At 45.0% G+C, this 103,991-nt stretch overlaps 1 protein-coding gene across 2 annotated transcripts; it reads left to right on the plus strand.

Moving 5' to 3' along the window:
* The first annotated feature begins 17,342 nt into the window (after positions 1–17,342).
* Positions 17,343–59,911, plus strand: Sfxn1 (sideroflexin 1). 2 transcript variants are annotated; one of them, XM_087896600.1, is made up of 11 exons: positions 17,343–17,485; positions 31,901–32,075; positions 40,290–40,460; positions 42,315–42,413; positions 43,687–43,762; positions 44,301–44,386; positions 45,234–45,361; positions 47,793–47,842; positions 56,763–56,812; positions 57,247–57,294; positions 57,983–59,911. In XM_087896600.1, the coding sequence occupies exons 2-11, from the start codon at positions 31,912–31,914 to the stop codon at positions 58,077–58,079; spliced, it is 969 nt and encodes a 322-aa protein (XP_087752726.1). In that variant the 5' UTR covers positions 17,343–17,485; positions 31,901–31,911; the 3' UTR covers positions 58,080–59,911. The 2 variants fall into 2 exon arrangements, with proteins under 2 accessions (XP_087752726.1, XP_048303814.3); XM_048447857.3 differs by lacking the exon at positions 17,343–17,485 and adding an exon at positions 26,568–26,660.
* The last annotated feature ends 44,080 nt before the right edge of the window (positions 59,912–103,991 follow it).

A 103,991-nucleotide genomic window follows, 5' to 3' on the forward strand; every position in this document is an offset into this window, starting at 1 on the left:
TAGAGACGCAGAAATCCATCTGCTCACAGCCTACCTCCAACTGACAGGTTAGCCCATAGATACAAAAGGGCGTTATAATGGCGTTCATCCGGGTCTCCTCAATCACTTATACCTCAAAAGTTGGACCTTTTTAACTCCCAGGGTCCTAGAGCTACCCAGAAAAAGCCTGATTATTTCAGATCTTTCATTGAAGACTTATTGAGTAGAAGAAGGCCGTTGTTGATCCAAGGCTATTGTTATAAAAGGGAGGCAAGATGGATTCTTCTGTGTCATTCTGCCCTATGCCCAGTGGGTTTTCGAGTCTGGCTGTTGATAGCAGGCACTGTCCACGGGCCTTAATAAGTGTCCATCTCATTTCCATTTCCTCGTTCTCATGTAGTGGTTAGCTCTCTGATGAACTCAAAAGAGGGTCTCTGAAGATAGATATTCTCTCCCCTCCCCCTTTCTCTCTCTCTGTTTCTCTCTCCCCCTCCCTTCCCCTCTCTCTTGCAATTTCTAGACATTTTCTTTGATTCTTCAGTTTGGAGAGTCTCTCAGACTGCACCATGGATGGAAATTTCTCTTGAAGCAGGAAGTGGATGTACCAATCTGCCCATGGCACCTCCCTGGTCTTCCATCTTGGGGGAATCACTCTCCTCCCTGGGCTCCTGTCTGGAGGAACTTTACTGTCCTCTGTTGTTTGACATCAAAAAGCAAAGAAAGATCTCAACTTTTACATTTTATTCTTGACATTTTTTAAAATTTAAACCTAAAAAAGCTAAAGATTCTTGACAAACAAGGGCAACTGGAGTTGGGGGGCAGTGGACAACACAGCTCAGGGATATGGGTTCTCGTTTGGATTTTTTTCTTTTAATAACAACATGTTTTACATCTATGTATTCCTGTACAGGCAGGCGCTCATGTGCCACAGCACACATGTGGAGACCACAGTACAGACAACTCACGGGACAACTCTTCTTCCACGGTGGGTGAGCATTCTGGGGGTTAAACTAAGATTGTCCCACTGAGCAGCAGGCACCTTTATCAGCTAAGCTGTCTTGCTGTCCCATGGGTTTTCTTTTTCTGCTGACACAGCTCTGCCGTCTCACGGTCCTGACCTACTCTTACACAGGTCCTAGCCCTGGCGCCTCTTGTGGTAAGGACACCCAAGTTCTCTGACTCCCATCTAAATCCCTTAGTTTGCAAGATGGAGAATCTTGTTTGGCCTAGACTGGCTTTGGGGGTCAGGAACATAGTCAATTCTTGGATAGGAGATGTAACCATTGCAAATGTCAGCATGTCATCTATAAATGTCATTGAGCATCTGTTACCAGCCAGCTAACATGTGCTAAGATCACAACCATAAGAAAGCAAGCATCTCCATGATCATGGAGTTTCTATTTCAGTGTTAAACAACAGCTACTTTTTGCACACAGGACAGTGTGGTTCACTTCTCCTTCTTGTATAAAAAAAATCTAAGAAGGAGCTTAGTAAAAACAAAAAAAAAAAAGAAAGAGAAGGAAGACCTAAGCCAAGATAAAATAAATGTTAATTCACAAAAGCTTTTTACACTGTGTTCAGAAACTATCTCAGTCCCTACAGAGAGCCTTTTGTACCCACTTACGGACAATATGGTGCCTGACAGGAATCCTTGCGAACATACTGCTGACACAGAACTCCTCAGGCTGGAAACGGCTGCTCAATGGAGAAACTAAAGCTACCAGCGGTTCCACTGGGCCCAAAAGAGAAGTGACAGTCCCCAGAGAGACCCTTCAGTTCTGGAAGCAATTCCTGTATGCAGGCCTTTCCCACAGTTCCTTTGGAAGTTGTCAGATCTTAGGAGGTGGAGTTTCTCTGCAGGAAGTTGGTCATTAGAGGTGGGCCTTGAGGTCTTGAAAACTAGTTCCGCATCTGGTCTGCTCACTGCTTCCTGGTCCCTGAGAGGCAAGCAAGCACTTGTCTCATGTTCTCACCGCCATGCTATGACAGCTGGCGTGCCTTCCTTCCAGGGTGAACTGTGTCCCTCCCTTCTGGCTTCCGTTATCCTACCCTGGAAAATGCTATCTACCACACACACCACAAGGAGCAAATGATGTCCTTGCCTATGAAGCACCAAGGAAGTAGGGACAGGTCTGGAAATGTCCGTTTCTATCACCTTGTCCCAGCAAAGGCCGCTACTCAAGTGTGCTTTCATTGGGTTTGGGCAGCTACTTGCTCTTGACTGAGTACCCTCGCTTACCTGCTTACCCTCGCTTTGGGGCAGACTCATGACCTGGGGTAGTGTAACCAGGTGCTTCCCCGTGAGGAGGACAGAAAAGACAGAAAAGTTTGAATGAGAAGCTGTGTGTCCCTCCAGTGGCACCTGGACCAGACGGCTTCTGCTGCGAGACACTGCTTACAGACTTTGCTTACAGACACTCTGCACTGGGTGCCTTGCTTCCAGTCCATTCCCAAGCCACCCTCTCCAGCTAGTATGACCACCCAGTGAAGTCCCTTGTGCTTAGCATAGCCACAGCGAATTCCTGTGACTCACACCCAGAAAGTGGCTCTGATCAGAAGGAGAAAGAGGAAGGGCATATGTTATGTTTTACTTTTATTTAAATGAACTGTGAGCATTGTTTTCATTTGCCTAGGCAGCAAAGAGGAAAAACTGAATACAAAGAGTCCCAGGATTTCTCCCTGACAGATTAGCCTGCATAATTTACCTGGTAACACATCTTCCAGATCTCATTTATAAAATTCCGTTCTTAACAACAACCACATGCACCAGATTAAACAATCAAGCAGTGTGTCTTTTCCTTCCCTCGATCAACTGCCTGTATTTGACCCAGTACACAGCTACTGGGGGTGGGGGGGATTCTCATTAACAGAGTTCTGTGGCAGCTGGCAGTGATGAGGCCTCCGGCAATGTGAGTGTGCTTCGAGCAGTTCACAGGGTAAATTTTGTGTTATTTTATCACAATAAGATTAAAAAAAAAAGATGTCGGAACTGAACCAACAACAGTGGTCCCCGGAGTGACCCCCTATTAGGTGTTGCTGCTGCAGCCCTCAGGGCGTTCCCGCTAGTCTGTAAGGCCTGGTGGACCAGAGCTCCTTTCTGGCCTGTAGACTCATCCACACACCAGAAAGAGGGCACGATGAAGCCCTCTTGTGGCCTGAGGCAGCCAGTGTTGACTCATTTTTGCCAAAGAAGATCAGCTGAAAAACTGACTGTTGCAAGATGTGGCAGGAGCTACCAGCAAGGAGCATCCTTAATTTACTCTTTCCCTGGGTGACATGTGTGCACCACACCTCAGTAACAAGTCAAAACCACCAACCTGCGAGGACTTGGGTTTTGGCCGTGACATAATATTCCATGAGAATCCTGTGTGGGCGGGAAGATGGAGGGATGAAAGCGAAATGTGTCTGCCCAAAGCCACAGAACGAAGTTCTGGTTAAGACTCTGTGGATGACAATCTCCACTTGGCGAAGCGAGGAAGCTGTGTTAGTCCATCTTCCGTGGCTACAGTGAATATCTAAGATCAGGTTTATTCAAATAGAGCAGAGATGGAATTTTCTCACAGTCCTGGGGATTCAGGAGCATGGGGTGCTTGTCTACTTGGCTCTGGGGAGGGGATCTCTGACTCTATCACAAGATCTGAAGGCAGGTGTGTGTGCAAGAAAGGTCACATGAGGAGGCAGGAAGTGAGAGAGTGGAAGCCCAGGCATTCTCTTTTTAGTTTTGCAGGATCTAAGCCAGCCTCTCTAAGAGCCGTGTTAACCCTTCCTATGGTGATGACCTAGGACCCGCTGGCCTCCCACTCGGCTTCATCTCCTAAAGGATCTACTCTCTTAGAATGGCGCACTGGAGGCTTCTTACACATGAACCTTTGAGGACACAATGAAGCCATATCTGCGGCAATCCTTAACTCTAACAGAGTAAGTATTCTGTCAATCCCTAGAGAGTCAAAACTAACTCCTCAAACACACAGATTTGGACAAGGGGTCAACATCATTTTTCTTTAATTAGAATTTTTTGACTACTTGGAAGAGTGAAAACAAATTCATAAATTGAAACAAAACAGGCTTCGTATCAGTACACATTATTCCTAAACCCAAATTGAACATATAATTAATATATAAGATTCAATGGCAGGGTAAGAGGTCATTAAGCCAATGTACAAATTATAGAATTAATTAGTTGTATGAAACTACATCAAAACAAAGCCAATTTCCCTAAGATGGAGGTTTATGAATCAAAGCCAGTATAAAAATATTTTATTTTCACCCCAGTGTGATAAATGCCATTATTATTGTTCATATGTGTTAAAATGAAACACATCACATAAAAAAAAACAACTAAAAAAACAACAGCAGGAAGGAAATATTGTTCCATTAGTGCCCTCTATGGACCAACTCTGATGCAAGTTTTATCGGCCTATTTCAAAGGAGAAGACACTTGCCTGAGATCACTCACTAATAAGAGGCAGGACTGATTAAAGAAACCATCTGTCTCCATAATCCTTCACTAGTCTACACACAGACACACACACACACACACACACACATTGCCTCCAGGTAAATCTGGTTATTTAATAATTTGTGACTGTAATTGCTATGAACTTTCTTTTCCCAAGACAGGGTTTCTCTTTATAACAACCCTGGCTGCCCTGGAATTTGCTTTGCAGACCAGGTTGGCCTCAAACTCACAGAGATCTGCCTGCCTCTGGCTCCACAAAGTACTGGGATTAAAGGCATGCGCCACCACGCTTGGCACAGTGAAATTCTTAAAAGGAAAACGGGCAAACACAGACGAGGCATACCTTTTGATCAGAGAGAAGATTCAAAACTCCTCTCACCTGTAACAGAATCTGTAGCCAAAGCACAGACAGGCTCAAATCACACTTTGAAGCTTTGGCTTATGCAGGATAACATGGATGATGGAATTACAACAGGCACAGAACATACTCATTCCAAGCCTCTCCTGGCATCCTCCTCTGTTCCTTAGGGGGATAAAGAGTTCCAAAGCACCTTTCCCAGATCCTTTTGCAGTGGAGCTACAGGTGAGTGCCTACTTCTACTTCTAGCTTGTCTTAGCCATCACTAAACTGGCCTGTGACCCTGAACAATACTATGTGAGGTTATTAGCAGCTGCTGGCTCCCCCTGGTCACCTGTGTAGCTGGCATACCAGTTGCATGGTACTCAGTGGTAACCTCTGCGCTATTTCCATTTGATTCAGCTTTGACATAACTGGTTGGGTCTCTCAACTGTATGTAATGGTTCTTAATTCTGATGCAGGTTTGCAAAATATGTATATCCTTTAGCAAACCCCATTATATCTACCCTGAGAGAAGAGTCTGTTGTTGCAAAAAAAAAAAAAAAACTCTGCAGGATGGCATTCCTGGAGCACACTGAACACAACTAATGGCAGATCACTAGGACACCTCCGTGTGGCCTTCACAGTCTAGCACAAGGTGGGGGGTGGGGCACATGTACACCTGACAGGCAGTAGTATGACCAAAAAGATTTGCAACTTTCAGATTTACCTAGAAGTTGCCTTGGAAAAGCCAGGCTCTTTTCCCAGTGACATGTAGATTAACTCGCTGCCTTTCAACAAAGCAAAAGATATTGAATACCTTAGAACCAACCTAAGAAAGTTCCTTTAGTTCCCCTCTTTGGGAGGAGGAACACTTAGATACCACTTGAAAGTTGGGTCTTCTTCCTTTCTCCTCCTTATCTGTCAGCCCAAAGTGAACCCAGTTCCTCAGGGGAGTTCTCTGTGCAGACAAGATGAAGGAGAAACCCTTCAGGCTCAACTGGGGCCACTTGAGGAACTTCTCCTGCATGTGGGGCTTGCAGCAGGGCCAGGAAGGAAGCAACTATCGAAAGTCACATGCTGGCAGAGAGAAACTGGGCAAGGTCTTAGCCCTGCTGCTGAAGGTGAGTGACTTGTTTGTCCCCTCTGGGCCACTTTGTGTTGAGCAAATGAGACACAGGAAGCTGAGCGGAGATGGCCTAGAAAGGCCATTGGAGAAAGATAAGGAGACACCTCAGAGGCCACATCTCTAGGAACAGGGACAGTCCCTGAAAAAAAAATCTCCATACCCCTTTTCCTCAGAGAGCATTGCTTTGAAAATGACTCCCTGCTCCTTTGGCCCCTGCAGGTCGTGAATCTCTCCCCTCCCCTTCAAGTATTGGCTACACCAAGGTGTGACACTCATCATGTTTGGTAACAGAATGACTGGATTGGATCTAAATAGCGAGCAGAGTAGGACCTTCTCCAAAGAGCTAAGAAGCATAGCAACAAATGCTTAGCCACAGATGAAGAAAGCTGAAGTATGTATTGTCTGCATTCTACCCAACTACATGAAGATTAATCCGATTGGGCGGGCAAGATGGCTCAGCAGATAAAGGCACTTGCTGTCAAGATGGGTAATCTGAGTTCAAATGCTTACACCTACATGGCAAATGTAGAGACCCAATTTTGGGTCTCCCAAAGGAGAGACCCAAATCCTCTCCCAAATTATCCTCTCGCCATCTCCACATATGCCCTGTGACACGTGTGTGTGTGTGTGTCTGTGTGTGTGTGTGTGTGTGTGTGTGTGTGTGTGTGTGTGTGATTTGACGAACAAATCAGCTCCTTCAGAGCCCATAATGGAGCAGCTCTGGTTCCTCAGCAGATTCACCCCCATCTTTGGCCTCTGACCTACTTAAAAGGTATAATTAGCTAACAACTGCTACCTTAATTTTCTTGTTGCTTTTGCTTTCAGAGACAGGACCGCACTGTGTAGTCCTGTGTGGCCTGGAACTTGCTGTATGGACCAGGCTGGCCTTTAACTTGTGGTTATCCTCCTGCCTCTGCCTCTGCCTCTGCCTCTGCCTCTGCCTCTGCCTCTGCCTCTGCCTCTGCCTCTGCCTCTGCCTCTGCCTCTGCCTCTGCCTCTGCCTCTGCCTCTGCCTCTGCCTCTGCCTCTGCCTCTGCCTCTGCCTCTGCCTCTGCCTCCCAAGTGCTAGATGATGGACTCATGCCCCCATGCTGGTGTGGAATAACTTTATCTTTAAAGAAAGATCCACTGTGAGATGTGTTCTTTGGGGACTTTGCATGGGAGACCAGCTAGACTGGTCACTAGGGCACGAACTGTGTGTCAGATGGCTGTGCGTTTGGCAAACAAAGGGCTGAAGGCCTCCTCTTCCTGGCCCATTTCCAGTACCACTGGCTGGCAAATAGCAGGTCAACATGGCAGTTACCTCTAAGATGTTGCAGAAAACCCAAGGCTCATAACTTCAGGTGGATGATTCCATCTTCACTGTCTTCCCCTTCATTTTATAGCACACAGAAGCTTGAAGAATCCAGATTCCGTGTTCTCTATTTGGAGAGAAAAACAGGAGTCTCTCAAAGTTCCCTAGCTGAGTCCAGTGTGGAACTAGCTAGGGCCTGTACAGTTGATAGTGGGGTCCCACTGTCCACACTCTTCCTGGAGAACAGCCTCGCTTGCCACATCTGCATTTTACCCAGTCTCTCAGCATTAGGTTCTCCGGCTAGACATGGCTCCATCCCCTCCCCAACTATGTCAATGAAGGAGCCCTGGTACTCAGCCCCTCTTGAAGGTCAAATTCCTACATGTCCTCTACTTGTACTCTGAGGTACAGCTCTACCTGACCCTCCCAAACATCCAGGTCCACCTCATGCCCACCATTCCCAATAGCTGCAACCTCCCTCCCACACCTGACTGCTTGGGACTTTGCAACATAATTAATAAAAACCAGAGACAACCTTAAGGTAAGGAAAACAAAACAGCCAGCCACTGGTTCTTACCTCTACCTCAATCCAAAATGGTGATCCTGCCTCCAGGAATCCTCAGAATGAGACTGAGCCTGAGAGCTGTCTCCTCCTGTTTTATATTCCTCCCTAGGGCTGGGATTTAAGGCATGCACCACTAGGATTAAAGGCATGCACCGCCTGATTTCTTTGGCAAACTAGTGTGGCTACTGGGATTAAAGGTGTGTGTCACCACTGCCTTGTCTGAAGGCTGACCGGGGCAGCTGTTTTACTTTCTGATCTTCAGGCAAGCTTTATGTATTAATATACAAATGAAATATCACTACAGGGCTTCAGGCAGTCACACATGCTGGTTGGTCTCTTTCCCCACCTCTTCTCCAGTTTATCCTTGGACCATTGGCTACTCTGTTCCCTCTTCCCAGAATCCTCCCCAGTACACTCCCAGGATGGACCAGTTCCTTCCTCTAGGCCTGTCTTCTGCTGAGATCACCTGTTTCTAGTCTGGGTTTTGATCCCTTCCTCCTTCAGTCTGAATAATTTGATTTGGGAACTGTATCTAACTCACCCCAATGTTCCCACCACTCTGAACTCAGTCTCACCTAAGATAAACATCTTAGAACATCATGATTGACATGGGACAGTGGGGAACTGAGAGTTTGGGCCTTGGGATACAGGCCAATCAGCATTATAGCCACAAGCAAGCCTATTGTCATCATTTTTGTTCTTATTCTTTCCAAGTAAGGTTTATCGGGATGCATATTTTTATATAGAAAGCCCTACACACAAGGCGCAAATTAGTGCCCAGAGTCACAAGCCTGGTGTGTGACAACTTGGGCTATCTCACCTTAATAACTTAGTTGCCAACATTCAAAACGCTAAAAAAAAAAAAAAACTTTGCATTAAAAGTCCTGATCTACGGCTTCTGTTGGAGCAAATCAGAAAAGATAGTCACAGCAAATCCCTCGTTCCCATGGTGACATTGTGCACACCCAGTCCTTGGGTGGTGGCTGTGCCATCTTTACTTGGTCCAGAACCATTATCCTGTGTGGCTCTCATTATCCTGACCCTGCTCAGCCTCTGAGCCTTTGACCTCCAATCTGTGATACTGATTAACTTTGCATGTGCTAGTTAGCATAAGACCGAGCCTGTGCTGTTGAAGACATTTATCACAGTGAGACAGATCCTTCTAAATTTCACTGCACGTGGACCATCTTCTAAGAAAGTCAAATTGCTTTAATACAAAGCATTTTAAGATTTGTTGTAAACAACACTTTGGTTATTACTGACTTAACTTCATACAAATCTTTCTTATAAGATTTATACCTTTCTTACTGAGCTTTTTTTCTTTTTTTTTTTTTTTAGATTTATTTATGTTATGTATACGAGTGCTCCATCTAAATGCACAACTTTAGGCCAGAAGAGGGCACCAGATCTCATTACAGATGGTTGTGAGCCACCTGTGATTGTTGGGAATTAAACTCGGGACTTCTGGAAAAGCAACCAATGCTCTTAACCTCTGAGTCATCTCTCCAGTCCGAAAGATTTACCTTATGAGCTCTCTCAATACATACTTCAAATTATGGTTATCATTTATATACATAAACATCATATATTTCTTTAAAATAGCATCTCAAGACCATAAAAAGCAAGTAACATTTCTAGTGAGTTTTTATCATGTTGCATCTGTCAGAAACTTGATTATATAGACTATATTGTAAGTCTGCTCAGAGACTTAATTAGATAGTATATATTTTAGTAATATTAAGTCTAATAGTCGATAGACATTGAGACTCAAAATTTAATAATTTTGTTCAATTTTTATGAAAAATACTGGTTAGAGCATAATAATTTTATAGTGTATATATGCATACCAACTTATATCTTAAACTATCAAACCTCATAAAATCATTTATAACAAAATGCATTGTAGCACAATTAATAAAAACCCAGAGACAGATATTGGGGTTCAACCTGAAGGTCAGCAAAGCAAAACAGCCAGTCGCTGGCTCTTACTACTACCTCAAACTGAAATGACAATCCTGCCTCCAGGAATCTCAGAATGAGACTGACCAAGAGCTGCCTCCTCCCATCTTATATTCCCCTCCAGGCCTGGGCTCAAAGGTGTGCACCACTACTGCCCAGTTTCTATGGCTAACTAGTGTGGCTACTGGGATTAAAGGTGTGTGTCACCACTGCCTGGTCTGTAAGGCTGACCAGGGCAGCTGTTTTACTCTCTGATCTTCAGGCAAACTTTATTTATTAAAATACAAATGAAATACCTCTACATCGCATAATATGTTGCCACTGGGTTAGCATGAGTGACAACTTTATCATTGCTAGAGCAAAAATAGTCTATCCCAACATCCACAAACTATGCATATATTTCCTGTGGGGGGGGGAAGTCTAGAAGCAGTGTAAATCCACTTCTGTGAATAGGCCAGTTCTTCAGCCTTTTACCTTGGTGAATGGTCATGTTTTAACTAGAGGAAATTGCTCATCACAGTACAGGTCCAGCTCACGGTGGGCATCCACTTCCTGCCAGTCTTCATCTATCTGTAAGGCTCTGCTGAATTGCTGGAGCCAGAATATTTAGATTGCTCCAGCACCCGAGGGCAAACAACCAACCAGCATAGCTGACCCAGGGTCAGATGGGCTTCTTTCTCTACAGCTCTTCACAGGAGGTCGGGCACCTTCCCCATGGGGCCACCTGCACGATTCCTATCCCCTCTCCATATTTTAACCTGTCGATGACGTGTGCTACCTGCTAGCATGCTGTGCATCTCACTCCTCTTGGTGCTTATACTCTGTCTTCTAAGATCTGCCTGGACACAGGGGCTTGAACCTGTTCTATCTTGGGCAGCTCCTCCCGCACTTGGAAGATGCAGCATGAGAGGATGCATTTGTCATGGGCAGGTTCATATCCATGAGAATAAATCATGAGTGAACGGTAAAGAATTATATTGAACTCTAAGTCAAGGAAAGGAAGGAGAGCATAAAACACAGGTGTGTGTCTAACATCGTATTTCACAAGCACATGATTAATCCAACGGATGTCCTGTTTGTCTATAGGGATATAAAGCTGGATAAAGAAACTAAGCCTCTTGTTTTAAAGGGATTTTACAGATCCCAACTATAGTTTACCAGTAGAGCACTCGCCTACCATGTGTGAGGGACTAAATTCTGTCCAATCCCTGTGCTTTAAAGTTTCTCACACAAAAACTTTGAATAATCCTTACTCCCTGGAGTCTGGTGCCCTGCTGATCTTCGATGTCCACAACTTTGGTCATCTTCACACTAGGCCCTGAAGTCAAATATGTGCTTTAACTCACCCTAGGGCTGTAAACACCAAGGCATGGAGAGGTTCAGGTACCAACTGGTCTGGGTTTCACTGACATCAAAGCAGAGGTGGACTCAGAAGCCAAGACCACCTGCCTGCAAGGTTGTCTTGCTGAAGGCACTTTTGTTACTTAGTTACTTTCCTGGCTGTGATAAAAAGCAACTTAAGGGGGAAATAGTTTGTTTTGAGTTACTGTTCCAGAGGGAGACAGCCTATCAAGGCAGCGAAACATGGTAGCAAAAGCCTGGCTGGTCACACTGTATCCACACTCAGGAACCAGAAAAGGACAGGAAATAGAGTAGGAAATAAATTCTGGAGGCCAATTCCCAGGGACTCACTTCCTCTGGCCAGGCTCTACCTCCTTAAATTTGCATCACTTTCCAAAACAGTACCAGTCATTGGGGACCAAGCATTCAAACATGTGAGCCTACCTAATCGGGCAGTTCACATTCAAACCACAGCAGGCACTGTCTAGAGGGGATATTCAGACAGAGTGAACAGAACAGGCCATGGCTGTCTAGAGGTGATAATATTCACAGAGTGAACAGAAGTTTGAAGGGTTAGGAAAGGAAATATTGGAAGGAAGTGTAATAATTTTTAAAAAATCACCATTCTCTGAGCTAGGGGGATGGCTCACCTGTTAAGACTGTGAACTGTTCTTGCAGAGGGCCTGAATTTGGGTCCCAGCACCCATACGGAGCAACTCACAACAGTCTTTAATTCCCACTCCAGGGAATCTGACACCCTCTTCTGACCTCTGTAAGTACCTGCATGCACGCGGTGCATATACATTTGTGCAGGCACACACACATGCACATAGATTTTAAACTAATTAATTAACTTTTTAAGTGCAGCCCTTACCTTAAAAGAAATAAGAGATAGTTCATTTTTGAGCCAAATATGAGTGACCATGGCCTAGAAACACAGACAGTTTGCCCAAATAACACATTCCAATGCGGAGACTGTTTCAAGATTTTTTTGACAACTACAGAACAAAAGAAAGCCACAAACTGCAGCATTTTCTAAACACGTTAATGGAAACATCAGTTAGATGGTCCCAGCAAGGTAGGGAGGCCTCTGCTATTGGCCTCAGCAACTATCTGAGCATTCTTGCCTTTACCTTCTGAAAGGTTTTACTTGCTATAGCTAATGAGGGGCTATTAACCAGACTAAAGTTAATTAGGGTCTGTTTCTGTAACATTCTAACTCTGTGCAATTACCAACTTCTAACCAGCCAGCCAGTTTCGTGTGGAATTTTTAATGCAGGTGTGGCTTTAGTTTACAGAAAGATCCTAAAACTCTAACCGGGAGATTCTGGGAGGTCCTGGTGAAAGCGCACCTGTGAGCTTCCAGGGAGATTCTGGGAGGTCCTGTGCACCTGTGCTCTTCTCATGCCTCTCGAGTGTGCCGGCTAGTTTTGTCAGCTTGACACAAGCAACAGCCATCGGAGAGAAGGGATCCTCAATTGAAAAAAGCCTCCATAAAATTTGGCTTTCGGCAAGCTCTAAGGGTGTTTTCTTAATTAGTGATTGATGTGGGAGGGCCCCACCTATCATGGGTAGGGTCATCCCTGGGCTAGTGGTTCTGGGTTCTACAAGAAAGTAGGTGAGCAAGCCATGAGGAGCAAGCCAGTAAGTAGCACTCTTCCATGGCCTGCTCCTGACCTGCTTGAGTTCCTGTCCTGACTGCTTGATGAACAGAGAAAAGGAGGTATAAGCCAAATAAATCCTTTTCTCCCGAAGTTGTGTTTGGTCATGGCATTTCATCACACCAATAGTAACCCTGACTAGGACGTCAAGGTTATATGGTTATAGATTTCTTTTATTATCTAAAGTATCTTGGACTGTGTAAGCCAGAATTGAAAGTGTTCACGGAAGGCTTCATTCACAAAATGTATAGAGCTGATTCTCAATGAGTGACCACGCCCTGAAACCTTGACACTGCACTATGTTCAGCAACATCTTCACTCAGATCACTAAACTTTATGATGCTCAGAAATGTGCCCCGGCTTTTGCTGACTTCACCGCTGCTTTGTTCAAGCCGTGCCCTAAGTGGCTCAAAGTCCATTCAAATGCAGAGTTTTCACAGCGCTCAGCAGAGCTGGAGAGCAAAACTCCCCACCCCGGCCTTCTGTTTCAATACCAAGCACAGGCGGTTTAATCCCTCAAAAGCTACTTCTAGGGAAATCCAACCAAATAACAAAGCCCACCCATTTAAAACAATGCTGAAAGCATGTGGAGATGCCACTTCCTCCTCTCATTTCTCCCTCCTTTGTCCACCTATGCCTTCTACTTTTTCAAATTCAGTTTTATTCACCTCAGATTTTACCATGAATCCCCAGTCAACGAGGGCTGGAAATCTAACTCAAAAGACATACTCAGGATGGGGAGATACAGGTGATGTCTTGTCCCTAGAACCAGAAGCCCAGGGATGGACCTAGTTTCAGGACTGTCTAGGCCCAAGGTTTGATGTGACATCTGATCTCTCTCTTACTCTTTCAACGTGTTCACTTTTGACTGACAAAAGGGCTGCTTGTCTCCCTTGATTCAAATCCTCAGCTTAGCACCTGCAGTCTGTGTTCATGTGTGGCAGATGGACTGAAGAGATTGGTGTCTTTCACAGTATTTAATACAAATTCAGGCCAGGAGTCTGTTTGACCCAACATGGGTTGACCCAAACAGCTGAGGCTGACCTGAGAGGAGAAAGCCCCATAAGGGATCATCTGACCAGATTAAATGGAAGGAGGGAGAGCATCTATTCCCAGAAGAATCAAGGTGCTGAAAGAGCAAAGACATATATGACAGGGTGCTGCAGAATAAATCCCTTTGTACACTAGGAAGATTTGCCGCTGTGGTTGGTTTAATAAACAAGCTGACTGGCCAATATCTGAACAGAATAAGGTTAGGCGGGAGAGCCAAACTGAGAATGTTGGAGAAGAAAAAGAGTAGAGTCAAGAATTGCCAGCCAGCTGGGCAGTAGCGGCGCCTGCCTTTAATCCCAGCACTTGGGAGGCAGAGGCTGGTGAATCTCTGTGAGTTTGAAGCCAGTCTGGTCTACAGAGCGAGTTCCAGGACAGGATCCAATGTTAGACAGAGAAACCCTGTCTCAAAAAAACAAACAAACAAACAAACAAACAAAAACCAGAAAAAAAGAGTTGTCAGCCAGACACAGAAGAAGCAGGAGATGACTGTACCATGCTAACAAAGGTACTGCCACGTGGCAGAGCATAAATAAAGAGTATGGGTTAACATAAAATGTAAGAGTTAGCTAGCAGTAAGCCTGAGCTATAGACTAAGCATTTATAAATAATATTAAGCCTCCAAGCCAATTATTTGGGAAGTGGCTACTGGGTTTTTGGGACTGGGCAGTCAGAACAGGAAACATCCATTTACAACAGGATTTGGGGAACACCCAATTCTTCACCTTCACAATGTTGCATGGCATGAATGTGATCTTTTTGTTGCACCCACAGAGTGCAGCAGAAGTGCAAGTGGCCTCTTCCGTCTTCCTTGCCATCTGGTCCTTTGCTATACAAACATGCCCAGGATCGTCCATGCAAGAAAAGAAACTGGAACAGAGCAAAGACAGTCAACTGCTCTAGCTAAGGCCTCAGATGCAGAGATGAGCAAAGTCCCTAGCCATCTAGGGATAAAGTAAGCTACCAGAGAACAATTCAAAGAAGCAGAAACCCACAGCCAGTCATAGACTTAGTATTAGAGCACATTGTTACTGTTATCCAGCCTGGGGATTTGGAGTTATGATATGTGGTTACTGTAGCAACAGGAAACTAGCAGGGTTGTATCTACTATGCCTTCTGCTCTGCAGCCAACCTGGTGGCCCCTATCTGGCTTGCATACCAGTAGTTACAGATACTGTTGCAAAGATGTCAAGTTAGAAATTCTATAATTGCCAAGTTTTACACCTGCTTAATACCATTTGTCTTAAGTACTTGTTTGCCTTCTCTCCTTTTGCCCACTAGCTCTTTGAAAGGTTCTTTTGTGCTTTGCTGGGGGGGGGGGTGTCTTAGTAGGGTTATTATTTTTTTCTTTCTTTATTTATTCATTTATTTATAAAAAATTTCCACTTCCTCCCCTCCTCCAATACCCTCCCATTCCCCCCACTCCCTCTCCTCCTCCCTCTCCAAGTCCCCCCCCACCCCCGCCTCCCTCCAGGTCCAGGAAGGTAAACATCCAAACAGACCAGGATCCCAGAAAGCCAGCACATGCAGACGAAACAAGACCCAGCGCCATTGTCAATGGCCTCCCAGTTAGCCCCCATGTCAGCCACATTCAGAGAATCCAGAATGATCACAGGCTCGTTCAGTCCCAGTCCAGCTGGCCCTGGTGAACTCCCACCAGACCAGTCCCCTTGTATCAGTGGGTGAACGCACCCCTCGCGGTCCTGACTTCCTTTTTCTTGTTCTCTAGTAGGGTTATTATTGCTGTGATGAAATAATTTGACAAAAGGAACTTGGGGAGGAAAGTGTCTATTTGGCTTACATTTCCACATCACTATTCATCATCAAAGGGAGTTACTACAGGAACTCAGACAAGGCAGGATCCTGGAGGCAGGAGATGATGCAGAGGTCATGGAGGAGCGCTGCTTATTGGTTTACTCTTCATGGCTTGCTCAGCCTGCTTTCTTATAGAACCCAGGACCATTGGCCCAGGGATGATAATACCCACAATGGGTAGGGCCTGCCAATAACAATCACTAATTAAGAAAATATCCCACAGACTTGCCTACAGACTGATCTTAGAGGGTATTTTCTCAAATGAGGCTCCCTCGTCTTTGATGACTGTAGCTTGTGTCAACTTGACATAAAACTAGTCAGGAATTGGGCCTTTGTTTTCCTTCGCAATCCTTTTTAAATCTATTTTATAATCAGATTAAGGATAGACAGGAGTTCTGAGAACAATGAATACCATTCTAAATGTCCATGGAATATTGCCCAGAGTTTTACTTTCCATGTTTGGTTTATGAATTCACCTGTAATTGAGTTAGTTTTATGTTGACTAAGGCAGGAAGTCCCCTGATCACCGTATATTGAGCAAATACCTAACCTTTGCCTTGTGATACAGCATATTCAGGAGTCACATCTTTTGGTGGGGAATTAGTGGGCAGTAAAAGTCACACAAACCGGTACTAAGTAGGAAGGGGCATGTTCAATGAGTATAGTACAATGGGCCAATGCAGCCACAGACACACTGCCTTCTTGATTTAGACCAGGTCTTAATGTAGGAACTGTCTTGGTTTCTTTTTCTGTTGTCGTGATTAACATTCTGACACAAGCAACCCAGGGGAACAAGGTTCATTTCAGAACACAGCTCAAAAGCACAGTCCATCACCCTGGGGAAGTCAAGGCAAGGAGCGCTTGAAGCTGTGGGTCACAGAGCGTTCAGCAGGCTCCAAGGCAGCAGCTCTTTCATATCCACTGGCAGCTAATTTGATCGGTGGGCTTGGTCACATTACCCCTCTGCCCTCCACACTCAGAAGGAACACTGCTTTTCTTTACAGTGTTATTAGGAACTTCTCAGACCAGCCTTGTAGGCAGAAGCTCCTGCCAGGAGTGTGATCCCTTTCCCACTTTCCCATCTCTCCACGAGGGGCGGGGGGGGGGGGCTGGCATGTGGTTGTCATTGATCCTGGTACAAACACACTTCCTCCCTTCTTTACTATTGATCTGTGTGCCAAATTTTGTAACTGGAGGACAATCTACTCCTTCAGCTGTTTCTCTCATATACATTTTACAGTCACCTTGCTTAGTTAGGAACACACACACACACACACACACACACACACACACACACAGGGGGTGGGTACAGGAGTCAATATATCCCTCCTCTTAGTCCAAGGAGGTCTGCCACCAACATTTCCACCTGACTAAGCTCAGTAGCCTCCAGAACTCTAGAAAAGGCCTCTGGTCTGCATGTTCCCTATGGTCGGGTCTCAGTCCAGCAGTCAGTGGTGGCACTTTTACCATCTAAGTTTCCTTATAGCGTCAGTTGTGTCAAACGAAGAAACACTGACCCAAACGAATGAAGGAGCGGGTTATTGGACTTGCACTAGTATATAAGTAATAATGAAGGGTGGTCTCTTAGGGGAAATCAATCTGAACAACAGTAGGATTGACCTGGGCCGCACCGCCCGGCGAGGATGAACTTGGGCGTTCCTAGCGGGGGCCAGAAGCAAATGCGCTAGCACGAGGGGCGTGCACAGACCGCGGAGCTCAGCAGCCTAGGCAGCAAGTGACACCGAGGCAGAGGCAGGAACCTCTGGGCGGGGCCGCGCGTCGTGAGCGCGCGTCAGGGCCGCGCTCCTGGGGGCGGCGCGCGGGACCGTGGCGCTTCCGGCAGCGGGAGGCGGCGCCGAGTGGGATCGAGCGGTGCGGGTAGCTGCCGAGGAGGCGGTGAGTGACGGGGGGCGGGCGGGGGGGAGGCTGAGGGGCGCGTGGGCTGGCTCGGTCTTGGGTTCCGCGGAGGACCCAGCGGGGTCCGCTACGCGCGCTGGTGATACCTGGGGCGGGTGCCCTACACACGGGGACCTCGTGGGTCCTCGGCTCCCGCCTTTGGCTAGGGAGGCCCCGCGTGGAGCTGGTCTCGCCTCTTCTCCATGAAAGGGCGCATTACGCATCCTGCCACGCGTCCCTAGCCACCGCGTGACGAAACTTGCTGGGTGCAGGCGGCCAAGATGGCTGCCGGGGGACGGTCTCCACGAGGATGGCAATTGCCAGGTGACCAGGTGGCTCCTAGGCGCTGGGACCCCGGGCTCGGCCAGGAGACCACCTGGTGGCCACCCTCCAGCTCATAATCTCTTCAGGGGACCGAAGTGCCCCAGGTAGATCTGTGGGACCTGCACCCTCAGCTCCCACATCATGTTGTAGAGCATCGCAGGTCCAGCTGCCCCAGAATAATAGCCACACTAAGGTCTGTGCCTACTGGTTAGATCTCAGACTTTTATGTTCATCCAATGCTGCCAAGTCCTGGATATTCTCTCCATAATGCAGATTTGAAAATTGAGGTTCAGAAGTTGAGTGACTCGCCTAAAGTGTCCACAGCTGGCCAGTGGAAGAGCAAGGCAATCCGAGTATATGTAGTTTTTACTAGTATGCTCTCAGTGAAGATTTGTTGAGAGACCTCCTGGAAAAGCCTGGCGTTTGGGCACTTACCTAGGACCCTTTCTTTACGTTTTTCTCACACTCCTGATCCCTTGTTTGCATTCAAAGAAGATGCAGCAAACAAGATTAGCGGTTCTCAATTTGTGGGTCGCACAGAGGGCTACATATCAGATAGTTACTTTATGATTCATAACAGCAAAACTACAGTTATGAAGTAGCAACGAAATAATTTTATGGTTGGGGGTCACCACAACATGAGAGGGTCACGGTATTAGGAAGGTTGAAAACCACTGCCTAGATTTTTCTCTGTGTCCATTTTCCAGGCAGAGGAGGGGGCAGGCACACAGGTAAACAAGGGGACTTTGCGGCTCTTACAAAGTTAGACTCAGGCTTGCAAGGGAGAGCTGTTTGGGGAACAAATGGAACTTTGGCAGGAAGTCCCAGGACCTCAAGGCCTCTTCCTCTCCCTCAGGACTGTAGTTGCCCTGTTCTTAGAAACGAGGTGTTTGGGAAGAGTTTGTCAGTTCCCACCCAGCTCTGATTAGGGATTGCTTCATCCTGGAGTCAAGGGTTAGGTGTGGGGTGCAGCCAAAGGTCTGTAAAATGTAGAGAGTGCATTTAGTTTTCTGTAAAAGTTTGGTGAAAACCCCCAGAATATGCAACCAAAGCTACTGGCTGAGAGGAACATCCTCTTGCCCCTCCTAACTTCCTGCAAAGAAAGCTGTGAAGACAACCAGGCCGTGTGTGTGTGTGTGTGTGTGTGTGTGTGTGTGTGTGTGTGTGTGTGTGTGCGTGTGCGTGTGTGTGTGTGTGTGAGGCCAGAAGAGGGCATTAGATCCCCTGGAACTGGAGTTGCCCACCTTTGCAAGCTGCCAGATGTGGAGATAGGAGATAGGAACCAAACCCAGGTCCTCTGAAAGAGCAGTAAGTGTTCTTGACTGCTTGATTCTCTCAACTATTGTAACTATTAATTAATTGTAACTATTGCTTTCTGATGGCTGAGAATGAAACAAAGTATCTATTGCTGCAGAAATGGCAGCTTTAGCTGTGTAGAATTGTGGATAAGGCCAATAGATGGTTTGGAGTTTAAGAGAAGTCTGGTTTTTTTTCCCCCTTTTGTTTCTTTGTTTTTGTAGCTATTCATTAGAAAGTAAAAATTCTTAGTTAGGAATCTATCAGTGTGGAAGTTTATTTATCACTTATTGAGTGTGTATGTATGTATGCCCAGGTACTTCATCTGTGCAAAGTCCAAACTTATCAAACTTATTGTTTAGTTGATACTATTAATCTGTAACATCATTTCATAGACTTTGGTATATATAATCTCTGAGTTGACCCCCCCCCCCCCGCCCAAGGACCAAATCAAGGGCCTTGTGCTTGCTAAACAAGCACTCTACTGCCAAGCTAAACTCACTCCCAACACCAATATGATTCTTTCTGAGCAATAAATCATTTGACTGAATAGGTCCAAAATATTCTATTAACAGTTGGGTAGTTTTAGCATTTTTGGTGGGTAGTGCCATTATCTCAAATAGAAATCAATAGATTTTTTTTTAATTGGGTATATTTTCGCCCTGTTATAGGTGACTGCTTAAACAACCCAGGCTCAGAGTTGCTGGAACATGAACAAGGTTGTCTTGTCACCTGAGTGCCAGCAGACAGATCTGCATGGGGGGATGCAGAGCAGCAGGGCCCACATCTGCATCCAGCACTGTCCTTGAAAGCAAGGAAACGGATTTGCAGCACAAATCCATCACAACTCGACATGCTCTTATTAAAAAAATTATTGTTATTAATTTTATGTATATGTGTGTGTGGCTGCATGAGATTATGTGCAAGTTGCAGCAGTTATGAACCACCTGATATGGGTGGGTGCTGAGAACTGAACCCAGGTCCTCTGGAAAAGCAATGAGTGCTCTTAGCCACTGAGGCATCTCTCCGTGCTCTTCAAACTAGTGTAATTCTTTACACAGAACCTAGCTTTCTTATCTATGGTTTAATCTCCTGAAAGATCATGACCTTAAGAAAGGACCACTGGGTGGGGGTGGGGGTGTGCACACAGGTAACTGGCTAAAAGCCAAATAGAAATTAGTAAATAGTTGGTGTTAGTTTAGCGTTATTGTCCATTGCAGATAGATTGCCTCGTCCATCCAAAACTGTGGTAAGGACAGAATTGCCCAGGCTGTCACCTTGAACCTGGGAAGATACCTCAGAAGGCCATGAAGATTTAGCAGTCTACTGCTGCATGGATAGCCCTGTATCTGAACCTGAGGAACCCCCAGACAGTGGGTCACAGTAGCCCTATTAGGCTACTTCACACCTGCCCAGCCCCAAAGGAGCCAACTGAACTGTGTGCTCCGCCTTTATCTCCAGTGCTGGGAATGAAGCCAGAGCAAGTGCTCAGCCACTGAGCTATGTCCCCAGCCCTGGACCTTTGCTTAATGTCCCCCAAAGAAGAGCAGTTTTAACCAACAACCTGCTTTCCAGTTCAGTAATATGATCGCCGTTGTTAATCTTTAGCCAGGCTTAAAGGTTTTTCTCTGATTCTCTGAGAAAGTTCATTCCCTGTTTATTTTCTATGAAATTTCAGAGAACTCTTTTTTTTTTTTTTAACCAGTAATCAAACATGTTTTGGCATGTATCTCAAAGTTTGGAATTTGATTTCTTTTTACGAAAGTTTCTTTTGTTTAGACATTTGTGAAGATCTTTGGGAAGGTGGCACCACCATGCTCCATTCTCCGCCAGCAGCCACCAGGGAGGACAGCAACTTCTGCCCTCCAGCATGGCTCGCTCAGTGGCCCCTACCTTTGGTAATTTCCGACTATGAGGTCAATATAGCCCTCTACTTGGTGATCCTACCAACCCTGTGAACTAGACTGCTTGTCCAGTTTCTTCTTTTAAATTAAATTTAGCTTGAAAAGTAACTCCCACTTTGTGGGGTTAGAGAATCCAAGTTGTGTTCACTTGGTGAGGCTCCCATTCTGTAAACTATCGGGGTTGGTTCGATTCTCAGGCCATTACGTAAACTGTCCTCCCTAGGCAGGAACCAGCCTGGAAAAACATGCCGGTAACAACAGGCACAAGCTGGGCATCACTGAAATATTTAGACTGCTCTAGCTCAGGCCTAAAGGCCTTAACGCTGGGTCATCTGACAAACTAGGTTTACCTCAGCTCTGCCCGGTCACATTCTGAGGTGATGCAGTCCCTGGTCACGGGCAGTTCTCAAGGGAGCAGAGATCCTGGCAGCAGGTGACTTAGATTCACACTGAGACACTGCTGAGTTTGTGCACTGCTTTCCTGTGCCGCTGGAGGTAACGCCCGCACTACAGGATGGTATGCGAGCCGGGAACTAAGCCTGGAGACTTAAAAACATACAGACAGAGACAGAGAGAGACAGCCACGGGGGCATGGGTCATCCCTGATACAAGAATGCCAACTTTATTGTGCTCAGGGGCAACTTCTATCGGGATCCTTAGCCACGCCCAGCTCTCGGGATCTTTCAGCTGGAGAGTCATCAGCCTGCCATCAGGGTCTTGTGCTCAGAGCAGAGCACAATCAGCTGTAGGCAAGGAAAGTCAAGGGGCCAGGGATCTATAGCTCCCAACAGCAGGAGGTAATGGCTCCAAGGCGTAGATGGGGGAGAGGGTGCTGTGAGGGCAGTTTTTAGAGTAAATTGTAGGTGGCTATAATAAAGTGGTCCCATACTAGCTCAGAATGGAATACAATAAAGGTCTCTTTATTTAGGGGTAGACTCACAGATCAGCAGTCCTCTGCACAAGCAGGGAACAGGTACCGAATCCAGCAGCCAAGGGGCTTACCCATGCCCCTACCTCTGCATACATAATACCCAAGACCATTCCCAAAGTAGGCTAGCATCTCAAAGGCCATTGGCTGAAGGAGTTCCCACAGCACCTCCCCCTTTTGTCTAATAAGAGAATTCTAAGCCTAATACAAAATTATATGCAATAAGAACAAATATCAAGTATAAAAACTAGAAGTACAACCAGCATAAACAATATCAAGCAAGAAATGTTTACAAAGATTTTGAAAATGTTGACTAGCATATAATTGGCCAGCCACCGGCAGAGCTGAGATTTGAGCTCAGATTTGTTAGCCCACAAGCAGAAGTTCTCATGCACACCCCACCCTCCTTCTCCATCTAGGGCCCAAGTTACACAACAGCTAGCAAAGATAGGGTGTGTGTAGCACAGAGCAGATTTCAAGTCAATTCAAGCAACCGTCCCACCGGTTGACAGCACCCCATCTTAACAAAATTAACCTGGAGTCGTGGAGGGGGTGTGTGAAGGAAGTACCGCAGGATGCCCAGCTGTAGGCTGCCAGTATGGTGTCAGGCAGATACTTCCCTAGAGGGGAGGCAGTGATATTCTCAGAGAATTGCTCATGATGATTAGGACATGTTCTGTTGTAAACATGAGGAGTCTGGTTCCCCTGTTACCCAGTGAAGCTAAGAACAGGAGAGACAGTGTCTGAGACAAATGAACTTTACTGGCCAAAAGCTGGTGAGTTGGAAGGTGAAGGGTTTACATATAGATTTCTTCCTGCCAGGACTGAAGATACAAAAATTTCTTGACATTCCTAAGGGATCTAATTTTAGAGCCAGGTGAGTGCCCAAATGGTCACAAATTCTTGCAGTAACCAGTTCTCTTGAGGTGGTTTCTATAATTGTCCACTAGTCCTCAGAGAGCCAAGATGCTTGGAGGCCGTGGGGGCCATAATATCTAAAGAAGCATTATGGTCAGGTTGGATGAGGAGTGTTGTTCTTTGATATTTTCTTGTTGTCAAAAGAATAATTTATAGGCTAATTATAATTCTTTGGCTAGAGTAGCCAGACAGAAATGGTGGAAAACAGGTTTCTAAGTGCCAGGAGCAAGTTAGCTCAGTCATTGTTGCGGTGTCCGTTGCCTGATGCTGGGAGGGAGCTGACCCAGCCTCACCATAGACCGTGTGAAGACATAGAGTTTTCTTTGTGCTCCTCAATCTGGCTTGTGGGTGACTTGGCTGCTGTGAATTTTAAAGCAGGTTAAGCCCATCGGCAGGGTGAGTGTTTCTGAGCAGTGTTTGTGGATTCAGACACCAGTCAGTGCTATCCCAGTCGCAGATACGGTTTGCTGGGTTAGTGGTCTCACGACGACTTTTCGGCAGGCTTGAATGAGGCTCGGTATAGTGAGGGTGCCGTGTGAACCCTGCATGCACATTGGAAGAGATGAATGTAGGATGGTTTCCGTTATAATGTGTGTGCTTTCCAACTTGTTGTTTTGCATGTTAAGAACTTTGGAAAGAAGCCTAGGCCAGTGAAAAGCCTCAGTGGGCACTGGCTGCATTTGTTGATTGTGTTTGTTAATGAATGTCTACAAAGACTGGAGAAATGTGTTTTGATGAGGCTCCATGAACCTTTGCTAAGAGATTAAATGTTAGAACTGAGAGTTCCTGTCCCCTTTGAAAGCTGTTTTTCGAGGTCTGGCACAGTGACTAGCAGGTACCTAGTGTTTAGCCTGAGTTAGTCCCAGGATCTCCACCTTCAGGAGAACTCCTGTACCACAAATAATAAAAACCCAGAGACAGATATTGAAGTTCAACCTGAAGATCGGAAAAGCAAAACAGCCAGTCACTGGCTCTTACCTCTACCTCAGACCGAAAATGGGCAATCCTGTTTTATATTCCTCTCTAGCGCTGGGATTAAAATCATGCACCAGGAGGTATAAGTCAAATAAATCCTTCCCTCTTCCCTCTTCAACCCCCCTCCCCGCCATCCCACAAAAAAAGTCATGCACCACCACTGCCCTGCCTCTGTGGCTACCTAGTGTGACTGCTGGAATTAAAGGTGTGTGCAACCACTGCCTGGCCTGTATGGCTGACTAGTGTGGCCGCTTTGCACACAGGCAAGCTTTATCTATTAACACACAAATAACATACCACTATAAACTCCTGCAAATTGTCCTCTAACCTGTGCACCATGACTCCCCTGTGCATGTGTGTGCATGCACATTTACATACATACACACACTTGTGCAAAATGGATAAGCATAACAAAATAGAAAAAACAATTAAATTAGTTGCCTCTGTGACTAAGAGCATTTATTGTGGGTGTCCTTGCACACAGTGGAGCCGGTAGAGTATCTGTCTGAGTGGAGCAAGAAGGTTCAGCCTGAATCAGTAGCCAGTGACAGTTCAAACTTTGAGAGTCTAACCCCTGATAGTTTATTTTAGGCATATTAAAGCACAGTACAACTTTGGGGGAAAGTTTCCTAGTAATAATTAACTCAGTCCCATGTGCACAATAAAGCTTAAGACATGACTACATCGGAATTCTTTGTAAAGTTTATGTTATAGCCTCTGTAAAGTGCTATAGATTGACTACCAAAGGGTCTGGGGAAGGAGTTGGTGTGGTCTTGATCATATCATGCAGGTAGTGCAAAGGTCGCCAGGCTATAAGCCATTCCCACTTGCAGCCTTCTGGACAGAGAACAGGTTACGTGTCTCTTCCTTTGAAGAGACAATGCTGACGTTTAACATTTCTGGGTCCCTTCTTCCTGTCTGTGAGCACAAGAGCCTCTGTGCCCCCTACAATTTATTGCTCTTGCAGAAGACCCGGGCTCAATTCCCAGCACCCACATGGCAGCTCTCAACAATCTGTAGTTCCAGTTCTAAAAGCAGCATAGTACTATATTATTAATGTTCCTAGTAGCTGACATCCTCCATTGTCTGTGAGACTGTCTAGTAAAAGGTAATGGTTATTCACAGGCAAATGGCTTGAATTCACTTTGCTTCTTAGTAAACTGCAGAAAATAGCTTTAAATCTCACCTTTTGCCTCTTATAAAAACATGTGTTTTTAAAAGCCAAGGTGCTCGATCTAAGGATTAAAATCACTTTAGAAAAGGTATTTTAGTAAGTAAGAATTAGTGTCTCAATTAACCAATGGAGTCTTGTGTCAGCAGAATAAACTCAAGTCAAAATTCGCCCTCCACTGACCAAAACTCCAGTTTTGAAATGCACAGTGAGCCAGCCCTCTTGCCCCAGTCATTCTGCTGCTGCAGGCCAGCTAGCATGGTTGCATCACTGCTTCCCTGTCCCAGGATTTCTTCAGACCCTGAAACATGAGAAGTCTGCTAGTGTGGTATGTTGAATTCTTTGTGTTCACCGTCTTCAGCCCTCGGGTCAGCCGACGATGCCCGTGGACGCCTCCTCTGCCTGCTGCCTTGAGTCACAGGCACGGAGTGTGGTCATTTCCCTAAGGTTCTTGTGTCCTTGCTGGCTGTCTAGAGAGAGATTCATTTTAGCAGTCTGCGGTCGCAGCCTCAGGTAGAGGAGCCCATTGTCTCCTGTCTCTCTGGACAATTTTCTCCAGTGTATCAAAGCTGAGATGTTCTTGAACATTCTCTGGGATTGCATACAGTCTATTCTTTCGAGAGATGGTTTTTCATTATCTCTGCCTCCGTCTGCAGTTCGGAAAGTGTGCATCTCCTCCAACATCTGAACTCTCTGTAGCCCCGTGATCACCCATTCTATCCCCAGTATCAGCGTGAAGTCAGGCGCCGGCCTCTCCCAGGTGACTCAGCTGCTGGAGAGCCAGTACCACTGATCGTCAGGAACCGCTTATTTCCTGGCTCAAGAATACTTCTCTAATAAGTGGTTTGAACTTCGCCCAGTTTCAGCCTTCAGGACACATCTATGACCACAGCCATTGGACGGTTTCTCTCTACATGGTAACTAAACGTTCAGGAATCCAAGTCCACCCCTGTTACCCCACACGCCCCACCTATATCCTGCTCCCCACAACAACCTCACTTCTTCAAAGATGTGTGTGTGGCATTCCCAGTCAGGCTGACCAGTCGGTATCAAGTATGCCAGATGGATGCTCCTGCAGCCTACCTCTGCATATCACTCAGGCCGCTAACCCAGGTACCCTGCGCCACGGTCCAGCTGGTGGTTATAATGCTGCTGTGGTCTGACCAGATGGGCAGGAGGAAGGAGAAACACCCACAATCCCTTGCAGCAGCCCCCTTTCTTGGCCCATTGCACCCCGAGTGAAGCTGGCCCGGGCGTCATCTCAGCTTTGCTTCTTCCTCCCCTCCTCCAGCTGACACACACATTGCTCCTGGGTACCAAGTACAAGAGCAGCTCCTGTTCCTGCCCATGACTGACCCAAGTGAACTTCGGAGTCAGGGTGGGTGCAAGGGTAGGGGAAAAGGCAGGAAGGCTGGTTATAAAAACCAATTCCTGGAGAAAATGCAAGTGGAGAAAGTGAAAACTATGCCTGGAGATGGAAATTAATACCTAAAGGGGGGTTGCATAATTGACTGTAGTAAATAATTAAATTTTATCTGGCTTGGTATCAGCCTTGTCTGTCAGGGTGCTGATGTGGCGTTGCTGGATAGTCTTTCTGGGAGTGGGAAGCTCTGGCTACTGCATCCAGTTTATGCTGCTGGAGAGCTACTTGAACTCATGGTAAGGGAATGGAGCCCTGTTTGTTCCCTTTGCCCCGCTAGCAAACCACACATTTCGTACAGCTTTATTTATTTATTCTCTTAGTGTGCTAGAGGTCAGAAGCCTGACTCGGGCAGCCTTCCACCAGGAGGTACTGGGAAGGGTTCCTCTGCTTTTCCGGCAGCTTCAACTACAGCTTGTAATTGTGTTCATTTATCTGGCTCCTGTTGTGAGTATGGATCTCTTTGGATAATTGGTCTTGGGTCTGAAACCCCTCAACAAAGTCCTAAACCATGAATACAGCATTTTCTCAGCTCCTGGAGACCAGACTGTCCCCATCTTAGGAGGCCATTCTTCTGCCCATAAGACAAGGCCATCCATGGGGGTTGTGGTTTCTGAGGTTTGACAGATTGACCTGGAGTGTGAAAGTCACTGTTCAGGCAAAGCTGCCCTGCTTCCTCCCTTCCTCTGTGAATTGGGAGTGGCCTCTTAGAATGTTTTTGTACTCTGTGGAAAGGGCTGTTAGGGGAAAAGAGCTGGCTTACTCCAGCACTGGCCTGAGGGGAGAGCACGTGCTCTTAGGCATCCACAGTCATCCCTGTGTTTAATAGAAACAAAAAATGCTCACTTCTAGCCCATCTTTGTCTCTTAGAGGGGACACTAAGAGAGACCTCTGCAGCGTTCCTGACTCCTTTGGGCTGTGCCCTATGAGGTCATGATGTCGGAGGACGCCCAGTGCAGTGGACAAGTTCTTATTTAAAGGGAAAAGGGGACCTCAGAGACACCAGTGCTCTATAGACATTAACTGGTTTATCCTTTAGAATAGCATAAGAGCCTGGTGAGGAAAAGTAATGCTGCTGGCCAGCGTCCTGGGGTCCCCTCTCACCTTCAGCCATTTCAGGGGACAGGCTATTTCCTTTCCTTGTCTCAGTTTCCTGGTCTGTGCGGTGAACTTGTAGGATGACTCCTTTGTGAGATCCTGTATAGTTCTTTTGCAATACTACCAGGAAGTATCCATTCTGTTACAGTAACATCATGTTGGTGACAATTTAGCCAAAATGTTGCCTGTACTTAACACATTGCCCATGGTTTGTTGTTCAGAGCTGCACTTCTGTGAAAGCTACATTTAAATTTTTGCCTTGTTGTTAAGCATAAAGGAGAAAAAAATGCTCCAGAGAAAAATCGGGCATCCTGGGTGCCCTGGGGAACATCACAGTCTGCTCTAACCTGAGGGATTTCACAGGGAGGGAGGGAGGGAGGGAGGAAGCATCAGCAGACAGTCCTATGTAGAGCCTGGTCGGTGCGTGCCAATCAAACTGGAGGTTTGTGCCTGGAGCACAAGCAGGGTCACATGTCCAGCCAGCCTCCTCTAGACCTAGAGTGTGAGCCTCTCTAGAAGGCCTGTTTGTGTGTCTTAAAACTCTGTACATGATGTATCCTGGGGTTTAGAGCCTGTCTTCGCTGCTGTCTTTGTTGGAATGAACTGAGCAGGGAGCCTTTGATGTGATAGGCCGCCATCTTTGCTTGTGAGAGTTTCTGGACTTTGTGACAGTCCCTTCCGTCTTCTATTGTCGTCTCTTACAGTTATCATCAACATTATTATTATCATTATCATTATTATTTTCTAAGCAGTAGGGATCCCTTAAGAACCATCATCCCCAAACACAGACACTGAAGGCAGGTCATTCAGGCTTGAGATGCAGACAGGTTTCAGGGCCCAGGACCCACATTCCTGACTCTGCTCCATTACAGAGGTGGCTGAGATGCCTTGGCTCATCTCTGCAGGCAAGTCTGGAAGCTTTCCTACATAAAACTGGAATCTTTATTTTACTGTTTGTGGGTTATGTTTCCATGCAGTGACAAAGCCCTTGATGTTCACAAGTCCTTGTTTATCTGTTAGTGATCCATGATCAACTATGACCAAAAAATATAGAATGGAATACTTCAAAAGCAGAATAATTTGAGAGAGAACCCATTCACACAGCTTATTGTCATGTGTATTGTTCATTGCTAGGTAGTGTTAACTTTTTACTGTGCCTAATTTAATAATTAACCTTATTCAAAGCACATATGTACAGAAAAAAGCATTATATATAGGGCTCCATACTATCTGTGGTTTCAGATATCATTGTGGAGACTTTCATCCCTTCAGATAAGGGGGTAGCTGTCCCTGGATTTAACATGCACAATAGTGTATTTGTTCTAATTTATACTTTGGACCTAATTACATGTTATGTTATGTTATGTTATGTTATGCTATGCTATGTTATGTTATAACCTTGTCAGGCAAAGGCCAGCAGAGACAGAGCTCTTGTCTAATGGTGGTGTACTTCCTGACTCGCTGTGATAAGAAAGATCAAGACCAGAGGAGTTGTGTGGAGTCTACGAGCCTAGCAGGAAAATGGCGACTACCATAGCGTTATGGAAAACATGGAGTTTTAATGCTTCAGCATTATGATGGACACTATAACTGGGCAAACCATGACTGAGCAAAGAAGTTTGCACTGTGAAGTGGACTCGCATCCCCGTTTCCTTGGGAACCACAATGTTGAGAGGGACTTAGGATGCTGAGTCTAGAAGGTCCTCAATGTGAAGCCTTGTGCCCGGCCTGAGAATTCAGTGACCCCTGTGCCGGAGGGGAGGGGGGGATTTCATTCTTACCTTTCAGACAGCAAAGTTTCTGAGCGTCTGTGACTATGGAAAACAAGGTTGCCAGCTAGGGTGATCATCCAGACGCAGAGCTGTTGACACTTTGTAGCTGGAGGAAAGGGGTTTCCTGTTGGCTCTGCACCTATTGTGTCCGGGTCTGCTGCCCCAGCCCATTTTATCAATAGCTGGGTTTTACTCTCTCCTTCCACCACTCAACCGCTTCAGGCTTGGGTGCCTGACACGTTCAGTTTTGATCCAGTAGTCGGTGACATGTCATTTGGGGATTTTAACAGAGGACAAATTACAGGGCGGGCTAGCATTTGCATCTGATGTTTTAAGTGGTCCTCAGAATTCGTGTAATGCTAAAATGATGGAGGAGGGTTATCTGTCTATTGTGTTCTTTTCATTGGTCAATAAAGAGACTGCCTTGGCCCCTTGATAGGACAGAAAATTAGGTAGGCGGAGTAAACAGAACAGAATGCTGGGAAGAGGGCTATGAGGCAGAAGCCATGGAGCCAGCCACCAGGTCAGACATGCTGAATCTTTCCCGGTAAGCCACCACCTCATGGTGCTACACAGATTATTAGAAATGGGTTAATATCAAGATATGAGAGTTAGTCAGTAACTAACTCTCTAGAGATAATGGGCCAGGCAGTGCTTAAATGAATACAATTTGTGTGTTGTTATTTCTGGGACTAAGCTAGCTGTGCAGGAACCAGGCGGGATGAAAAGCAGGCCTGCCCGCAGCTCCAAGCCCTCACTACACTAAAGAAAGCTATGGGTATAGCTGATGTTAGAAAAGGGAAGGAGAAGAAACAGGTGGAAGAAAACTAATTCTGTGAAGCCAGATGTGAATCGTGTGAAGTGACCAGCCCCTTTGACTCACCAATGCCAGAGATTATCTGAGAAAATCGCCAGAGATGAGGGATGAGAGCCCCAGACAAGGGTGTGGTGCTATGTGTAATGTTGAGAACTAAAACAGAACAGCCCTAAAGGGCCATGGTGGCTCCAGAGTGGAGCTCTGATGCTGCTGGAGGACTTCATGAAGCAAATGTAAATGGCCATCCCGTAACGGGGGTGGGGGGGTGGAGGGAGGATGGTAAAAGCCAGTGGGCGGAGTGGGAGTGGGCCTGCTGGATGTGCCCATCAGCTGCTGAAGGAGGAATCGGTTTTCTTCAGGGGGAACCATATGATAGGTTGCCCATACCCCAGTGGTTAGCACTATAGCCATGGACATACAGGGAATACTAATTGGACTCAGTATGTTTATATATAGCACATCAAATATACATATAGTTGTAGGATAGGTCATAAATTTGAGAGGGGGATGTAGAAGGGGACACAGAAGAGACTGAGGAGTAATATTCATGTATGAAATTCTACAATTTAAAAGACAGCCTATCAAATTACTTTTTATACTTGGAAAGCTTGTCGTCAAAGGAATTTTGAAGACAGTAAAAATTGTTACAGGGAGGCTGGACTGGGGAGATTTTACTTCTTTGTTATTTGCATAATAAGCTTGTGGTTTTCAGCATACCATAAACAAGCAGTAAAGCACTCCAGTGCAGTTCTGAAAAGAGCAGTAATGACTCAGAAATAAGCGAACAAACACTGGACAAAGTAATACTCTTGAGCCAGAAGGGAAGACGGCAGCCGGGTTTGCGCTGTGGGGCCGTCAGGGTGTGTTGCTTGTCTCTGTGTTTCTGGTAATTGATTAAAATGATTTTTAATTTTTGATTGGTAGTTTATGCACTGGACAGGCTGAAAGAACCTGCCTTGTTTTTCAGTTTTATAATCACTAGCGTTGGTTACCATTATTGTTAGTTTTACGCTCTTGTGCATAGGCAGTTACTCCCAGCAGGAATGACATTTGTTAGACCAGGACGCGGTAGCACTGACGTCCACTGCTTCACTCAGAGGCACGTGCAGATGGAGGCCAGGGCTGACATCAGGCAGCTTCCTCTGTCACTGTCCATGATGTGATGCTGAGCCTGGAGCTAACACTTTTGGCTAGACTGACTGGCAGTGTGTTCTCGGAACCTGAACTTGGGTGTGGCGGGCAGTTTATTGACTGAGTTATCCCTCCAGCCCTGGCTACTTTAAAGCTTATGTAGGATAATGTTGGCTTTGCTACAGAAAAGGGATAATGAAATATTATGTACTTACAATGAGAGAGATGTGACAAATCCTTGAAATTTCATTGAGATTTTTGAAAAGCTTGCTTTGGTTTAAAAGGGGTTCCAACTTGCAACTTGTGGGCTGCATGTACCCCACGATAGCTATGAATGTGACCGAACACAAAGTCAAAACTAACTTAAATATTATGAGGAATTTTTGTGTAGTTTTTAAAAATTAATTAGTTATTGTGTGTGAGAGAGAGGGTGGTTGTGTATGTGACATGCGGTAGCGCTCCTGAGAGAGTCAGAGGACATGTCTGTGGAGTTGGCTCGCCTGCCTTTGATGTAGGTTCCAGCAGCAGGGCGCAGGAAACCGTGCCGGCAGGTCAGAGCTTTACCTCCTGAGCCATCTGTACACACAGGCTAAGTGTGACTGCCAAATGTCGTGCTTGTGATAACAGTGTCATCTCACTTGCCTCGTCTTTCCCTTTTCAGGATCCAGGACGATGTCGGGGGAAGTGCCACCCAACATCAATATCAAGGAGCCTCGATGGGACCAAAGCACTTTCGTCGGCCGAGCCAATCACTTCTTCACGGTCACGGACCCGAGGAACATCCTTCTAACAAATGACCAGCTGGAGACCGCAAGGAAAGTGGTGCAGGATTACAGGTAAGGCTGGCGCCGCGTTTGCTGCCTTCCCGTGATGGGACCGCCGTGTTCACTGCATCCTGTACCGCTTCTCTAACGTAACTGTCCCGAGCACCTTTCTGTCTTTGAAGAGAAACAGCATTGTTCAAGAAACTAGGGGTAGGGTCATTGCTGCTGAGACTCACCCCCAGTGAGGGAGACTCAGATGCGCAGGATTCTGGTGGTGTTCAGGGATGCAGAGGGGAGATGCACTCCATCAGCTGAGAGAGTCACACACGGATAAGAGGAGCCACTATGCAGGGACAGGCAATCTTCCGCATTCACCAAGTCTCTGGCTTTGCCTTTAGCCAGTGCTGGCAGAAACCACTGGAAAATGTCTTCTCAGCATTGGACTTGAACAGATTTTTTTTTCTTGTTATTATTCCATGAAGAATGCAGTCTAACTATACTGGGCATTTCTTGTTCACGATGTGTAGCAGGTAATCTAGAGATGAATCAACACGTGAGAAAGAACCCAGACATGGTACTGCCTGCCTAAGTCCTAGCTACTCAAGAGACTGAGACAGCGCTGAACAAGCCTGAGCACCACTGTAAGACCCCCATCTCAGAAAACAAGTAAGGAATGTATGGGATTAGATACAAATAAGCTAATATCATGCCTCCTTTAGAAAACACCCTAATCTTAGAATTTGTATGCTTGAGGACAGCTAATTCAGAAGTAGATGTATTTTTCTATTTAAAAAAAAAATGGATAAGAAATACCGTAGGGGTCTGGAGAGCGACTCACATTTAAGAGCTACCTGCTATATAGATGGATATTTCTCTCCTGCCCACCTGTTCCCAAATACCCGGAGGCCGCTTCTCAAACAATTGACTTGAAGGCTTAATATTACTAATAAATGCTCAGCCAATAGCTCAGGTTTGTTATTAGCTAACTCTTACACTTAAATTAACCCATAATTCTATTTATGCTTTGCCACGTGGCGATACCTTTGTTAGCACGAATCTTCTGCTCCCTCTGCATCTGGGTGGAGACTCCTTTGTCAGCCCTTCTCTTTTCCAGCATTCTTAGTTTGGCCGCGCCGCCTATACTTTCTGCCTGACTACTGGCCAATCAGTGTTTCATTAAACTGATTCAAGTGACAAATCTTTACAATGTACAAGAGGATTATTCCACAGCAGCCTCATCTTGCAGAGGACCCAGGTTCGGTTCTCCGCACCCACATGGTAGCTCATAACTGCCTGTAACCCAGTCCTGGGGTGCTTGAAGCCTCCTTCTGACCTCCACAGCCCTAGGCATGCACATAGTATGCTTACACACATACACTTATACACATATTTTTTTCCAAAAAATAAATAATTCAGACTTTGTATACTTCAGAGTCTCAGTCACATAATAATTTTATTAACTTTTTTATAACCCTTTTAATGTAAACTCTCTGTGATCTGGGGGACAGACAGTCCATGAACAGTAATTTGCTGATTTCTGATCTAAGGAAAAGCCAATCAAATATGGGGAATTCGACTGTCAGGTGCTCTGCACCTAAGCATGCCAGGAATAATGCGCTGGCTAGGCAGTTAGGAAGGGACCAGTGCCCGTCTACAAGGAAAGACCATAAGCATGTTTTCAGGAATTCAGGACAATCCCTGTTCTTTGTGGATTTGAGACAAAAGACAGAGAGGGCAGGTTGACTTGGAGAGGTTGATGACATAATGAAGAGACTTAAAATGCCATAGCAAACTTCAAATCTTCGCTGGAGACAGTGTTCAGGAACTAGTGACAGACAAAGCGGAGAATAAACCAGATGGGCTCCTCACAGACCTCAGTGAGAGGGCAGCAAACTCTAAGAGGCCCAGAAGGCATTTTTAGGCAGAGATGGTCTCTGGCGGACGTTCTAAAACTGTCGCAACTGATCTGAGCACACAGGTCAGTCTCTGAACTGCCCTAGTCATTCCCTAGCAGATGAAAGAGGAACGGAGGAAAAGGTCATACGTCTGTTACTTTAGCAGTTACCTTTGTGTCAGCACCTGACTTAAGGAGGCTCCATTCTGCTCACTGTTTCCATGGTGATTGCAGAGAAGGAGGAAGGTCAGCACCCTGCTCTTTCCCCCTGTATTCCATCTGAGTCCCAGCCTGAGGATGGTGGCACCCACAGTCAGGATGTACATGCATGCACACACACATGCAGATATAGATGCGCACACACAGTTAATCTTCTCTGGAAATGCTTTCAAAGACACACCAAGAGGTGTGTTTTTCTGATCTCCTGGTAGATTCCAAATCCAGTCACATCAGCAGTGATTATATAAGGGGACTATGGACTAGAAGGTAAAGATATAATTAGTTGATATTTGCTCTAAGAAAACCCTGATCTCTGTAATAAAGACTTTCTGTACTGAAAAAAACCTGTCTAAAAGCTAAAGAGACATGCTCTTTACAGAGGAAAGATCTATCCATACATGGCAATTTTTTAAACCTTTTATGTTGTGTATAAACAAATTTTTTAATGTATATTGGCGTTTTGTTTACATGTCTGTCTGGGAACCACTTGGGTGCCTGGTGCCTGGAGAGACCAAAAGAGGGAACTGGATTCCTGAGACTGGGGTTCCAGATGTTTATGAACCACCCTGTGGGTGCTGGGAATCGAACTAGGGTCCTCTGGAAGAGCAGCCAGTGCTCTTAACCACTGAGCCATCTCTCCAGCCCCTAAACAAATGTTTGTTTGTTTCCATTTCCCTTAAAAGTAACACTTTTTTCTTGGTATGTATTCATAGTACTGGCCTGCAGAAAGACATTTTCATGTAAGTGTAAAAGTTTGAGCATTTTCCCACAAAGCCTTGTCTGCTTGTTTCTCTCCCTCCCCTCATATTAATCCCTTTTGTCCCCTAAATTGGCCTCCATGAACAGAATACGAAAGTTCTTAGGAAAGAGCAGATGCTAGGAAAGCCTGTCTGTCATCTGCACACTGAATGTCAGAAGATGTGGCGTCAGCATGTGCGGGGGAGGGGAAGTCCAGCCAAGGGCTGCGGCCGGGCGGTTTATACCAGATTGCCATCATTAGCAAAGGCAGAATCTCAGATCCACAGTCTTTGAAAACTCTTCTTGAATAGACAAGAGGTGAAATTTTAAAATTAAAATATCAAAGAAGAAGAAATTTCTCTATTGAAATCAGACAAGGGACCATATAGGGTGAGTGGATGAGAGACATCCAATGTTGCTGTAAGCTCTAGTGAGCTTCAGCCAGACAGCATTCAGCAGCCAGCCGAAGCTGCACAAAAAGAACCCACTAGAAACAACACGTTAGGAACCTGACTTGGCTCTGTAATGCTAAAAACCCGACAAGCAGGCCTTTGCCACACCAGGATTTTTAAATACCTCCTCTTTCTCCCAAAAGAAGAGCCAGGTAGAACTACACAGTGAGAACAATGATCCTTTAATAGAAACTCTTAAAGAATTGAGCTCCCTTGGAAAATGTATGTGTTTCGTTAAACAATTAAGTCCAACAATGGATGGACTGAGACTGTTTATGAAAATAGCAGACACTCATGTGTGCTGAGAAGGCTTGAAGCTGCAGGTGCTGACCCCGACAGCGATCCACGTGTTTAGTGCTCTGACCCCGACAGCAATCCACGTGTTTAGTACTCTGACCCCGACAGCGATCCACGTGTTTAGTGCTCTGACCCCAACAGCAATTCGCATGTTTAGTGCTCTGACCCCGACAGCGATCCATGTGTTTAGTACTCTGTCCCTGACAGCAATCAGTGCATTTAATAATCTGACCCCGACAGCAATCCACGTATTTAGTAATCTGACCCCGACAGCAATCCATGTGTTTAGTGCTCTGACCCCGACAACAATCCATGTGTTTAGTACTCTGACCCCGACAGTAGTCCACATGTTTAGTGCTTTGACTCCGACAGCAGTTCGTGTGTTTAGTACTCTGATCCCGACAGCAATCCACGTTTTTAGTAATCTGACCCCGACAGAAATCCACGTATTTAGTAATCTGACCCTGACAGCAGTCCACATGTTTAGTACTCTGACCCCGACAGTAGTCTACGTGTTTAGTACTCTGACCCTGGTGACAATTCACATGTTTAGTACTCTGACCCTGACAGCAATCCATGTGTTTAGTACTCTGACCCCGATAGAAATTCACATGTTTAGTGCTCTAATCCTGACAGCAGTCCACATGTTTAGTACTCTAACCCCAACAACAGTCCATGAAGGCAGAGTTGCTGTTGGCCCTGTTTTTCAGAAAGGAGCTGGAGCCCAAGGCCTTGGGTTGATCCCAGTTCATGAGCATCCTCCTGCTGCTGGGAAGGGGTCGGGAGCTGGGAAGCTGAAGGTCTGACTGCAGTGTGCGCTTTGTACCCTCACCTGTGCTGCTTTTAACATCAAAAGCCAGTTCGTTCCCAGGACTCAAAGGAAGCAGAAGAACTGCCTCTTCAGGGTCTTCCTACTACTCTCTGCCTTTGCCTTGGCAACAGATTCTCTCGCTGAACCTGGAGCTCACCTCCCTTCTCCTGAGTGAGCAGTCAGCGTGCCCCAGTGGTCTCCCTGTCTCGGCTCACCCCCAAACTACCCCACACCCCATGCCAAGGATCCAGGCTTGTGCCCCGTGCTGGGATCTGAACTCCCATCTTCATGTTTGCACAGCAGGCGCTCCTAACCGCTGAGCCGTCTCTCTAACCGAAGTCCTTTCCCATTTTTTGATGGCAAATGTCATAAGTATGTTAAAGCAAAAATAACATGTCTCCCAGATCAGCAGCCAGCACCCACACTAGTTAGTCTGACATGCTGCAGGGGGGAGATAGTGTTTGCTCAAACGAGATTTGAAGAAGGTCCAGTCTTGAGAACGTCATATTGTCATATGCCACCCACCCCATCCCGCTTTGCGTTCAGGTTCCAAAATATTTAAGATTTGGGGTTGTAGGACTCTTTAATCCATTTTCCTAAACGTGAACATAGACCTTTCTTTCCTCCTGTAACCTCTATTAATGCCTAAGGGAACACATGCAGGAAAGCATGCACTCCAAGGCATCAGCAATAAGAGCAAGTCCAGGACACCTTAATCTTCGGTGTTCAAAACAACTTTGAAACTAAGAGGTAGAGATATTAAAAAGACGAAGCCATTGTATTTTGCAACTGACAATATCCTAATTGACTTGAAATCTATAACAAATCAATGTGATGAGAGGGTCTGCCTTTAATCCACATAAACATCTGCACACACAGTGACAGCAGCTCATGTGCATCAGAACACTTAGAAATACAAAATATGGGCAGGGGAGATGGCTCAGCGCTTAAGAGTGCATACTGCCCTTGCAAAAGGCCAGTTTGGCAGCCAGCACCCCACCTTGAGCAGCAGAAACAACTTTTAGCTCCAGCTGTAGGAACCCCGACACCTGTGGCCTCTGCAGGTACCTGCACTCTGATGCACATACCCAGAGCAGCTCATAAACACCTGTTAGCTCTAGCTGTAGGAATCCCGACACCTGTGGCACTCTGATGCACATACCCACACAGAGACACTGCTATATAATTTGATTTTTTTTTAAAGTGTGTGTGTGTGTATTTGTGTTTGTAAAAAAGGGCAGAGGAGGAGAGAACGAGAGAGGGAGAGGGCTGGGAACACCATTACTCAGGAGTATGTGACAGTTCTCCTGAGGAACTGGAGATGCAGTCAGGCTAGAAGGAAGTCTCATGCTGTGGTGGCGGTGACACCTGTCTTTTAACAGTTTCTGTCAGTACAGCTGTGACCACCTCTACGACCTAGAATGTAACTGTAAGACTTTCTTGGAAGGACAGTGACTGTAAGAAGAGTAACAGAGGGAACAACACTTATCCCAGCAACCGTTAAGATGGGCTGTTGTTATAGTTGCAAGCGTGGTCCTCACTCTGCAGGTGAGCAGGGACACAGCATAGGCCTAGAAACCAAGCCCAGAGCTTCTCACGCCTCAGCTGATAGAAACCAGTCAACGGGGAGTAAAACTGAGCAAATTTCACATTTTCATATTGTACTGGCTGGTTTTCTGTCAACTTGACACAAACTAGAGTCATCAGAGAGGAAGGAGCCTCAGTTAATGGAATGTCTGGATAAGATCCAGCTGTAAGGCATTTTCTCAATTAGTGATCAATAGGGGAGAGCTCTGCCCATGGTGGGTGGGGTCATCCCTGGGCGGGTTTTCCTGGGTTCTGTAAGAAAGCAGACTGAGCAAGCCAAGAGAAACAAGAAATAAACAGCATCCCTCCATGGCTTCTGCATCAGCTTCTGCCCCAGGTTCCTGCCCTGTTTGAGTTCCTGTTCTGACTTCCTTCAGTGATGAACCGTAATGCCGAAGTGTAAGCCAAATAAACTCTTTCCTCCCTAACTTGTATTTTAGTCATGGTGTTTCGTTGCAGCAACCAAAACCCTAATTAAGACACACACCTTATGATAATTCCTCTGCTTTTTAAGACAAATTCAGTCTCAAGGGCAAAAGGCAAAAGGCATAGCTTTTGCTGTCACAACCTGCAGCTTGGTTCCTGAAACTCTGACTAGAGGCAGGGAGGGCAGGAAGAAAGGACACACACACACACACACACACACACACACACACACACACACACACACACCAGCTGAGATCAGGAGGTGATGTGGGCTGTGATGGAGGGCACCTACCAGGCAACCCAGAACCTCAGATGTTCATTCGGCACAACGGCACAGCAAAGAGAGGGGTCTGACTGTTCTAGGTAGGGGGTCTCTGCTGATCAGTGCTCTGAGGCTCCAGATGTCCTGCAGGAGGAAGCTGCAGTTGCCAGTCTTGGCACACATCTATCGCTCATACCCAGACCCATCCCATGCCATCCCTCTTGAGCCTGGCCCATATGGCTTTGCCAGTTTCTCATGAATTAAAGGCTGGTCTTTGTCACATACATTCTCTTAGGGCTTCTTCCACAGCCTGCAAACTCAGACTCTAGTGCAAAGGATAAAAGTCAAAAAACATTTAATATTTTACATGGCAGTCGATTTAGCACATTGACTCATTTATTTCTAAATAATCTTAGGTGTGGGGAAAATTCTTAATTATGGAGGCTTATCCCCACATTTAAAATCCCAACTAAAATTAAAATCCCAGTTAAAACTCACGTTGTGGAACAATCTGTAGTATTTAAGGGATGGTGCGCTTCTTCCCAGTTAGGAGGCTGGAAGTCTGAGTCAGGGCACAGTAAGGCCACACTCCCTTGGAAGGCCTCGGGGAAGATCCTCCTCGTCTCTTCCTGGGTATTGGTGGCTCTGGGAATTGTCAGTGTCCCTTGTCTTGTAGATACATCACTGTACGCTGCCTTCTCTGTTTGTACATAGACACTGTCCCTTGGATTTGGTGACCATTCATTCGTCCAATAGAACTTCACTTTGGCTAATTGCATCTATAGAGTCACACCCTGTTCTTCTGTGTGAACATGCATTTGGTACTATTCAACCCAATGTATGGTGCTTTAGAAGAATGTTATATAAAGACAGGATAAAATATTTGCAGAGTTTTGTTGAATAAAAGCCGTGGTTAGGGAGCCTCTGTTTTGGGGTCAGACCTTAAAATACCTTGGAAGACTGAAAAAGTATTCTCCCAAATGTTGCCAGAGGCCACGGTAGATAGGTCCAGAGTAACTTTATTGCTCCACTAAGTTTGTATATTTTCCAAATCTCTGACAAGGAGTATTTCTTGGATGAGAAAATCTGACAAATTGTGCACCAAGGCCTTTATTTGCACCAAAGAATCCTAAACCTAAGTTTGCCAACTGCAGGTTTAAAATGAAGTAACAGCCTTGAGTGCCCTAACTTTGGTCTGATTGGTTAAAAATGGTTGTTGAGAGTTTGCCAAGTTCAGACTCCAGTTTTAATATGTCACTTAAGACAATGAATATTTCCAAGCTGAATACTCCTTAGTATGTGTATTGCTTTCTGTTATCTTCCAAATTACAGGTAATTGAGGTGCGTGGGTCTGAGAAGTTCACTGTAGCCATGTTCTTGTTGTTCTTAATGCTTTAGGCTGCCAGGAAGACCAGTGGTAGGGGCACACGCTGTACGTGTGCAGCTCTGGGTTCAACCCCAGCACCCAAAACACGAAAATAATTAAAAATCATAATTCCCACCAACGCTCTGACAGACCTGGAAGGTTTTGCAAACCATGAAGGTCATAATGAGATCTCTGAACGGAGCAGTGGCTGGGACTCTCATTGTCATTTTCTAGACAAGGGATCGTTCCCGCCGGCCTCACGGAGAATGAGTTGTGGAGGGCGAAATACGTGTACGATTCAGCTTTCCATCCTGACACGGGCGAGAAGATGATCCTGATAGGAAGGATGTCGGCTCAGGTCCCAATGAACATGACCATCACGGGCTGCATGATGACGTTCTACAGGTGAGTCACGGGAGCACGGGAGGAATAATCGGAAGAACGTTTTAATATACATTGTACTGAAGTAAGTGTCACCGTGATTGTGCTAGCAAGGATGATGGGTTCATGCTACAGTGTGTCAAAACAAGTTGCACCCCATAAATATTTCCAGTAAAAGGAGTTAAGTAAATGGAGGGCTGGCAAGATGGCTCAGTGAGTAAAGGCACTCCCCGCCAAGCCTGAACACACGGTTCGCTTCCTGAGAAGCACTTCGCGGATAGAGAGCCCAGTTATTACAGGGCATCCTCTGACCTCCACGTGCACACACACACACACATGCATACGAAATCAATAAAAATTTAATTAAAAATTAGCCAGAACGTATAACAGCTGAAAATAAGGTGGAGGTGGTTTGTAGTGGCTCGCCTGCAACCACAGCTCCCGGGAGGCTGAGAGGAGTGTGAGGCCGGCCTGGCTCGACAGCTAACACCTGTCTCAATCCAACAGTAGCAGCGAAAGCAGGCAGTAAAATGAGGTGGTGTTGCTTTAACTTTGAGAAAGATATCACTCATCTTTAGTTCCACTCTGAGTAAATGTTGCTATTAAGCAGCATCTGGCATGATTCGTGAAACTAAACACAGATAGCTGGGCCTGAAGGGCTCGTGCCTGGATCCTAGCGTGCGGGATACTAAGGCACTTGGAGACCATGAGTTTGAGGTCATTCTGAGCAGCCAAAAAAAAAAAAAATAATAATAATAATAAATAAACCATAAAAGTGTGTTTTGCCTCTAATGATGATAAAACAGGGGCCATAGAGGTGGCTCAGCAGTTAAGAGAACTCACTGGCTGTGCTTGCAGAGGACCCCAATTCAGTTCCCAGCACCATGTGGCAGCTCACAACTGTAATTCCAGTTCCAGGGCATCTGGCACCTTGTGGCAGGCACTGTACACACACAGTGCACATACATATATGCAGGTTATATACTCATACACATAAGATAAAAATAAATAAAATGTTTTTTAAGGATAGTAAATAATATATTTATTTAAAAAGAAGTTGATGTTTTTCCTAAGTCTTAGACCCTAAAGAAAATAAGATAGGAAAAAAGGAGTCTAGAAACAAATTCCTCTACTCCCTCTCTCTGTAGACTCAGACGCATTTGGGTGTTGGAATAGACGCAGCATAAGAAAGGCCAAGCCTGCTTTGCTCTAAATTATTTTTGTTTTATTTGCCCAAGAGAAGAGAATTTCTCAGTCTACTCTGTACTAGGGTTTTTATAAGTTTATTTCTTCATGATGAAAGCTGCCTGGCTAGTTTTTTTGGTTTTTATTTGTTTTTTGGTTTGTTTTTGTTTTTGTTTTGATTTTTTTTTCCAACTTGACACAAGCTACAGTCATTTGGGAAGGGAGACTTTCAATTGAGAAAAATCCCATCATCAAACTGGCCTGTAGGCAAGACTGTCAGACATTTTGTTGATTAATGATTGATATGGGAGGGACCAGCTCACTGTGCCTGGTGCCCTGGACTGATGATTCTGGGTTCGGTAAGAAAGCAGACTGAGCACGCCGGGAGGAACTAGGCAGTAAGCAGAGCCCCTGCATGGCCTCTGCATCAGTCAGGTTCCTGCCCTGACTTCCTTTGATGGTGAACAGTGATGTGGGAGTGAGGCCAAGCTGATTTTAGTCATGATATCTATGACAGCAATAGAAACCCCAAAGCCTTTGAGCTTGGTGATGAGGAAACTGGGTATCAAAGTAGACAATCTGTGTCTTCCTCCCTGCCTAGTCCCCTTCCTTGCTGGTGTTTGGTGTTTGACTGACTGTATTGAAGAGGGCTCACTGGTGCTAGAGGGTTTATGACAATATACTCTGTTTTAGGACCACACCGGCTGTGCTTTTCTGGCAGTGGATAAACCAGTCCTTCAATGCCATTGTCAACTACACCAATAGAAGTGGAGATGCTCCCCTCTCTGTAAAGTAAGGCTGTGGGGTCAGCCCGTCCTCCTGTGCTCCTTAGGTAGCCATGCATTTAGACACGAGCTTGCTCTGTGCAGTCTCTCCTCCTCCCTCTGGATCCGGGTAACTTTCTGCTTTTGTCTTGCCTTTTCTGATGTCATCTGTGCTATTATCAGTGGGATGGTGCTGTCTCTCTTATATCCTGAGCTCCGGGGTCCTGCAGAATGCCTACCAAACAGCTCTCAGGCCTGACTTCTGTTCAGTAACTCCTCTCAGGACTGCATGAGTCAACTCAGGAGAGGCTTTGCAGTGGTGTAGCCTTTGTAGACGCTTAACTTCAAAAGCAGGTCATTGCTGGAGCCCTAAGAAAACAAATTTATGGGGGCTGGAGAGATGGCTCAGGGGTTAAGAGCATTGCCTGCTCTTCCAAAGGTCCTGAGTTCAGTTCCCAGCAACCACATGGTGGCTCACAACCATCTGTAATGAGGTCTGGTGCCCTCTTCTGGCCTGCAGGCATACACGCGGACAGAATATTGTATACATAATAAATAAATAAATATTTTTTTAAAAAAAAGAAAACAAATTTATGAATTTGTCTCCTGTTTTAGAGTGTGTGTGTGTGTGTGTATGTATAGTGTGTATGATGTATGCATATGTATATATGTGTGTATGTATATGTGTGTGTGTTGCCAAGCTGAAATTAGCTAAAACTATAGATATAATTTCACACCACTTGAAACAAGTCATTTTCCAGTTTATATTTGAAAATTGCCTTTGACACCAATGTTCTGCTACCATCAAATGGAGCAAAGGATACTGACACCCGCCACCCAGTGGTGTTTCTCACAGTTAGAATCGCTCAGGCTCAGCTGCCCTTTAGGGGTAAACTTGGGCTGTTTTTACACAGTGAAAACATCTCCCAAGATGGCCCTGCTGCTCTTGACTTTCTACGTTTAATATTAAGAGCTGTAGTTTTGATTTGTGCAAATGTGCCCCAGACACTTAGCCCAGAGTGTTTTCTCTGTTCACGGCTTTCCACACACTGCAGCTCCCCTCCTTCCTCATCTGTATGGGTGCTTCTTCTTCACATCTGTCTGTTTGGAGTTGGAGCCTGTTTTCAGGGATGTGTTGGCCTTCCCTCTGGATTCCCACACTGATGGAGTGACCCCTGACGTTGCTCTGCAGACTCCCCACTGCTGATCGTACACTCCTGTCTCCTCGGTTTCTTCAGAGTCTCTGCGCATGATCCCTGATGTACACCCATCATTTACACAGTGTCTTTTATTCTTTCCAGTGAGCTGGGGACGGCTTATGTTTCTGCAACAACCGGCGCTGTAGCGACGGCCCTGGGACTCAATGCCTTAACCAAGGTACTTTAGTTTTCTCTCCGTGGCCGAGCATCTTAACTGTTCTCACCTGTCACTCTGGGCGCCTCTGTAATTTCTCAGAAGAGTTGCAACCACTTGGCTTTCTTGTAGCTATCCTCAGCTGCAAATTTTAATTGTACATTCTAGTGGATTTGGGGGAGATGGTAACTAGTAGCAGCAACAAAGACTGGTATGTTCCTGGCTCTACGCATTAAGTTCTAACGCCTCTCTCTAAAAGAACCCTCCTGAGACTGTCAGGGGGGTGCCTTGAAGAGGTAGAAGCACTGGCTCTGAAATCAAAGTTCTGGGACTTGGGGGTGTGCTTCCAGCCACTTGAACTAAGCCATCAAAGTGTCTTAGATAGGTTCGTCATCTCAGTATGTCCTTCCAGAGATGCAGAAGCACCTCTCAGCAACACGTTTGAGGCCCCTTGGCCTGGCTTATCCAGCCGAGGCTGTGGTATTTTTAGGAAGATGTGAGAGTTTCCATTTAGCCATCCAGGAGAAGCACGATGATGTTTCCGGAACTATCTTTTCTACAGCGCGTCTCACCACTGATAGGACGTTTTGTCCCCTTTGCTGCTGTTGCTGCTGCTAACTGCATTAATATCCCGCTAATGAGGCAAAGGTAAGAAGAGCGCTTGCACTGGGCAAGGACTTGATCGGGAGTTTCTTGTCGTGTAGATGGAATCTGAGATTTGCTTCAGAATACTCTGGGGTAGGGTGGTAAGGGCAAGCCCGTTGGGTTCCTCCTTGTTGAAGTAGGCTGAAGAAAACCTAGAGGCTTAGAATGCATAGCCTTCCTACTTCAAAGGTGTGTCTCTAGCCTGCACCCTCTGCCCAGAAAAGAAAATCTGTAAGACTGAAACCAGAGATGGAAAAAGCCAAGAGTTTCTTGGTTTTCCCTTGGAATTTTTTTTTAATGGGGCATAAGGTAATTTTAATCTTTATCTTTAAAAATGTTGTTTTAGAACTGACAGAAATTAAAGGAGAAGAAAGAATAAGTATTTTTGATGATAACAAAAGAACAAGGCAGTAGCAGGAATTGGGCTCCCAGCCTCAGGAATCCTGTGTAACTAATGAATATCCAACAGGGCTGTGTTGCAATGACTGTCAATACGTTAGATACCTAATCACACTATGTACTGTATCTAGTTCTGATTTAGAAGGTTGTTCAGATTTGTACATGAGTATAGAAATTAACCTCACCTTTGAGCTAACATATCCACCCCTCAAATCATATTATTGGAAAGGTACATCCTTCTGAAAAAAAGAGTACTGTTATTTTCCCTTTGCGTCTATCCCAGGAGGCTTGAACCTGTTCATGGTATTTAAAAATAGATATATCAGTGCCAGAATTGACACTTGAGTGGGAAACTGGATGAAGGAGGCACTTGATCTTTCTCAACAGAGTCCTCCTCCAGGATGCTGCCTGCAGCTTCTGTGAACCCCTCTGCGTGTGTTCTGCCCTTCAGGGAACTCAAAGTCGGTATTCCTGTCACGGATGAAAACGGCACCCGCTTGGGAGAATCGACCAATGCTGCAAAACAAGCCATCACGCAGGTGGTCATCTCCAGGATCCTCATGGCGGCCCCTGGCATGGGTGAGTGAGCTTGGAGACCCTGCCGTGCAGTTCATGCCAAACCTTTACGTATCAGTAAATTAAAATGACAAACAGCACTCCTCTTTGTGAAAACTACCTTCTGCTGGTAGGGCCTGCAACTGAGCAAGTAAATTATACACAGTACAAGTGGGGCATCCTTTACCCTAATGCTTGGGGCTTTCAGAAGTGTCCCAGGTTTAGGATTTATTTGAATTTTAGAACATTTACAAATATATATAAAATGAGCTACCTCTTAGGAACCCAAAGTTAAATTTGAAGTTTTTTTATGATTCATATACATCTTGTACACTTGGCCTAAAAATAGTTTCATGCAGTATTGCTAATGATTTCATATATGCATCCTGACTCATGCAGAGGTATCATCATTTAGTTCGCAACAAATTTCTGATTTTTGGAACATTTCAGAGCTGAGGGTTTTTTATGATTTATTTGTATTTATTTTATATGCATTGCTGATTTGACTGTATTTATGTCTATGAGTATGTCAAATCACTTTGAACTAGATTACAGATAGTTCTAAACTACCATGTGCGTGCCGGGAATTGAACCTGGGTCCTCTGGAAGAGCAGCTGGTGCTCTTAACTGTTGAGCCATCTCTCCAGCCCCCAGAACTGAGGACTTTTTTGATTAGGAATGCTTACCCTGTATGTAAAATAGTGATGAGAGCTAAGGGAAGGGAAGGATAGGGAAAAAGCAGCAGTGGCCAGGCAAGGGACTGGGATGCAACAACTGAGCAGTCATGAATCTGAGGTAGAGTGGGCATCTGCAGAGGGGCAGGGGCTTGCCTTTTTGTGGAGCTTGCCATTCTACAAAGGAGGAAAAGGAAAAAGGATTTTAATGGACCCAAGAGACTGAAGTCAGCTACTTCGGCATTACAAGCACCACACACAGTTTTGAATAATTGGTAATTATTGGTAATAATTGGTAATTATTCAAATAATTCAAATAATTGGTAATTATGTGATATGGGTGCTATGTGAGACTAGATTAAAGGAGTGCAGCTGTGGTGAGTAGAGACAGCTCAGGAGGCTGCCTCAGCACCACAGGCAGCAAGCCATGGCTAGTTGGACCACAATGATGTAGTGGAGGTGATGAGACTGAGTGGAGTGGGGTGTGAACTGAGTGGAGCGGGGTGTGAACTGAGTGGACTGGGGGTGTGAATTGAGTGGAGTGGGGGTGTGAGCTGTGTGGAGCGGGGTGCGAACTGAGTGGAGCGGGGTGCACTGAGTGGAGCCGGGTGCGAACTGAGTGGAGCAGGGTGCGAACTGAGTGGAGTGGGGTGTGAATTGAGTGAAGTGTGGTGTGAACTGAGTGAATCTTAAGATGACTCTGAAGTACATGGAGATCAGTGCTTTCTACCACAGCTCTCCCTGGAACATGGGACAAGGGTGATGCTGGGGGCAGCTGTTAGAAACTGTGCACCTGGCCGCTGCTCTGATATTTATATAGTGTGGGGCCAGCATGAGCAGAGGACATCTGTGTCATATTAAGACCTTTAGAGAAGCTCCTGTCTACCCACCAGGCTATTCTGGGGGCCTAGAGAAGGTTCTTAGACACTCAGAAGCCAAAGGGCCTGCAAGTGACAGCATTCTGTGTAGGGCAAACAAAGAAAGAAACCCAGGATTTAATGCTCTTAAATTCCTTCACCTAAGTTGCATGTAAATGGTCCTTGGCTATTACAAGATGCTCTCAGATGAAGCATGTCTGTCAGCTGCTATTGGCTATTGTCACAGGATGCTCTGAGCTGGCTGGTTTGAATGAGCAACAAAAGCTGAAGGAAAATTGAGGGGCATTCTGCCATTGGCCCTGTGTGTACGCAGCTCAGCATCCAGAGTCAACCAGCCACCAAAAAGGAAGACGTGTGTATTGAACATGTTTAGGCTTTCTTCTTGTTATTCCCACAACAATAGAGTGTAACTATTTGCACACCATTTATGTTGTGTTATAGGCTACAATTCACCTAGAGATGACACAACCATGAGCACCCATGCACTTTGTAACCACAAGAGTCCTGAATCCAGTCCCCTGTAGATTCTGAGAGACAGCAATGGTCATGTTGCATTTCAGCTAACTGGGGAGATGAGCATTATCTGATTGACCAGCGAGACCCCTCTATACTCTAGTGGGATGCCAGTGTGGTCTATGAAGGTATCCAGGGACCAGTATCATTCCAAAGAGAAGGCTATGAAGCCCCCAACACGTCTGAACCCTGATTTCCAGACTGCCTGAAAACAGTATTGCACCCCAGTTTCCACTCAGCTCCAGTCCTGTGTTTGCTTTGGTTTGAGTTGTTCACTCTGCCAATGTAGAAGTAGCCTAAAGGTGGCACAGCTTTCTATCAGCTTGTGTGGGAAACTCCGCTTAAAACAGGCATTAGGTGACGACTTACGTGGCCTTGTCTTTATTACAGCCATCCCTCCATTTATCATGAACACGTTGGAAAAGAAAGCCTTCCTAAAGGTAAGACCCATCACATTGTCATTTGTGAGCCCTTTGGTTTCTTTTTCTTTCTTCTTTGAGGCAGGGTTTCTCCACACAGTCCTCACTGTCCCGGAACTCATTATGTAGACCAGGCTGGCCTTGAACTCTCAGAAATATACTTACCTCTGCCTCCCAAGTGTTGGGATTAAAGGTGTGTGCCACCACACCTGGCTGTGAGTCCTTTTCATGGCTCTTCAGACTTGACATTAGTGAGTGACAGACAACCTGAAGGTCACTTCCCCTTGGATACTTGTGTCAATGCAAAGATGCTTCTGAGAACATCTTTCCACTCTCAGATATTGGAAAGGCTTTTGTACATGAAGACGTCTGCTGTGGTGAGGCCATGAGTGGGCTGTCCACCCAGTCATCTGAGCATGCCTAGTAGGTCAAAGGGAGAAGATGGCAATGACTTTGGGATGTTGAAGTTGCTATCTGTAATATCAGAAGTGGAAAGATCTGGAATGGTAGCTTCATGGAGCATTGAATTTAGTGTTTCTCTTTGGTAATCATATCTAGAAGTTAAGTCTGTATTGCTGTGTGCCATTTCCGTGCCCTCCAGATTGTGATTTATAGGTTCCAGGATTAGCCCAGTTGGGATACAGTGGCCTAAGATGACTCTTGCGTATCATGCTGAGTGTGGAGACATACTTAAGAGCAGAGGCAACAGCCCTGCTAGAGGAGTAGGTGTGCTGAACATGGCAGCTCCATTGGGGTGGATTGCTTGAGTCTTAAAAACAGAACTGTAAGAGCAAGGGCGTATCATACATAAAACTTCAGAGAAAGGATGCTGCCCCAGACCAGATGCTCCTGGGATTAGACCGTGATGTATACACATAGGTCCATGTACTCCATATGGGCCCCAGTAGGAGAAGGAAAGCCAAATGCTGAATGGACACTTGATAAGCACTGTATAAGTCAAGAAAAATGTGCTGCAAATAAACAGTGTGAGCACCTCACAGGGCCCCTGTAAGGGGCAGGAGCTCCTGGCCATGCTCTTGGAACTTCTGGGGACATAAAGAACTAAAAACCCCAAGTTATGCTTTCTGAAAAGTCCAGATTCTGTCACATAGCAATGTGGATTAGTGTCAGAGTCACTGTGTAGTGACAAAATAGAAATTCTCACACTTCTCCAGAAAGCGGCACACTGGAGGCGTCTGACAGCCTCAGTCACAGGTTAACCAAAGGGCAAAACAGTAGCTGGTCTTTAAGCCGCCCACCTGTCGACACAGCAGTAGATTTCTTGGGTCTCAGCTACCTAGGCTCACCCACAGTCCAAAAATGTTCACTGAAAATCCCATAAGCCAGCGATGCATATGTTTTAAATTGTGAGCCTTCCTGAGCTGCCCTCTCCCTCCTGTCTAGATGTGGATCAGCAGGGTATCCACACTGTTCACACTATCCGCTTCTAGTCACTCAGCAGCCACCTACTTATTTCAACTGTCATGATTTCTTAGCATTTGTTTCTAAGTATCCCTTCTTTTATGTAATAATGGCCCCAAAGGGCAGGTAGTGATGCTGGCAGTTTTGTTATACTTTATTGTAATAATTCTTATTCTTTTAGCTAATAATTGTGTTATCAGTTATTGTCAACTCCTAAGTGTCTCTGATTTATGTTAAACTAAGTCATAGGGATGGTGCGGTAGCGAGGGAGCCTTCCAGTGGATACACACAGCAGACACCAAGTTAGCTTCCTGAGATGTTGTCTACTGGATCTTAGTCTGGGAAGACACCAGATGTTTATTATCTGCACTAAGGATATAGATTGACCCATCAGCCTTTTTACTTGCTTGGTCTTATCTTGAGGCCCTGGCATAGATAACTTTGAAAATAACAGAAAATGGAAGAACATATTAAATAAAGCAAATATCTCCTCCTGCCAAAGGCAAGTGATTATCAGCCTGTAAAAGCAAAACCAGAGCTAGAGAGGTAGCTTGCTGGTGAAGAGCACACTCTGCTCTTGCTGAGGACTCGTATTCCTTTCCCAAGTATCCATGTCCTGTAACTCCAGCTCCAGGAGATACAGTGCCCTCTTCTGGCATCCTGGGGCATCTATAATCAAATACATATACCCGTACGTAGACAAACATTCACACACATAATTAAAAATCATAAAATATATCTTTTTTTTTTAAGTGAGGCTGGATTTCTAGTCTTGAATATTGTCATCTTCTGTGTTCATTTTTCTGGCATAAAAGTACAGCTTTTGCAAAAAAAAATAAAGACTAGTAAATGTTAGTTCTTTGACAGATCGTGGTCAACAAGATTTTGTAGGTCGTCACCATGGAAACAGTTTGCAGCCCCCCTTCAGTAGCAGCATCACTCCATGCAGGCTTTCCTGGTATCACCCCACACACCATTAGCAGCGAAGTTGTTGGCACAGTAAACCCCTGATGCTTCGATTATGTCGGATCTCCCACAGTCAAAGCATATTAACAGGAAGATTCCACAGACAGTGCCTACTGCACAGCGCAACCTGATGGTGGCGCAGAGGCTGAAAATGTTGTCACTTTCAGGAAGGACATTATCTAGAAGAGACTGGCTCCAGCCTGTGGACACAGGGCACACTCTGGCTGCTGATGTGTGTCTTGATCACGGCTTGCAATTACATTAGTTCTGTGGGAGTTTGCATCTCATTGATGGAAGACAAATGGCCATGAGGGGAATCTGAGACATGAAATCAGTTCTTTAGTATTGTAATTCTCATGGCTTTGAACTCCTGGGATCTTTGAACATTCCTGGGGTTGGAATGGTTACCATGGTAACTGACATCTTACCATGGCAGACACTGGGCAGAAGGTCTAGTTAGTCATATTACACATTTTTCTAGCTGTGATAGATGGAAATTCCTGTGTGTATATCCTGGCCTTTTCTCATACAAAAGAGACTAGATGAACCAAGCATTCTGGTCATCATGGCCACATTATCCTAGACTTTTACATACTTAAAAAGACATAGATGTCATGGGCTTATCCCATCTCGTCATTTTTTAATTTTTAAAAATGTATTGTTGCTGTATATGTGTATATATTGGGGAGGGCACACATGTGCCACAGCATACATGTGGAAGTCAGAGGACAACTTTTTGGAGCTGCTTCTCTTTCCATCTCTATGTTGGCATCGGAATTGAACTCAGGTTGCCAGGCTTACACAGGAAGCATCTCCTACTGGCCCGTCACTGCCTTCTACCCATCTTAATTTATAGTTCGCAGCATGGTTTATTTCTGGTTTGGAAGTATCACCTCACTTTCTCTTCACTCAGAAGCCCTCCATCACAACCCCCAAAGGGGCCAGAATAGTTAAAGATCATTCCCAGAGCCTCCCTAAGTACAGGGAGTCTGGTTGTAGCTGCTGTCCTCCCAATTTCAAGGAACAGGTTGCCTTGAAATGATCAAGACTAAGTGTGCTTAAAGGACCCACATGTACTCATACTCCCAAGTTCAAGGGTCAAGTTTCAATTACATATTATCTTTGCACTTGGGGCTTGTTTGATAGCGTGATCATTATTCAAACATATACAGGGGCAGAGTTTATCAGTGTTCTTATTTGGAGCTTGGAGTGTTTTCTCATCGTTTTTGGAAATGCAGATTTTTCTGTGATAACCAAACCCATCTACAAACATGAAACCCATTGAACATTCTCAGCTTTTTAAACACCACTTGGGGAACATTCATCATGACTCATCCTCCCCCACATCTTATCTTTGTCCAAGTGGGGGGCCAGGAAACACGCCAACTATGGGCAGGTGACTCATGAAAATCCCTCCAGCTAACGAAAAGTTCCCTGACTAAAACACAGTGCGTCATCTTGAAGAATAGGCCTCATACTCTGCAAGCTGCCTGGCACTTTCATTGGGAACAGAACGGATAGATGTAGGTCCTGAGGTCCATCTTGGAACTTTCAGTTCTGGATCTTTCATGTTGCTCTAATAACACGCAGTGTGTACTCGGAGGCCGATTCTGGGTGGTTTGCTAATGGATGAGAATGTGACATTCTTTACTTATTCATAGACACTATTTACTCTTGAGCCCTTTGCTGGGTCAACAGTGTTCAGTACCAGAGTCACAGAGGCAGGGCATGAGCCTTGCTCTCAGGGTGGAAGAATGAGGTTCAGAGTCAGTGGCCACAGCACAAGGTGATTTCAGCTTGGGCCCACAAAGAACACAGGGGAGCTGTAGTTGGTGTAGACTCGCAGAGGACCAACCAGCAGCATGCATTTAGTAGAAGCTTAGTGAGAACAGAACGGGGCTCATTGGGGATTTGTGAGTGGTCAGGTTGTACATAGGGAAGTGATTCTTCCCTCTATGCAAATTTACTCTCCATGGTTCATGAAGTCTAAATCTAAAAACTCAAGTATAAAAAGAAAATATCATTGAACACAGAGTTTAGTCAAAGATTTCTTGGATACAAGACCAAAGAAAAAATGAAAACTCAGACAACTTCAAAACCTTTTTAAAATTCTGTCTTTCAAAAACTATACGGAGAATGCAAGAAGAGAAACCAGTTAGGTGCAGCAGGTAGCAAAGCAAGCCGTTTTGGTCAGAAAATAAATCAAGGATTTGTCAAGAACTTAAAACCCCCTGCAGGAAAATGGCAGTGCAAAAATGGGCAAAAGTTCGGCAGATGCACTAAAAATACACAAATAAACATAGGAAATGTTTCAGATCTTTTAGTCATTGGAGAAATTAAAATTAAAACCACATGAGCTGCTGCTAATTACCTGCTGGACTGGCTACAGTCAAAGATTGACAAGCAGGTGTTGATAAGTCTGTGTAGGAACTGAAACTCTCATAACCTGCTGGTGGGCGTGTAAAATGGTACAGCTACTTTGGAAAATATTTTAGCCATTTATACAAACATATGCTACAGTGCAATCCAGCCATTTCTAAGTATTTCCATAAAAGAAATGAAAGCAAATATTCATAAAAGATGAAAGCTAATCACAGCTTTATTTACATTAGCCTCAAACTGAATACAGCCCCAATGTCAACAGGAAAGTGTATCAACCCATTCAATGGAATACTTACATTGTCAATAAGAAACAGTGAATTACAGATGCTTGCAGCAGCATGAATTCCCAAAGTAACAATCAAAAGAAGTAGATACTGTCTATAAAACCCTAGATCTAGACTTGGTGATGCATGTCTGTAATGCCAGCAATTGGGAGGTAGAGATAGGAGGGTCAGATGTTCAAGGTCATTCTTGGCTCTGTAGTAAGTTTGCTTAGACCAGCCAGGCTACATGAGACTCTGTACAAAAAATTAAAAAATAAACTCAAACCCTGGGAGAGTTAAACCAATACATAGTAAAATCAGAGCTATAACTTTGGCAGGGGGCAGAGACTACAAAAGGAGCAGAATCCCAAAAGAGCCAAAGGAGCATGGAAAGCACTTTCCATGAAAGATGGGCTCGCTATTTTTATTGTGATATCAGCATCATAACTGCATATGGATCATAAATTACATTGTACACATTAAGATGTATAGTTGACTGCATGCCAATTAATTTAATGGGAAAGGGGCCATTGGGAGAAAAGAATTGAGACTCATATTAACATTGAGATACATATCCATGTCACTGTGTATCCCAAACCACATTGGTCTGAAGATGTATACTTTCTAAACTTAGTGTGTCATTTTCAATTTGTCTGAAGTTTTTTGTGTAATATACCTACCTCCGTTTCACACAGTCTGTTAAGCAAGACATGTCCAGGACATCCTCGGTTCAACCTTTTCCTGGCCCCAGATAAAATTCTTTTTGGGGAATAGGCAGGATGGGGTAGTGAAGACAGAGTCAAGAATGGGGCCAGTGATGGATTGGGTTTCACAAGCAAGTCAGAATTCTCCAGAGTCCTTGTCATTATGAAGAGCCCTCAAGCAAAGCTAGCCTTTAGCTTATGTGTGTCCATCCTGAGGAGGCGCACAGATATACTCTGGAATTCATCTGGCTGTGTTTACTTAGGCAGACAAGAGGCCAGTAGAGATGCGAGGCCTGGTCTTACAGGTTCAAGTTCATCTGCCCATACGAGCTCACTCAACAGTTAGCCTGGTGCCGGGGGCGGGGAAGAGGGTGTTCAAGACAGGGTTTCTCTGGCTGTCCTGGAACTCACTCTGAAGACCAGGCTGGCCTCGAACTCACAGAGATCCACCTGCCTCTCTCTCTCCCTTCCCTGAATGCTGGGATTAAAGGGTGCACCACCACTGCTCGAGCTTCCTGTCCCTTGGTGTCTCATGTCCAGGGAGATCTGGGTAAGAATTTATCATCACCTGCCGAGAGACCAGCCCTCAAGCAGGTCAGGTAATAAAGAGGAGGCATGGAGTTGGCACAACAATATACACATACATGAAACTTCTTTGAGGGCCAACGCTTAATTCTTTGTTTTATTTTTCACTTTCTGCTGTTCCTGCTCTGTTCTTCTACCCTGTTGTTTTCATTCTTCTTCCCTGACGTTCTCCTTCTCCATCCTCCCTGACGTTCTCCTCCTCCATCCTCCCTGACATGCTCCTTCTCCATCCTCCCTGATGTGCTCCTTCTCCATCCTCCCTGACATTCTCCTTCTCCATCTTCCCTGAAGTGCTCCTTCTCCATCCTCCCTGACGTTCTCCTCCATCCTCCCTGACGTGCTCCTCCTCCATCCTCCCTGATGTGCTCCTTCTCCATCCTCCCTGATGTTTTCTTTTATATCTTTGCTTCTTTTTCTCCTATTTTCTCTTATCCCTTTTATATCTCCTAAGACAAAAAATTTCTAAGAAAAGATGGCCTCACAGCCACAAGTTACATATTTTCCAAAAACAAATTAAAATCTTTACACAAGAATAAATCACATAAGATCACAAGTGAAATGTTATTCTTAGAAGCCCACAAATAGGTAAACTTTTTTTTGTATTAATTTTCCAACCATAGCATCTTCACCCCAAAGCAATGATTCTTTTATAATTGATTAACCAAGTCTTAAGCAAGCTAAGTATATTTCAGCCAGTTCCCTTTGCACTGGCAGGCAATTTGCAGTTTCAATGTAGCAGATTCCTATCCTATAAAACAAAACTTTAAACAAGTGCTCAGCTAACCATCTATTTTCTTTACACACAATAGGGTTATTTAATTTCCTTGCACAATTTTGTTTTTTTTCAAGGTGCGTACTGGGGCCTGTGGTTAATTCTGCAAGTTACATGACCAAGGAACCCGGCCTAACCTTGGGTGTAGGAACATAACTACTTCCTCTAGTCATCAGCCTGGTTTCCACAGACAGAGTTCATGGGTCTATAATGCAAACCTCTTTGTTTTTGTTCTCCATATTCTGCGAATCTCACATCTAACAAAGGGGAAAGGTGACCTTTAGCCTATTTTTGCCCTTTTTTTCTATCTCTTATTGGAGCAATTGTCAGAATAACCTAAACCATGTCCCTAATCATCTTTACTAGTTGTCCTAACCATCTGTACTTATTAGGCTAATTCAGAATGTCCAGTTAAATCAGAGATCTAACTGACCGTCGTTGCTCTAATAAAAATCATCTTTATTATGATCTGCAAGTAAATTGCCCAGTGAGAAGTGGAATTTTCCCAAGAAACAATCACAATATACTGGATACAGTGGCATCTTTTCATGTAGTAACCACACCGTGCCAAATAGAGCAGGAACAGGGCAGCAGCCCACAGGAGGAAGCGCAGTAGAAGCCAGGGGCCTTCTGGGAACAATCTTCCCAGGGCTTTGCCTCTCCAGGATGTAACCAGAGTAGCTTTGCTGTCCACTGGGCTATGTCCCATAAGCTCCATTGCTGGCTGTAGCTCCTCTGACACGGCCACTAGCAATCTCCCTGTGAAAATCCCTCCTTATCATTTGTGTAGAGGTGGAGAAGTGTATGTATTGAAATCATATAGCCCAGGAATTTAGAATGTATGCTAGTGCATGCTCAGACAGCCTGGCCCAAGGATGCATTTTTCAGAACTTATCCTGTCGTTATGTGGCACATGACAGTATTTTCCTCTTTGGGGTTAAATTCCCCCCTACCCCCCGGCATAGCCTACGTGGGTTGGTTTCATTTTGATGGCGTTTTCTCCTGTTTCATTCCCTCTTTCCTTCCATACCTTTCAGCAAAGGAGTCTCCTTGGGCGCCAGGGTACGCCTTCTCTGCATGTTATCTTGCAACACCTCGTGTGACTCGGGGCTGAGGTGGCTGATTGCATCCCAACCAACTCAAAGCTCGTTACAGAAGTTTCTGTGGTCTTACTGAGATAACCCTGTGTTTTATGTGGTGTATTTTCCTTTTTTAAAAACTAAGTATCTAACAATGTTTGCTTCCTACAAGACCAATGTACTTGCTCACGACTAGCAAAGATATCTTATTCTGGAAACAGTTTTAACTGACAGCAACTGAATCCATCAAAGAGCTGCGCAAGCAGGTGGAGGGTGGTGTCTACTAAGACTCCTCCCACTCTGCTAGGCTCCTCCCACTCGGTCACTGTCCTGGGTTCCTGGCATGTCTTCCTCCTCACCCTTAGAGGGACTGCTTATTTTGCGTCCCAACAAAACCCAGACTTTGCCTGCTTTTTCCACACAGTTGGTCAGTGCTGATGGGGCAGAAATCTAGTACGAGTTCATGTGTCTTCCAGCTTGCATGTGGGGCCCTTCTTCCTCCCTAGCAGCAAATAAACCATAATTAAATGCTAGCTAGTCCCCCACCACGTGTACACAGGCAAATAACACCCCGGAAGCGGTGGCTGCTGCTTGGTCATTCATAGCTCAGGGCTGTGAAGTCAGGACTAATGGTGTGGTAGTGTTGCCCAAGGTCTCACTAATCCCATTCGGCTGGGTTTTATGCTGCGGGGATGCTCTTCAGTCAGCAGGAGAGACTCGTGAAGAACCACACGAGAAGTTCTGACACCTGTGTGTTTTTCAATGCAGAGGTTCCCGTGGATGAGCGCACCAATTCAAGTCACGTTGGTTGGCTTTTGGTAAGTGGAAATGAGCCTTTAAAACATAGCTGCTGTTATTATTGTTGTGTATGTATTTATTCAATAGGTGTTATCATATGTTATCTCGGTAGTCAACACAGAAATCACACTTATATAAGTCATTTTTGGTGCCTGTGGAAGTTTGGGTGACAGAAAAGTTTTGAAAATGACGCCAACCCAGAGTGCCTGCAATTTGTGGCCCCAATAATTAAAAAAGGGACCTCCACATTTAGGGCTATTTGGGTGTTCCCACATAGGCTCCAGTTACCCCTTTGTTCTTGATGCTTTTGTTTACCATTTTGGCGATTAAACATTGAAGATTTGTAAGGCACTTCTGTGCTCTGAAGGAAAGAGGTTGTCGTTAGGATAGAGAGAAGGAAGCCGAGAAGTGAGCACTTCCGCCAACTGACCTGTTGTTCTGTTTGTTTTTGAAGTTTGGTGTTCGCCACCCCCCTTTGCTGTGCTCTGTTTCCTCAGAAGAGGTAGGTGGTGCTTTGTTTGCTTGCTTGCTTCAGAATTATTGTGAATTTTGATCCTAAAAATGAGCTGGAGAGACAAGTGAAGATAGTTGATTTTAGTAGTAAGAAATCGGGTCTCTAAAGGGCCAGGAAAACCTCTAAAAGGAAGAGACTTGGGCAGACAATCTCCGGTCTGTGGGACCTCAACACTCGCTCTACCCAGTTCTCTTCTGCCCCCTACTGTTTCATTTGAGAACGGTTTCAGCCTTTGAGAGAGCCGGGTTGCCTTGTGCTCATTTTGCTTCTGTAACCTTTAGTGTGACTCATTAATGTCACTGGAGCCACAGACAAGCACATCTGTGTTCGTCCACGAATGAGTTCTGTGACCTCAGCTTGGGTAGCTGCTTGCAGTCCCAGAGCTGTGTCACGCGGGTCTGTGCATGTCATTGCAGTGTGCTTACCAGCAAGGAGATGGTTTCAGCTTGAAATAACAGAGGTGAACAGGCTTAGCAGTTGGCTTCTTGCAATTCTTTATTGTGACGATTGTTTTTCTGGCAGGAACAGAATGCTCCTTTTGCGGCCATGTGCAGCCTTCCTTGTGTCCATGCACACCAGCCCTGGGTCTCTGAGCCTGTGTCCTTTCCCTGCCCTTTCTAGTTCAGGGTCCCTGCTTTGCCCATGTGATAACCTTGTTCCCTCTGCCTTGTCCCAGTTCCATGTCTGTGACAAGCTTGGAGGATGAGTTGCAAGCCAGCATCCAGAGGAGTCATCCTGAATTACGGCGCGTGTACTTTAACAAGGGCCTGTGAAGCCACGATCAAGCCCTGGAGGCTCCTGCCATCAACTGTGAACCTCCCGAAGCCACAGCAGTGAGGAAATCCCATGTGACGGGCACTTCCAGTTACAAAAGCCTCTAAAAGATCTGCATTAGAGTCAAGCTGCCCCTTGACACAGCCCCCAGTGCGGGTCAGGAGCCTGATATTTGAATCATGTTGTAATTTACAAATGTACCCTTCTGGTAGACTTTAATGACACTGTTTGTTCAAAGCCCTCACCTGGAGCTTTCTAAAGCACTGGTAGGCACAGCTAGGTGCTCAGTAAACATGGTTGTCAGTCATTGGAAAGGTTACCTGTGCAAATACCAATTTCATTTCCACTTCTGCTGTGAACTGGGAAATCCACCAAAGGTCTAAGACTAACTATACAAGCATAAATACTAAGGAAACTTTGTCTCCGGTTTGGCAATGGACCAGTTCAAAGCAGATGGTGAGGAGACTTGAGGTTCAGAGGGTAAACACTCCATACACCTTCCTGAAGTCAGCCACAGAGCAGGGTGTGAAGCCGCCCTTACAGTTAGCATGTGTTCGTGGTACTGGATTCTCTTGGTTAACTTTCCAGTTTGTCTAGTGTTCTTATGAAATTATTCTTATGAAGTTATTAATCTGACCTCAAAGGTATTTAAGAATCATGATTTCCATCAAATAATTAACCAAAATGCCCAAATGCCAGGTTTAGGAGTATATTGGATTTTCTTAGGACTGTGAAACCATAGTTCCCAATCCCTATCTGCATCCCCCTTGTGTGTGTCTTTCAGGAAGATACAGAGACAATACATGGACAAGTCAGCAACAGTGAATGTCATGTTGCATTCCACTGTGTTTGAAGACCCTGAAATGACGTGGCATGTCCGCATCTCTCTAGGGATTTTACATGCTATCTGTTCAGTGTAGCTGAGGTCGTGTTGGAAGTCCATAGATGTTCCGTGTCATAGACGAGCTACCTGTTACACCGAGTGTCAGTCATTCCAATTCAGAGGTTTGTAAGTGGAAAGAAGGAGCCATCCAGTTTCTGTAGATCCTTTTTCCCAGTAATGTGTCCAGATTGATGTGCCTTGTGTCTGTATTTCTGTTTTCTCTGAGAGAATGTATGGATCTGAAGCTCTCAGCCCTCCCCATGCTGCTGGAATCTTCTGTAGAGTTAAATGTCAAGCCACTTGAAATGCAGTGGCTTTCTGTGACATTCTGGCCTTGGATGAACCTTGTTGCCCTCGGTGCGTCTGTGTAAATGGTGGGGAGAGCTTGGAGTTCAAGGCAGGGCTCACAAGGTGCTTACAGGACGTTTCTGCGGGAAGCTAAAGGCCTTGAGGTCCGCCCCACCTGGCTCATCCCTGAGCCCTCCCCAGTGCACACTCAGCTCTGAGAACGTGAAAACTCAGTAGCTAGTGGGGAGACTGACACACTCACCGAAGTGTCAGCCCAGGTGTACCAAGGAATGCACAGTCAGTGTGGAGCTGGGCTCTTTTCAATTTGTTTTTGAAGTTTCGGCCTCTTAATGCTTTTGTATAGGAATACTCACTGCGTGGTTTAATCATGATTTATTAAAAAAAAAAAAAAGAACAAATGAGCTAAAATTGGCAACCTTTGCTGGTCTTTTAAAAGCCTGTTTTTTTCTGAAGACAAAGCCACACGGAGTGCAATAAGGTGGTAAGGTGACTAGTTACCATTTCTTTAATGTGAGATAGCGTTGTGTGTGGCTGACTAGCAGCTATCAGTATTAGTGAGGTGTCTTGCCAATGCCACAGCCGACGTGTCATTTCAGTTTAACTGGATAAAATGTCAAATAAATGTGGAATGAAAGGAAACTCTCTCGTTTATTTGCCTGCGGTTTGAGTGTTACAATCCGTGCCACCTTCCATCTGTGCTTTATCAATAACTCTGAATGCAGTGCTCTGTGTGACCGCCTGTCCCTTAACAAATAGTGTATTTCTGCCTTATGTTGCTGGGCTTCCACCCTCTTGAACCTTAAAGGTACCCTGTGAAGCAGTACCCGTCTTCATAGCAGACATGGTCTTAGACCCCCAAAGGAGCCCTGGAACAGGTCCCTTTGAAGAACAGTTGCAAAATTTCATTGATGAGTTAAGCACAAGTTTAACAGTGATAACAAGCAAGAAAGGTAGATGATGAACTAAGTTATACGTGAGTTATTTAAAACTCATGGGCTGTTTATTTTTTTTTTCATTCAGAAACCATTTAAGCATTGTTTGCTTGGTGCCAGGAACCATGATAACCTATGCATGGGGCTTAGCGTTAATATTTACAGCTACTGTAAGAGGTAGCACCAGTTACTCTCTCCAAACAAGCAACACCCATGCGCGTGCACACACGCACATGCACACACACAAGTGCACACACCTCAAAGGTCCATCTGTTCAAGATCAGGTTCCCAGGTGGCACTGTTGGGAAGTGGTGGAACCTATAAAACATGGCGTCTAGATGGGAGGTCTTTAGGTCACTGGGGACGTGCTACTGAAAGGGACTGTGGGGCCTTCTATCTTTTTCTCTGCATTTCCCGATCACTTCAGCAGCCTTACCCTGACACCACCAGCCCCCACTTCCACGAGTGGCCTAAGAACAGCGAGGCCATCTAACCACAGACTAGAACTATCAAATCCACAAGCCAAACAACCTTTTTCTTTTTACTAGCTCATTGCCCTCAGGTAGTTCTTACAGTGTTTGGAAGACAGTACACACAACATCACTAGTCAAAAAACACCCATTTTATAAATGGGAACAACAAAGGCTGGGCCCAGCTTTTCTGACTCTTAGACCCATGCTCCTGAATATCATAAATGAGGAGAGAACAGAGCTACAGAAGAAAAGTCGATGCAGAAATATGGCCAAGGAGGTTTAAAGCTCAGCTCTGGACTGTCGAGATGGCTCAGTAGGCAATGGTGCTGCAGCTAGTGCTGACGACCGGAGTTGACTGTGAAGGGCACCATGACTACAGCAATTCTTACAGAAGGGAAAGGATGTGACTGCTGCTAGGTGTGGTGGAGGAGAAAGTTCATTATAGATATGAGGGGAAGTCCAGAGTGGCACAAATAATAATAATAATAAAAAAAACGGAGACAGATATTGAGGTTCAACTAGAAAAGCAAAGCAGCCAAGTCTTTAGCAAGGCTGGCCAACTGCAGACTAGCTCTCTCCCATCTAGTACTGGGATTAAAGGTGTGAGCCATCACCATCTGGATTTCTTTAAGCACTGATCTTGTGTAGCTCAGAGTGGCCTTGAACTCACAGAGATCCATCTGCCTCTGTCCTCCAAATCCTGGGCTTAAAGGTGTGTGCCACCACTGCCTGACCGCTATCACTAACTAGTGGGTTAGCTCTGCCCTCTGATCTTCAGGCAAGCTTTATTCGATAGATTGCAAACAAAATATCACTACAAAACCCCACCCACTCAGTCTCCAAAGGAAAGGCACCCAAAAGTCCAATTCCACATTTTTGACTGCAGCTTCCTCCCCTAAAGTCCCCACCTAAGTCTCAGCTTTTGACCAAACTTGGGCACAAACCCAGCTTGTGGCAGACACGTCATCACCCCTCATCTACAGTCTATAAAACTTTCCTGCCCTGACTCGGGCAGGCAACTTCTCTGGCCTTCGTCTCTGGTGCTGGAGAACCCACTCCGGAGTTGCCTTGCTCAATATATCTGTAGTTATACTTTTTCAGTTCAGCTTGATCTGGCTTGCTTACTGTGGCGATGGGGGAAGAGGGGGGGCAGAAAACAGTCATGTAGACTCCCTCTATCTTTCTCTCCACCAGACATGATCGACTTTCTACTCAGGGGAAGTCCATTTCCCAGCCACTGTCTAAAGAGGTACCGGGTATCTCTTCTGGGTCTAGAACCCCAGGATCCCCTGCCAAGCCACACCATGCCAGGGCAAGTGCATTCCATTCCAGAGCAGAGACAATCTCTGTTGCAAAGAGCCTTTGGGTTTGGAGACTACCAAAGGCTACCCCACCTCCACTGCTCAACCCCAGGCTATTAAGTGGGATGCCTCCCCTAGTCTTCTGACTCCAGCACAAGCTTGGAAATGGGTCTAAACCCAACCCTCAGTAATCCCTGGGGTGTCTGCTGTAAAGTGTATCCATATGCCTGGCCTCATTAAAGGCTAGAGAAACAATCTAAGCGGCCACCAGAGGGCACTCTTGACTTCAACATCCTCCATCATTAGCGTTTCCACCAGCCTATAGACAAATTGTCTGAGCTTCCTTACGTCCAGGGTTTGGGGTTCTACTCTCCCGTTCCTCCTTCTGTAGTCAGAGCTCGATATGGCAGGTCTCGTTTGCTAGGGTTGCGATGCTTTCAGTCGCCCCTTTCATCTGGGGACTTGGACCCTAAGCGTTATCCACCCCGAAGGAGCCACCCGAGTCACTGGCACCTCCACCCTTTCAACAAACCCTGCCTGCCCCTTCCCCTTCTATACAGTCACATGCTCCACCCAGTGGCCAGCCTTCCTCCCTTTACCTACCTCCTCCCCATTCGGGACAAAGGTTCTATCTCCTCCCTCTTGCCTACCTCCACCTCTTCCTCGCCCTCCTCCTTCTGCCCCTCCTCCTTCATCATCACAGGCCCTACTTCCCGCCCCCCCCCACCCTTCCACAACCTTCACTCTGGTCGCAGTCCACACACTAACCTACCCCTCTCGGTCTTAGCAGACTTTTGCCCTCCTATGCGCCCTCCATGAAGTGGCCAGAGCCGAAGGAATTGTCCAAGTCCACGTCCCTTTCTCCCTTCGGGACCTCTCACAGACCGAAGATTCTGCTAATCTTTCTGCCTGTATCAAAGAGTTCGTCGTCTTTTCTATGACCTGACCTGACATGATGCTTATGTCATCCAGGTCCCCAACCTCACCCCCAAGCTCAGATGGGTTCAGGCAGTGGCTACACAGTATGCAGACCAGAGCCACCCAGTAGACAATATGGTCCCTGTGGGGGATATGACAGTGCCAGCTACGGAACTCAACTGGGATTACCAACCAGGTCAAAATGGCTGCCAGGGGAGGGATTTCATGGTCTGCTTCCTCCTTTCAGGTATGGAGATGGCCTCGAACAAAGTTGTTTATTTTGACAAGCTCCACAAGATTACATAGAGAGCTGACAAAAATTTGGCTGTTTTCCTAAAATGTTTACAAGAGACCATGATTCAATATACCTGCCTTGACCCAGCCTTCCTGACTGGAGCTATGATCCTGGCCAACCGTTTCATTTCTCAGTCACGCCAGATATTAGAAAGAAACTTAAAAAGGCTGAGGATGGTCCCCACACAGGAGTTGGTGAAAATGGCTTTTTCACCATTATCACAGGAGTTGGTGATAAGGTTTTTAATGCCTGAGAGGAGGTGCCTGAGTCTTCCCAGCAGCCTCGGCTACACCACAAGGCCACACTCTAAGTTCAAGTATTAATGGCTGTCCTGAGGCCAGTGGTACCCCCACAGAGGGAATAAGGGAAATCCACAAGGCTCCATCCCACTGGGGCCCAGCCAAAGTCAACTCACCAGCGGCCTGCAGCAAATGTGGCCAGGAAGGCCCACTGGTCCCCAGCTGTCCCAACCCTCAGCCACCCATCAGGCCATAGCCTGCCTGCCAGCAGCCTAGCCAGTGGAAGTTAGAGAGCCACCACGTGGGCTCATCCTCTGTGCCATGCCACGGAGGTCCATCCCCACCAGTGTAGGCGTCTGAGACTCTTCCAGCCTTTGAGCTCCTTAGCCTGGTGACAGACTGACAGCACGCAGACTCAGAGACTCCCATAAGACTCGCTGAACCCGAGGTAACGCTCCAGGTAGCAAGTAAATCCATCACCTTCCCAGTGGACACAGGAGCCACCTTTTCTGTCTTGACCTCTCACTCAGGTCCCATGGTTCCCTCCTTTCCTCGATGGTTTCTGTCACTTTATCCCTAACTTTGCCATCACAGCCAAGTCCCTGTACCAGGCATCCAAACAGACCCCCTTTCTCACCCAGCCACCTTTACTGTGGGACGCCCTGCTAACAGTCCCTACCCTGACTCTCCTGAATTCCACCTCCCCTACCTCCTCTTTACAGACAAAAAGGCGGAGTGGTCACAGGGGTTCTAGCCCAACCCATTGGGCCCTCACATTGGGTTTTTGCTTTCCTGCCCAAACAGCTAAACCCCACCATGTATGGATGGCGGCCATGTTTGAGAGTCCTAGCAGTGATGGCCGAACTCATCCAGAGGCCCTCTTGATCACCCTGTTTCAGCCAATCACTGTGTACTCCACTCATCTTCTCTCAGGCCTTCTGGATCATTCTTTCTTTTCCTCCTCGGGCCCTCATGGATCCAGGTCTTTCATTTATTATTTCTAGATAAACCCGAAATTACCTTGGCCTCTTGCCTTATCCTAAATCCTGCAACCCTCCTCCCTGTCCCTTTCTCCTCTGATGCCCCCCTCACTCCTGCCCAGGGCTGTGGAGGCCTCATGCTCACTCAACTTGGTCTCCTAGAGCAAACCTTCACAGTCCCCAGCTCACCCTCTTTGCTGATGGAAACTCTTACACACAGATGGGGAACCTGCCAGGCAGCTTATGCAGTGATCGCCTCCACTAAAATGGTTGAAGCAACTCATCTGGGAATAGCTGAGAAGGTGTGTTATTCCTGGGACTCTGGGGCGGGGGGACTGTAGCGGCTATCAAATTGGTCCAAATTCAGCCTCTGGAGCAGGATAGAGTTCACAGAGGTGATCCACGTGGCCTGTTTAACTCTGGAGCACATACTGTGCTTTCTAAAGAGATGTGAAGCTGAGGAGTGGATTGGCATGTGCAATGGCTGGTTTTCTGTCATCTTGACCCAAGCTAGGATCATCAGGGAGAAAGGAGCCTCAGTTGAGGAAATACCTCCATGAGATCCAGCTGTAAAGGATTTTCTCAATTAGTGATCCACGGGGAAGGGCCCAGCTCATTGTGGGTGCTGCCATCCCCGGGCTGGTGGTTCTGAGTTCTCTAAGAAAGCAGACTGAGCCAGCCCTGTGAATCTAGCTAGTAAGCAGCACCCCTACATGGCCTCTGCATCAACTCCTCCCTCCAGGTTCCTGCCCTGTTTGAGTTCCTGTCCTGACTTCCTTTGGTGATGAACAGCGACGTGAAAGTGTAAACTAAATAAACCCTTTTCTCCCCAACTTGCTTTTTGGTCGTGGTGTTTCGTTGCCCCAGTAGTAACCCTAACTTAAAGAGCATATCTAGTGTCACTTGGTCACTGAGCCTCTTGACCCATATCTGCCTAACTCTTCCCTATCGGTAGTGACAATGTAACTGGCCATGGTACCCGCACTCTGCAGTCTCCACAATAACTCCCCCAAAGGTCCCCATGAGCATTATCACCATTAAATGTAAGAATCGTCATGAGGATGTAATAACAACAACAACAGCAACAACAACAATAATAATAATAATAATAATGAAGCAAGAAAATATTCCAAGGCTAAGGAGACAGCTCAGTCAGCAATGTCTCTACCATACAAACATGAGAACCTGATTCCTGACCCCAGAACCCACATAAAAATCCAGGTGAGGTAGGCTGCGCCTATAATCCCAGTGCTGAGGAGGTGGGTAGGCAGACAGCTAGGCAGGCAGGTCCTTGAATCTCACCGGCCGACCAGCCTAGCCTAACCAGTGAGCTTTAGATTCCCTGAAAGACCCTGTCTCAATAAAGGCGAGAGCAACCAAGGAAAGATACTCCAAGTCCACCTCTGGCCTCCATAAGCACAAACACACATGTGCGCACACACACATGTACATGCACACACAATAATAACAAGTGCACGCAGCACATAACATGCCAAAAATAGAAAATGGGTTTCCCACAGACCTCACCTGAAACATTCAGAAGACCTTGAAGGGTCTGCTCACATGGACAGAGAGTTTCAGTGCACACCCAGTCAGACACCCAAGTTTAGCATGGCCGTGTCCCATAGCGGGGCAATAGGATCGACGGTTGTCAGAGGGTGGTCCCTGGAACACAGTGCTCCATCCCTGGAGACTGAAAACTGCCCATTCTCCAGCCTACACCATGCTTCTTGACTCAGGTGGCAGCTTTTCACAGCCCCCACTGAGGGTTCTGACAGACGCAGGCCTGAGAACTACTGGCTTAGAGAATTCAGGCTGTGGCTGGACAGACTGGCTTGGATTCAGCTCAGCCCCTTTAGTAGCAGTTGGAGCAGGGCCAAGCTCTTTAAACCATCGTTCCCGAAGCTGTAAAGCAAAGGCAGTCCTTCCTTCCCTCAGTCACAGTGAGGTTCACACAGCACGCTGCTTGGCACGGTGCGTGTTCAATACTCAAAGTTTCATAACGTTTTGTCTGCAGCCCTACTTGGAAATGAGCACGCTCGACTACAGAGTGCAAGGTTTGACAATTTTTCTGCAAGGATTTGACAGTATCTGTCAAAATTTATAAAATTATAGTGTGCCTCCCCTTTTAACCATTTCAGTCCTACAAAGCAATCTCACAGAAATATGCCTCGCACTCTTGGCAGAACGTAGCTTCTGCCATGGGAGCTGCACGAACTAGGAGAGGGGAAGAAGGGTTGGAGGTTGTTTCCATAAGGCAGTGAGCTATTTCCTAGAAAAAAAATTAGTAGGCATGCTCTGCTATCGGGATAATGAGAGGTGCTAGAACTCAAGTCCTTTAGTATTTCTTAAAGTTTTGCAAAATAGATAAATAGGTGCATTCCAGGTGACTGTTGCAAATGTAAGCTAAGCTGGGGAGAAAGGCTGCCACTGCGCTCTAAGACTGGCAGTGGCCTGAGTTGTTGGGTTTTGTTTGTTTGTTTGATTGGTTGGTTTTCCTCTATTTTCTATTTCTTGAACTCAGCAATGTTGATTGCTATTGAAAAGTTGCTAGCAGGACACACTTGGGAGACAGGAGCAGGTGGATCTCTGTGAGTTCGAGGCTGAAGAGATGAAGTGCCACGAAGCCATGAGGACCTCAGTTCGATCCCCAGTCCCCAAATAAAAATCTGGGTATGGTGACTGGTAATCTCTTGGGGAGACAGAGACCATCAGATCTCTGGGGCTCACTGGCAGTCAGCCTGACCTAAGTGGGGAGTCCTGGGACAATAGGAGACAGTGAACCAGAAAACAAGTTGGATGGTTCCAGGGACAAAGCCCAAGGTCGGCCTCTGGCCTCCAGGTATGCCCACACACCTGCACATACACTACACACACATACATTTGTGCGTGGGCGTGCGCGCACACACACACACACACACACACACACACACACACACAAATTCCCTTCTTATATTCTAAACCCCATTTTAGAATAAATTCATAGATAGATTCAAAAGACAGATACCCCCAAAGTAGTCAACAGTAGGTGTCTATGGGTTTATAGATAATCTTTATTCCTTTTCAGTTTCACCTTCTCAGACTTTTCCAGAAGGTTCAGGATTCTAAGCAACTTCCTAGCTCGAGTCAGCACCCGAATCTTTGGTCCTCCTGAAAGAGTGCTTTGAGACCCCAGCTCGAGCAGTCTTGGAGGCAGCCGTGAAGAAGGGTTCTCAACACCCCTACTCTGTCCCTGGAGTTGCTGAGCCAATCACAGCCCCCTCTAGTTCCAGCTGCACACAGGCAATGACAGATGCACCATCTAGCTCAGAGCTTCCTTGTCAGGCCTGAGCCAGGCTTTGCTAGCCAAACTCCAGGCCAAAAGGGAACAGCAGTACCACGAGGGAACACGAGAGGGCAGCATCGCCTGCAGGATCTCATTGCTGGTGCTGGGTGCTTCCAGGAGTTGTCTGCCAGTGACCAGAGAAAGCCTGCTAGCCCCAAGCATGGACCCCAGCATCTCTAGGTCTAGTGGACAGGTGGTCCTGGGCGCTTGGGAAAAGGTGGGATTCCTCCTGCAGTAGCTGCTGAAAAGATGCCCTGGCTTGGAGTCCATGGGCAAGATAGACTTGTTCTCTGTGTGCATTTCTCTGGGGTACATTGTAAAAGGGGCCTCAGAGGAGGGAGGAGAAAGGCATGGTCACACTCAGGACCAGAGTGGTCCAGGCCCTGTCCTTGACCTCCGTGTTATCTGTTCTGACAGTGTTGCAGAAGCTCAGAAGATGAGCAGTGAACTTGTTGGGGAAAGAGACAGGGAGTGGGTGTAACCTGCATGCAGGAAGAGAGCAGCAGGGCGAGCACAGCAGCGGTGTGCAGCTTCGGGAAGAGTCCATGGATCCTGGCTCTGGAGGCTCTGCGCACCATGAGGCAGCATGGTTTCACCCTCAACTGGGCTGCCTTCAGCTATTTTTGATATGAGCTTTTGTGATATGATGCATGCCAATCTGGCTCTCTGCACCTGTTTCCTCGTCTGTAACATGGGCCAATCAGTTCCACAAAGCAGTCTGAAAACTAAGAGTTCACAGGGAACTGTGGGGCACAGTCCTGTTCAAGTCCCTCTGCCCCTCCTCCTCCTGTTCCTCCCCCTCCTTTCCCTCCTCCTTTCCCTCCTCCTCCTCCTCCTTTCCCTTCTCCTCCTCCTCCTCCTCCTCCTCCTCCTCCTCCTCCTCCTCCTCCTCCTCCTCCTCCTCCTCCTTTCCCTGTAATAACATCCAAATGGAAAAGCTCCCATGCTCCTTCTGGAGCTCCCTGTCCTGGGGAGTCATCCAGCCGTTTTCAGGGCCGGGAGCCCAGATCCCACAGGGCCGACAGCAGACAGGGGCCAAGCCCTGCTCTCTTCCGCTTTTATAGTAGATTGTGCTCTACCCGGATGGTGAAAGCACTGACTACAAAAGCAGCATCTCTAAGAAAGATGGTCATATGAGAGAACAGCTTTTTCAAACTAAAAATAGAGAGGAAAATACCAGTTCTATTGAAATAAGAAAGGACCCAACCGTGTGGTACAAACTCTGAATAATAATTTCAGGCTAGAAAGGGGAGGCTGGGAATCCACTTTCAGAGAGGAGGTCTTGTGGAGTAAGGAAGGGTGGGGTGGGAGGCTTTGAGGGCAGTGTGTGGGTGAGGACAGAGTGGGGCACACAGGCCAGGAGACATCAAGGAAGGTGTGGGGGGTGCTGGTGGCGCTGGTGTCGGGGATGAAGGTTGATGGTGGTGGTTCTGATGGAGGAGGAGTAGGAAAAGGGAGAAAGAAGCTGCTGTGTGAAGTGGGGCTGCTACAAAGAGAAGCAGTGTGTTGTGAGCTTCGCACGAGGAATGAAGAAATGTCCAGGTGCTTAAAGAGAGCCTCCCAGAAAACACTGGGAGGAGGAGGCAGATCTGGGAACAGAGCCAGAGAGGGAGGGTCTGGAGGGACAAGGACAGAGGGTAACAACAATGGGGACATCGTCAAAAGTTGGCTGAGTATTAGAGCACTTGGTGTTTGAATATAGACAGCATACTTTTTTATCCCTAATTTCACTGCAGGTTCATCTGAGAGAAGATTGCAGGGGCCTAGTACTCCATCTGTTGACAGAGGTTTCTGTGCCACCAGGTCCTGCAGTTGTTCAGTCCCAAAGAAATACACAGAGGTCTACATTAATCATAAACTGGTTGGTCTATTAGCTCAGGCTTCTTATTAATTAATTCTTACATCTTAACCCATAATTCTTATCTGTGTTAGCCATGTGGCTTGGTACCTTTCATCAGCGAGACATTCTCATCTGCATCCTCCACATCTGGGTGACGACTGCAGACTGAGCTTTCCTCTTCCCAGAATTCTCCGGTTCTCATCACCATGACTATATTTCCTGCCTGGCTACTGGCCAATCAACGTTTTATTAAAAATAATACAAGTGACAGGATAAAAGACCATTGTCCCACAGCAGGCCTTTTCCAAACCTTTCCTTGTGGGAAGATGGGCTGGGGACTGGAATTTTAAGCTCTGGGGACCCATTTTAAGATGCATCTCTGGCTGAGAACTTCTAGCAACAGGAACATACCAGAAGATTTTCAGGGACTTTGGTGATGCTCCAAAGTAGATTAAGACCCACACAGTGATACTTAGTCCAGCACCGACCAGAGCTTATTGACATGTGTCCTCTCATGTAAATCCCACTCACCAATGAGCAGAAAGTCAGTTCATTCATTGAGTTGCCATTTTCTCCCAGAAAGCACTTCGTTTCCTCCCACACAAGCCTGTGAATGACTGCTTTAGAAATCCCCACTTCACAGGTGGGGATCAGGACAAGTCCAAGATCTACCAGCTACTGTGAGACAGAGAGCGCACTGAGCAGGGCACCCTGGCCAACACATTGGTTGCCTGCCACCTCCATCTCCTTCCAGACCCAGCCCTCAGACTACCTTCTACCAGCATCCAGAAGGATAGGGCCAACCTCTACCCCCACATTAACAACCAAGATGTCCCAGGGCTGTCCTCAAGGCTACATCTCTGCTGCACAGACAGAGTTTGGCGAGCATTGCCGCTGAATAGAGTCTTAAAAGGTCAGATACTATCTGGAGCCCCACAATGGGCTCTACTCTGGGTGTGTGCCTGCTCTTTGGTCTTTGTGGGTGTCAGCGTAAGGTTTTGAGGAGTATCCTTTCTCTTTGTAACATGCTTATTCTGGAACATGAACAATTGCTGTCCAGTGCTGCAAAACAAACCATTGCAATCAATTCCTGCAAGAGGCATCTGTTCTTCCTGACCCTATAGCGGGCAAGGTTCTGCCACTCCTGGTTTCACCTGTACGCATGCCAGGAGCTGCCTATGGTTGTTGGAAAGTCCAAATGTCCTCAGTCACAGTACAGGCTCAGTAGTCAAGTTTAACCACTAGGCTGGGACACCCCAGTGCTCATTCATGTAGCCTTTTACCATCCAAAAAGCTAGGCCCCTCATTGTTTCAGGGACTTACCACACTTCTGATTGTGCTACATGTGTAAATGTCTGCTGGCCACAGGAAATAGCTCTGGCACCTAAACCCAGAGCAAGGGAGGAAGGAGTCTGGGAGCTCACGGTTTTTGAGATAGGGTGGTTGTGGGCTAGTCTTTTTGTTCACTGTGAAAATGTGTCTCTGCTAAAGCACCTTCTGATTGGTTTAATAAAGAACTGAGAAGCCAATAGCTTAACAGGAAAAAAAATAGGTGTAATTTCCAGGGAGGGATAGGAACTCTGGGAACAAGAATTCATAAGTGGGATACGGGGAAGTCAGACATACAGTATGAGGTGGGTTAACGAGCCACATGGCAGAGCATAGATTAGTATAAATGGGTTAAGTTATAAGAGCTAGTGGGAACCAGCCTAAGCTAAGGTCAAGCTTTCAGAATTAGTGAGTTTCCATGGCATTATTTGGGAGCTGGTGGTCCAAAGAAACTCATTACACAGGGTCTCGCCATGTCACCCAGGAGACTCTTCACATTTAGAAACGTCACTGGCATGTGGTAATGGCCTGCCCCAGGAGCCTCCATAAGAGAATCCTAAAGGCTCTTTTACCACTCAGAATCCTAGTTTCTCCTGCACATCATGATTCTGGATCCCTGACTTGTGGATCACCACCCTCCAGGCATTCTCTGGCTCATTGCTGCCTCACCTCCAAGGTCCATCACGCCCGCTTAATGAAACATCAGCTGCCCCACTGGGTCCTGTGCCTTCCTAGTCATGTGAAGGCGTAACTCACAAACAATCCCACACAAGTTTGGAATTTTGATTAATAGACTGGTTATTTATTCAAAGGGGAAAAACTTACAGATCACCGTCCCAGACAAGAGCCCCTCTGCGCAATCAGGAAAGAAGTCTAGGAGCCAGAAGCGGAGCTGGAAGCCAGAGTGCGAATGGAGGACAGCCGCTGCTTTTTGAAAGAGAGAGAGACCATGCCCCAATGTGCTGGTATCTCAGCGGCTATTGGTTGAAGGAGCGGAAGGAGCTCCTGCAGCAGTCATGAATTTTTATCCTGTAGTACTAAGCATGGGTTTCCTCTGACAGAGGGGATCTTACTGTGTCATCAGACACAGGATTGTCAAGGACAATTCTTCCCCAGCAGACTTCATCATAGCTTGGAGCACTATGCCAGAATGCAGTGTCTTCAGCAATGGGGTCACACCATCTAGTTCCGGGAGGCACCCAATCCCAGCGGTGATACTTAGTATGAGGAAAGGGTGCCTCCCTGGCTAACAACTCCTAGGGAGGGAGCTCACCTCTGGCACTGAAACTTTTACCCAGCAGTCTTCTGGCTCCTAGACGTGTCTTTTCCCCACTCACTTTAGTCCCAGCTCGTCAGTCGCTGTTTTCACTACTTCACTACTTTTCCTGAGTCTATAAAACATTCAAGGGCTACCATTATGTAATGAGGCTTTTGTTCAGAAGATGGGCAAGGTGACCCATTGGCATCCATGTCATCGCTTCTCTTTCCAAGATGGAAAGCTTGTTTGGGGAGAATAGCTCTACAGCAATCCACTGGAAAGCCAAGGCCTGACTAAGACTAGTCTCCAAGGCACAAATGCATCTACTCCATCTCAGATCTTCACATCACACACCTTGAGCATATCTAATCCTTGTGTGTTCACTGTACTTTTTGCAGGGCTGGAGATTGGGCCTAGGGCCCCTTGCCTCACTTAGACATTTTTTAAGTAGACTTAAGCCCCTGGCCAGATGCTTATAAAATTCTGTACATTGGTGCACTGTGGTCAGCACTTTAAACCTACCTCTGATCTAAGTTCCGGCTTGGGCATTAGCTGAGTGACTGATATCCTGGGCAAGTCTCAGGCTGCTCACCTGTAAAACAAAAAAGTAAGTGCAAGAGCCCACCTTGCACAGCTGTGGGGAGGACGAGGTGATGTAATGCAGGGAGACAACTTGGCACAGTGCCTGGCACACAGGAAGCAATGGGTAGCAATGTGAGCCATGATTTCTTTTCTCGAGTGGGAAACACAGGTCTGTCTGGTCCTGAATGATAAAGTTGGTGCTAATGAAAGGGAGGAGGTCGGTTTTGCTTTCGGCTTGGGCAGGAACAATAATTGAAAAGAGAATTTCCCCAGGGAATATGGACCAGGTTTTGAAGAAAAGAGCTGAGGCCTGGGGAAGACTGCTAGCTGGCTTCTGAGGAGAGGAGACCTGAGAAAATTTGAGCCTTTATTTCTGCATCAGTGCTTCATTTATCCTGAGTTTTTATTTAATTATGCGTGGAAGGTCGACTCAATGGAAACCCATTTGCATAATAAAAGGGGTGATTGAATTCAGTGCTGGGTGCCTTTACCTTTCAGGATGCCCAGGACATTCTCCTTGTCTCCTCACTAATCATTTCTGGCATTTTGTAAAGGGTAGAAAAAAAATGTGGCATAAGGAGCTATCAATTCAGGGAGAGGGCTGCTATGGTAACCAAAGGGGTTAATTTGACATATGGCCAGGAAACTTTTTTTCTACTTTTTCTGTGATAAGCAGTATTTAAAGAGGAAAACAATTCAGTTCCTCACTTGGTCTGTTTGTCTGTCTTTTTCCTCAGGCCTATTATGAAATGGCCTCCAAAAAAATGCTAAAACATTCTGAATACACATCCATTTTTAAAACAAAACTAACTGTAAACATGTATTTATTCAATACATATAAGCAAAATACCTGAAATGGATTTAAGTTGCAATGTTCTGACCAGTTCAGAGGCCCAGAAACTCACTGGCTAAGTACCTCCCAGAGACTGTAATCTTCTCAAGTCCTTGGCACTGTGAAATGAAGTTCCCAGGGGGAAAAGTCACAGCTGTGTGTTAAGGGTTCTACAAGACTGGCTGACTGATTAGAGCTTTGCTAGTGGGGAAAGTGACAGATCCAGGGTCACTCCAGGGTCAGATCCAGGCTTTCTCCGGTCCCCTTAGTCTCCAGTCATGGCACGCCTCTGTGTCTAACCTTTCAGCCAACAGCTAAACCTTTAGGATGTGCTGACTTCCCTGATCACTAGCTGCCACCCCAGTAGCCACAGACTTATTGTTATTCATCGCATCTAAAACTTCTTACTGTCTCTGCTGCTGTGCTAGATTCTGCTTGCCCTGTGGCTTTGACCAGACCTCTGCTGACAGTCGTTAAGGAAAAGCTACTTTCTTCTGGTAGAGACCTAACATTCAAAGCTACTCAAAAGTTAAGAGTTAAGCAAGTTGGGCTGTCAATCACCTGGCTAAGCCCACCCCTCAAGGATTCACCTAATGCCATAAGGTATTGTCTTTTATGGTAGGATGCAGCCAACGATAGATGGGCCTTGTCTTCTAATTCAATCTGCTATGTGTGTCCTTTGATGAGGGACTTGACTCTATCTTAGGTAGGCTTTCTATTGCTGTGAAGAGGCACCATAACCGTGGCAACTCTCATAAAAGAAAACATTTAATTGGGCCTGGCTTACCGTTTCAGGGGTTTAGTTTGTTATCGCCATGGCGGAAGCACAGCAGCACACAGGCTGACACGGTGCTGCAGAAGGAGCTGAGAGTTCCACATCTGGATAGGCAGACAGAAGAAAGAAAAACTAGGCTGGGTTTGAGCATCTGAAACCTCAAAGCCCACCCCCCAGTGACACATTTCCTCCAACAAGGCCACACCTACTCCTACAGGGCCACAGCTCCTGTGGGCGCCACTCTCTATGAGCCTATGGGGGCCAATTACATTCAAGCTACCACACCTTCACCAATCAGTTACTGTTCAAGGGGTGTCCTTATGTCATTATGTCCCGTCATTTTGTTGATTTTCAGTGTGTAGTGTTTTTCCTAGTCCCCTCCTGCTTATCTGTTATTCAGGAGTGGTTTGTTCCTCTGTGTACCTCATGGATGTGCTTGCCTTTCTCTTCAGCCCAAGGAATTCCTTCCAGCAGCCTCTGGAGAGCTGACTTACTACTAGGCACAGAATTCTTGAGCCAGCCTTTATCACAGAAGGTTTTTCTTCTAATTAGGACAGATAGTTTTGTTGAGTACAGTAATCTGGGTTGGCTATTGCTGCGTTTTAAAAACTGAAAAGCGTCCTTCCCAAGCCTCCTGGCTTTTGACATTTCTGTTGAGAAGTCCGCTGCTAATCACTAATCTAAGAGCCCTTCCTTCGTACGTAGCTTTGTGGTTCTCCCTTGCTGCTTTCCATACCCGTACTTTGTTCTGCGTATTTAGTGGTTTCCTTACAATATGGCAAAGGGAAGCTCTTTTCTGTCCTTGACTATTTGATGTTCTAAATGATTCCTGTATCTGGATGGCATCCTTTTCCCCATTTAAGGAATTTTTCTTCTATGGTTTTGTTGAATCATTTTTATTTTTTTATTCCATAATTTTTAGTTGGGTGTTGTTCAATTTCCATGAGTTTGTAGGCTTTCTGTAGTTTGTGTTGTTGAATTCTAATTTTAATCTGTGATTCGATAAGATACAGGGGGCTATTCCAATTTTTTTTTAAATCTACTGAGATTTGATTTGTGACTGAGTATGTGGCCAGTTTTAGAGAAGGTTCCATGAGGTGCTGAAAAGAAGGTATATTCTTCTCTGTTTGGGCAAAATGTTCCCTAGATGTCTGTTAAATCCATTTGAGTCATAATACCTGTTAGTCCCTTTATTTCTCTGTTAAGTTTCTATCTGGCAGATCTGTCCATTGGTGAGAATGAGGTATTTAAGTCTCCTTCTACTAATGTATGGGGTTGGTGTGTGATTTAAACTCTACTAATGGTTCTTTTACAAATGTGGGTTCCTTTGTATTTGGGGCATAAATGTTCAGAATTGAGACTTCACCTTGATAAATTTTTTCCTGTGATGAATACGAAATATCTTTCTCTATCACTTTTGATTAATTTTATTTTGAAGTCTATTTTGTTAGATTTTAAGATAGCTCTACCAGCTTGCTCCTTAGTTCCCTTTGATTGAAAAATCTTTTCCCAATCCTTTCCTCTGAGGTAATGCCTGTCTTTGAAGTGAAGGTGTGTTTTTTTTGTATGGATCCTGTTTTCATATTCATTCTGTTATCCTGTGTCTTTTTATAGGTGAGTTGAGTCCATCGATAGTAAATAATATTAATGACCCATTATTGTTAATTTCTTTTTTTTTTGTTTTGGTGATGGTGATAGTAGTGTGTGTGTGTGTGTGTGTGTGTGTGTGTGTGTGTTTGTGTTTCCCTTCTTTGGGGTTTGCTGCTGTGAGATATCTATTTCCTGTGTTTTTGTGACTGTAGCTACCTTCCTTGGGTTGGAGTTTTCCTTCTCATACTTTGTGTAGGGCTGGATTTATGGAATGGTATTGTTTAAATCTGGTTCTGTTATGGACTATGTTGTTTTCTCAATCTATGGTGATTGAAAGTTTTGCTGGGTATAGCAGTCTAGGCTGGCATCTGTGCTTTTTTAGGGTCTACAAAATGTCTGTTCAGGATTTTCTGGCTTTTAGAATCTCCATTGAGAAGTCAGGTATAATTCTGATAGGTCTACCTTTATTTGTTGCTTGGCCTTTTTTCCTTTACAACTCTTAATTTTTTTCTTTATTCTGTGTGCTTATACATGGTGTTTTGATTATTATGTGGCTAGGGGACTGGTTTGTTTTGTTTTTTTTTCCTTTTGTTTTGATTTGGTTCAATCTATTTGCTGTTCTGTAAGCTTATTGTACCTTCATAGGCATATCCTTCTTTAGGTTGGGATAGTTTTCTTCTATGATTTTGTTGAATATATTTTCTGTGCCTTTGAGATGATATTCTCCTTTTCCTATCCCTATCATTCTTAGATTTGGTCTTTTCATGATGTTTCAGATTTCTTGGATGTTTTATCTTAAGAATTTTTTATTTAATATTTTCTTTGACCAATCAATCTACTTCCTATATCGTATCTTCAACACCTGAGATTCTCTTTTCCATCTCTTCTGTTCTGCTAGAGACACTTGCTTCTGTAGTTCCTGTTTGCTTCCCCAGATTTTCCATTTCCGGAATTCCCTTGGTTTGTGTTTTCTTTATTGCCTCTATTTCAATTTTTCAAGTCTTGAACTGTTTCCTTCACCTGTTTGATTATTTGTTTCTTGACTTTCTTTAAGGGATTTATTGATTTCTTCCAATTTTTTGTTTGTCTCTTCCTCAATTTCTATAAGGAACTTTTTCATTTTCTCTTTAAGGGCCTCTATCATCTTCATAACGTTATTTTTAAGGTCATTTTCTTCTACTTCATCTGCATTGGGATGTTCAGGCCTTGCATTGTAGGACCACTGGGTTCTGGTGGCACCCATATAGCCCTTTATGTTGTTAGATGTACTCTTACACTGGCATTTACCCATATTTTCTTCCAGCTAGTATAGGGGATGCTTGTGCTTGTAGGGTCTGCCGATGTTTCTAGAGATGGTGGGTGTGATTGGGTGGTGGAGTGGGTCTGGTAGGAACAGAGTCCTGAGGGTGGCAGCAGCAGTGGTGGTGCCGCCTGTCCTCACATCTCTCACCTGCTGGCTGGCTGCCCGGGTCTGACTATTCCATCGCTTTTAAATAAGGCCTTTTAGTGGTGCTCCACCTGTAAAGTTCTCAGTCCTCTCTCCTCACTAATTTATATTTACACTTGTTGGAATATCTGGTTCTTCAGCCTTGTCTTCAAGCTCAGATATTCTGTCTTCTCCTCCATCTATTCTATTACAGAGCCTCTTCACAGCATACTTTTCAGTATTTCAGTTTGGTTCTTCTTTTGTTATTGAGCTCCTCTTTCATATCTTGTATTGACTTTCTTATTTCACTGACTGTTTATGTTTTCTTGTGGCTCATTCAGTGTTTATTTTTATTTTTGAACTGATGGATGTGTTTGACCCCATTTTAAGATCAGAAGTTATCTTGTTACAAAGTCAAAATAAAGTCATTTCTGTTTACTGTAAAAGTTAAGTTTAACCAGGACTTAATCTGTTCCTGGAATTTGACATGTTCCCCATCATGTGGAATTTGAACTCTACCCTCATAAGATGTTCTACCAAGGAGTCTTGAGATACTCTGTGAAGATGGTCTGTCTTAATATTATCTGCTGTCTGCTTCTATAATTCCCTTGCCAGGTCCTTACACTACCAAATTCCTCTAGAAATCCCCAGCCTGCACTTTTTTCCTACAAAAGAGGCCCAAAAAGTTTTCCCATCACTGTTCTCTCAAATCCCACATTAGGGAGACAGCCTTGTACAGAAGTAAAGCCTCCCCATTCACCAAAAATCGGGGTGGTGGTCTTTATTCTCATTTGGTGGGATTAACATCTGGAGGCCCCAGTCCAACTTTGGGGATCCTTCCCCTAGGACTCTGGGACCCAAAGTACTGGCTGCCCTTGGGGTGCACAGCTTGAGGAAGTTCCAGGGTCAGGGGATATGCCTTCAGGGCTACAGATTACCAAGGCAAACGGCCAAGGCAAAGGAAATCATCAAGCATCTGTCTGAGGAGGTCACAGTAAGGTGTCTCCTTTGTGACGTCTAGTTCTGGTGGGATCCCATTTGGGGGCAGTGAAGTGCCAGGCAAGGAGACTGACATTGCATTGCCTGCCTAGTTTCTTTGGTGACTGAGTCTTGATCCCCGGTGTCTTGTTCTAGGTTTTGTTTGTCTGCTGTGTCCGATGTTCGGTTCACGTGGCCTGTGGGAGAAGCAGGGCCTCTTCAGGATGATTTTCAATCTTTGCAGCTGCAGGAGACTCAGCTTTTGGTGAACTGACTGACTATAGCTTTGTAAAAGGTTTTCTTATTGTTATACCTCCACAAAGGAGACAAATGTCAAGGCAATTCTCACCCACAGAGAATTCTCCAGGTTCTTCTGCAGCCAAGGTTTGCACAGGCTTTGAACCTTTTAGGAAGCACTCAGATAAGATTTCCATCCTTCAGACAGAAGGTAGCAGACACCAAAGGTAGCAGTCACCAAGGGCAGATCAAGGCCCAGGTGCTAACACTTCAGAATCAAACCAGCTGTGAAGCTCTGTGGGAACTCCCTCTCCATCATCCCCTTCTGTTTATGCTACAATTAATTATGTTGAATATTGTGTAGTCTTACAGTAAATATAGCCTTCTATCATTTTATTTTACAATTGTATGTAAGTAAGCCAGAAGACATTTTAAAGCAAATAAGGTTACTAGTGTTGGAATAAGGATAACACTTGCTAGAACAAGAAATCTGGTGAAGCAGTTCACGGGGCTGAGTGAGGCTAACTTATCACAGGCTGTCCATAACACCCATTCCTGTCCTATCAGGTAACTTTTTTGTAAAAGTTTCCATAATTTCTTGCTGTAAGACTCATAAATCATTTGCGAAGAATTAGGGTAACCCACCAAATGCATCTTAGCCTTTTCCAAGTCAAACTTGCTAATATTGAACTTTAGAAGCGTTGTACACTAGATGGAACAGTCCAATCACATCTTAAATTTATCTGTCTCCTTAATATTTCCAGCTGATCTCCCAATAGTACAGCAGCTTGTCTCAAATCAGCTATTTCACTAACTGTCTTACTATTTTATTTTGCTGAGTCTAAAGTCCTATGGAATGTGTATGCCAGTCTCTAAGGAGCTCAGCAGTTTGAACTTCTTTATGAAATGCCAGTCTAACCCTTGTAGAAGCAGCAGTCAATGCAATAATTTCCACAATTAGGGCATTAAACAGTCCAAGCATTCAATGTGTTCTTCTTAATATTCTTCTGGGGAGCTTCTGCACTAGGATCATCACAGATAAGTCTTGCACCATGGCTTTGACAACTTCAGTGGTACTCAGAGGACTGCTGGCCGTCCTCAAAGACTGTACAAACTTTGAGGGGTTACATTTAAAGACACACTAGAATTAATACAGGTATGAAGGGAGCAGCTTTCACGAGAGATACCATAATTATTAGGGGGCCACTGCACACGTCCCTTCAGTAGCTGATAAGGTACACACGCTATAAAAGGTTGAGTTTGATTTCGTCTAAAAGACAAAGTATGCCCATCATCCTTCGTGTTTAACTTTCCTTCCCACGCTTTAAGAGAGTGGGAGGCACTTGTCAATCTCCACAAGCTAGTCTGGACGGAACTGCGGGAGACCCGACTTTCCAACTCCATACCACCGAACAGGTTCATTTGCAGCAGAACTAATTTCTACAGTTCCATCTGAACCACATCTGTGTCATCTTAATTCTCAATGAGGGGAACCATAAGGGCTCCAATCACTGACGTCTCTGTGGGAGGTATTTATTAGCACTTGAGGTTTCTCACTCTTCCATTGTTGCCAATGTAGCCAGATTCCTTGTTGGTAACCTGCATCTCATAGAACGGTATATTTATGGAACTAGCAGCATTAATCTCTTGCCCTCTAAAACCAGATGCATGAAGCATGTAAAACTTAATGTTATAATCTTGGGTAGTGTTCACTATAGATAGCCACACTTGAAAAGTTCTATGTAAACATTGAATTCCATTTCCCACACAAATAGAAATTCCTTGTGCTCCTACAGTACAATTTATGATTTCCTTCCCCTCCTCCACAGGCTTAGCACGTCCTCACTTGTCATAAGGACCAGGAAGACAAAACGATTCATTAACCACCACAGGAATATCCGTATCTCCCCAGTTTACTCCTATGTTAATTGTAGGATTAGGAACATAGGCCCAATATGTATACTTGGCCCTAGTTACCTGTGCAACTACCACAGACAGCATAGCAAGGAATCTGTTAGCATCCAAAGGCTTTTGAGCCGGTGGAACTACAGCCTCCCCTTTGTCACACAAATTATTAAGCTGCCCACAGGTGGGAGGATCCGCTGTCCACTTCAAAGACTGTTTGCTCCCCACCCCCAGTCACGTCACTCATCTCCCATCTCTGCAGCCAAGGCATCCAAAAGATTTTTCTTGCTCATGCTGGACTTTTATTAATTTTAATGGGCTCCACAACCTTTTGCACCCTGAAGAAATAGAGGCATACCCTCAGCTCCATATTAACACTTTCTCTGGCTTCCATTCTGATGTTAAATCATGTTTATAATACACAAGCTGACTCAGTTCAGCAGTTCCCCCCCGCCACACACACACACAATCCAATTCCTTTCAGCAGCTATTGTCCCTGTTTCATTAGTGTTTAAAAGATTGAAAGTTAGTAAAGCATTACTCAATCTTTACCTGGGCGTCCTCACTGCCTCCTTCTGTTTAAAGAGCACCTCCTTTAGAGTACAGTTCTATCCTTCAACAATTTCTTGACCTGTAGGATTATCCGTGATGTGTTTTATGTTGTAAAGTGTAAAAAAAAAGGGGCTGAGACATTATCAGCTTGAATTTGCATCAGTATGCCCATGACATCCATTGTCTCTAATAAATATTTAATTACAGGATCAATCTTTTTAGAATTTAAGGCAGATGCCCATTGAAATCCAGAGTATGTATCAATGGTATGATGAATAATTTTCTAAATTCTGTTAAATGAATTGCATCTTTTTGTCAAATTTTACTGTGTATGTGTGTATACTTTATACTTTTAGGATTACTTTCTGCATGTAAAGACACTTGATTTTAAATAAGCAGGACATATATATATACATATATGTGCATATATATATGTGTGTGTATATATATATATAAAATTTCCTTAGCTTGTTGCCATGTAATGAGATTTTTTTCTTTAAGCATTTACTCTTAACATGTTTCTTATGAAGTCCTGAAGCTTTTAACACATTTCCTATCAGTAATTAATCATTTTTTTAAATTTTCCTTTTATTAACAGCCCAGGTAATCCAGTATGAGATCAAATATGAGTGATACATAGTGGATAACTTTTGTTCTGACTTGCTTGTTGCAGTTGTATAGAGAACAAAGTTAATTCTGAATTATCAGGAATAAGTTCAGCACTTTCTATATACAATAAAACCTCTTTTGCATACTGAGAATCAGTTATTATAATAAGAGATTTATTAAAGTCTAGTAAAAACCATTCGAATGGCATATAATTCTGATTTTGAACTGAATCACATGGACTTTGAATTACTCTAATGATATTTCCTTTTATATAACCAGCCTTTTCTAATTTATTTACATCAGTATAAATTGTAAGACTCCCTGAAATAGAAGCCTTTTAACTATGTGGGGAAGAATCCATTCAGTTCTTTTTATGAACTGAGCTCCCCATTGTTGTAATAAATCTCCTCCCCATAAATCCAAGGTTATATCAGCCATGTAAGACTTTAATATCCCTAGTTGTTCTTTCAGCTACATATATTTAATCCACTGTGCACTTTGTTTTACCTGAGATAATGTTTTACTACCTAAAAACTGAGTAGAGACTTCTTGTAAAGGCCAGTGGGAATTTCAAGATTTTTGAGAAATTATAGATACATCAACTTTAATGTCCATTAAAACTTTTAATCTCAATGTCATTTACTCATAATTTTAGTGTTGACCTCTCATCATTAATAACAGTTTACCAAAAGAATATTGGTGTGGGAAGTCCTTCTGTGTATATGTTGCTTTTATTGCTTAATGAATGAAGAAGCTGTTTTGGCCAGAGATTTAGCAGAATAGATCTAGGTAGGGAAAACTAAACTGAATGCTGGGAGAAAGAAGGCAGAGTCAAGGAGAAGCCATGTAGCCCCACAGGAGATAGACGTTAGAACTTTACCTGGTAAGTCACAGCCCCGTGGCCATACACAGATTAATAGAAATGGGTTAAATTAGATGTAAGAGTTAGCCAATGAGAAGCTAGAGCTAATGGGTCAAGCAGTGATTTAATTAATATAGTTTCTATGTGCTTTATTTTTGGGAGTCTGGGTAGCCGGGACAAACAAGCGAACTCCTACTACAGAATACTTTCTTTTTAGTATTTTTAAAAACTCCTGTCCTACATATTGGAGCTGTTTAACCCTTGAAATATCGTTGCAATAGCAACTGAGCAATTTTATCACCAGTTCTTGTCTGTATAGTTCTTTTTACATACACCATCTATAAAAGCACTGAAGGCAATCTCTATAAGATTTTAAGAGATAGCTTTAGGCAATATTCATCATTTAATATTTTTAATATTTTAAAAATATTAAAAAATTAATATTTTTAAATTTTTATAAAATTAAAAAAGAGGATATTTTCTATATAGATCCCAAGTAATATGTTAATACAGCTTGCCAATTATTAACGATGTGGGAACAAACAATTTACCTGTATTTTATTTAGTAGACAATTTTTGTTGGCTCTCCATCAGTAAGAGATTATTTTTATGAGCCTTTGCCTTAGTAGACACATTATCTAATAAGCTAACAGCCCAATCTACTTCAGCTATTACATCTTTATAGAATTTAACCAAGAGTTTCCAGGAAGCAACTAAAAGAGTAGAGTCAAATTCTCAGTAATGATAAACAGACAAGAGTATACCCAATAATGTAATTTAAAATCGTGAATTTTGTCCTTTTGTTCATTTACTATGAAAATTAGACATTCATTTAAACATTAATTAGACAATTAAGAGATGAGAACATCCTTCATACAATGAATGACCAGAACCTCTGGAAATCCAAACAGCATTAGCTTGGTACTTTATGCCCTAAATGCAATTTAACTAGAAGTTTGGCTTGATATAATTTTTTTCTTTCTCCCATGAAGGGACCATTAATATTGAGTTATTCTTTCCCTGAGGGAAAAACAAAACAAAAAAAGCCATTTAAACCAAAATAAGCAAACAAACAACAAGAAAATTCTAAGCTCTGGGCTGGCCCTGCTAGCTCAGGCTGCAGCAGTGAAGCCACACCCACCATTTTTTTGTGATCCAGATGCCGAGCTCTGTGCTGGCCAACTCTTGACTGACAGAGATGACAGGCAGCGGGCAGTCGGAGAGCTCTGAGCTTCAGCTGTCCTTAGTTTCTTTCTCTTATCAGAAAGAGTCTTTTTCCCTCCTCTGTTTCTACTGGGAAGAGGAATTTTTTTCTTCACTTTATTTTATTTATTTTAGGCCTGATTAAACATTTTCCTTTTTTCTATTGGGAAATTCTTTTTTCTTGATAAAACATATCTCTTTTTCCATCAAGATATTTTCTTTTTAAAATTTCCTTTCCTTCCCTCTTCTTTACTGAGGTTTTTTTTCTTTGATTTATTTTCTTGTTTCAGGAGCCATTCTATTTCTATCTTTAATATTTCCAAAATTTCCAATATTTTCAATAATTGTGCAGTTAATGCTTTTTTTTACAAGCATTTTAGTAACTATACATTTTGTTGCTCCTGAGATAGGGAGTTTAAATTTCCCATGACCCCTCTAATCCTGGAGTCCTCTTACCTTGAGAGTGCACTTTTTTACCTCCAGTCCTTAAAAGTGTCCAGACCCCTTTTTTCTATGAACCCCATGATGTTGGTGCCAAAATTTGTATCAGATGTTCAGTCCACGTGGGCCGTGGGAGAAGCAGGGTCTCTCTGGGGTGATTTTAGCCTTTGCAGCTGCAGGAGACTCAGCTTCTGGTGAACTGACTGACTGTAGCTTTGCAAAAGGCTTTTTTATTGTTACACACTTTACACCTTAGAAAGTCAGTTTCTGCTTACCAAACCCTCGTATCTGAAGCTCTCTTCACAAAGGAGACAAATGCCAAAGCAATTCTCACCCACAGAACTTCTTGGTTTTGCATAGGTTTTGAACCTTTGAGGAAGCACTCAGATAAGATTTATATCCTTCAATCAGAAGGTAGCAGACACCAAAGGTAGCAGTCACAAAAGGCAGACAAGGCCCAGGTGCTAACATTCACAATCAAACAGGCTGTGAAGCTCTGTGGGAACTCCAAGGACATTTGTCTCTTTTGTTTCCAGTTTCTAAGTCTCCAGTGGTCTGAATTTGGGGAGCCTGAATGGACAGACAGAACGGATAATGAACTGGTAAGCTAGGTACTCCTCTCAGGTGTGTTTTAAGGAACTTTGACCAACTTTACTCTCCTATCCTTAACAGGATGATGATTGCCCTATCACCAAAGATTGGTTCTGATCCTTCTGTGAGTTTGAATGACCTATATTTGGGGGTCAAATGGCTCCTGGAGGTCACCTCTCACCCCCAGGTGGCATAGGCAGTAGTCAACACCTCCCTTGGTAATCCTGGTCACCCAGACCAGAATGGGTAGGGTAGTGGTTTGAAAGAAAATGACTCCCATGGGGAGTGACACCACTAGGAGGTGTGGCTTTGTTGGAGTGGGTGTGGCCTTGTTGGAGGGAGTGTGTCACTGCGGGCAGTGGTTTTAAGATCTCCTATGCTCAAGCCATGCCCAGTGTGACAGAATTGCTTCTGCTGTCTGTAGATCAAGATATAGAACTCTCAACTTCTTCTCCAGCACCATGCCTGCCTGTATGCCTCCATGTCCCACCATGATGACAGACTAAACCTCTGAAACTGCAAACTAGTCCCAATTAAATGCTTTCCTTTATAAGAATTGCCAAGGTCATGGTATGTCCCTTCACAGCAATAGAAACCCTAACTAAGACAGAAGTTGGAACCAGGGACTGGGGTATTTCTGTGATAGGCCTGCCCATGTTTTTATTTGCACCTTGGAACTGTGAATTAGAAAAGCAGTTGAACACTTTAATGGGCCCCCTATTAAGAAGATGGAAGAGAGTGGTGCAGAGGGTGGTTTGAACTGTGGGTGCCTGACTCAAGAGGGTTCAGAGGAGAAGAATGCTAGCAAATAGCCTAGAGATTCTTATGATATTTGGTGAAGAATGTGGCTGCTTTTTGCCCTTGCCTTAAGAGCCTGCCTGAGGCTCAAGTGAAGAGATTTGGATTAATTCCATTGGCAGGGGAAATATCAAAACATTCGAGTACTGACTCTGTTGTGTGGTTATTAATATTAACTATCATGAAGATTTATAATGAAATGGAACAAGCAGAGTAAGGAAAATAGCAAAATGTACAATTTGAGGAGAAAAGGAGCACCAGCAAGTGGAATGGAACTAAGTCCAGTATTCAAGGAGATAAACAGATTAAGAAATAGAACAAAAGGAGGGGTGACATCAGGGCAAGATCCCACCCAGCCAAGCTTCCAACTTGTGTCAAGGGATTAGAGAAAAGAGCTAAGTGTGGTGGTATACACCTCTAATTCCAAAACTCCAGGGACAGGGACAGGATAATTTCTGAGTTTGAGACCAGACTGATTTATTGCACAAGTTCCAGGACAGCCAAGCTTAGGCAGTGAAGGTAACCATCAAAAAACAGAAAGTTGGTGAAAATGTAATTGAATAAGGGTCATTCTCCAGCCCCGCAAAGCAGCAGAATTTGGTAACTTCAGCCACATGGTTCTGGCTTTAGAGTCAAGGATAGAAGAAAGGGGTTATAGAATCTTCCTCTGCAGTTAAGGAAAGCCCCTGAAGCCAGCTGTGTGTCAGGGATGTCCCTGAATAGACGCCCCGAAAGGCAATTGCATGATGCTGTGAAGTTGAAGTTTGGATTGCCTTGGAGACCCAAGATGTTGGAGATGCCAGAACCGTAGGATACCTGCTGAGAAGAGCTGCTAACAGGGAGTGGAACCAACCCATGAAAGAAAAGTGTGCTGTAGTCAACAAAGCTGAATGGAGTTGAAGATCTGAAGAGCTTCTTGACATCAGACATGGAGATACAGAGTTTGCCCGGCTGGTTTTGGTCTTGTTTTGGCCCAGTATTTCCTCACTATGCTCCTTCCCTTACATTTGGAATGGTAATGTGCATCCTGTGTCATGATATTGGAAGTATGTGATCTCCTTTTTGATTTTAATTTTATAAGGGGTTGCAGCTAAGAGATTGCATGAATCTCAGAAGAGACTTTGAATTTTAGACTTTTAAATAAGTTTGAGGCTGTTATAGATTATGGGGACTTTTGAAGTTGGACTGAGTGCATTTTTCATCATAATATGGCTACAAGCCTTTGGGGACCAGAGCATGGAATGTGGTGACATGAAAGAAAATGGCCATCATAGGGAGTGGCACTATTAGGAGGTGTGGCTTTGCTGGAGTAGGTTTGGCCTTGTTAGAGGAAGTGTGTCACTGCGGAGAGTGACCTTTGGGGTATCCTATGCTTAAGTTATGCCCTGTGTGACGCACAGTTGCTTCCTGCTTGAGGATCCAGATGTAGAACTCTCAGTTCCTTCTCCAGAATCATGTCTGCCTGCATGTTGGCATGTCCCGCCATGGTGATAATGAACAGAACCTCTGAAACTGTAAGTGAGCCACCCCAATGAAATGGTTTTCTTTATAAGAGTTGCTACGGTCATGGTGTCTCTTCACAGCAATAGAAACCCTAACTAAGACAGGTATATTCTACCCTGGGCAGAGGCATCCTTTAGTCCTACCCCATGGATAATGATGTCTATGGTGTCAGAATATGATTTTTTTTTTAAAAAAAAAAAATAAAAGACTCATTGTTGTTGTAAAAGGAGCAGCAGGCCACTTCCTGCCGCCCAGCTCCCGGCTAGTTTACAACCAAAATAATTACACAGAAACTGTATTCATTTAAACAGTGCCTGACCCATTAGTTCTAGCCCCTTATTGGCCAACTCTCACATATTAGATTAACCCATTTCTAATAATCTGTATCACCACTTGACTGTGGCTTACTGGCATGAGTCTAATCAGCGTCCATCTCAGAGAGAAGAGCCATAGCACCTGCCTGACTCTGCTTTCTTTCTCCCAGCCTTCTGTTCGGTCTACTCCACTTATCTAAATTCTGCCCTATCAAAAAGCCAAGGCAGTTTCTTTATTTGATCAATGAAGGCAACACATAGAAAGACAACCCTCCTACACCACATTGTGAACTATGCCTTGGGGAACTGTGAGAGATGTCCTAGGGGAAAGGCAGAAGGCCTTTACCTTATGTGCATCCCCTCCCCCCTCGTTGTTCCTGGCATAATTTCATGCTCTCTGCAACAAACATTTACATACTTTTTATAAGACATGTTTATTCTTGTTAGATATCAGAACACAGCTATAGACCCCAATCTGGTCAGAAAACCCTGAATCTGGAGATGGTCTTCCACTTTGCTTTAATGCTTTCCCAAAATATAGTCTACAGTATGTGCCAGGCAATTGTGCTTAAATTAGTCTGTCCTGAGAAAGTTCTGGGGAAGGGCTGCTCTGTTAATATTTAGTATGTGCTCACTGACATTTATTTACATGTTTTTCTGATTATGCTTTTCTGAACCCACACAACCTGCCTCGGATCCTTGCTTTGTGTCATTTGCATATAAAAGGGCACTGGAACTGAAGTAAGGTGTGTGCAACATTCTTCCAGGTCCTCAGATCCCAGGTCCAGGAGACAAGATCTGCACATGCCAGCGAAAGTGACAGTGTGGTGGTCTGGAATGCGAAGGGTGGCCATGCTCTGGTCATGGCAACGAAGACCCTCAGGGACCCTTGGCTGAGGACCAGAAGGACTCTCCAGAGGACCCTCTTCCGTATACACTTGCCATTATTCTCTGTTGTCCCACCTCTCCTGAGCCCAATGCTTCCCCCCCTCCTTTCCTTCCCTCCCCTCCTCCCCTCCGACTCTCCCATAATCACCCCACTCAAATGCACCCCCAATAGGTTCACCTTCCATCTCTTCCCCTCTCCATACCCGTCAGGGCTGCCCTTTTGATTGGCCAGACTCAGTTTCGAACCCCATCCAACCTGCGGCTTCAGTTTTCATGTCTATCTCTAAGCAGACGTCTCCGGTGCTTCCTCTCCACCAGACCCCTGAAGGTCAATACGTATATACTCTGTTCTCTACATTGGATCTCTACAACCGGAAAAAACAGAATTCCCGCTTTTAGCACAGACCCTAGCTCTCCAGCTGCCTGTGTTGATTTTGTTTCCTTTAACCACCTCTATGACTGCCAGCAGATTCTCTGCTGCACCCTCTGTACTACAGAAGAAAGACAGCGAATCCTAAGCAGAAAAAGTCAAGGAGCTTCCTGAGTTAAGAGTGCCTGACAAGGACCAGAGAATGGTGGCAATTGACCAAGTTCTACCCATAAGGAGACCAAGATGGGACTATGGGATGGCCGAGGATAGGAAGGCTCTCAGTGAGTACCTCCAGGCTCTACTGGAAGGTCTTAAGCAAACAAACCACAAATCTACTCATTTGTCCAAAGGATCTGATATGAACTACAGTTCAGATGAATCCCCTTAGGTGTGTCTCAAGCGCTTCCTGGAGGCATGCTATCCATATTCCTACAGATCTGGAGGACATAGCAAACTTAAAGTGATTAGCCTAGCCTTCGTAGCCCAGTCTGCCTCAGATACATGTAAGAAAATCCAAAAGATGAATGGGGTCTACAGGGAAGAATGGGTCATAATTATTGGAGATAGCTCCCCCCAAAATGTTTGACAATAGAGATAGCAAAGAAGAAAAAGCCCCTGCAAAATATAAATGTGTTCATTGCAAGGAACTTGCGCATTGAAAAAGATGAGTGTCCCCAACAGAAATGGGCAGACCCTCCCCAACCCCAGGTGGGCATTCCTCAGCCAAAACCAATTCTAAGTCTGGAAGAATAAGGGGTGTATGTGTAATGATGTTTTATTTGTATTTTAATAAATAAAGTTTGCCTGAAGATCAGAGAGTAAAACAGCCACACTGGCCAGCCATAAAACCAGGCCGTGGTGGCACACACCTTTAATCCCAGTAGCCACACTAGCTGGCCATAGAGACTGAGCAGTGGTGGTGCACACCTTTAATCCCGGTAGCCACACTAGCTAGCCATAGAGACTGAGCAGTGGTGCACACACCTTTAACCCCAGCCTTAGAGAAGAATATAAGATGGGAGAAAACAGGCCTCAGCTCAGTCTCATTCTGAGATTCCAGGAGGCAAGGATCACCATTTTAGTATGAGGTAGAGGTAAGAGCCAGTGGCTGACTGCTTTGCTTTTCTGATCTTCAGGTTGAACCCCAATATCTGTCTCTGGGTTTTATTATTCATGCTACAAGTATGACTCTTTTAATTAGGTCCCTAGGAGCCTATGGTAACCTCCTCAATTGGGGACCAGCCTGTAGACTTCTTCATTAAAAGATGCAATTGGCCTAGAGAACGGACAGTTGACTTGGGAAAGGGGTCGTGATATTCTCTCACTGTTACTCCTGTGTGTTCATTTCCCCTGCTGGGGAGAGACCTCTGAATAAGCAAGCTCCAGGCAACTATCTCTTTCTTAAGAGAGATGCCCAAGCTGTAAATAGGGAATCCAGCCACAGCCCTAGCCATCACCTGCCCCTTAAGGTAGGAATATCTCCTCTTTCAATGCCCAACCCAAAACCTAGAGGGAGAACTAAAGGAAAAATTGATATAAGATGTTCCTACTGTCTGGACGGGAGATAATCCCCCAGGCCTGGCCAAGCACTTGCCCCCGGTCATAGTGCAACTGACCTCAGGGCCATACCCATCTGGGTTAAACAATAACATATTATCTCAGAGACCAGGGAGGGATCAGTATCCACACCAGATGCCTCCTCCAGCACGCATGCTCACTCCATGCCAGCCATCCTGGAACACACCCTTATTACCAGTTCAGAAACGGGGAACCCAAGAGTACAGATGGTAGAGGACTTAAGGGAAGTGAACAAGTGGGCAGAGATCTTCGTCCAGCTGTTGTCAATCCCTGTACTCTACCGAGCATGCTCCCACTTGAGCATATGGTCCACACTGCACTGGATTTAAAAGATGTGCTTTTCTCCATCCCTCTGTAAAAATAGTAAGTCAACCCATCTTTGCATTTAATGGGCTAATCCTGAACTGGGAATACCAGGACAACTAACTAACGTGAACCCAATTAACTTAGGATAAGAGAATTCACGAATTCCCTTACCATCTTTGATTGGGCTCTTAGTTTTCCACAGTAAGTACCCAACAGTTACCTTACTCCAAAAAGAAAGAGCAAAAGAAAGAAAGAAAGAAAGAAAGAAAGGAAGGAAGGAAGGAAGGAAGGAAGGAAGGAAGAAAGAAAGAAAGAAAGAAAGAAAGAAAGAAAGAAAGAAAGAAAGAAAAAGACTGTTGTCAAAAGCCCGCAGAAGCCATAATGAGACCCGCACCCTGATCACAAAGAAGCAAGTAAGAGAATTCTTGGGGGCCACTGGGCATTGCCATCTCTGGATTCCTGGGTTTGATGAAATTGCCAGGCCTCTATATTCAACCACAGCGGGAGGTAACACCCCCTTGGAATAACTGAGGAGCATGAACAGGCTTTTAAAAGCTTAAAGGGGCTCTTGTGAGGGCTCCCACTGAAGCTCCCCTGACCTCACCCAGTCCTCGCATCATTATGTTCATGAAAGAAAGGACATTGCTGAGTGAGTCCTGACCCAAACCCTGGGTCTTTGGAAAAGGCTGGTAACCTATATTTTAAAAAGATTGTATTCAGCAGCCTCATGACGGCCTCCCTGCCTGCAGGCCTTGGTGACTACAGCAGTCTTGTAAAGGACCAAACGCCCCTGAAAATACCCCGCCTGCACTATTTTCCTGTAAAAGAAGCCTAAGAAGCTTCCTATCGTGACTCTCTCAAATTCCGCTTTAGGGAGACAGCCCTGTGCAGGAGCTCGCTCAATAAAGCTTGCACCGAAAATTGGGTCAGTGGTCTTTACTCTTGTCGGGTGGTTTTAGCAAAACATATTAATAATCATTCTTTTGGAGTTCTTTTCTTTTAATTCCTCAGAGTTTTTATCTAATTAACTCTCCTTGGAGGTCATTACTGTAAGATTATTGAGTTTGGGGAAACTTTAGTTGCCCTGGTTTTTCACATCACATATTTTTACACCAGGACTTGTGTGTGTATAGGGAAGTTATCGGTTGAGTTCATTTAGTTCTTCAATATTTATTTATTTTAACTCTTTTCTTCCAAAGCAAGGGTTTGCCTTATTCAAGAGGAACAGATTGTTGTGGCATCATGGTGTTGTTCCCCTGTGTTATCATGGCAGCTGGGGCCCCAGACTCTAATCCAGGTCCTTCCGAGTTTCATTTTCACCAGCTCCGTTTTCCCACTCTCCTGGGTCACCGACATGCCATGCATTGGCCAAAATAGCGCTGTTACACAGAGTGCCCCTGACCCAACAGAGACAGAGTGAGGCAGGCTGAGCTATCATTACAGACACGGGTGGGAGGTACCTACCTCATGCAGATTCCGTGTGGGCTGATGCTCTTCCTTCACCTGGGTAGCATGCTGACCTCATGGGACATCATGTAGGGCTAGAGGCTGGACAGACAACCTGACCTTCCCAGAGTGACAGACAGGGTTGAAGCCTCGTGAGTGTGAAGTCTTCCGGGTGGTGGGCAGGATTGGAGCATCCTGGGCACGCAGTCTTCACTGAGGTGAGAGTCAAGGCTTGAGCCCCACAGACATGCTACCCTGACTGGGGTGATGTGGGACTACCACTCCCCAGCTATATAGTTTTCACTGGGGCAGTGGGCAGAGCCTCTTTTCTGATTGTCTTTGTCAGTTCAAGCAACTATAACAAGACACCTGAACTGAGTGACTTCCACACACCAGCAACTTGTTACAAGTTCTGGGCCCTGGAGATTTCATGTAGCTTTGTGTTTCCTTACTGACTCATAGGTTTCTACATTTTCACGCACGATGAAAGCCAATTTTTGTCATGGCTGTTTGCTTACCCGGCTGTATTGTACTTGAACCAAGTCTTCATGTTTAAAAGATACAAGTGTTCACTACCCTCATGAAAGTATTTTCTCATTTTTCAGTACAATTTGGATGGGAAATCAAGTTTTCAGACTGACAGATTCCCATCTTAAGTCTTCTAAATGAAACTTTATCGGGGGTGGGGGTGTGGCCACTGTATTTTCAGAGAATCCTGCCAGCCTTTGCCACCACAACCAGCTGGGAGCTGTATTTTAAAGACAAACTTCTGGAACCCAAAACAATAGAATGTCTTACTTCAAAAAAGGAAAGACTGTTAACTAGGGCTAACCAAGTGAATTGCTGTATCGCCGTATTGTTGTTGATAACAACTAAAATTGTTAACACACAATACATTTTAGGTCTAGGAAGTCCTGTGGTAAACTCAGATATCTGTCTCCTTAGAATGATTTCAACTGTTAACTTTTATTAGAGACACGCCAAAATTTGGGATTGACTCTTTTATTCAAATTATACAGTACTAATTAGTAACAACAGTTCTCATGGCACTGGGGGCTGACCGCACCAATTGTCCATAATTACAGTACTATTTGAAAGCAACAGAAGCGAGAGTGGATTGCTTGTTTCCTGTCAGCAACCTGTTTGCCCTCCCATGAGGCTGGAGGACTCTGACTACTGCCCCTCCCCTGAAAATGAGGAGAGATTCTTGGAAAAGCCAGAGAGGTCCCACACAGCACAGCAAACGCTGTCAAATCAAAGTGCAGTCTGAAAGCCTCCATACGTGTGGACTCTATCCTTCTACTGTGAACTGCAACCTAACTTGGTCAGTAAACAAGCTGAAGAGTTGGCAGTTTGCTTTCATGGCAAGTCTCAGCTAACCACACTAGCCAAGCATGTCAGTGTGACATGGCCAGTCATTAGACGGAAGCAGACTGAATTCGTGAAGACAGACTCCTAATACTCCACTTCAATTTTCTACCCAACTCTTCTCTTACCTGTCTATAAATGTCACCACCCATAGGGAAACTTCAGGCCCTTTCTCCGTCTATCGTGAGTCTGGGGGGCTGTCCAGCTATTCTATACTTTTTTTTTTAAATGATCTTTCCATTTATACCATTGGCCTTCAGACTTCTTGCGGGTGCGAGGGCAGTAAGGTCCAGTGTTCAGGGCACTACCATTGAGTATTCTGTTACCTCCAGTCAGAAACAGCTGAGAAAATGTTTTACATTTGTGTTCTGTTTTACAGAACGGGAGATGGAATCTCAGACCAGGGAAAGCACCGGAAGAAGCATCCCTCCCCCTTGGATGTTCCCTCCACCAACATGCCTTCCCCACTCTGCTCCTGCATCCTCTTATAAGAAGAACCTTGGCCCACCGCCAGGACACCTTGGATTCTGCTAACCATCGGAGTGCGTCTGTCCATACAGATTCCTGTGGAGGTCCAGCATCAGCAATACAAGCAATTGGGTGGAGAGAGGGGAGTTCAGAAAGCTCAGGGAGTGAAGAGCTGCTTCTGAACCAGAGAGAAGAAAAGAGAGAGAGGAGAGAGAATGCATGGAGCAGGGTGGGGTGTTAGACATTTGCATTTTCAAATGGTATTATTTTCCATGTTGCAATTAGACTCAATTTAAAAAGTATTCATTATTATTCTGTTTCCTGCTGAGTGTGTGCCAAAGCTACAGCTCCTTCTATCCCCTCCTCCGGGTCCTAAGAGACAGCCTCTTCTGGTTTGCGGGAGAGGCTGGGCTGCTTCTCTATTTGCTGAGAGACCACAGCGGAGGTGCTGAAGCTGCTGTGGACCCAGTTCCGTCTGTTTGGCTGAGTGAGCAAGAAGAAACATTCCTTCTCCCTGATGCCAATGCTACCCAATGCAGGAGGCTGCAGGACTCTTCAGAGCCCATCTCAGGCCATGGGGGTGTCCTTCAGGAGGCTCCAAGGCAGTGAGGACTGTCTAGTGAACTATGATCCAGGTCTCTGGTCAACTGTGCACTTCCCAGGAATTGGGAGAGACAGGAAGGACGTGGCTGTGGTTAGCCTGAGGCTGTGGTTAGTCATCAGGAGAAGCCTCCACCTGTGAATCATTCTTTATTCATGTTTCTCATCATGTGGTCTTAAGAGTCCTGGAAGAGAGAGAAAGGGTACATTTTTTGGACAAATTATGTTAGGGCAGCTTCGTTTTTCCACACGGAAAAGAATATGAACTTAATTATTCACGTAGACTTTCACATAGAATGTGAAAAGAATCTAGGTGAAAGAATATACTATCTTATATCATATAAAAACGTTTGCCCCAAAATTATCAAAGACATAAACATAAGAGATATCATCTAAACATGCAGGAATAGATTCATTTTCTCTGCTTATTAAAGAATTCAAAGGAAAGAAAAGTTTGAAAATCAATGAAAGCCAAACTTTCGTCTTAGTTTTATAAAGAGACCCCAGAGTGGGACCAAGTGCAACTCTAAGCAGCTGCCCAGGGGAGAATAAAGGAAACAGAAAGAAGAAAAGATCACACCGCTTGAGTTAAACTGGCATGGATAGCAATGAGGTGGTGGGGTGTGGGAGCCTTAGAGAAAAATTAAGAAAGCCCGAAGTATCTTAAGTTCTGCCTTGCATTGGGAAGAGAAGGAAAAGTTGAGATGGAAAATGGTAACTTTCTGAGGCCAGATTCAGAAAGGTACCCAGCTGAACCTCATGGCATCTTGCAAGGACTGTACTAGAGGGGTGGAAATTCTGGGCAGCCAAAGTAGAGTATCTCATTCGAGGAATAACTTAGTCCACTTAACTCTTTTGCAAGGTGATCCCATCTTCCTAGCGGTGGTCCCACCTTCCTGAGGTCCTACCATGATCAGGTGATTGACCAGCCCACTACCTGTGACGTTGTGGGTAGCTTGAAATGATAGATCTCCATCCAGCCCAGAGATTTCACCTTCTTGACCAGAAGAACTAATCTCCCTTAATGGGTCATTTTTACAGCTGTCATTAGTGTTAAAACTATAACGTTCTTTTCAAAATGGGGGTAAATCTGTGAGCTTAGATTAGACACTGATTTTTTTTTACATATGACATCAAAGGTGCCAGTACCAATAACAAAACTTAGAGCTTACAATGAACTGATGTTCCATGCCTGTTATCCCAGCACTCAAGCAGGAGAGGCAGAAGGATCAAGAGAACAAAGCCAGCATGAGAAACATAGTGATACCCTGTCTCAAAAGCCCAAGGACTGGAGATAAGCATATGCCAACCTCTGAATTCTATCATCAATGCTTATAGAGAATAAAATGTAGGCCATGGAGATGACTCAATGGGTAATTAAGCAGGAAAATAGAACACAGTAAAGGAAGAAATTCTAGAGATTAACATATGAAAGACAGCATCAGAGAAAAGACTGGTGATACATAGTTTACCTGAACGTCATTCAACCAAAGGAAATGCCCCCCCCCCAAAAGAAACCAATGTGGGAATTTTGGAAAGTGGATGTGGTGGTTTGAATGCAATTGGCCCCCATAATCTCATAGAGAGTGGCACTATTAGGAGGTATGGCCTTGTTGAAGGAAGTGTGTCACTGTGGGGGCCGGTTTTGAGGTTTCCTGTGCTCTGCATACCACCCAGTAAAGTCAGTTGACTTCTTGTTGCCTGCAAATGTAGGACTCTCAGCTCCAGCACCAGGTCTGCCTGCACACCGCCATGCTCCCATCATGACGATAATGGGCTGAGTCTCTGAAACTTTAAGTGAGCCACTCCAGCTAAATATTTTCTTTATAAGCATTGCTGTGGTCATGGTGTCTCTTCACAGCCATAGAAAACCCTAATGAAGAGAAAAGTTGGTGCCAGGGACTGGAGTATTGTTGTGATAGGCCTGACCATGATTTTGTTTTTAGGAATATGGACTTTGGGAGTTTGGTTTAGGAAAGCAGAGGAATGTGTTAAGCGCTGCTTAATGGGCTATACTAGTAGGAGCAAGGAAGACAGAAGTGCTAAGAGTTATTCATTCAAAAGGTTTCAGAGGAAAAGAATTTTAGTATGTTTCCTAGTAATCATTCTTGTGATATTTTGGTGAAGAAAGTGGCTGCCTTTTGCCTTTGTCCAAAGAGTCTGCCTGGGGCTAAAATGGAGAATTTTAGATTAATTCTGTTGGCAGAAGAAATCTCAAAACAGCCTAGTACACACTCTGTTTTGTGGTTTTTTAGTGGTAACTCTAGTGAAGATTTATAATGAAAAGGAACAAGCGAGCAGAGTAAATACAAAATAAAATTTTTGAGAAGAAAAAGAGCACCAGGAAGTGGAGTGGAGCTGAATCCTATGTTCAAAAAGATAAATGGATAAAGAAATAGAATAAAGGGAGTGGTGACTTCAGAGAAATATCCCACCCAGATAAGTTTCTAACCTGTGAAAAGAAACTAAAGGAAAGCTTAGAGACAAGTGTAGCAAGGCACACCTTTAGTCTGAGCACTGGGAAGGCAGAGGCTGGCAAATCTCTGAATTTGAGGCCAGCCTGGTCTACAGAGCAAGTTCAGGACAGCCAAGCTTAAGCAGTGAAGAACAGAAAGCAGATGGAGATGTAACTGGAGCCGTGTTCCAGCCCCAGCAAGCAGTGGAATCTGGCAGCTTCAGTCACCTGGTTCTGGCTTTAGAGTTGAGGACAGAAGAAAGGAGTTATGGGATAAAGCCACCGAGGTCAGGCGTGTGTCAGGGATGTTTCTGAATGGAGGCCTGGTAGTGAGGCCATTGCATGGAGCTGTGAAAATAAAGCTGAATTGCCTTAGAGAACCCAAGATGGTAGAGATGCCAAAGTTGTGGTTCACCTGCTGAGGAGAGCTGCTAACAGTGAGTGGAACCAGCCCAAAAGGGAGAAGTGCGTTGCAGTCATAGCTGAATGGGGTCGGAGATCTGAAGAGCATTTTGACCTCAGGCATGGAGAAGTAAAATTTGAAGCTTGCCCAGCTGGTTTTTATGTCTTCTTTCATCTAGTATTTCCTCATTGTGCTCCCTTCCCTGTTTTGGGATGGTAATGTATGTTCTGTGCCATTTTATGCTCAAAGTTATCTGATCTGCTTTTTGATTTTGATTTTGATTGCAGTCAAGAGATTACATAAATCTCAGAAGAGACTGTGGACTTTAAAACAAGTTTAGGACTTTTATTGACCATGGGGACTTCTGAAGCCGGACTAAATGCATTTTGCATGATGATATTGTTACAAGCTTATGGGGGCCAGGAAGTAGAATGTGGTAGTTTGAATGTAATTGGCCCCAATTATCTCATAGGGAGTGGCACTATTAGGAAGTGTGGCTTTGTTGGAGTGGGTGTGACCTTGTTGGAGGAAGTGTGTCACTGTGAGGGTAAACTTTGAGGTTTTCTGTGCTCAGGATACCACCCAGTGAGTCAGTGAACTTCCTATTGTCTGCAAGATGTGGTACTCTCAGCTCCGGCACAATGTCTGCCTGACTACCATCACCATTCCCATCATGATGATAATGAATTGCACCTCTGAAACTGTAAGTTAACCATCCCAGTTAAATGTTTTCTATATCATAGCTGTTTGGTTATGGTGTCTCTTTATAACAATAAAACTCTAACTGAAACAGTGGGGTACTGTGTTAATGATCCACAGCAGGTCACTGCAGGCTTTTTGCCTTCTTGGGCCAGAGCACAGGAAAGCTATGGTGTACTGCTAGGCTCTCTGCATCTCCGCCTTAGAAAGCGCCCTTCTTTCCTATAATTATCCTTATGTACCTGTAAAGAAGCACAAGAACCTGGTGATCCCAGTGCCTGCCCTACAGACTTGGGGCCTAGCCTGCTGGAGTAAGAATGTTTGCTGTAAAAGCTTTAGTACCCAAGTTCATTCACACACACACGAGAGAGAGAGAGAGAGAGAGAGAGAGAGAGAGAGAGAGAGAGAGAGAGAGAGACTCTGTCTCAAGGGAATCAGGTAAAGAGTGTTAGGAGAGGGTACCTCTGGTCTCCGTGGTGCATGCACACATAGACATATGAACTAACATGAGCACACACAAACTTAAAAACTTTTTGCTTCAAAGGACGCTCTTCCTTAAATTAAATGAGAGCTATTGCAGAATGGGAGATTTTGCAAGTCATGTGTCTGATACTGGCCTTGCATTTTGAATATAGAAGAACTCACATAATTCAACAACAGCAAAAGACAAGTCACCCAATTAAAAATGGACTTAGCCAGGCGGTGGTGGCACACACCTTTAATCCCAGCACTTGGGAGGCAGAGACAGGCAGATCTCTGTGAGTTTGGGGCCAGCCTGGTCTACCAGAACTAGTCCCAGGACAGGCTCCCAAGCTACAGAGAAACCCTGTCTTGAAAAACCAAAAAATAACCAAAAAAAAAAAAGGCTTAACAGGCATTTCTCTAAATATGATGGACAAATGGCCAACCAGTACGGGGAGGGGAGGGGGTGTTCAACATTATTAGTCAGTAGAGAAATGAAAATAAAAAAATCACAAAGAGATACTACTTAGTATCCCAGCGTGGCCAGAACAAAGACACTGAGTAACAAAGGGTACTGGCAGGAACACAGACACTTGGAACTCTCAGGATGCCAGTGGAAATGGAAATAGAGCAGCTGACATAGAAAATGGCCTGGAAGTTTCTCAAAAATTTAATTATAGAGTTGCCACGTTGGCAAGAGATTCACTCTTTGAATGGCACCCCAGAGAACTGAAGCATCTATTCACACAAGAACCGGAACCCAAAGGTTCAAACTGGCCTTCTTCATAACAGCCAAGATGAAACATGAGCGTGTCCATGGGGGGGGTCAGTGAAAACAGAATGGTGTTTCCAGAACAAAGCACCCTGGGAGCTACCAGGCTCACTCTGTCCACACACCCACCCTCTCTACCCCACTGCACAGTAACCTGGACTTGTCACTCCCCATTGTAGCCAGAGAGAGCTACTCCCTTTGGAGAATAAGGGGCATGGTGTCTCAACTCTAACTCTCAAGCCACTGCCTCACTGCACTTGGGATCTGACTTGGTCCTCCATGACTCACAAGGTCCTACTTTGACCTCCTCATCCCCACTTCCTCTCATCTCTTGCTGCAGACACATGGGGCTTCTCTTCAGTGATCAAGGCCCCGAACTGGCTCCCGTCTTGGGGTCTTTTGTTTGATGTTCCTGCAGGTTCTGTGGGCGGCTGCTCTGCACTCGCTTTCTGGCTGTTTTCAGACATGGAATTCTTCTCCCTGGCAGCCTTGCTCGCAGCTCTGGAAAGGTCTTGCTTGTCTGTGTGTTTCCACATGTTTATGTCTCTCTACTTCTTCAGAGGAAGCTCCTGAAAACAAGACTCTGGCATGGGGATGGACACACGGTATGGGGGTTGGCACGTAGTAGGAACTCAAAGAATGCATGTCAAATGAAGAAATGCACTCCCACTATCATAGATGGTCTTTGTTGTCAAGTTAGCTTACCTCTCAAAGTGACTTGTTGAAATTCTGCCACTCCACCCCCCTCTCTAATATTCTCTAATGATACCTGTCACAGTACTCTACTACTGTAAAGAGGGACACCATCACCACAGAAACTATTATTTTTTTCAAGACAGGATTTCTCTGTGCTGTCCCGCCAGTCTTGGAACTCACTTGAACTCACAGGACTCTACCTGTGTCTGCTTCCTAAATGCTGGGATGAAAGCTGTGCACCACTACCACTGCCTGGCTATACAGAATCTCTTACAAAGGATCATTTCATTGGGGTTGACTTACAGTTCAGAGACTTAGTGTATTATCACCATGGAGGAAAGCATGGCAGCATGCAGGCAGACGCAGTGCTGGAGAGGCAACTGAGAGTTCTACACCCAGATCTGCAGGCAGCAGAAAGAGAGAGTGACACTGGGCCTGAGCTTGGGCTTCTAAGCCCACAAAGCCCACCCCCAGTGACACACTTTCTCCAACAAGGCCACACCTACTCCAACAAGGTCACAGCTCCTTTATAGGCCATGCCCTGGAGACCAAGCATTTGAATCTATCAGTCTAGGCGGCCATTTCTGTTCAAACTACCACCTTCCACTGATTAGCCATCCTGTGGCTTGATTGTACCAGTTCTTTGCTGCTGAGATTTGATGTTCCTAGTTTGGGAAGGCAGAGTGATAAGCAAGTGATATCAGGAGTTAACTGCCAATCAAAACCTTCTGTGGTCAACTTTGAGCAACCAAGAGGCACCAAAGGAGTGACTTTTAGACCAAGCCCGCCTGGATTTTTTTCTTAAATTTAATGACTTCCATCCTGTGGGTGACGTCCTAGAATCTTTTCTTCGGAGTTGTGTTTCTGCAGAATGTTAACTGGCAACAGATCTGAAGTTTTACAAAAGCACAACAATCTAGAGCAAATAGTGAATGAAAACGAGTTTGAAACTTGCAGACTTGTTTACAGATGCTTTCCCTGGCGATGGTTCTCCTTCCTCGGGATCTTTGGCTGCTGGTTCATCAGGGGGTAGGCAACACAAGTGAGAAATAGGGTTAAGACAACTGTGGATATGATTGAGAAGCCTGGGGTCAAACCCTAATTTGCATTAAGCAGCACACTCCTCTCATAAAGCTGGATTAGGGGCAGCACAGCCCTATGAAAATAGCTAGAACACGCTATTTAATTACCATGTAGCCCACAGGGGAAGAATGTCTGCAGGGTCATCCTTGAGATAAGTCAGGTGTCCAGGCCTAAAGACTTCCTCCTAATAAGAGCAGGTAGAGGGCAGGAAGCATCACTGGGGAGGAAGTCCTTCATGTTGCTTGGAGAAAGCTGCCAGGCCATGCTAGCCTCCAACCTCTGATCAGCAGGGCCTCACAACACTTGCGTGAGGAATGTCCAGCTCTTTTTAACCATAAGGAGGAACAGCTGGGTGTGTGTAAGGTTAGGAAGAGTCTGGCTGACGAAAGAGAATCGTCATAGTGGGATTAGGAGGATAGGAACACCTCTGTGGGCTGGGCTTAGCACACTGACAGTGTTAGCTGGGAGGAAATTAGCTTGATAAAGCACTCCCCTGAACTTTGAAGGCTTATGCGCTCCATGAAGGACATGACTGTATTTACACACAAAAGGACTGGCAACAGCTAACATCACTCCGCAGAACCACGCAGGAGTGCTTTCCACAGTAATGATGAGGTTTTATATCTGAAGCAAGAGTTAGTTAGTCTTGGCCCGGGTAAGATGAGAGGAACACAGCACTGACATAAATGGAATCTTAAGACTCTTTTGAGTTTGGGGAAAAACAGTACAAAGACAGTCTCGTTTTCTGGTGTTCAAGGGCACACCGCACATTCAATAGCAAAGTATTAATTCAGTCACGGCAGTCAGCGCCCAGGTGGGATGTGAAAATAGAGCAGATTGCTGCTGGGGCCGCAGTACCTGCAGCAGCCACTTCCCACACAGAAACCCGCAGGCCTCCTGCCGAGACGCTGTCTGTGGAGATCTAGCTGACAGACTTCACGTGCCAGGATTGAATGGCCATTTGTCACCCCCCCCCTTCACATCCTCCCTTCTGTCTAGGGGTCAGAGACCCTGGCTGTAGGCTCCCACTGTGAAATGTCCCCTCTTCCTCCTGGGTCTACAAGAAGGACCCCCTCCATGGGCCTGATGCTCTTGAGGGTCCCACCACACTGTCTATTTCTGACTCTGAGACCTGAACTCTCCTCAGAGTCTTTGCCCTGCTGTTGTCTGTCTCTCTGTCCATAGCATTAATAACTCTTCTATTAGATTTCTTACCCCCAATAATCTGCCTCAGTTTACCCTTGAGCCCCACATCTGAGACCTTTCAGTCAGGTCTTAACTAGCAGAACTATCTAAATGTTGGGTTATATTGTTTGTTTGTTTGTTTGTTTGTTTTATCTGAATGGCAATGACTAGAAATGGCAGAAAATTTCACTGACCATTTTATACATTTAAAATCCAGATATAATGTATACTGTATAGACAGGAGTGTTTATTGGTCACTTTACATGTATTAAAAATATACATTTTAACTGTAAGCTTAAAAAATTTGTATGAGTGTTTTGCCTACTTGTATGTATACATACCACATGTATGTAGGTCCTGAAGAGGCCAGAAGAGGGCATCTGATGCCCTGGAACTGGAGTTACAGATGGATATGGGGTACCATATGGGTGCTGGGAACTGAATCTGGGTCCTCTGAAAGGGCAGTTAGTGCTCTTGACATCTGAGCTAACTCTGAAAGCTTTTACATGTGTATAAAGTTTGGATATACATCTGTGCATAATTACTGATCATATATATGCAGTCATACACACATACCTACAGGAAAATCATGTGAAAACAGCTGATTATAAAGTGGTCATTGGAAAGGCCTTAACACAAATAGGTTTGGAAATAAACCAGAACTTTGCTAAGAAACATTTTTTTAGGTAGCAAAAATCAGACAAAAACATAAACAGCTTAATAAAACATAATCTGGATAACTATACAAGCATACATATACCAACTCAGATATTAAATTATCCAATCTTGTATATGTATCCAATCTTGTTTATAACAAAATGTATTGTCTCTTAGCAACACACTATCTTAGCATTAGAATTAATTTTAGCACAACTTTACTGTCTAATAATGAAATTAGCCCTTCTTAATGTCAAGAAATATATGTGTATTTTATATGAAGTGCACAGCCTAGAAACCACACAAAAATACCTAGATCATATGAGATGTTTTAAATCTACCTACCAAAAATCAGTTTAGAAGTTCTCTGAGCATTTTAACGATTTAATCACCCTTTAAGTGAAAAACATGAACTATCCATCCTTGCCATTTTACTACAGTACACAGTTCCACCATGCCCTGGTTCTGGAGGTTTACAGGGATTGCATCTTTTGAATTCCCACCAATTCAAATGAATTGCGAAAAGAATATGCGACATAAAGACCTTGGACTGCACACACGCAGCCACCATGCCATGTGCGTAACAGCCTGGACACCAGTCCTCCCTTCCTCACTTGCATATTGATAACATCCCTGAAAAAAAATCCCATTACAGGATTTTCAGGAGCTATCTCACCTTGCAAATCCTATAAGGAGAATTTTCCCCTGCAAGGACAGATTAACTTTGTTCCCATGCTGCTTTAGACACAAAATGACACAAGAAGTAATTATATTTAATGCAAAGTGTACTTTTAGATAAATCACCATGAGGCTACAAAAGACTGGTCACTTAGAAGTCTCCCGAGGAGACGCTGAGAAAATGAGCACTCACTGTTCTCCATGGCTACACAAATCACGGTTGAGTTCTTTGAACACTTCTGTGTCTCTGCATCCCAAACGGCTCAACAGAACCCAGCCGCTCAGAAAAATCCCAAAGACAAACACATTTCAGCTTTCCTTGTCATACTCAGATGCTTCGATAGCCAGCAGAAATCTAAATTCTAAAATCTCTCGCAAATTGACAAGGCCTGTCGTAGATGATGGAGTAGCCCAAGCTATCCAACCGAACCTGGATGGCTCAGAACTCCAAGGTGCACCAACTGGGGACACTCTGGGGGAGTCCAGACATTCATGTCTGCTCAATAAATGAAGACAA

The sequence above is a fragment of the Myodes glareolus genome, chromosome 14, assembly GCF_982192425.1.
Source record: "Myodes glareolus chromosome 14, mMyoGla1.1, whole genome shotgun sequence".
NCBI classification, from domain to species: Eukaryota; Metazoa; Chordata; class Mammalia; order Rodentia; family Cricetidae; genus Myodes; species Myodes glareolus.

Excerpts from the sequence above, each read along its gene's own strand:
- Sfxn1 (XM_087896600.1), top strand. The coding sequence starts at position 31,912 with ATGTCGGGGGAAGTGCCACCCAACATCAATATCAAGGAGCCTCGATGG. Across the intron at positions 40,461-42,314 it reads TGCATGATGACGTTCTACAG|GACCACACCGGCTGTGCTTT; the intron begins GTGAGTCACGGG and ends ACTCTGTTTTAG. Across the intron at positions 43,763-44,300 it reads GACTCAATGCCTTAACCAAG|CGCGTCTCACCACTGATAGG; the intron begins GTACTTTAGTTT and ends TCTTTTCTACAG.